The following is a 144179-nucleotide window of genomic DNA, read 5'->3' on the forward strand; positions in this document are numbered from 1 at the left end:
AGATGCTTATGTATTTCTGCTATTTCCATTCCAGCCCTACAACCCTTCGAGATCTCTGTGCTCCTCCAATTCTGGCCACTTGCGCATCCCCGATTTTAATCGTTCCACCATTGGCGGCCGTGCCTTCAGCTGCCTGGGCCCTAAGCTCTGGAATTCCCTCCCTAAACCTCTCCGCCTCTCTCTCCTCCTTTAAGTCGCTCCTTAAAACCTGCCTCTTTGACCAAGCTTTTGGTCACCTGTCCTAATATCTCCATATGTGGTTTGGTGTCAAATTTTGTCTGATAATGTTCCTGTGAAGCGCCTAGGGATGTTTTACTACGTTAAAGGTGCTATATAAATGCAAGTTGTTGTTATCCCAATTTATGTACATATTTTACCTATTTTAAAAAAAATAAAAACTTCATAACTGCAGGTGCTGTCAATTGTGCAATGATATCACCATGCCAACTGATTGTGCCATTGTGCCATCTGCTTGCCATTAAATATCTAGAGCCCTTTGCCCAGACACTTCACCTTGGCATTGCTGCCCAGTTTCAGTTTTTCCCTTTGCTCCTCTCCTCTCCTGAAGATGCAATGGACATGCATTGTCTGTGAGACCCATCTCCTGCTCCCTTGACCCCATTCCCACTAAACTGCTGACCACCCAACTTCCCTTCCTGGCCCCCATGTTAGCTGATATTGTAAATGGATCCCTCTCCTCAGGTACTACCACCTTCCCTTTCAAACCTGCCATCATCACCCCTCCCCACACTCAACCCCTCTGTCCTTCCAAACTACCACCCCAACTCCAACCTCCCTTTCCTCTCCAGAGTCCTTGGATGAGCCACAATTTCCTCCAGTTAAATATTCGGAAGATGGAAACCATTCTCTTTGGCCCCCACCACAAACTATGTACTTTTGCCATTGATTGCATCCCGCTCCCGACCCATTGTCCCAGGCTGAACCAGACTGTTCACAACCTTAACGTCCAGTTCGACCCAGAGCTGTTGCTTCTGATCACATAGCCTCTCCATCACAAAGACCACCTATTTCCACCTCCATAACATGACCCGTCTCCACCCCTGCCTCAGCCCATCTGCCGCTGAAACCTTCATCCATGTCTTTGTCACTTCCGGATTCGATTATTCCAATGTTATTCTGACTGGACTCACATTCTCCACCCTCTCTAAACTTCAGCTCACCCAAAACTCTGCTGCCCGTATCCAATCCTGCACCGAGTGCCGCCCACCCATCACCCTTGTCCTTGTTGACCTACGTTGTCTCCCGGTTCCCCAGTGCCTCAAATTTAGAATTCTCATCTCTTCACGGCCTCACCCCTCCCTATCTCTGTAACCTCATCCAATCCTACACCCCATCTCCCGAAGTCTCTGTTTCTCTGGCCCTGACCTCCTGTGCATCTCCCCCTCCCTTTGCTCCACCATTGCCTTTAACCACCTAGGCCCCACGCTGTAGAATTCCCTCCCTAAACCCATCGGCCTCTCCACCTCTCTCTCCTCCTTTAAGACCCCTCTTAAAACCCACCTCTTTGACCGAGCTTTTGGTCACCCCTCCTAATATCTCCTTCTTTGGCTCAGCATCCATTGTTTTGATTATGCCTCTGTGAAGTGCCTTTCAGTGGTTTTGGATGTTAAAGGTGCTATGTAAATGCAAGTTATTGTTGATATTACAGCATCACAGCTGGGTGTGGTTCTGTCCTGGTGTCCACGCACGTTCCCTTGACAGCGAGTCACTGGATAACAATGGGAATGCTGGCTGAAATTCTCCCCCCTCTCTCTAACTCAAGGGTACTGAGGCCAATGGTCATACTTTGAGCGCTGCTATGGCTGAGATGAGCTACAGAGGCAGGAAATTGAACCAGGACCTTCCACGGGCACCAGGCACCCACCCAGTACCCACTAACGTGTTTAGGCCTGGTCAGGGAGGGGGAGCGGGCTATTAACCCATGGGGGGGCATCAACACCAACTGGCTCCCATGCACACCCGACGCCCACACGTTTGTATGCTCCAGCAGCGGTGATCAGGGTGAGAAACCTGGTTTATTCTGTGTCCCTCCTTAAACCAGGGATTCTTTGGCCAACAGTAGTGCCCTGGCTGATATCACTAGGCGGGGCATTTAGCAACTGAGGCACTGGGGTAACCCCTTTTAACTTTGCCGAAGCTTTGTTAAGGAGTCCATCATTCATTAGAATCAGCCTAGGCTTTGTTGAAACTGCATGATTGCTACCAGATACAGATAACACGCAAAACGCTCCTCAGCATAAAGGGACTAAACTTCCTTTGGTGCTTCCCTTGACGACGCACACATCCAGGCGAGGGATATTAGCTACTGAACCAGCATTAAGTTTTTTTTCCATTCCCCACACCAGCCGGCTTTGTGGCCTCTCTCAGTGAGATTGCCAATTAGTACTTCTCTTGTCCGATTGGTGACTGGTTTCACAACCACGATCCCAGAGGTGAAAGGACAGTGCACAAAATCACTGCACCAGCAGAGTTGATGAAAGAAAACATCTGTAAAAAAAACAGGAGATCAAATGCTTTTAGCTGAAGATTGTTTTTTTTTTCTGTATTTTGTTGTATCATTGAATTCAGCAACAGTTCCACATTTTCTTGGGTCTTGCTACATTACGGATTACACAATACACATAGGTACCTGTATTGAAGTTCTTTCAACAACAACTTGCATTTATATAGCGCCTTTAACGTAGTAAAACGTCCCAAGATGCTTCACAGGAGCGATTATCAGACAAAATTTGACACCGAGCCACAAGAGGAGATATTAGGACAGGTGACCAAAAGCTTGGTCAAAGAGGTAGGTTCTAAGGAGTACTAATTGGTCAGAGAGGAGAGAGAGTTGGAGAGGTTTAGGGAGGGAATTCCAGAGCTTAGGGCCCAGACACGGCCGCCAATGGTGGAGCAATGAAAATCAGGGATGCGCAAGAGGCCAGAATTGGAGGAGCGCAGAGATCTTGGAGGGTTGTCCCTCTTGATATAACTATGTATTCAGGGTCAGGAGTGTTCCTTGATTTGTGGGTGGGGGGAGGGGTTACGTCAAGCAGTAAGGATGGACCAGGGAGCGAGCGGGGCATTGAGTGTGGATGGGGATTGGGCAGTGAATACTCCCTGGGGGTGTTGATCCCAGAGTCTCTCTGGTTTTGTAGGAATGGGTTTGGGAGGGTTGGGGGGGAAGATGGGCCGGATTCTACCTGGGGAAGAGAGGCCACCACTTCCTGATACTTGGGTGGTTCATAGTTTTTAAACTGTCCAAAATGCTTCTTTACTTATAAGAAAACAAAATAGATTTTTGATTACAGAACCGTTGGTCAGGATAATATCATCTTTTATCATCCAAGCAAATGGTTCTGTAATAAAGAGTAATATTCTGATGTAGAATTAGTTAAAATGGAGGCCAGCACCATAGTGAGGCATCTTATGAGAGACTTTACCATATTTGCATAGAGAGAAAGACTCAAAGACAGTATCAATGCTGTCATTGCGTTGATGATAACATTTAGAGCCACTTTTTAAAATTATAGGCTTTTTTTAATTGAATAACCTAAGTGAAAGGTCAAGTCTCACGGGGCAAGGTCCTACCAAGGTTGAAAAGAGCGGAACAGAAGGTTTATCTGAATCAACGTCGTGACTAAACGACATCTGAAATCTTATAGGCTTGGAGGTTGTACGAGGAAGGGAATGCTGAGAAGGGTGAGGAGTTTCACAGTTTTGAGATCCTGGGAAAGAATCATACAGCACAGCATTAGGCCATTCGGCCCATAGTGTCTGTGCCAGCTCTTTGAAAGAGCTATCCAATTATTCCCACTCCCCTGCTCTTTCCCCATAAGCCTATGATTTCGATTAAGAGATGTTACAATGAGACTTGACTTCAACACAGTGACGATGCAAGAATAGGGAGGAGGAGAATATCCGACGTTTTTATTACTGCAAAGTTTTCAGTGAATTGTTTGTGAAACTGTGCGTACTCTTTTTTTGTGATGTTGATTGAGGCTGCCCTTCTTCAAATAGTGTCAGAAAAATCTTTAACAGCCACCAGAACCGACGTATGTACCTCAGTTTAATGTCTCATCCAAAGGGCAGCACCTCTGACAACACAGCACTCCCTCCATACTGCAGGTTATTCATTCAATATCATGGTAAGAGGTTCGAAACCACAACCTTTCACTCTTCGACCTTTTAATTCACAATATTTCTCAGAATAAAGTGCATTTTTAAAAAATATATCTAAATAAATACACGCTCTATTTTCAGAAGTGCTAAAATAGGCTGCCAAAGGAGTTAAAATGGAGTTGAGAGTTGAAAGTTTAGTGAAATAAGGGAGCGTCTCCAATGAAACCTCTCAAAACAGAGACCTTTCAGGATGAAGGTGGGGTTTTGGAAATTAAAGGAAGGGGGTGGGTGAAATTGGACAGATTATTATTGATCCTGCGGCTCCCCCTCCCCCTAAATAAATACACTAAGAAGCGGAGGACGGAAATGGGCAGTTAAAGCAATCTTTGCTCCTTTTTTTGTCACCGATCGTTCTGGATGAATCTATTTGGACCCGGTCCCTAAGGCTGGAGTCAGTGACAGTGTTGGGATTTGCCCCCTTTTTTTAATATTAGATCCATTTATAAATGCGCCACAAACGGGAACGCACGGACCCGCCGGTGCAAACAAGGAAAATCCACCCGATTAATTCTAAATATAATAACAACAATAAAAAAAAACAATGCAAAAAATAAAAAAAAATTAGATTAAAAAATTGCGAACCTGAAGCGCTCGAGTTTTTTTTTGTGTTTTAGTAAATGATTGACAGGTCGCGGGGGGGGTGATTGACAGGCGGGCGAGCCAGTGGGAGGAAAGGATACATTGCGCGGCCAATCAAGGCGGGAGGTGGGGATTGATACAGGAAGCGGGGCGGCCAATCGGGGTGGAGGGCGGCGCCGGTATGGTAATGAGGGAACGTGGGCGGACCAATGGGAGCGGGGCGGAGGCGGCCGTGAAACTGAAGGAACTTTTTGTAACAAACACATCAGCTGGAGGCTCACGTGGGGCCGCGGCATCGATCAATGACACCGACAGACAGACAGAGAGAGAGAGAGAGAGACAGACAGACACCCAGACAGACAGACAGACAGACAAAAAACACACACAGCAGCACCCCCCCCTCCCTATTAGATTTTAAAATACATCAAAAGCAAAAAAAAAAGGACCAGGTAAAGTCCAGACTTGTGTAATGAGGCCGGGCACTTGGCACTGCAGTAATTGACAGGGGCTGTCAGAGCTCCTGGGATCACAGTATTATATTGAGAGAGGATTTTGTCCTCTTGACTCCCTCCTCCTCCTCCCCCTTCCTACTCCTCTCTCTCTCTCTCTATCTATCTATATATACATATATGTGTTACTGACTTGGTCTTTACAGGCTGCTCCGCGATCGCTTTACAACCCCTAAAGGAGGATGAGGCGGTGCATTTGAAAGGCAACAAACATTTTTTTTAAATCCGGGATCCCACAAACGTGTCCAGTTTTTATCATTCCCTGGGCGCTGGATTTTTTTTTTGCGCTGAAGTTTTCATCAGAAAACGCCAGAGGAGTGGATTTTGGGGAGATCGGTTACAAAGTGTCAGGTTAGTGGCGAATTTATAACCCCAGAAATGTGTGTGTGTGTTTGTGTTAAAAATGCGATTTGATTCGATGAAATATGTAAGAAGTCATTAAGATATATTAAAGGAGAAATAGGTGATTTATATAAAGGATAGTCAGCGTTGAAGAGATGAGAGTTCTGTCAGCTTGGCTCACTTTTGCCTCTGGGTGAGAAGGTTGTGGGTTCAAGCCTCACTTCAGGACTTGAGCATATAATGTAGGCTGATATTTAATGGTTGGAGGTGCTGTCTTTCGGCTGAGATGTCAAAGCAAGGCCTTGCCTATATCGACAGTTCAGGTGGACGTTAAAGATCCCATCGCATTATTATAAGAGCAGGGAGTTCTCCTGGTGCCCTGGCCAACATTTCTCTCTCAACCAACATCACTTAAAACAGATTAATGGGTCATTGCTGTTTGTCGATCTTGCTGTGTGCTAGATGGCTGATGTGTTTTCCACGTAATAGCAATCATAGTACTCCAGTAATAGATTGTATGTGAAGTGCTTTGAGATACTTCTCAGAGTGTGATAAGCACCATTAAATGCAAGTTTTAAAAACTGTGTTTAATTTTAAAAGATCTGTAGGTGATATTTTAAAACTAAGATGAGTTAGTAAGAGCTGAACGGGTCCCATATTGAAAGCGTTAATTTGCACTAGAGAAGTTTGCAGCACACAAGGAGGCCATTCGGCCCATAATGTCTGTGCTGGCTCTTTGCTGGAGCAATCCAAATTAATCCCACTGCCTTACTCTCTCCCCATAGCATAACAGGGCTATAGCAATGATGCATTTGCAGGGAGGGGGGGCGGTGGTTATATGTAACTGTGTACCAATGCAAGCAAGCAATTAGTACATTTATATATTTTACCTCAAGATTATTTGCTTATTTGATGGTTATTTTATGCTTTATTAAATAGCATTTGATCTAATTTCTTCTGTTTTTTATCAGTTGTAGTGACACTGCCTGAATATGTTATGTCCTTCTATGTTTTCCGAATATCTGTTTGGCCTGCTTGTATTTTTTGTTAAATATTGTAAGCTGGCCCATCCCGATGGCTCAGTGTGTCAAAGCACCACGTCTTGTGATATTAAACTATATATACAGAGCATCGCAGGTTGTGCTGAGTATATTGATTTCAGTTCAGGGAGCTGGTTACAAGGCTGCCGTGGGTTTCTATTTCCTTGGATAATGGAGGTGGAAATTCAGCAGGCTTCTTGCTCCTGATCGCTGCCAGCGAGTCCTGTCTGAAAGCGAGGGTGTACTGGCCAAGAGCAGCATTGCAACTGGCTGTGAGGCCCGATGTGGCTGAATAACTTGGCGTCATTGACTGCTCGCGCTCACTTAAGAAGAACGGCGACTTGGGCCGAGATATCAGAGGATGTCCAGAGCCCCTAGCACCGTGCCCCAAGCAAGAGCAGGCACATTCACAAGAGGACGGAATTTTTTTTTGAAAAAAAAATTATCGCCGGAAATTTCCTCTGGGGGTTCTATCGATCGGCCGGTGTAACTTTGGCAGAAGATTGGCGGAAATGCTGTTTGCGCCTGTATCCAGAGTTTCCACTGAAGATACAACGGCCGATTATGACAACCCCCAAAGAAGTTTCCCAGCATATATTCTGTTCTCAATGGATATTTCTTTAGGCTAATTATAAATTGCAGCCTCAATAATATTAATAATATATAAGAAAGTTTTTTGGGGGCTGAAAATTATCATCAGAATATCAGAATGCTTGGAAACTGGAAGATCTCCCAAGGTGATAATCTGTCAGACTTCCCAGAGGAGGTGTTTCTGATGCTCAGTGGGTAAAAGTCTCACCTCTGAGTCAGAAGGTTGTGGGTTCAAGTCCCATTCCAGAGACTTGAGCACAAAATCCAGGCCGACACTCCAGTGTCAGTACTGAGGGAGCACTGCACTGTTGGAGGTGCCGTCTTTCAAATGCGATGCTAAACCGAGGCCCCGTCTGCCCTCTCAGGTGGACATATAAGATCCCACGGCCACTATTTCGAAGAAGAGCAGGGGAGTTCTCCCCTGGATAGGGGAGTCCTGGCCAATATTTATCCCTCAATTCATCTCATTGCTGTTTGTGGGATCTTGCTGTGCGCAAATTGGCTGCTGTGTTTCCCTACGTTACAACAGTGACTACACTTCAAAAGTACTTCACTGGCTGTAAAGCGCTTTCGGACGTCCTGAGGACATGAAAAGTGCTATATCAATGCAAGTTCATTCTTTCCTTGTCGATAAGTATGAAGCGATAGGTGAGATCAAAGGGGAAATAAAATCTATGAATGCAGGAAATAGAAAATAATGGAAATACAACATCTGAAAGAGAGAAGACTGGTTAACGTTTCTGTGGAACTGCTTTCTGGTAAAGGGCTGCATCTGAGTGAGAACCAGTTGCTCCTTGACCTGCTGTGTACTTGTGGCCTTTTCTGTTTGTATCATAAATAGACCAGCAGCCCATTATAATCTTGTACTTTCCCGCCAAGGCTTGCTTGTGTGAGCGCAATGTTATTATAAGTGGGTTTCATGTGTAGGTTCTTGAGGGGGTGACGCAGTAATGCCAAGAGCTGTTGATCATTGTGTGCTGTGGCATCGAGTGGTGTGGTGTGGACTCACGACCGCGGTTTGCTCTGCACTGAAATCCAATTGTGGCCGTGTTATTAGGGAGGGGCGGGGGTGGTGGGGGGTGTACAGTGGGTGTTACCTGCTCACCTCCTTCACTAGAGTACAGAGTGGGGTTGGGAGGTGATGCCAATCCGAGGGTATCCTGGGCTTTAGAAATAGAAGCATAGAATATAAAAGCACAGAAGTAATGCTAAACCTTTATAAATCACTGGTTAAGCCTCAACTGGAGCATTGTGTTCAATTCTGGGTGCCACACTTTAGGAAGGATGTCAAGGCCTTAGAGAGGGCGCAGAAGGGAATTAGGGGTTACGGGGAGCGGGCAGGAGATTGGACATGAATTTAGATTTGAGGTTGGGATCAGATCAGCCATGATCTTATTGAATGGCGGAGCAGGCTCGAGGGGCCGATTGGCCTACTCCTTATGTTCTTATGTTCTAAGAGATTTACCAGAATGGTACCAGTTATATGGAGAGACTCGAGAAGCTGGGGTTGTTCTCCTTAGAGCAGAGAAGGTTAAGATGAGATTTAATAGAGGTGTTAAAATTTTATGAGGGGTTTTGATAGAGTAAATAGGGAGAAACTGTTTCCACTGGCAGGAGGGTCGGTAACCAGGGGACACAGATTTAAGGTAATTGACAAAAGAACCAGAGGGAAGATAAAGAGAATTTTTTTTACGCAGCGAGTTGTTATGATCTGGAATGCACTGCCTGAAAGGGCGGTGGAAGCAGATTCATTTGTAACTTTCAAAAGATTAATGGATAAATACTTGAAAAGGAAAAATTTGCAGGGCTATGGGAAAAGAGTATGGGGAGTGGGACAAATTGGATAGCTCTTTTAAAGAGCCGGCATAGGCACGATGGGCCAAATGGCCTCCTTCTGTGCTGTAAGATTCTGAGCTTTGATGATCCTGGGCTCATCAATTGCATCTAGGAACAGGTTACCTGCGGGCATTTTTGAGCAGGGTGGGGTGTGGGATAACACAGAACCCAATACAGAGAGAAACAAAATGCATTGATCTTTAAATTTGATAGCATATATTTAAAGGGGGAGGTAGAGGGGCCAATTAACAGATCCCAAATAGAAGGGAAAACAGTCATAGAATCTAATAGGGTACGGGCCAGGATTGCAAGATTGTGGATAAATTGTCTACAAAACAACTGTGACTACACTCAAAAAGTGATCCAGAGACTTGAGCTCGCAATCCAGGCTGACATTCCGAGTGCAGTACTGAGGAAGTGCTGCACTGTCATAAGAACATAGGAACAGGAGTAGGCCATTCAGCCCCTCGTGCCTGCTCCGCCATTTGATAAGATCATGGCTGATCTGTGATCTAACTCCATATACCCGCCTTTGGCCCATATCCCTTAATACCTTTGGTCAGAGATACCATCTTTCAGATCAGACGTTAAACCACGGCCCAATCTGCCCTCTCGGGCAGACGTAAAAGATCCCACATCACTATGTCGAAGAAGAGCAGGGGAGTTCTCCCCGGTGTCCTGGCCGATATTTATCTCTCTACCAACATCACTTTAAAAAAACCCAGATTACCTGTTCATTATCACATTGCCGTTTTGTGGGATTTTGCTGTGCGCAAATTGGCTGCTGCGTTATGACAGTGCTTCATTGACTGTAAAGCACTTCGGGACGTCCTGAGGTCGTGAAAGGCGCTATATAAATGCAAGTCTTTTTCTTTTTTTATTGGCTGGGAAGCACTTTGGGATGTCCTTAGAAAGTGATAAGGAGATTCCTTTTTTTAAATGTGGGCTCTCTCTCTCTCTCTCCTTTCTTAATCCCGTCAAGCGAGATGTTGATACTTGAAAGAGAATCTCCCAAAATGACAGAGACTCGTAATAAAACCGACACGCGGCTAATGTAAGTTCAGCGTTGATTTGAGGTGAGATGCCTGTAATTGGGGGCGTCTTTAACATCTTTTGATTCAGGTGTTGTCAAGTTTAAACACCACAGTTGGTGAAAGAAACGGAGAGCTGCTAAATTGCGACTGACGCCTGTGAGAATATCTCAAGAATAGAGCAGACTGTTGATAGTGACCCATCAAGATACTAGGTGCCCCATTCATGCCCAAGTAATGTGCAGATAATCTGTGGTCACTTCTGGGCTAGTGATAAATGCACCATCTGGTGTGGTATTAAACCATACACACCATACCTGGGCTGTGCTGAGGTGTTCGGACGAGACGTTAAACTGAGGCCCCCTCTGCCCTCACAGGTGGACGTAAAAGAGGCCATGTCACTATTTTCGAAGAAGAGCTGGTGAGTTCTCCCCAGTGTCCTGGCCAATATTTATCCCTCAACCAATATCACTAAAACTAGATGATCCGGTCATTTATCACATTGCTGTTAGTGGGATCTTGCTGTGCACAAATTGGTTGCCATGTTTCCTCCAATAAAACAGTGACTGCACTTCAAAAAGTACTTCATTGGCTGTAAAGCACTTTTGGACTTCCTGAGGTCGTGAAAGGCGCTATATAAATGCAAGTTCTTTCCTTCTTTGATCTCAGGCGGCAACTGGCACACTGCAATTATCCTCAGTGACAGAGGAACATAGGAACAGGAGGAGGCCATTCAGCCCCTCGAGCCTGCTCCACCATTCAATTAGATCTGTACCTCAACTCCATTCACCTGCCTTCACTCCCCATCCCTTGATACCCTTAACCAACAAAAATCTATCGATCTCAGTCTTGAAAGTTCCAATTGATCCCCAGCATCCACAGCCTATTTTTGCAGGGGAGGGGGGGGGTGGGAACTGCGTGGGGGAAGAGTTCCAGATTTCCCCCTCAGCAGGGGGAGGAGGCAAAGGTCAGCCAGATCCCGCGTTCCTTATTGCTGGCTCCTGCTGGAAAGAGCGGACTTGTGGATGTTGGGTGAGGGCGGGGATGGATGAGGAAGGCTTAGCTGGCAGGCCCCTCCTCTGGGATTCAATGGCCCGCTCACGCTTACTGTCCAAGCACACAAATTAAGAATGGCCACTCGGGAGAGGAGCTGTTACTCCAGAGAGAGTTAATGCCCACAAGTGACGCTCGGAGAAAACTGGGGAGGAGAAAAAGAAAATCTTAAAAGTCTTTCACGAGCCATAGAGGAGAAATTTTTTTACGCAGCGAGTTGTTATGATCTGGAATGCATCGCCTGAAAGGGCGGTGGAAGCAGATTCAATAATAACTTTCAAAAGGGAATTAGCTAAATACTTGAAGGGGAAAAATTTGCAGGCTATGGGGAAAGAGCAGGGGGAGTGGGACTAATTGGTTAGCACTTTCAAAGAGCCGGCACAGGCACGATGGGCCGAATGGCCTCCTTCTGTGCTGTAAGATTGTATGATTATTCTTTCAAAAATAAATCTTTACTACCAACTCCAAGCCTGACAGATTGAGCTTGTGATAGATGTGATTTCTCTTTCCACCAATTCATGAAGAATTCATAATGAGGTAAAGTGGGAGAGGGTCGTGTGGAACATAAACACTGGCATAGACCAGTTGGGCCGAATGGCCTGTTTTTGTGAGGTAAATTCTATGTAATTCTAATTTCTGCCTGTATTCCCAGTGCGGTGTCTTCTCCATTCAGCGATCCTTGTCGACAAGCAAGTCGTAGGCTTTTGTTGAGAATTTTTACTCCGTAAAACAAAAACAGACAGGAAGTTCCGTCAAAGTAGAAGGGAGTTTATAAGTGCAGTTGGTGTTGACCTGATCGAGAGCGACTGATGAATGGTGGGCTCTGAGCTGGAAAGATGTTGAACTATATGGTGCCAAAATTAGGAATTAATAGACTTTTTTCAAGAACTTTAAAAAAATATTGTTCTTATTAAAGTGAGGGACGTTAGTGTTGGGGAATGGAACAATTTCCCAAGTCTTGCATCAAACGCTCCCGGGGCAGGTACAGCACGGGTTAGATACAGAGTAAAGCTCCCTCTACACTGTCCCATCAAACACTCCCAGGGCAGGGACAGCACGGGTTAGATACAGAGTAAAGCTCCCTCTACACTGTCCCATCAAACACTCCCGGGGCAGGTACAGCACAGGTTAGATACAGAGTAAAGCTCCCTCTACACTGTTCCATCAAACACTCCCAGGGCAGGGACAGCACGGGTTAGATACAGAGTAAAGCTCCCTCTACACTGTCCCATCAAACACTCCCGGGGCAGGGACAGCACGGGTTAGATACAGAGTAAAGCTCCCTCTACACTGTCCCATCAAACACTCCCAGGGCAGGGACAGCACGGGTTAGATACAGAGTAAAGCTCCCTCTACACTGTCCCATCAAACACTCCCAGGGCAGGTACAGCACGGGTTAGATACAGAGTAAAGCTCCCTCTACACTGTCCCATCAAACACTCCCAGGGCAGGTACAGCACGGGTTAGATACAGAGTAAAGCTCCCTCTACACTATCCCATCAAACACTCCCAGGGCAGGTACAGCACGGGTTAGATACAGAGTAAAGCTCCCTCTACACTGTCGCATCAAACACTCCCAGGGCAGGTACAGCACGGGTTAGATACAGAGTAAAGCTCCCTCCACACTGTCCCATCAAACACTCCCAGGGCAGGTACAGCATGCCCCTGGCTCGATTCTAACCTCCAACACCCTTCTGCATCAATTCTCACACCTGCATTTTGTAGTTTATCCGAGAGAGATCACCAGTTTGTTCCGGATTATGGACAGCTCAGTGCTGGTGGGTTGTACCCATCGGGAACTGGGTTGTGACTACATAAATCCATTTAACAAAGGTCCCTTGCAGCCAGCAGCAGAAGAGATGTTCATGGAGCTGCCCTGAGCACAAATCAAATCCAGGCCACAGAAATATAGGAACATAGGAACAGGAGTAGGCCATTTAGCCCCTCGTGTCTGCTCCGCCATTTGATAAGATCATGGCTGATCTGTGATCTAGCTCCATATACCTGCCTTTGGCCCATATCCCTTAATACCTTTAGTTGCCAGAAAGCTATCTATCTCAGATTTAAATTTAGCAATTGAGCGAATGATGTACTAACCCACCACATCACCAATCCACCTGCTCTTACCAGCCCCGAGCTTGATAATAGATGGTCAAGACTGGCTGAGGGAAGGGTCTTGGACTTTGAGTTCTCTCCCCTAATGTTTGTAAACCCCTCGCACCCCACCTGACCATTGAATTGAGCCTTTAGTGCCCGTGGAGTCTTGAGTGGGGTTTGATACTATCGAGAATCATCAAGAGAAAGTTTCTTTGTGTTTTGACAAGAATTTGAACGTTCAATGAATCAGCTTGGAAGTGCTATTTTTTTTCAGCTTGTGCTCATTTAAAAGAGATCTGTGGTTTCCTCTTAGCCCTGAACTGCCTAACACTCCGTATTAGAAAATATTTCAATGAATTTAAACGAAACCTCCCAACAGTAGCTGTGAAATATCGTAACATATTTCAATAGCTTGAAGTGGGAGAGAATTCGCCAAGGTTCACCGGCCAAAAAGGAGGCTTCCCTTCAGTCAATATGAAACAGTGGTCGATATGTGGGTCCTGAGATGCTTTGGGCCTGCTATGTGTCAGAGAGTTGCAGGGCCTAGTGCAGCGCCCAAACCAACCCAAGGAATCACGAGACTACTGCTGTAACTGGCCCCTGACCCACTTCACAGGATGTGGGTGTCACTGGCAAGGCCAGCATTTGCAGCCCATCCCGACTCGCCTTGATTGAGGGGCTTGCTAGGCCCCTTCTGAGGGCAGTTACAAGTCAACCACGTTGGTATGGGGTCTGGAGCCACAAATAGGCCCAGCGCGGGTAAGGACGGCAGGTTTCCTTCCCTAAAAGGACATCAGTGAACCAGTTGGGTTTTTATGACAATCCGATAGCCTCACGGTCACTTTTGCTGACACCAGCTTTCTATTGCCAGATTTTTTTTTTAAAAACTGAATTCAAATTCTCAAACTGCCCCGTTGGGATTTGAACTCACGTTCTCGGGATTAAACTAGGGACCAGAGCTAGGGGCCATAAATATAAGATAGTCACTAATAAATCCAATAGGGAATTCAGGAGAAACTTCTTTACCCAGAGAGTGGTGAGAACGTGGAACTCGCTACCACAAGGAGTAGCTGAGGCGAGTAGCATAGATGCATTTAAGGGGAAACGAGATAAGTACATGAGGGAGAAAGGAATAGAAGGATATGCTGATAGGGTTCAATGACGAGGGGTGAGAGGAGGCTCGTGTGGAGCATAAACACTGGCATAGACCAGTTGGGCCGAATGGCCTGTTTCTGTGCTGTACATTCTATGTAGTTCTATGTAATATGTGTATACTTTTATCTGTTGTTGCAACGTGGCCCACTCTTTGTGGCATGAGATGGAGGGGTAGCAGTGTAGGAACGGGGATTCTCGAAATGAACTGAGCTCGAAGAGGGAACCGAAAGCAACTGCGCTTTTCTAAATAAAACTCTGTCTGAATGATACCGGAGGCTGCAAATTACAGGTTGTACTGGTGCACAGTCTGACATCAGAACGTGAAAATTACAAGGTTTGTATTTTTAAATACAATTAAGTGTGCTGTGTGTGTGCGTATAAATATACACGTTGCTGCATTTCACTGCAGAGCCTCTGTAATAGCAGACAGACAGACAGACAGTGATTAGAGTCGGAATAAATTTCGGCAATTCCAAGAATTGTCGTTGCTATTTTTAAACCGAATATTTGTAGCTGAGTTTGAGGATGGGGGAGGAAATCTTATCATACCTTCTGTCTTCTTTTGTTTTCCCTCCCCTACTGATGGCCGTAACTCTCGCTGGGGAAAAATTCCTATGTTACTTCACCCAAGAGGCTGTTCTTCATATGTATCATAGAAGGAGGCCATTCGACCTATCGTGCTTGTGCCGGCTCTTTGAAAGAGCGATCCAATTAGTCCCACTCTTTCCCCATTGCCCTGCAAATTTTTCCTTTTCAAGTATTTATCCAGTGCCCTTTAGAAAGTTATTATTGAATCTGCTCCCAAAACCCATTCCAGACCATAACAACTCGTTACTTAAAAAGATTTCTCCTCATCTTCCCTCCCTGGTCCTTTTGCCAATTATCTTAAACCCCCGGACAGTAAGCATCAGTGGGCTGTTCAACCATGAGGGGCATTGCAACCAGGCCTGATCCTGTCCTCACGACACCCACGCACACGTGTCACCGGATAATGATCAGGAGCAGCAAGCCTGGATGGTTTCTCCCCCTCTCTCACTGAGGCAAATTGCAGCCTCTCAATCACTGTCACAGTTATCTCAGGATGGACCGTCGATCAAACCTGAGGACTTCCCTGCTCTCTCTCTGGCTCAGTGCTACAGCAATTACCCACTGAGCCAGCGGGGAGAACTGTGTGCTTTTTTTTTTAAATAATTGTGCTTATCACGCTGAGGGATGTTTATTGCTGGAGAATGGAGCTTTCCCCATTTCAGGCACCCAGCATCAGCAGCAAGCACTCCCGGGTCAGGTACAGCACATTCAGATGCAGAGTAGAGCTCCCTCTACACTGCCCCAACAAGGGGCTGCATATAGTGACACCACTATTTCCAGCCAGAATGGAGATGATTGGGTAATTCCTCCGTCGATCACGCCTGGAGACCCCACTGCTGTAAGTGACTGGGATTGATTTTACGCACATAATTTGTATTATGCAACTATCCTCCACTCCCTGCATTTTGCTGGAGAAATCACCCTGCTTTTATCGGGAGAAGTTGCTGTAGTTTCGGCCATGAGTTCTGTATGCTGTATTTGGTAGAAACCTTTTTTTAAATAGTGTCTGTATACTGTTGTAGTGCACTGTTTAAATGGCTGTATATATTGACACCGCTATTTCCGGCCAGAATGGAGATGATTGGGTAATTCCTCCGTCTGGAGAGGTGCCTCTTCCAACCTCAGAACAGTGCTCCCCACTGCATCAGTTTGACATTTATTTCCCTTTCCCACATCTTTTGTCATTAGTGCCAGTAGTATAGTGGTTATGCTACTAGACTCGTAATCCGGAGGCCTGGACTAAATCCAGCAGCACGTGAGTTCTAATCCCACCAGGACAGTTTGAGATGATTTGAATTCAGTTTAGAAAAATCTGGGAATTAAAAAAGCTGGTATCAGTAAAAGTGACCATGAAGCTATTGGATTGTCATAAAAACCCAAACAGGTTCACTAAGTTCCTTTAGGGAAGGAAACCTGCTGTCCTTGTCTGGTCTGGGCTGAAATCAGTGTGGTTGACTCTGAAGTGGCCTCGCAAGACACTCAGTTGTGTCAAACTGCTATCAGCAGAAGTCCCACTGGCACCTTCTCTAGGGATAGGTCAGCAATGCCCACATCTTGAGAATGAATTTAAAAAAAAAACACATGCAGTTTTATGCTGTGAGTCGACATGGAGCTGGGTTGAGACTGGCCAAACTCATTTCACATAGGACTCTTCCATCCCATCAGCCAGGGCTGGATTTGAACCCAGGTCCCAGAGGTGAAAGGCCAGGATTCAAACTGTATTCATACTTCATCAAACGAATGATGCTATAATGGGGCCCTTGGAGAAGCAGGCATGTAACACTTTTGAGATAGGGCAATCACAACTGCTGAATAAGGCCCCTTAACTTCCAAAACAAAATCTTGCCAGTTCTACTAAGCGAGACTAAACAGCGCAGCCAATTTCCGGCATGTAGAGGATAATAGATAGTGGGCAGTAATTCAGATGAGTGGTTGGATAATGTCACTAACTGTGAGGTATAATTTCCTTTGTAGTTACAATCCTTTACAATCAGTAAGTGTGTTGGTTTGGCTCAGCTGGTATCAGTTTCACTGCTCGATCATAAGGCTGGAACCCAGGCTGACACTCCTAGTGCAGTACTGAGGCAGTGCTGCACTGTTGGAGGTGCCGTCTTTCGGATGAGACGTTAAACCGAGGCCCCCGTCTGCCCTCTCGGGTGGACATAAGAAGAGCAAGGGAGTTCTCCCTGGTGCCTTGGCCAATATTTATCCCTCAACCAACATCACTTTATATATAAAAAAAAACAGATTATCAAGTCATTTTATCTCTCTGCTGTTTGTGGGACCTTGCTGTGCACAAATTGGCTGCCGCGTTTCCTACATTACAACAGTGACAACACTTCAAAAAGCATTTCATTGGTTGTAAAGCCCTTTGGGACGTCCTGAGGTTGTGAAAGGCGCTACATAAATGCAAGTTCTTTCTTTAAAGGTGGTTCAGGTGGACGTTAAAGAACCCATGATGCTATTCAAAGGAGAGCAGGGACACACGGGCTGTCTGGCTCTCCCGAAAGAGTACGGGATTCTCAAGGCAAAAATGGGGGCCCCCCACCCCCGCCGAAAATTCAGTGCTATGGAACCATTTCTAGGGCCACCCGGGAAATCTCCTGCTTTCCTGTACAGCCAATTTGCCTCTGCCTTGGCCGACATTCCTCTCTGAACCAACCCCACAAAAAACAGATAAACTGGTCGTTCATCCCATTGTTGCTTGTGGGATCTTGCTGTGCGCAACATGGCTGCTGCATTTGCCTCCATAGCAACAATTATTGCACTTCAAGGTCATTCGTTGTCTTTGAGATGTTTCTGAGAGATGTGATAAGACGTTATATGCATGTGAGTCTTTGATTTTCTTTCTCATCATTTTAAGGCATCTATTGTGACTGTGGTAAAGGCTGCGTTATGTTGTAAAAAAAATAAAGATGGTTAGTGCAATACATGAAAATTTGTGGTACTGTGTGACCATATGGCATGTGCAGCTATTAGGTACTTTATGGCACTCTGACACTGCAGGTAGCGTTTATTTTTAAATTCCTTCTTGGGATGTGGGCAATTTATTGCCCACTTCTAGGTGCCCTACATACAATTGGATGTATTGCGAGGCCCCTTCAGAGGGCAGTTATGAGTCAACGGGGTAGATTTGTGCAGTAGTGTAAAACTGCGAGTTGGCAGCCTGTTCGACATCTCTTCCCCGTTTTTATTTCCACTGCCACAGCTGTGACTATTACCAGAATGCCGGAATATCATATTGTAAACAACTTTTATTATCTGAGCGTTGTCATATATTGATTGAAATGGGCTTAGATACTGGGGGAAGGGGGAGTTTTGACCTACTGCGGGTTGGCTCGTGCCCATCAAAATGTAACCCACGTCTTGGACTTGAAGTGAGGGCGTAACACGTAATGAAATTTCCCTCCTCCAAAATGGAGTTGACTCCCCCTGTGCCAGCTCTCCACTTACTGGCTATTCTGACCACCCCTTATGTTCCCTGCTCTTACGATCAAACGGTGAATGGGCACATTCTGCTGACGGCCGGAGGGGAGAGGGGGTGGGTGGGTGGGGGGGGGGCGGTGGGGGAGGGTTGAGTGGGGGGAGGGGGTACCCTTGTGCCCGTCTGCGCTCCTACCATAAATGCTGGCGTGGGTTCCAGTATGTGAGCAGAACCCATCTGTCAGGGGTTTTTTTTTGCGCCAAATGTAACAAGGTTTAGAGGACGAGTAAATGATCGAGACTTGTGGGGGTGGTGATGGGGGGGCGGGGGAGAGAGGAATTGGGACAGAATTTCCCTGTCTTTGTGTCACTAGTTAAGCCAGGTGTTCACTATTTCACCCTTTGACCCTCAGAGGCCAGCTCCTTACCTTTGACCCTCAGAGGCCATTCTAACTTCCTGTTGCAATGCTATAAATAGAGCATGGACCTATCCTGTTTCCTGTTTGTCACAAATTTTGTTTCCACTCTGTCCGCTTAATTGCTGCACATTGTCCAGTGATGTCTTTGCTTGTATGAGGGGAGTGGGCGGGGGATTATATTTTTGTGTTCAACAAGTTGAACAGACCCTGCCTGTAAGATTCTCAGTCAATCTGAAGAAGCCACTCGTGCCAGTGACTAAAAGCAGTGAGCTACATCTGTCCCACGTGCTGGAACAGATGGCCAATTGGCGCCAAAGTCTCCACTTGCTTGCCCTCGTATTCCCATCTCTCATTTCTTGTCTCTGGGGCTGAATCCGCCACCAGGGATCTTCTCCTCCAGCCCAACAACCCTCTGAGATCTCTGCGTTCCTTCAACTCTGGCCTCTTATCCACATCCCCCACTTCCTTCGCCTCACCACTGGCCGCCGTGCCTTCAGCCGTCCAGGCCCTAAGCTCTGGAATTCCCTCCCTAAACCTCTCCGCCCCTCTACCTCTCTCTCCTCCTTTAAGACGCTCCTTAAAACCTACCATTTCGGGAGCAAGTCTAGTTTTTCACTCTGTGTGTCTCTCTGTCACTGTCTGTACGTGTGTCTCTCTGTCACTGTTTATAATGGGGAACAAGGAAATGGCAGAGTAATTAAACAAATACTTTGGTTTTGTCTTCACAGAAGAGGACACAAATAACTTCCCAGAAATGCTAGGGAACCAAGGGTCTAGTGAGAAGGAGGAATTAAAGGAAGTTAATATTAATTAAAAAAATAGTGCTGGAGAAATTAATGGGACTGAAAGCCGATAAATCCCCAGGGCCTGATAATCTGCATCCTAGAGCACTAAAAGAGGTAGCCATTGAAATAGTGGATGCATTAGTTGTCATCTTCCAAAATTCTGTAGATTATGGAACAGTTCCTGCAGATTGGAGGGTGGCAAATGTAACCCCACTGTTTAAAAAAGGAGGGAGAGAGAAAACAGGGAACTACAGACCGGTTAGCCTAACATCAGTAGTAGGGAAAATGCTAGAGTCTATTATAAAGGATGTGACAACAGGACACTTAGAAAATATCAACGGGATTAGACAAAGTCAACATGGATTTATGAAAGAGAAGTCGTGTTTGACAAACCTACTGGAGTTTTTTGAGGATGTAACTGTTAGAATAGATAAGGGAGAACCAGTGGATGTGGTTTATTTGGATTTTCAGAAGGCCTTTGATAAAGTCCCACATCAGAGGTTAGTGTGCAAAATTAAAGCACATGGGATTGGTGGTAATATACTGGCATGGATTGAAAATTGGTTAACAGACAGGAAACAGAGAGTAGGAATAAACGAGTCTTTTTCAGGGTGGCAGGCGGTGACTAGTGGGGTACCGCAAGGATCAGTGCTTGGGCCCCAGCTATTCACAATATATTTCAATGATTTGGATGAGGGAACCAAATGTAATATTTCCAAGTTTGCTGACAACACAAAACTAGGTGGGATCGTGAGTTGAGAGGAGGATGCAAAGAGGCTTCAAGGCGATTTAGACAAGTTGAGTGAGTGGGCAAATACATGGCAGATGCAGTATAATGTGGATAAATGTGAAATTATCCACTTCGGAAGGAAAAACAGAAAGGCAGAGTATTATGTAAATGGTGATAGATTGGGAAATGTTGATGTACAAAGGGACCTGGGTGTCCCTGTACACCAGTCACTGAAAGCAAACATGCAGGTGCAGCAAGCAGTTAGGAAGGCAAATGGTATGTTGGCCTTCGTTGCAAGAGGATTTGAGTACAGGAGCAAGGATGTCTTACTGCAGTTATACAGGGCCTTGGTGAGACCACACCTGGAGTATCGTGTGCAGTTTTGGTTTCCTTACCTAAGAAAGGATATACTTGCCATAGAGGGAGTGCAGCGAAGATTCACCACACTGATCCCTGGGATGGCAGGACTGTCGTATGAGGAGAGATTGGGTCAACTAGGCCTGTATTCACTAGAGTTTCGAAGAATGAGAGGGGATCTCATTGAAACATATAAAATTCTGAGAGGGCTAGACAGACTGGATGCAGGGAAGATGTTTCCCCTGGCTGGGGGGTCCAGAACGAGGGGTCACAGTCTCAGGATATGGGGTAGGACATTTAGGACTGAGATGAGGAGAAATTTCTTCATTCAGAGGGTGGTGAATTCACTACCACAGAAGGCTGTGGAGGGCAAGTCACTGAATATATTTAAGATGGAGCTGATAGATTTCTAGAGACAGAAGACATCAAGGGGTATGGGGAGAGAGCAGGAATATGGTATTGAGATGGAGGATCAGCCATAATCATATCGAATGGTGGACTAGGCTCGAAGGGCCGAATGGCCTGATCCTGGTCCTATTTTCTATGTTTCTATGTCTGTACTTGTGTCCATCTATCACTGTCTGTACATGTATCCCTCTGTCACTGTCTGTACGAGTGTCCCTCTGTCACTGTCTGTACATCTCTCTCTCTCTCTCTCTCTCTCTCACTGTCTGTACATGTGTCTCTCTGTAGCTGTCTGTATGTCTCTTTCCGTCAATGTGTGTATGTCTCTCTCTGTCTGTCTCCCTGTCTGTCCGTCTGGCTTCAGTGTGGGTGGAATCTAGTACTATTTGTTGAGAGTTAACCCATTCTCCAGCCTGGGCTTGCTGGAGGAGCAGGTACTGCACATTATGCTAAATTGCAAGAATGCCATTTAAACTATATTTAGAGCCAAGCTGTCCAGAGCGCATTTAGTTCCAAGCTAAATATAGGTCTGTGCCAGTAAGCAGGGGAGGGGAGTGGGGGGGGGGGGGGGGGGGTCAGAAAAGGAGGTCGTGAGTACCTCGTCTCCAAATGCCTGAAATTTGAGCTGTTTTATGACGTGGCTCATTCCTTGGAGCCTTGCCAGTTGAAAAGGAAAGAGGTGCCCAACTCTCGGTGCTGTCAGTCCGTGTTGCCAGCTCTTAACCCCTTTATAAATAGCCCGGTTCTCTTTAGCATAGGGGTACCTGGCTTGGGGGGGGGGTGCCCAGACCAAAATCAGACAGGGGGAGAGAGGGAGAGGAGAGCAGGATCGAGGCTTGAGTTCTGTCTTGCAGCTGGTGAAAAGTCGTTGGAAAGCTCAATAATTAACACCCCGCAACACAGGACACAGCAGCAGAGCAGTGCAGTGGTTATGTAACTGCACTTGTAATCCAGAGAGCGTGAGTTCAAATCCCACAATAAAATCTGCTATCAGTAAAAGTGACCATGAAGCTGTCGGATTGTCATTAAAAACTAGCCAACTGGTTCACTTAACGTCCTTCAGGGAAGGAATTCTGTTGTCCTTACCCGGTCTGGGCCTATATGTAACTCCAGCCCCCACACCAACATAATTGACTCTTAACTGCCCTCTGAAGGGGCCCAGCAGGCCACTCAGTTATGCAGAGGCAACTCGGGGATGGGCAATAAATGCCGGCCATGCCAGTGACACCCAAATCCCGAGAATGAATAATAATTTTTTTAAAAGACACAAGGTGACTTTTGTTTTTCAAAAAACAAAATGACTTTTAAGGAGTAGTTTTTGAAGTTCCCGGCCAAGAGCCTCACTTCCCTGGAGCCCGTATTGGAAATTTGGGTGCATGCTGTCCCATCATCTTCCCGTCAATTATCGCTCCGTAAATGATGCGCCTGAATTGCCAACGTGGGCTTTAGGTAGCCAAGGCAACTCCGCTAGGTCTGCGAATCCAGTAAAAGACCCTTTGGATGGCTGGTTTACCATTTTAGAGGTTTTTCTGGACTGTCTATTCGAAAACTGGACCGTCCGGCTCACCCCCCCAAGGCTTTGACCTGTGCATCGGCTCTGGATCACGGACCGTATGACAGTGCTACGGCACTTTTACATTCCAGTGATTTCTTTTTTTTTTGTAGCACAAAGTGGCCTCGTGTCCCAGTCTCCATTTTTAAAATCCTCATCCTCATGTTCAACCCTTTCCTGTGGCCTCGTCCCCTCCCTGTCTCTGTAACCTTCTCCAGAAATTGCATTTATATAGCGCCTTTCACAACTTCAGGACATGCCAAAGTGCTCCACAGCCAATGACGTATTTTTGAAGTGTAGTCACTGTTGTAATGTAGGGAATGCCGTACCCAATTTGCGCACAGCAAGATCCCACAAACAGCAGTGAGATAATGACCAGATAATGTGTTTTAGTGATGTTAGTTGGGGGATAAATATTGGCCAGAACACTGGGAGAGAACTCCCCTGCTTTTCTTCGAATAGTGCCAAGGGATCTTTTACGTCCACCCGAGAGGGCAGATGGGGGCTCGGTTTGACGTCTCATCAGAAAGATGGCCCCTCCGACAGAGCGGCGCTCCCTCAGCACTAGGTTATGCGCTCAAATCTCCGGAGTGGGACTGAGTCTGACTCAGAGAGTGAGCCAAGGCTGACTCTAACCCGTTATGTAACCGCACATGAAGTGATCTTTAAGCTTGAACAATAGGTGCTGTGAGCTGCACAGGCCTAAATTTAGGGCCCAGGCTGACATTCACATCACATGGCAGGCAGACTAGCTGGTATATCAAAAGCAGGAAAAGAGTCTCATAGGGTCACTCGAAGGGGTTAACCCTTATCAAAGTACCAGAAGCACAGCCCGGCCTTTGACTGCTTTCCATCTCTGAGAAGTGAAGGGTTTGTTTTTTTTTGTTTTTCTGCATTTGTGAAATGGAAACTTGTATCTGTGCCAAGTATGGATTCTGCCTTTGTCTGAGATAGCACAATGTGTGATGTTACTACAGCCCTGCCAGCGTCTGTGGAACAGAAATGGGAAAACATTGGGGAAGGGGGCGTCTCACACCCTCAGGATATCTTCTGGGCACCTGATCAAGGGGTTCAGTAATATTCCCCTCCTCTCCCCAGCAGAGGCTACCAAGGGTGTATTAATTCTTAAAATGTGTAAAGAATAATTTATTGCTTGTGAAAATATTGTGTGAACTGGCGGTTTTTCCAATATTGAATCAATATAGAATCATAGAGTGAAACAGGGCAGAAGGAGGCCACTCGACCCATCGTGCCTGTGCCGGCTCTTTGAAAGAGCTATCCAATTAGTCCCACTCCCCTGCCCTCTCCCCGTAGCCCTGCAAATTTTTTTTCCCCTTCAGGAATTTATCCAGTTGTTCAAACTCTTTGCTGTCTGGCGCGATAGGTTTTTGAAAGTGGGACCAAACCATTGGGTGAGTTTCCCTCTTGGAGGAGGAGCTGTTGGTCCTGACACATCACATCTGCCCCGATGGAACTGGGACATCCCAATGTCTGAGGCCAGGCTGTGGTGTTGGCAAGATATTCGACCGTGGGGGGTGGGCGGAGGTGGGGTGGCAGGAAAGGGGCATCAAAGCTGATCCCAAACTTGTCCTCACCCAACGTCCCTGAAAGTCACTGAACAGTGATCAGAAGCCTTGTAGATGAGTTTTTCTTTCTCCCCCCCCCCCCCCTTTTTAAAAAAAGAATTCCCTAGCCCAGGAGCGCTGAAGCAGCTTTACCTTCAGTGCCACGCTGCCTGATGTGCGCCAAGTCAGCATAGATGTGGGGAATTGAATCTGGTTTGTGTGGGTCAGTTTTATACTGAGTAATATCCATAGCAACTGAAGCATTGGGTTGCTCCACTGGTTAGGCTTTCTTGAGGGTGCAGATGAAACGTTAAACCGAGGCCCCGTCTGCCCCTCTCAGGTGGGCGTAAAAGATCCCATGGCCACTATTTCGAAGAAAAGTAGGGGAGTTCTCCCCAGTGTCCTGGGCCAATGTTTATCCCTCAGCCAACGTCACTGAAGAAAACAGATTATCTGGTCGTCATCTCGTTGCCGTTTGTGGGATCTTGCTGTGCGCAAATTGGCTGCCGCGTTTCCTTACGTCACAACAGTGACTACACTTCAAAAAAAAAAGTACTTCTTTGGCTGTAAAGCACTTTGGGACATACTAAGGTTGTGAAAGGCACTATATAAATGCTTTCTTTCTCATTCCTCACTCTGTGCATCTGTTGCAGTTTCTGTGTGTGTCTCTTTGTATGTGTCTCTGTTTTTCTGTGGGTCTCTCTTTGTTTCTGTCTCTCTGTTTCTGTGAGTGTCACTCCATCTGTTTCGATATACCTATCTCTGTTTCTCTGGACACCTCTCTTTGTCTCTCTCTCTCTCTCTCTCTGTGTATCTCTCTCTGTTTCTGTGTATGTGTGTGTGTCTCTCCCTCTCTGTTTCTGTGTATGTGTGTGTGTCTCTCCCTCTCTGTTTCTGTGTATGTGTGTGTGTCTCTCCCTCTCTGTTTCTGTGCCTGTCCCTTTCTGTTTTGGTGCCTGTCTCTCTGTTTTGATCGATAGATTTTTGTTTGGTAAGGGTTGCTTTGGAACGTCCTGAGGTCATGAAAAGCACTATATAAATGCAAGTCTTTCTTTCTTCCTTCCCCTTAAACCTCCATGCCCACAAAATTCAAGTGGGGCAAACTAAGAGTAGGGAATGTAGGGGGTGGTTTTCTTGCTGTAGAAGAGCCGCGAAAACCCCAAAAAACAGCGTAAACGGGAATCCGCCCCCATAGGGGCAAATAGAACTGAGTGGCCTGAGCTTTGAGGGAAGGAAGTGGCCCCATGGGCGACTGTTTGGGAAACTCCCGATGTACAGGAGGGCGGGAAGGATGGTTATTTTTTGTCTTGTATCCCACAGAGGTGAGGTAATTTGGGACATGACATGTGGTGAGTGTAGGAGGCTCGGGAGGAACAGGTGACTTTGGACCTATGGTTCCCAAAGCTCTCCACCACTGGGGGTTTTCCTCGGCTCATGTCTGGGTCTGTTGTAGACTCATTGATGGAGATTGATTGCCATGATTAGTCAACAACTCCATTATCATTGTATCATGTGACTACCAGGATGGTAGAAGGCGAACTAGATGGACCTTGGTCTTTTCTCGTCCAGCAATTCCCATGTCGCTGTCTGGCTGGCACTGTTACTGTCATGCTCTGTCCAAAGAGGGCGTCATTGAGGGAGGTCAGGCCGTGATTGGATGTTTCTCTCTCATTGGGAAACGGAACAGAATAAAATTAGAATGGAAGTTAGTGAGAGTTGACCAGGGCTGTTCTGGTCGACTAAATAAAGATGAAATTGGCTAAAATTATTGTACTTTCGGCAAACAAATCTCTTATGAAGAGTTAAGCTAAAGATAAAATTATTTCCAAGACTAAATACTGATGCACTCCCGGGGAACCCCTGAAAATATCAACGAGTGCTACGGATCCTCTTAAAATGCTGACACATTCCCAGTGACCCTTGCAAATATCAACACATTCCTAGGACCCCCTGCAAATCCAGGAGCCCCTTAGAAATATCGATGAACGTCCAGGACCACTTGAAATATCAATGTGCAACCCAGAACCATCTGTAGATGTCGACACACTCCCAGGGACCCCCCCGTAAATATCGACACTCTCCCAGGGACTCCCGGTAAATATCGACACTCTCCCCGGACCCCCTGTAAATATCGACACACTCCCGGGGACCCCCTGTAAATATCGACACTCTCCTGGGGACCCCCTGTAAATATCGACACGCTCCCGGGGACCCCCTGTAAATATCGACACGCTCCCGGGGACCCCCTGTAAATATCGACACTCTCCCGGGGACCCCCTGTAAATATCGACACGCTCCTGGGGACCCCCTGTAAATATCGACACGCTCCCGGGGACCCCCTGTAAATATCGACACTCTCCCGGGGACCCCCTGTAAATATCGACACTCTCCCGGGGACCCCCTGTAAATATCGACACGCTCCCGGGGACCCCCTGTAAATATCGACACGCTCCCGGGGACCCCCTGTAAATATCGACACGCTCCCGGGGACCCCCTGTAAATATCGACACGCTCCCGGGGACCCCCTGTAAATATCGACACGCTCCCGGGGACCCCCTGTAAATATCGACACACTCTCTGAGACCCCCTGCATGTATTGGCACACTCCCAAAGACCCTGTGCCTACTTAGGAAACCAATGTCAGCTACCCAAAGGAAAACATTGCCGGTGCCATTGCAGAAACTTGTTTTATTAATAGATACAGCAACAGAAATCACGTTCTAATACTTTAACAAACACAGAATTCTCGAAATACTGCGTCCAATATGATCGGACCAAAACAGACAATATTGGTAGAATTATATAACACAGAAGGAGGCCATTCGGCCCATCGTGCCTGTGCCGGCTCTTTGAAAGAGCTATCCCATTAGTTCCACTCCCCTTGCTCTTTCCCCATAGCCCTGCTAATTTTTCCTTTTCAAGTATTTATCCAATGCCCTTTTGAAAGTTACTATTGAATCTGCTTCCACCGCCCTTTCAGGCAGCGCATTCCAGATCATAACAACTCGCTGCGTAAAAAGGAATTCTCCTCATCTGCCCCCTGTCTTTTTTTACCAATTATCTTAAATCTGTCCTCTAGTTACCGACCCTCCTGCCAGTGGAAACTGTTTCTCCCTATCTACCCTATCAAAACCCTTCATGATTTTGAACACCTCTATTAAATCTCCCCGTAACCTTCTCTGCTCTAAGGAGAACAACCCCAGCTTCTCCAGTCTCTCCACGTAACTGAACTCCCTCATCCCTGCTATAATTCTGGTAAATCTCCCCGTACCTTCTCCAAGGCCCTGATATCCTTCCTAAATGTGGCGCCCCGAATTGGGACACAATACTCCAGCTGAGGCCTAACCAGCAATTTGTAATGGTGAGGCCACCATATTCTGGACCCAGTTATGCCTCGGCCCAGTTTGAAACCTGATGGACCGCTCTGGGACTGATGCTAAACTGACCATTGCAGTGCTGTAGACAGCACATTTGTCAACATGGGTGTGTGATGTACTGTTGCCACAGGACACGAGGTGAAGCCGTCTACAGATTTGAGGCTTTACTTAGCTGACCTGCAGTCGTATATTTGTTGCTGCTGAGTTGGAGCTGCTGACAGATTTGCTGCTGACGAACTGTGAAATTTTTTCATAACCAGTGTACAGGACCGTGCGATGGGACTGCAGATCTTTGCCCATCTTTCCCGCAGCTCCGTGTTTTGGGAAGCAGGGGTGGCGTTTGGCTTGTGGGGCCCTGTGCAAAGGATCTGTTTGGGTCCCCTTACATTTTACTCTACTTGAAAGAAAGAACTTTTATGTATAATGCCTTTCACAACCTCAGGACGTCCCAAAGCGCTTTACAGCCAATGGAGTACTTTTTAAAGTGTAATCACTATTGTAATGTGGGAAACGCAGCAGCCAATTTGTGCACAGCAAGATCCCACAAACAGCAATGTGATAATGACCAGATTATCTTTTTTTTTGTGTTATGTTGGTTGAGGGATAAATATTGGCCCAGGACACCAGGGAGAACTCCCTTGTTCTTCTTCGAAATAGTGGCCATGGAACCTTTTATGTCCACCTGAGAGGAGGGCAGACCGGGCCTCGGTTTAACGTCTCATCTGAAAGACGGCACCTCCGACAGTGCAGCACTCCCTCAGCACTGCACTGGGAGTGTCAGCCTGGATTTTTGTGCTCAAGTCTCTGGATTGGGACTTGAACCTTCTGACTCAGGCCCATTGAGCCAAGGCTGATTAAAGCACGAAAAGTATAAAAAAAGGCAGTCATTTCATACGGGTACCAGAATTTTGCAATCTCCCACTAAAGGGCAAGTGTGTAAGTCATTTTGTGTTGGTTTCTTGTGACCTGGAGCCAGAAATTTACCAGTGGCTTTCCAGTGCGCAGACTTCCCTCACCAAAGCAACAATTAGAATCTGTTTGACCTCAGACTTGTGTTTATTTATAGCCATGATGTGGAGATGCCGGTGATGGACTGGGGTTGACAATTGTAAACAATTTTACAACACCAAGTTATAGTCCAGCAATTTTATTTTAAATTCACAAGCTTTCGGAGATTTTCTCCTTCCTCAGGCAAATGTTTTTGCCTGAGGAAGGAGAAAATCTCCGAAAGCTTGTGAATTTAAAATAAAATTGCTGGACTATAACTTGGTGTTGTAAAATTGTTTACAATTTATTTATAGCAACTGGGCTCAGTGACGCTAAAGGTTCAAGAGGGAATGTGGGCATCTGTTCCAAAACAAAATAGAAGTTTGGTGTTAGCTTTAAGTTTTGGAACTTTCTGGACCTTCCAGTCCAATTTTGGACTGGTTGGCCCAACCGTGCACAGGTGTAAATCTGGGGGCCGGAGTTTCCGCCTGTTTCCGCCAGTAACATCAGTGCAATCCAGGCAGAGCTGGCCGAACCATCGCTGAAGATCAGGGGAATTTAAAACGTAGCCGAGCGACGCCCAAAGAAAACCACTCACGCTCATGTTTTCCGCCATCTTTTGACGCCGATTCAAGATTCAAAATTCACCCGAATCAGGCCCCGCCCACAAAACTGGCCCCGCCCCCCCTCCCCCAGGCCGACATTGCGAGACTCCACGGATTGCACTGGTTCGGGAAGGCTCTTCAAATTTGCGCTCGTTTCCTGAGGCGCACAGGCACCAGTAGGCACGTTTCTTCATATCAAAAAAAAATTTTTTTTTTACTGAGAAGCTGACTAGTTGTACACCAATGGAACTATTAAATGGTTCAGTATAGTTTTTTTTAAAGCCATTTTCAGTGATTTTAAATCAGGTTACTCACAGGCAGAGGACTGCAGACCCTGATTTAAAAATGCTTATTTTTGGTGATAACCCTATTTTTCTGCTGTATTAATAAAACCGCAGCAGGTTACCACTCTCGCATACATAGAATCGTTACAGCGCAGAAGGAGGCCATTCGGCCCATCGAGCCTGCGCCGGCAATCAAGGAAAACTTTGTAATGGAAAGTTTGATGGAGCGTATAATCGGGTGGGGTGTAAATCGGGCGATTGGCCCGAATCGGCCCCGTTCTCGCTGGGCGGGTTATCGGAGCACGTGGCGCTCGTTACCGAGCTACACAGAGGTTTCACCGAACGTCAGGGACCCCCCCATGTGACAAATGCAACCCATGAAAAAACTACAGCCCCTGATGGACTTGCATCACCACCGGCACATTGGCCCTTTCATCTTTGCCTTCGACGTGTCAGTTCCTCTTCTTCTGAATTCTAATCTGCTCTGATGCGCGCACACAAACCTTTTGATAAAGAGAGAAGTGAGACAGACAGAGGGGGAGGAGTGCTTGTGGAAATACCTCAGAAAGGAAAGAAGAATGTAATAGGATTGGTAAGAGTAACTTGTGAGTGGGTGCATTTTGCAGGGTAATGCTTCACGCAGGATGATGCAAGATTACTATGTGCTTTCCCCTCAGTTATTTTGGTCAAAAGACCACAGTCCAGAGTGTGGGGTGCACCGGGTGTAGGAAAGAAATCAGATAATTCAAGAATAGACTTGGTTGACACCAATCTCGTGATTTTCAAAGCCTGCAGATTGCAAGGGATAAGGAGTCCCGCACTTTTGAACTTCTCAGAGTGAGTTAGAGTAGGAGAGGGTGAGATGGGTTCCAATTTAAGCAGAGTGAGGATGCAGAGAGCAGAAAGAGTGTGGAGGATGGAAGACTTAGGAGGAACAAAGTGGCCTTATTTTACATGAGTATTAATGTTACATCGAATCTACAGCACAGAAACAGGCCAAGTGTCCCAACTGGTCTATGCCGGTGTTTATGCTCCACACGAGGCTCCTCCCACCCCTCTTCATCTCACCCTATCACCATATCCTTCTATTCCTTTCTCCCACATGTGTTTATCTAGCTTCCCCTTAAATGCATCTATGCTATTTGCCTCAACTACTCCTTGTGGTAGCGAGTTCCACATTATTACCATTTTTTGGGTAAAGAAGTTTCTCCTGAATTCCCTGTTGGATGTATTAGTGACTATCTTATGTTTATGACCTCCAGTTTTGGTCTCCTCCACAAGTGGAAACATCTTCTCTACGTCTAACTTTCATTATCTTAAAGACCTCTATCAGGTCACCCCTCAGCCTTCTCTTTTCTAGAGAAAAGAGCCCCAGCCTGCTCAGTCTTTCCTGGTAAGTATATCCTCTCAGATCTGGTATCATCCTTGTGAGTCTTATTTGCACCTTCTCCAATGCCTCTACATCCTTTTTATAATATGGAGACCAGAACCGTGCACACTACTCCAAGTTTGGTCAAGGTTTCCTTTAAGTAGCGGTCAGTGAGGGTACGACCTGCCAGGTAAGATTTGCCAGTTGACAAGACTGGGCAACCGCCAAAGGAAGGGGAATTGGAGGAGAGATCACTGCCATGAAGTCCGGGTAGGGTCAGTTTGACTTTCGAACAGGTCCCGCAAGTCCCACTGAGCCGCAGCAAATCCTTTCACACTTACATTTCCCCCCCCCCCCCCCCCCCACAGGATAGTGAACTCGTAGGACAAAATTCCAGAGAAGGGAATTGATTCGGGGCCAGCTAGCACTTTTAATGGCTCAATATCTGTTGAGAAGGGGAATTGAGGGTTAGAGAGATATTAGCAGGGAGGTAGGCAAAGGAAACTTTGTGCCATCCAAACATTCCCTGTGACTTTTGGCTGAGATATTTTGCCTGTTAGGTTAATATTTTGATAAAGAATACTTTAAATGCGCCCAACAACATTGGAAACATAGAAAACCAAGGCTGAGTAGCTATTGCAAATATGTTGGGTATGGGATTTAGAGACTTGCTCTCATTACCTTGTTCAGTTTAATCCATTGGGGACTTTACAATGAGGTTGGGTTTGTTGATGTTGTATTTTCCATGGTTTCTTGTACTGTATATTCCTTAATTACTTTGCAATTCTTGGCATGGGTGCCAAGTACAGAAGTCGCCTCATCATGTCTCAACAACTAGATTTCTTTTAAGGAAAGTATATGTGAGGAGGGTGTGCACGATTCCTGTTTAACCTCTGGAGGAGCAAGTTTCGAGGAATTTGGCTTTGAAGTAGCGGAGAATGCAGCTGCCTCTGTTCACAGATCACTTTACTGCACGGTACAGTCAGCCGGTGATCAAGGAATCAAGGAATCCCTGGTTGTCCAACAGTTAACTTTGCAGATGTGGGGGTGGGTGTTCAGTTCTGGTAGGCAGGGGCAACCATCACAGCAATGCTCTGCAGTTACACGAGGTTACACGGGGGAGGGGGGGTGGGGGGGTAGGGGGGGGTGGTAGAACGAAGAAGTTGTGTATTTCGAAATGAAAATGAAGTTAAAGAGGTCCTAAACAGTTTGCACTGAGGTAAACCGAGGGATTTCCAAATTTTTGTCTTCACGGGCCTCGTACGGATGGTCCAATGAGCCTGAGAGACACATTAAAAAAGTTCCAGTTAATTTTTGGATATAACCAACATCACTAAAACAGATTATCTGGTCATTTATTTCATTGCTGTTTGTGGGATCTTGCTGTGCACAAATTGGCTGTCGCGTTTCCTATATTACAACAGCAATGGCATTTCATTGGGACGTCCCAAGGTCGTGAAAGGTGCTATAGAAGTGCAAATTCTTTCTTTCTTTCCATTTGGTTCTGATTTAGGATTTATTCACCAATGAGGCAAGATTGCCAAAAACAGCCCTTTGCGAACCATTTTCCCACAAAATTCGAACATGCTAAACCAGCGAGTAAGAAATATAAACACAAATAGGACCTAGGTGGTTGGACTTTGTGGGTCAGATTATTGGGACTACATGCTTCCCGAGGGCTGGCAGTAGGATATTCCTGCTCTACCATCACAATCTAATCTCAGCTCCCACTCAGGATGCCATCTCTTGCTAAGTCCAAAACAGAGTGGGAGACAGGTTAGGGGACGGGATGTGATGCAGGCACGAGTGCTGACGTTTGCTTTGCTGCCGATGAACGTTCATCAAAAAACCTTTCATCGCTAACCACTCCACTTCATGGAACACAAGGAGTAAATGGAAAAAATGGACCTTCGGGGATCTTGTTTACATTGAAGAAATTTCCCGGGGCTTCACTCAATAAACCAGACTGTCTCTGGTTGAAAGAGTCAGAGGACATCAATTGAAGTTTGATTCATAAGTTGGCTCTTGTTTTGTGAAACGATGAGCTTGTGTTTCTAGGTCTGAATCATGTACCATTTTGAGGCACGAGTTAGAAGATTGACTGTCCTTGTTATGGCATTGTGCATTGGTTTGGTGGTTCAGCAATGCTTTGTGGAGAGTTGAGGTGAGGTCGTACCCCACAGGGGGCCCAGGGAAACCTGAAGAGCAAAGGAGTGAAAATAAATGTGTCCGCCATGGCTCAGTGGGTAGCATTCTCGCCTCTGAATCTGAAGGTTGTGGCTTCATATCCCGTTCCAGGGACTTGAGCATATAATCTAGGCTGAAGCTTCAGTGGGAGTGCTGCACTGTCAAAGGTGCCGTCTTTCGGACGAGACGTTAAAGCGAGGCCCCCATCTGCCCTCTCAGGTGGACGTAAAAGATCCCATGGCACTATTTTGAAGACGACTAGTTGAGTTCTCCCTGTTGCCCTGGCCAATATTTATCTCTCAACCAACATCACTAAAATAAAACAGATTATCTGGTCATTATCTCAGTCCAGTTTGTGGGATCTTGCTGTGCGCAAGTTATCCGCCGCGTTTCCTACATTACGACAGTGACTACAATTCAAAAGTGCTTCATTGGCTGTAAAGTGATTTGGGACATTCTGAGGTCATGAAAGGCGCTATATAAATGCAAATTTGTTCGTTCGTTCTTAAATTTGGAATTCCCCAGTGGATCATTGGGATTGGCGGGTATAGTAGTGAGCTATTCGACCAGGAAGGTCCCAGGTTTGAGCCCTGGCCTTTGCTGGGTTCACTAATTTCACCCAGGATGGCAGTGGGGCTGCTGGAAGTTTTTTTGATGTCCCTAGGGTTGGGGTCGGGGAATCCTACTACTGATCACTAGCCAATGACCCCTAGGGGTTGCCAACTCTGGTTCGATATATTCCTGGAGGTGTCATCACATGACCTCCAGCCTCCTACCGCCCCGCCCCCACGCTCTCATCATTGGTCGCCCGACACGTCTATCCTCACAGTGACCCGCCTTCCCACGGCCAATTTTGTTTTATTCGTTCATGGGATGTGGGCGTCGCTGGTGAGGCCGGCATTTATTGCCCATCCCGAATTGCCCTTGAGAAGGTGGTGGTGAGCCGCCTTCTTGAACCGCTGCAGCCCGTGTGGTGACGGTTCTCCCACAGTGCTGTTAGGAAGGGAGTTCCAGGATTTTGACCCAGCGACAATGAAGGAACGGCGATATATTTCCAAGTTGGGATTTTGTTCCCATGTGCCTGCTGCCCTTGTCCTTCTAGGTGGTAGAGGTCGTGGGTTTGGGAGGTGCTGTCGAAGAAGCCGTGGCGAGTTGCTGCAGTGCATCCTGTGGATGGTACACACTGCAGCCACTGTGCACCGGTGGTGAAAAGGAGTGAATGCTTAGGATGGTGGATGGGGTGCCAATAAAGCGGGCTGCTTTGTCCTGAATGGTGTCGAGCTTCTTGAGTGTTGCTGGAGCTGCACTCATCCAGGCAAGTGGAGAGTATTCCATCACACTCCTGACTTGTGCCTTGTAGATGGTGGAAAGGCTTTGGGGAGTCAGGAGGTGAGTCACTCGCTGCAGAATACCCAGCCTCTGACCTGCTCTTGTAGCCACAGTATTTATGTGGCTGGTCCAGTTAAGTTTCTGGTCAATAGACTTTTGATTCCCCGATTGGATGATTCTTGACTGTCAGGCAAACAGCCTTTTTTTCCCATGTCCAATATTTTTTTGTAACTAACATACAAAAGTCTTGGAAGAAATTGTTTTAGAAACACAATTTTGTTTAATGCCCCCTATGATTTTTTATCTCCTGGGTGTTTTGCTCCCTGCAGTGTCCTGGAGATTAGTCTTTAATTCCTGAAGACTCCAGGGCAATCCTGGAGGGTTGGCAACCCTAGTGACCTTTGATGGAAGGAGCATGTGTCCAGATAAAGACAGGAACAGCTGTGATACCCTCCGTGGGAGAACAACCTGCAAACAGCCAATGTTGGGGCGTAGACTGTGGGGTGAGATACCGGAGGGACAGCCTGCACTCGAAGTGGTACCCCACCCCCCCACCAAAAACAAGATTTCGACGTACAGGAGAAAATGGGCAGCAGGGAGGAAATACAAACAATTTGAAAAATTCAAGTAGACAAAAAGGAAATCTTTTTATTTAATTCAACTGTAGGCCGTAAGGTAGGGATAGAACTGAAAAGTAGAGAAGTTATGTTAAACTTGTTTAGACCACACTTGAAGTACTGTGAACAGTTCTGGTCTCCATATGATAGAAAGGATATAGGGGCACGTGGAGAAGGTGCAAAAAAGATTTACTAGGTGGTATAACCTCTCAGTTCTGGTATCATATCAGGAAAGACTGAACAGGCTGGGACTCTTTGCTCTAGAAAAGAGAAGACTAAGTGGTGACCTGATAGAGGTCTTTAAGATTATGAAAGGGTTTGATAGGGTAGACGTAGAGAAGATGCTTCCACTTGTGGGGCAGACCAGAACTAGGGATCATAAATATAAAATAGTCACTAATAAATCCAATAGGGAATTCAGGAGAAACTTCTTTACCCAGAGAGTGGTGAGAATGTGGAACTCGTTACCACAAGGAGTGGTTGAGGCGAATAGCATAGATGCATTTAAGGGGAAGTTAGATAAACACATGAGGGAGAAAGGAATAGAAGGATATGCTGATAGGATGAGATGAAGAGGGGTGGGAGGAGGCTCGTGTGGAGCATAAACACCGGCATAGACCTGTTGGGCCGAATGGCCTGTTTCTGTACTGAACATTCTATGTAATTCTATGTAAAGGAAAAGTGTTTGCCTTTGCGCTGTGGCACTCTTATCTTCTGCAACAACTCTTGAAAACTCTCAGGTGTCTCTTTCGTTTCCAAGTAAGCTAATGAACTTTGTGTTGAGGGTGCCCGGGAGGCCTGACACGCTCTGATTTAAGGTAATGAGTAAGGTGCTCGTTAGAAAGACAGGGAGCTGTCATTGGAGAATTCAGTAATTAAGAGTTCAAGGGTCCCTTGAGGTTGGGGTGTAGGGTGTGAGGTTGGGGAGGGGGGAAAGATTCTCTTTGAAGCCTTTATATGCTCAGGTGGATAAGTGCATTTGTTTATCAATGACTCCCTCCTCAACTGCCCCGCTTTGGTTCCAATCTCTTGAACGTACTAGGCCTCAACCCCTCCTTGGAATTGCCCACCGACAGGAGCAGCTAGGACTCAAGTGGGGGGGGGGGTGGGGAAAAGCATTTTTTTTTTCCAGAATTGCCCTCCTAAGACAACAGAAGCAGTTGCGCGTAGCAGCCTGGGACTCCAAACTCTGGATAATGAGATCTCACCTTGCAAGAGGCCCGTTGAGAGTAGGAGTTAAATGGGAATCTGGTTGACCCTCGGAGTGTTTTGTTGTGAGCAAGCTGAAGCTGTCAGTAAGCTGCTGTTGTTATGAATTTACCCACTGGCAGTTTTGCCCCCCCCCCTGCTGATTCCTCCCTTCCTTGTCCGATGGCGCTGACTCTTACTTGAGCACAGCTACCACATGGACCAGTTGGGCCAAGTGGCCTGTTTCTGTGCTGTGCATTCTATGTAATATGTAATAGTTCCGCAGGTGCTCGCTGCCCTGTGGCACATCGCCCACGTGCCTATTCTCCACGTGGGAGTCCTGACGGCAAGTGTCGACAAGCTATTCTGACATGAAAGCATCGCAGCAGGGCCTGATCCTGTCTTCACCCGAAACAGGCGCAGTTTTTCTGGGGTAGCGGGAGCGAGTTACTGGATAGTGGACAGGAGCAGGAATTCTGGATAGAACCATGCAAGTTTACAGTACAGAAGGCGGCCATTCAGCCCATCGTGTCTGTGCTGGCTCTTTGCTAGTGCAGTCCAAAACTCATCCTACTGTCCTGCTCCCTCCCTATAACTCTGTATCTTCATCTGATTTAAATATTAATCCAATTTGCTCCACACCCTCTTAGTCACAATTTTAAATTGATGACCTCCCCAACCAGAGGAAATAGTCTTACCCTATTTGGTCTATCAAAAAAAGGGGGGTGTGTAATATTCCCTCTCCCTAACCCAGGGGATACCAGGGCTAGTTGTAACACACCCATCACTAACTCATTGGAAGGCTGAGACGTTGGATATTTTTATTAAAATCCCTATTAATTAATGAATGATTATTTTAAAATGTTCACTCTGATTCCTGTTTGTTTTTTGTGTCTTTTGCCACCATGTACGAAATGTTTTCATTGAACAAGATTTGAAAGATTGTGGTATAAATAACATCACCTGGGCTGTGGTTTATTCAAACTCAAAACTAGCTCTGTGGAGAGAAGGTGTTTTAAAAAATTCACTCAATGCTGTACTGTCCCATAATTCTATACTTTGTCAAATTCATTCTCGAGTTGTGGGCGTCACTGGCAAGGCCGGCATTTATTGCCCATCCCTAGTTGCCCCGAACTGAGGGGCTTGCTCGGCCACTTCAGGGGCAGTTAAGAGTCAACTAAGTTGGTGTGGGACTGGAGTCACATGTAGGCCCAGATTGGGTAAGGACGGCAGGTTTCCTTCCCTAAAGGACATTAGTGACCCAGTTGGTTTTTGAACGCAAAACCGTTAATAATACTACGGAGAACAAATCCCAGCTTCTCTAGCCTCCCCACGTAGCCAAAGTCCCTCATCCCTGGTGCTCGAGCCAGTGTTGCTCGCTGACGTCTTGTGGAGTCCCAGGTTCCAAAGCCACCTCTTGCTTCATGGGTCACTCGCAGGAACGCTGCACCATGGGGTGATGGGTCTGCACCCTGCGATTCACCCAGGCGGTCGGCTCCTGATATCAGGCACGCCAATGCGGGAGGCCCGGGCACGTCCCCACTGGGAGAGGGGGGAAAGACCACAGGCCCAATTGTCCTGCTTTAACGGGGCCCTTTCACTTGCTCCGTGGCAGATGGTACAACTGGCGTTGGCTGGTGATCTTTTTTTTTTGGCAGGTGAGTCACGCGCTACAGAGGCCTGTAACCAAGCTTGTCACCATGGCAGCGGGCACAATGCCTTTGAACATACTCACCGCGAGCCATCAGTCACCCCGAGGAGCAGCTCATAAAAGGGTTTTTCTTTTTTAAAACAAATCCGAAGAGAATGCAAGTTTTTGCAAATGATTTTTTTTTTGGGCTGCAAGTTGCAGTTTTGCGCATGGAATACTCGAGAACAGAAATTGTGTTTTTTTTCCCCTCTCCTCAAGTGTGTGCTATTCTGCAGGTCAGGCAGTGCCTCACCTGATGAGCTGCCTCGGAGGATAACCCTGCCTCCTAGCAGCACCCACTTTGCCTCGTCTCCTAGAGAGAGAGAGAGAGAGAGAGAGAGAAACAAAAAGAGAGCGAGCAACACAGAGGCTCGGCTCGGTCAAGATCGCACAGCCAGATAACGAAAAGAAAGAAAGCACCTTCCACGACCTCGGGATGTCCCAAAGTGCTTTACGGCCATTGAAGTACTTTGGAAGTGTAGTCTGTTGTAGTGTAGGAAACGCAGCAGCTAATTTGCACACAGCAAGATCCCACAAATAGCAATGAAACAAATGAGCAGATAACCCGTGTTCTACTGATGTTGGTTGAGGGATAAATGTTGGCCAGGATGCAGGGAGAGCTCTTCTTCGAAATAGTGCCATGGGATCTTTTAGGTCCGCCTGAGAGGGCAGACGGGGCCTCGGTTTAATGTCTCATCCGAAAGACGGCACCTCTGACAGTGCAGCACTCCCTCAGTACTAGCACTGGATTGTCAGCCTGGATTATGGGCTCAAGTGCCCAAGGAGAGGGGCTTTCAACCCACAATCTTCCGACTGAGAGGCGAGAGTGCTACCCACTGAGCCATGGCTGTTAGTGAAGGCCCAGGGACGTAGAGCAGCAAGTCTGTTGAGGTGGCTTTAATAGAAAAGGGCGGGCGGACCACAAATGGGGCCCCACCACTGTGTATTGTGAGTATGACTGCTGTCCCCTCTCGCACCCAGTACGAGGGCCCTTCAGAGTCTACCCTTCAGCTGGCCATTTAATTAGTTCTGTCTACCCTGTTTCGATGCAGGTTCTGCTGGGATTTTAGCCCCTAGTATGACGAAAGGGAGAAGGTGGTAGTTGAATGTTGAAGCTAGTTCTGCCCTAATTACATAAGGAGTCATTCATAGGTTTTCAATTCCACAAATGTCTAGCTTGTAAGCCGAGTCTTGTCCCCTTCATCTCCTGAAGGGACTGACTCCCACTTGGGGGCCGGAGGTGGGGGGGTGGTGATACAGGTTCCATCAGCCACGGCCATTCTCTGGTACCTCACACAAGCAGCCATTCCTCCTGTGCGAGCCTGGGCAGTCAGTTTTGGCGAGCTATTCGACCTTGGCGTGCATCGCGGCCGAAACCTGGATCTTGTCCCCCACCAGCATCCGGCAGACGGTCGCTTCCCAGTAGGGAAGTCACCGAATGGTGGGTCAGGAGTGGAAGACCCTGGGGTGCTGTCTTTTCTTCAGACTTTCTTCCCCGCCCTCGCCCTCGCCCAGTGGGTCGCTGACCCCCCCACAACTGTCGGGGCCACTTGCTGCCGCATCAGCTGCGATCGGTAAGCTCCGCACCCGCTAGGAATAGAACGCGTGGGTTAGTCGTTCCTTTTCCCCCAAGGCCTGTGGGAAGCTCGGTCCATTAACCCCCCTCTCTTGGTGTCTGATCTGGTTTACAGCCATGCAGTGATGTTTCAGGAATGTCTGACCCATGGAGATGTCGGGCGGGGCGGGGGGGGGTGGGGACTGGTGGGGAGAGGGGAAGGAACCTCGGCCCTCAGTTCCCTTGCGAGTCTGACCAGCTGCGCCGTGGCACATGGATTATACCCTTATGAGGAATGGGTCCATCTGCACAGGAGGTGGAGAGAATGCCATTGTCGTGACTGTGGCCTGGCCAGTGTGTTGACAGGATTGGGTGAGAGAGGGGTCGTGGGAATGGAATCGTTTGTTTCCGTTAGTAAGCCTAGATCGCAGAGACCGGCTAAATATAGCCACTGTCAACCAGGAGCAGCTACTTAAGTCTCTAGTAAAAATTCGTTTGGAGGATAGAATTGTAACATCTTTGAGTGTGTGCGTCGCAAATGCAGCATTGTAAAGCTTTGTATACTTGTCTTCTATCGTCCTGGCTGTATGTGTCCCAGTATTCTGGTCCTTTTTAATTTAAGGTGTCAATATGGAGTGTCTGTCTAGATTATGTACCCAAGTCCTGGAGTGGGGCTCGAACCTCACTGTCTTTTGACTCGGACAAGAATGCAACCAACTGATCCAAGCTATCACAATTGAGTTCTTTTAGTAGCTGATCCTTCAGTCTTGCAGCTCTAGTCTGCTGAGTGTTTCCCCCGTCCCTACGATCCTCCCTCAGCCTCACCATCTGTGATCAAACCTTCTGCCCTCACAATCTGGGACTCCCTCCCTAAACCCCCTCCACCTTACTGTATCCCTCCCCAGAAGCCTCCTTAAAAACTATCTCTTCTAATATGCTTTTGACCGCCTCTCCTTGTATTCCTTGGAAATATATCGCCGTTCCTTCATCGTCGCAGGGTCAAAATCCTGGAACTCCCTTCCTAGCAGCACTGTGGGAGAACCTTCACCACACGGACTGCAGCGGTTCAAGAAGGCGGCTCACCACCACCTTCTCAAGGGCAATTAGGGGTGGGCAATAAATGCTGGTCTCGCCAGCGACGCCCACATCCCATGAACGAATAATTTTTTAAAAATTCCCTCAAGTTCAGAAGGTTGAGGGGTGAGCAACAGCAACTTTCATTTATTTTGCGCCTTTAACGTAGTAAAATGTCCCAAGGTGCTTCACAGGAGCGATTATCAAACAAAATTTGACACCGAGCCACATGAGGAGATATTAGGGACAGGTGTCCAAAAGCTTCGTCAAAGTGGTAGGTTTTAAGGAGCGCTTTAAAGGAGGAGAGAGAGGCAGAGAGGTTTAGGGTGGGAATTCCAGAGCTTAGGGCCCAGGCAGCTGAAGGCACGGCCGCCAATGGTGGAGCGATGAAAATCGGGGATGCACAAGAGGTTAGAATTGGAGGGGGCGCAGAGATCTCAGAGAGCTGTAGGGCTGGAGGAAGTTACAGAGGTAGGGAGGAGCGAGGCCATAGAGGGATTTGAAAACAACAATGAGCGTTTTAAAATCGAGGCATTGCCGGACCGGGAGCCAGTGTAATTCAGCGAGCACAGAGGTGAAGGGTGAACGCGACATGGTGCGAGGTCTTCAAAAAGATAAATGGATCCGATCAGGCAAATAGAGAGAAACTATCTCCTCTGGTGGTGGAATCCAGAACAAGGGGGACATAACCTTAAATTTAGAGCTAGGCTGCTCAGGAATGACATCAGGTAGCATTTTTTCACACAAAAGGTAGTGGAAATCTGGAACTCTCTACCCCAAAAGGCTGTGGACGCTGGAGGCCAATTGAAATTTTCGAGACTGAGATAAATAGATTAGGTAAGGCTGTCAAGGGATGTGGAGAAAAGGCAGGTCAATGGAATTGAGGTACAGATCAGCCATGATCTAACAGAATGGCGGAATAGGCTCGAGGGGGTGAATGGCCTCCTTCTGTTCCTGTCTTCCTAACACCCCTCCCCGACTCTTGTTCGGGTCTGACATCGAACCGTGATGCACCTTGCAGTGTTGAAGGGGGTTCTGTAATTGCGAATTGTTGTCTATACCTCATTGGATTGAAGTTTGTCTGTTCAAAATCAGATATCTTTCTCCTGTTCCTTTCTGATGTGAGTTAACTGTAGCAAGATTCCCCAAAGGTTCCAATAACCTCTAACCCCCACCCTCACCAAAAGATCCACCAGGAATTTGTAGCTTTCTGTACACAGAGTCCCAGGCTACCATACATATACCCCCCACCCACCTTCTCTTCCGCCCCCCAACTCACTCAGGAGGTGGGCTGTCACCAGATGCCCCACCCTTGGCCAATGAGATTCAAGCAACAGTATAAGGCTCCCTAGTCTGGGGACACACCGGCATCCAATGGCTACCCAGCTGAGTTCTGCAAGGCCCAGCTCTCCTCCCCTCTCCCTGCCCCCCTCCCCATCCCCTCCTCCCACTCCCTTCCCCCCCGCCCCCCCTCCCCACTGAGACCCTTCCATCATGTGTATAGGATACTTTCAAAATGGCCGCAGTCACACTAAAAGAAAGACTTGAAAGTACTTGCATTTATATAGCGTCTTTCACGACCTCAGGACATCGCAAAGTGCTTTACTGCCAATCAAGTACTTTCGAAGCGTAGTCACTATTGTAATGTAGGAAATGCGGCAGCAATTTGCGCACAGCAAGATCCCACAAACGGCAATGTGATAATCACCAGGTAATCATTTTTTAGGTGCTGGTTGAGGGATAAATATTGGCCAGGACACTGGGGAGAACTCCCCTGCTCTTCTTCGAAATAGTGCTGTGGGATCTGTTATGTTCACTTGAGAGGGCAGACAGGGCCTTCGTTTGACATCTTATCCGAAAGACGGCACCTACGACAGTGCAGCACCCCCTCAGTACTGCACTGGAGTGTCAGCCTGGATTTTAGTGCTCAGTTCTCTGTAGTCTTGAACCCATAACCTCCTGACTCAGAGGCGAGAGTGCTAAGCACTCTGCTCACCCTTTAGACCCGTATTGCCCCTGACCATCGGATTAGACACAGGCACCCCTTGTTGGGTCCACTTAGCTGGAATGGGGCGTCATTCAGGAAGCAAGGGCCAGTTGCAATTGCAGCAACCTCCCTCCCACAGTGCTCTGCCTATCTGCGGAGAAAGACAGAGGCGGAATGGGAGTTCCTTCTGGCTGGATTCGGGGGGGGGTGGGGGGTGGTGGATGTCTTAGAGTTGTTCCCCAAAGCCATCGTGCCATTTTGCGGCTGTGACCCTCAACCACAAGGGGAGCAAAGTTCATGACTAACGTAGGTCTGGGTGCCCATCTTTTGCCTTGTGCGAAAACCAGAGGAATTTAAGAAGCAAAAGCTGTACCCAAGTGTGCAGAGTAAGGTTGCCAACTCTGGCTGGACATATTCCTGGAGGTTTCATCTCATGACCTCCCCCACTCCAACCTGGCCCGCCCAATCAAAGAGTCACTTCTCCCCGCCCCCATCTCCAATATTTTAATAAACAAAAGCGTTCAAAGAAAATGAAGAAAAGCCTCTATGATTTTTCTCCTAGAGTTGCCCGCAGCAGGAGATTAATCTTGAATTCCAGGAGACTCCAGGATAATCCTGGAGGGTTGGCAACCCTAATGCAGAGGACCCTTTCCTGTCCCCAGGCGAGAACGCTTGCTGCTTGGAGCACGCTCGTGAACTTTAAGTGGACCTGATCGTATATATGCGCGTCGCCTTTTAACTTTTAACATGCCCGTTTAACGTCTGGTTTCCATTCCCCCAAATTACTGGAAGGATAGGCCCCGAACCAGACTTTGAAGTCCCAAAACTGCACGGGTAATCATCCCTAACGCAGGGCAATACAGATGAGCATGATTAAAGAACTGGAATCACAGATACTGCAAAACATAACCCGGTAGTTTCAGTAATAGCAGGTTTTTTTTTAACGATAACAGAGTAAAGAAAAATATAATTAGCAGCGTGGAAGATAAATGGTTGACCTTTATATCAATGGATGGAAGCTTCGAGTTTGTACAAAATTCCTCTGTCCCCTATTTTAACCCAGATGCCCATCCATACATTGTGTTCTGCCCCTACGACAAGTCCTATCTCAGGTGTCATGCACCTGAGATTCTTGAGCCACTTACTAGGGAAGAGTAGCTGAGGTAGATTCTTGTAGCCTTCCTCAAGGGTTTTTGCCTTTGGACTATCTTCTCCTAGCTGGTCTGCAACCAAGGCTAAAGACCACCACCTAGCCTTACGATGGGGAGGGGGGTGCACCCGTTCCCTTCGGAAGCAAGTACCCCCACTGGACATCAATGGAATATTCAGAGCCGGGACTGTCTGGAGTGAGGCCTGAACCCAATCCTTCTGACTCAGAGGAGGGAGCGCTACCACTGAGCCAGTGGTCACTCCGTCTGGTCGCGAGTCCCCCTCTAGATGCCAACTCAGTATTGAGAGACCTTGTTCTGGTCTCCACTCAACGGGGCTGTCTGGAGTCGGACTCGAACCCTTCACCTACTGACTCAAAGGCGGGAATGCTACCGCTGAGCCAAAAGCTGGCTCCAACACGAGTGTAAACCCATTTATTTGAAATGGTTTAGCACCTGCACTAAAATAGTGGCGAGAGGAATGTCATATGGCTACTTTAAGAATTTATCTTCCAATATCAGGGCCGGTTATTCTGAAGCTCCTACAGGCTGCTCAGGGCTGTGGATGCTCAGTCGTTGAGTATATTCAAGACTGAGATTGATAGATTTTTGGACACTAACTGAATCAAGGGATATGGGGATAGGGCGGGAAAGTGGAATTGAGGTAGAAGGTCAGCCGTGATCTTATTGAATGGCGGAGCAGGCTCGAGGGGCCGTATGGCCTACTCCTGCTCCTATTTCTTATGTTCTTATGTTCAAACTATTGCCAAAGGAGTTAATGACCTCATTTTAAACCCCGCTTGCCCTTGATTATCTGCCAGTTTAGCTCACCTGGGGATAGTCATTATCCTGCTGGTAGTCCGCCTTTCAGTTGCGAGCAGCAGCTTAGGGATGTGGACCCCTGGGAGCCCAGTGTCAAGCTCCCTGCTCCCTGACACATTGTTTTATCAAGGCCCCGTGGTATTTTTAGTTCTGTTTATGATATCTCCACTGTTTTATTTATTTACAGTCAGTTATTTATAAAATCTGGCCGCAGTGTGCTTCCGTGAGACTCGCTGTGCCGGTGCGCTGGGCTGCCCCTTCTTCAATCCATTCAGAAATGCAGGAGCTGTGAGTGAACAGAGACATTCTGACCTGTAATTCCCCAGAAACATGCCCTGATCTCTTGGGTCTCTCCTCATTGCACTGCAGGGTCACGTCAACCCCAGTAACGTTTTACGCCAGCCCACCTCCTGCGGCGGTGCACACGGGAAGTCAGGACCGAGTTTAAACCGAGGCTCCGTCTGCCCTCTCGGGAAGACGTAAAAGATCCCCCAGCACTGTTTCGAAGAAGAGCAAGGGGAGTTCTCCCCGGTGTCCTAGCCAATATTTATCCCTCAACCAACACCTAAAAACATGTTCAATCATGGCCTTCAAAGGGGAACTGGATAAATACTTGAAAGGAAAAAATTTGCAGGGCTACGGGGATAGGGTGGGGGAGTGGAACTTGCTGGATTGCTCGTGTACAGAGCCGGCATGGACTCGATGGGCAAAATGTCCTCCTTCCGTGCTGTAACCTTTCTATGATTCTATGATCTCATTGCTGTTTGTGGGACCTTGCTGTGCGCAAATTGGTTGCTGCATTTCCTGCATTACGACAGTGATCACACTTCGAAAAAGTACTTCATTGGCTGTAAAGCGCTTTGAGACGTCCTGAGGTTATGAAAGGCATTATAGAGATGCAAGTCTTTCTTTTTTATGTACATTATATTATATGTTATATTTTATATGTTATACTATACATTATATTCTATTCTAGTTTATATATTGTATTTAGTTAAATAACAAAACAGGACAAATGGGAAGTAACTTCGTTTGGAGGAGAGGGATTTTTCAGCAGTACAAACTGAGAAGCTGGAAGATGCAAAGCTGGGGTGCTACAGTGTCACCACTGGTGGGAGGGTGTAATTACAGCGTGACAAGTTTACATAGGCCGATTGCATCATAAATGTGGACATAGAAATTTGTAACAGAAGAGGCTGAAGAGTGTGACAGCAGGAAGTAAAGTTTTGTTGACAGTGCATGCAGGCATAAGATGTATATTTTTTAATAGTTTTATGAACTTTTGTTGTGGTTATCAGGGTGAAGGTTGGTGGTGTTGGGGAAGGTAACACTTTCCATTTTGGGCATCGAGTGTCAGCACTCCCAGGGCAGGTACAGCATGAGTTAGATACAGACTAAAGCTCCCTCTGCACTGTCCCATCAAACACTCCCAGGGCAGGTACAGCACGGGTTAGATACAGAGTAAAGCTCCCTCTACACTGTCCCATCAAACACTCCCAGGGCAGGTACAGCATGAGTTAGATACTGAGTAAAGCTCCCTCTGCACTGCCCTATTAAGCACTCCCAACATAAGGTAGATGCAGAGTAAAGTTCCTTAATAGAGTGTCCCAAACTGCCTCGGTATGATATTTAGCCATTCTCACACTAGGTGTCCATATATCTTCTCTGGTTGTCAAATTAGGGTAGTTTTTGTGCTGTAGGTCATCAGGATTGGGTTGAGACTGATCTTTCAGTTAGCAGAGATTGACTTCCATCCCATCGGTATAGTCTGGATTTGAACACTGTTCCCAAGCCTGAAAAGGCACTGTATCTTACAGCCAATCCTCCCCCTCACCTTAGGCTATGTATCTGTCCAGGATGGTACTTGCCCATAGAATTGCTTCCTATAACTACCCAGAATCATACAGCACAGAAGGAGGACGTTCAGCCCATCGTGCCTGTGTCGGCTCTTTGAATGAGCTATCCAATTATTCCCACTCCCCCCGCTCTTTCCCCATAGCCTTGTAATTTTTGTCCCCTTCAAGTATTTATCCAATTCCCTTTTAAAAGTTACGATTGAATCTGCTTCGACCACCCTTTCTGGCATTGCATTCCAGATCATAACATAACCCACTTAATTGCACAAGGGTCTAAGTCCTCAGTTCCCTTCTTATTTCCTATGGAGACGTAATGCACTTCAGTGGTTTTGTGCCTGGACTTCATCAGCTATTTACATTAAATGCCCCCTATGCGTAGATTCCCACATACTGATTTGCATATTTCATCATGGTTCATTATTCTGTTCTAACCTGTGGTGACCGGAATCCCCCTGATCTGAGAGACAAGGGCAGGTAACTAGATACAGAGTAAAGCTCCCTCCACACAAACAGAGAGAAAAAGGCAATCACAAAATCAAAGCGCTTCACTGTGTTTGGGGCCTCGGGCTGTTCCATGATATTCTCCCCCCCTCCCCCCCTCCCCCCCCAAAACAATGTTCTCCCCTCATTTCCTTAAAGAGCGGACCCTTGGCTGGACAGTGAGTAGAGGCCAGACAGTCAGCCCTAGAGGATATCACAACCAGGCCGAATCCTGTCATCCCTGAGAAGAAGGGAGCGAATTGGTGGTGGGGTTGGTGCTGCTCTGTGCACAGCTCGCTGCGTACAGCTCGCTGCGAATTACACTCTTATATAGTCCTTTCCATTCCCCATTCCTCTCCCCTTTTCCCATCCAACCTTCTTAATTCCACTCCATTCTACTCTCATCATCTCCCTCTGCTCGTTACATCCTATTTCTCCTCATTCTTCTCCCCTTTCCCTATGATTGATATCCACCATAACTCTTTTCCTATATTGTAAAGCACCTTCACATGTCTCCCTGCACTATATAATAGCAAGTTCTTGCTGGTCCACGCAGTAGGGGAAGATTTCCTCTGTGTGCTATTTGTAATGAAATTGTAAACATGCTTTGTAAAGAGTAAATTTCTGATTTTGCTTTGATTAGCGAGCAGCGATACTCTTTCTATTGCACAGAGGTTGGGCACTCCTGTAAATATTACACAATATTTCACTGATCTATAACCCTGCTATGAACGTTATCAATTGATAACTTCCTTTCGTTTCGTGCAGTGTGCTTCTTGAACCACACTCGTTACCACATTAGCAAAGCACCTGCATCACCTCCCTTCCACCCCCTCCCCCCGCCATCACTAACCCCCCTCCCACCCCTCACTGCCACAGTAACACTCAGAATTTCCACCGTACTGCGGCTGATCTAAAGATGACAGCGTCCAGACCCTTGAGTTTGGGGTCATGGTGGTTTTCCTCCACCCGGCCATGAGGGGAGGGCAGGGGAGAAGATTGAAGGGTGTGGAAGGTTTTAATCACTCCACTATTGGCGGCCGTGTCTTCAGCTGTCTGGGCCCTAAGCTCTGGAATTCCCTCCCTAAACCTCTCTACCTCTCTCTCCTCCTTTAAGACGCTCCTTAAAACCTACCTCTTTGACCACCTGTCCTAATATCTCCTTATGTGGCTCGGTGTCAAATTTTGTTTGATAATCGCTCCTGTGAAGCGTCTTGAGATGTTTTACTACGTTAAAGGCGCTATATAAATGCAAGTTGTTATTTTGGTAGAGAAAATCAGGAAAAAAGAGATGACTTTGTCACCCTTAGAATTATAGAATTTTACATCACAGAAGGAGGCCATTCAACCCATCGTGCCTGTGCCGGCTCTTTGAAGAAGCAATCCAATTAATCCCACTCCTCTGCTCTTTCCCTATAGCCCTGCAAATTTTTCCTTTAAGTATTTATCCAATTTCCTTTTGAAAGTTATTATTGAATCTACTTCCACCGCCCTTTCGGGCAGTGCATTCCAGATCATCATAACTCGCTGCGTAGAAAAAATTCTCCTCATCTCCCCTCTGGTTCTTTTGCCTATTATCTTAAATCTGTGTCCTTTGGTTATCGACCCTCCTGCCAATGGAAACAATTTCTCCCTATCCACTCCATCAAAACCCCATATAATTTTGAACATCTCTATTGAATCTCCCCTTAACCTTCTCTGCTCTAAAGAGAACAATCCCAGCTTTTCCAGTCTCTCCACATAATTGAAGTCCCTCATCCCTGGTACCATTCTGGTAAATCTCCTCTGCATCCTCTCCAAGGCCTTGACATCCTTCCTAAAGTACGGTGCCCAGAATTGGACACAATACTCCAGCATGGCCTAACTTAACCAAGGATCGAAACTTGGACTTTCCAAGCTCAGGACCACACTGTTTTGTTTTAATTTGTTCTTGGGATGTGGGCGATGCTGACGAGGCCACGTTTGTTGCCCATCCCTAGTTGCCCTGAGAAGATGGTGGTGAGGCCACTTCTGAAGGCATCACAACAACAACAACTTGCAATCATATAGCGCTATTAACGCATCCCAGGGTGCTTCACAGGAGGGTTGAGGTCGCCCTATGCCCCTGGAACCTGACCCCAGCAACCCCAGCGACCTCAGGAGAGGAAGTGAGAAAATTAGAGAGTAAATACTGTTTAAAATTTCACATTTGACACTATTTTCTTTTCATTCACTCTCGGGATATGGGTGTCGCTGGCAAGGCCGGCATTTGTTGTCCATCCCTAGTTGCCCCTTGAGAAGGTGCTGGTGGGCCTTATGCTTGAACCACTACAGTCTGTGTGATGGAGGTGCTCCCACAGTGCTGTTAGGTCTGGAGTTTGAGTTGCAGTACAATGAATATTGCATGTGTGGATTGCTTTTGACTTTGTGTTCTGGTGTTAAATTGAAGCTTGCAAGGAAGTTATTCTACAGTAGCTGGGACGAATTGCTGTACACCTCTCAGTCTGGCTCCGGCCAGTTCTAAGCGACCTACACTAATCCCGTTCCTGACCCAATTCCCATCAAGGGAGTATGGGGACGGTTTCTCTGCATCTGCCTTCTCCCCCTCTCCCTCTCCCTCTCTCCCTCTCTGACGCAATTGAGCCTGGAGAGTTTCTGCAGGAGCTGCGGTTCACACATAAATATTTCAGTGTTGGCCAAACAAACAACTTCATTCTCTGCAGTTTCCCACACAAGAAAGAAATGAAAGCAGTGACAAAACCTGGGTATGTACAAAGCTGCATGAATGAAGCTTTCTTCCTGTCGCTTGATCTGTTCACCAACAACTGCAACTTGCATTTATATAGAGCCTTTAACATAGTAAAACGTCCCAAGGTGCTTCACAGCAGCAATTATCAAACAAAAATTGACACCAAGCCACGTAAGGTGATAATAGGTCAGGTGACCAAAAGCTTGGCCAAAGAGGTAGGTTTTAAGGAGCGTCTTAAAGTAGGAGAGAGGTAGAGGGATGGAGAGGTTTAGGGAGGGAATTCCAGAGCTTAGGGCCTAGGCAGCTGAAGGCACGGCCGCCAATGGTGGAGCGATGAAAATCGGGGATGCACAAGAGGCCGGAATTGGAGGAGCGCAGAGACCTCGGAGGGTTGTAGGGCTTGAGTAGGTTACAGAGATAGGGAGGGGCGAGGAGGCCATGGAGGGATTTTGAACACGAGGGTGGGAATTTAAAAATCGATGCGTTGCCGGACCGGGAGCCAATGTAGGTCAGCGAGCACAGGGGGTGATGGGTGAACGGGACTTGGTGCGAGTTAGGATATGGACAGCAGAGTTTTGGATGAGCTCAAGTTACATAAGAACATAAGAAATAGGAGCAGGAGTAGGTCTTACAGCCCCTCGAGCCTGCTCCGCCATTCAATCAGATCATGGCTGATCTTCGACCTCAACTCCACTTTCCCACCCGATCCCCATATCCCTTGATTCCCCTAGAGTCCAAAAATGCATCCATCGCAGCCTTGAATATATTCAATGACTCAGCATCCACAGCCAGAGGGTCAAGTTTACAGCGGGTGCAAGGTGGGAGGCCAGCCAGGAGACCATTGGAATAGCGGAGTCTGGAGGTAACAAAGGCACAGATGAAGGCAGAGGTGAAGGGGAGTATCTTAGTTTATGGGTCAGCAAGTGATGTCCTGAGTAGGGGGAGGGGAGGCTGGGGAAAGGACGAGCCAGGGAGAGAGATCCCACACAGTACTGCAAGGTCTGTTTTGAAGTCTTAGGAAAAGATCTTCGCTAACTAACTCCCCTCCCCCTTCCCAGTTGTCTTCCCTCTTTTCTCCTGAAGGCACTGACCTCTTGCTGGGATATCGTTCCTCAGCTGTTCTCCAAGTACGTCGACCAAGCGGGGAACCTAGATAACAGAGGCAGACTGCCTCCCCCGAAAGGATGCAGGATTCTCACAGGAAGAAAGGGGGGCCCCCCGATAACACAGTGCCATGGAAATCGGGCGCACTCAGCAAATCACCCGCTTTTCCAAATGCCAGTCCATCCCTGTTAGACATAGGGTGTTGCCAACTCTGGTTGGACATAGCCCTGGAGGTGTCATCACAGGACTTCCTGCCTCCAACTGCCCCGCCCAAACACTCCCGGCATTGGTTGCCCAACATGTCCATCCTTGCGGTGTCCCTCCTTCCCACGGCCAATTGGAAAGTGTATAGACTCTTCATTGTTACCAGATTGGATGATTCTTGACTCAGTCAAACAGACTTCCCTCTCCCCTCCCCCCCACCACAATCTCCAATATTTTTACAACTAGTAAACAAAAGTGTTCAAAGAAAATTTAATGTGCCCCTCTGATTTTTCTCCTGGTCGGCTCGCAGCAGTGTTTGGATTAGTCTTTAATTCCTGGAGACTCCAGGGTATTCCTGGAGGGTTGGCAGCCCTAATCATACAATAAATGTCGGCAGCAAATTCAATGAATTAATTGTCACTGTATTTACTTACACACATGGGCACGCGCATACACGTGCATCACGCGCATACACATACACACACACACACTCGCACACACGCACACCATGCACATATACGTGCCTTTCAGCAGGTGCCACCAAGGAGCGATCGGGATCAGGGAACCTGGTTGATTTTCCTCGCCCTGACCTAGTGTTGCTGAGACCAATTGCAGATTCCCAAGTGCCACTCAGATGAGATCAGCACAGGCCAGGACCAGGAGCCTCCTGGTCTGTGTCGTGTTACTCCATCAGTGCCGTCATCACCAGGAGTGATCTCGGACCCACTACCTCTTGTGTAGAGGCCCACTGTCCCAAACAATTACCCATTTAAAATTGTCACTCAGAGAGTGAGGAGGGAGATTAGGAGAAATCTCTTGATGCTGAGGGTTGTTGGACCATGGGATGCTTTGCCACATGGAATAGTTGAGGCAGAGGCCGTTGGATCTTGTACGGGAAGAGTAAATAAAAATTTGAAGCAGAGGAAGATACAGGGCTGTGGGGAGAGAGCAATGAAGTGGGATCAGCTTTAGATCGCTCTAGTAAAAAGCCGTCACAGATGGGCCGAATGGCCACTTTTCGCTCGGGAAGCTTCTACGATTCTATGGGCATCAGCTGTCATTGAGTACCTCACTCAATTGGCCTGGTTTTTGCTCAGTTGTTTGCTGTCAGCTGGGCTGAAGGGGCACCATGAAAATCTACAGCACAGAAAGAGGCCTGTATGCTGGTGTTTATACTCCACACATAAGAACACAAGGAACAGGAGGAGGAGTAGGCCATAATGTCCCTCGAGCCCGCTCCACCATTCAATAAGACCATGGCTGATCTTCCACCTCAACTCCACTTTCCCACCCGATTCCCCATATCCCTTGATACCTCCTCCCACTCTTAATTACTTCTTCCCGCCTCCCCCCCCACCGTATCACTCTGATTCCCTTCTCCCTCGAGACTCCCCCCTAAACACTCGGCTGGGCCGGGGAGAGGAAATCGGGAAGAGCTCCTGCTCCCGATCGCTGTCCAGTGACTCCTGTCAAGTCTGGTCAAATACCCTGTCGGCACTCGCTGCCAGGGCTCAGCCAATGGTCAGTTGGACGGAGGGCCCAGACCCCAGTGAGAGTCAGCACCTTCAGAGTGGACGGGAGTAAACTGGAAGGGCGGGGAAGAAAAAAGGGAGGGTTGTATTACTTTCCGAAAACCTTGTATGACTGCAGCTGAGGGCTACGTGGCACAACAACCACAAGCTATTTTATAAACTCTTGAATGACTGTGCTGGTTTTGAAGAACACTGATTACTGGTTTGAAAATATACTCTAAGTATTGCCAAACGGCCAATCAGGTCAGCAAAAAAAAAAAATGATTGACAGCCAATTCAACCAGTCAGCGATATTACTGACTGTTTGAATCCCTCCACCTGTTCTCCCAATCAGTTGTGCTTATTCTCTCTCAGAGATTATGACGTGGTTCCTGTTAATAACAGTCACGTTCAAATAAATTAAAATGAGTAACATTTATTTAATATTGGAACATAGGAACAGGAGGAGGCCATTCAGCCCCTCAAGCCTGTTCCGCCATTCAGTTAAATAATGGCTGATCTGAATCTTAATTCTATTTCTCCGCCTTGGTTCTGTAACCCTTAATACCCTTCCCTAACAAAAATCTATCAATCTTTGAAATCTTTAATTGTCCCCCAGCCTCAACAGCTTTTTGGGGGAGAGAGTTCCAGATTTCCACTCCCCTTTGTGTGAAGAAGTGCTTCCTGACATCACCCCTGAACGGCCTGGCTCTAATTTTAAGGTTATGCCCCCTTGTTCTGGACTCTCCCACCAGAGGAAATAGTTTCTCTCCATCTACCCTATCAAATCCTTTAATCATCTTAAACATTTCAATTAGATCATCCCTTAATCTTCTGTATTCAAGGGAATACGAGCCTAGTCTATGTAATCTGTCCTCATAATTTAACCCTTTTAGCCCCGCTATCATTCTGGTGAATCTGCTCTACACCCCCTCCAAGGTCAATATATCCTTCCTGAGGTGCGGTGCCCAGAACTGAACCCAGTCTCCAGACGGGGTGTAACCAGAGCTCTGTACAGCTGTAACATAACTTCTACCCCATTATATTCCAGCCCTCTTGCGATAAAGGCCAACATTTAATTAGCCTTTTAAATTGTTTTTTGTACCTGTCCACTAGCTTTTAATGATTCCTGTTCTTGGACCCCTAAATCTCTCTGCTCATCCACAGTTCCGAGCTTCTCGCCATTTAGAAAATACTCTGATCTATCTATCTTAGGTCCAAAGTGAACCTCACGTTTCCCCACATTGAACTCTATCTGCCACAGTTTTGCCCACTCACTTAATCTCTCAATGTCCCTTTGCAACCTTTTACTCCCATCTACATTATTTACTGGGCCACTTAACTTGGTGTCATCAGCAAACTTCGTATATACAGCTCTCTATTCCTTCATCCAAGTCATTTATAACTATAGTGAAAAGCTGTGGCCCCAGTACAGATCCCTGGGGGGACTCCACTAGTCACATCCTGCCAGTTTGAGTACATACCCATTATCCCTACTCTCTGTCTCCTACCTCCTAACCAATTCCCTATCCAAGCTAATAAGTTGTCTCCTAATTCCATGCACTCTCATTTTTGCGGTGATGTGCACAGGGTGTCAAGACTGTGTAGTCTTCAGGTGAAACAGGGTTAGAGGGCGGAGAATATTTGGACCAAGGCGCACAAATGTAGTTTATTCCCCATTTGAAAGTCATATATTCTGTCCTTCTTTCTGTATAATGCTTTGAATTTGATATTCTTATTTATACTTAAATAGCAAAATTCACAGTGATTTGGGAAGCAGAGAATTAGATTGGACCAGACTGTCTATTAACACCACTGTGTCAGCCAATGAGTTGAAGGTGGGGTGGGGCAAGACTTACATAGGAATATAGGAACAGGAGTAGGCCATTCAGCCCCTCGTACCTGCTCCGCCATTTGATAAGATCATGGCTGATCTGTGATCTAACTCCATATACCCGACTTTGGCCCATATCCCTTAATACCTTTGATTGCCAAAAAGCTATCTATCTAAATATAGCAATTGAGCTAGTATCAATTGCCGTTTGTGGAAGAGAGTTCCAAACTTTTACCACCCTTTGTGTGTAGAAATGTTTTCTAATCTCTCTCCTGAAAGGTCTGGCTCTAATTTTTAGACTGTGCCCCCTACTCCTAGAATCCCCAACCAGCGGAAATAGTTTCTCTCTATCCACCCTATCTGTTCCCCTTAATATCTTATAAACTTTGATCAGATCACTCCTTAACCTTCGAAACGCCAGAGAATACATGCCCCAATTTGTGTAATCTCTCCTCGTAACTTAACCCTTGAAGTCCGGGTATCATTCCAGTAAACCTACGCTGCACTCCCTCCAAAGCCAGTATGTCCTTCCGAAGGTGCGGTGCCCAGAACTGCTCACAGTACTCCAGGTGCGGTCTAACCAGGGTTTTGGACTTACAGCAGTACCCACAGCAACCAGTCTTTTTTTTAGCAAACAAAGTCTATTTACTTGACAAACAAAGTCTATTTAAACAATGCACTGCAGCAAACAGTCTACAGAGTCTATTTAAAAAGAGTTTCTATGAACTACAGCAAACAGAGATCATGACTGAAGCGGGTTGATTTCTCCAGCAAAATGCAGTGAGTGGAGGATAGTTACATAATACAAATTATATCCGTAAAATCAATCCCAGTTACTTACTGCAATGTGGATTCCAGGAGTGATTGACGGGAGAGTTACCCAATCATATCCATTCTGGCAGGGAATAGTGGTGTTACTATATGCAGCCGAGGGAGTTATATACAGGGCAAGAAGGTGGAAGATCAAAATTGAGGTGACTTGGCACCACCACTGGTGAGAGAGTGTAATTACAATGTGACGTGTTTACATAGGCAGTTTTCATTAAGAATAGGAATTTTAAAATGTGGTAAGGTTCCGTCGACAGAACTAGGTGCAGATATAAGATTTTTTAATATATTGTACAGATGTAATTATTTATTATGTGCATTTATTCCTCCCCCTCCCCACGCAGGTGATGACAAAAAAACAGTTCTGTACTTGGATTTGAAACGTCAAAGAGACGAGATTGTTAGACAAGTGGAGAGTGAAAAATGGGAAGAAAGAAGATACAGATCTCCCGGATCGTTGATCAGCGGAACCGACAGGTATGGGATTCCCCGGGGGGGCGTGGTGCAACCTTGAGCCCCCTGCCAACTGACCTCCTCCCCCCGTCCACAGCTGACTCCTCCCCCCGTCCACAGCTGACTCCTCCCCCGTCCACAGCTGACACCTCCCCCCGTCCACAGCTGACACCTCCCCCCGTCCACAGCTGACACCTCCCCCCGTCCACAGCTGACTCCTCCCCCCGTCCACAGCTGACTCCTCCCCCCGTCCACAGCTGACTCCTCCCCCCGTTCACAGCTGACTCCGCGTCTGACCCCCCTCCCCCGTCCGCGTCTGACCCCCCTCCCCCGTCCGCGGCTGACCCCCCTCCCCCGTCCGCGGCTGACCCCCCTCCCCCGTCCGCGGCTGACCCCCCTCCCCCGTCCGCGGCTGACCCCCCTCCCCCGTCCGCGGCTGACCCCCCTCCCCCGTCCGCGGCTGACCCCCGTCCCCCGTCCGCGGCTGACCCCCCTCCCCCGTCCGCGGCTGACCCCCCTCCCCCGTCCGCGGCTGACCCCCCTCCCCCGTCCGCGGCTGACCCCCCTCCCCCGTCCGCGGCTGACCCCCCTCCCCCGTCCGCGGCTGACCCCCCTCCCCCGTCCGCGGCTGACCCCCCTCCCCCGGCCGCGGCTGACCCCCCTCCCCCGGCCGCGGCTGACCCCCCTCCCCCGGCCGCGGCTGACCCCCCTCCCCCGGCCGCGGCTGACCCCCCTCCCCCGGCCGCGGCTGACCCCCCTCCCCCGGCCGCGGCTGACCCCCCTCCCCCGGCCGCGGCTGACCCCCCTCCCCCGGCCGCGGCTGACCCCCCTCCCCCGGCCGCGGCTGACCCCCCTCCCCCGGCCGCGGCTGACCCCCCTCCCCCGGCCGCGGCTGACCCCCCTCCCCCGGCCGCGGCTGACCCCCCTCCCCCGGCCGCGGCTGACCCCCCTCCCCCGGCCGCGGCTGACCCCCCCTCCCCCGGCCGCGGCTGACCCCCCTCCCCCGGCCGCGGCTGACCCCCCCTCCCCCGGCCGCGGCTGACCCCCCTCCCCCGGCCGCGGCTGACCCCCCCTCCCCCGGCCGCGGCTGACCCCCCTCCCCCGGCCGCGGCTGACCCCCCTCCCCCGGCCGCGGCTGACCCCCCTCCCCCGGCCGCGGCTGACCCCCCTCCCCCGGCCGCGGCTGACCCCCCTCCCCCGGCCGCGGCTGACCCCCCTCCCCCGGCCGCGGCTGACCCCCCTCCCCCGGCCGCGGCTGACCCCCCTCCCCCGGCCGCGGCTGACCCCCCTCCCCCGGCCGCGGCTGACCCCCCCTCCCCCGGCCGCGGCTGACCCCCCTCCCCCGGCCGCGGCTGACCCCCCCTCCCCCGGCCGCGGCTGACCCCCCTCCCCCGGCCGCGGCTGACCCCCCTCCCCCGGCCGCGGCTGACCCCCCTCCCCCGGCCGCGGCTGACCCCCCTCCCCCGGCCGCGGCTGACCCCCCTCCCCCGGCCGCGGCTGACCCCCCTCCCCCGGCCGCGGCTGACCCCCCTCCCCCGTCCGCGGCTGACCCCCCTCCCCCGTCCGCGGCTGACCCCCCTCCCCCGTCCGCGGCTGACCCCCCTCCCCCGTCCGCGGCTGACCCCCCTCCCCCGTCCGCGGCTGACCCCCCTCCCCCGTCCGCGGCTGACCCCCCTCCCCCGTCCGCGGCTGACCCCCCTCCCCCCTCCGCGGCTGACCCCCCTCCCCCGTCCGCGGCTGACCCCCCTCCCCCGTCCGCGGCTGACCCCCCTCCCCCGTCCGCGGCTGACCCCCCTCCCCCCTCCGCGGCTGACCCCCCTCCCCCGTCCGCGTCTGACCCCCCCCTCCCCCGTCCGCGACTGACCCCCCCTCCCCCGTCCGCGACTGACCCCCCCTCCCCCGTCCGCGACTGACCCCCCCTCCCCCGTCCGCGACTGACCCCCCCTCCCCCGTCCGCGACTGACCCCCCCTCCCCCGTCCGCGACTGACCCCCCCTCCCCCGTCCGCGACTGACCCCCCCTCCCCCGTCCGCGACTGACCCCCCCTCCCCCGTCCGCGACTGACCCCCCCCTCCCCCGTCCGCGACTGACCCCCCCCTCCCCCGTCCGCGACTGACATCCCTACCCAATTTTCTTACCCTTTCTCTCGCTAAGGTATTGGCTCCAATATTTCATGCGTAATCCTAGAGAGTGAGTGCCGACAAGTTATTTGGCAGTGGAGAGAATCACAACGAAGTCCACACCCTTACATTCTCCAGCTGGACAGCGATGAGGAGTTGGGTCCTTGGCTGGTTCCCATCCCCTTCCCATTCCAGGGTATCTGAGGCCAGTGGTGGCACCTCTGATGATACCTGAGCTGACGCCAGCTAACTTTGTACAGTGGGCATCGAAACTACAAGGCTCTGTACCACACTGGGCACTGAACTTACTGACTAAACCCACCCAGCAGGTTGCCAACGGACAGTTTTTAAAACAAAATTGTGCCCCCTCCCCATCCTCAATTTTTTTAACTCAGCATCCCCCTCCCATTACGTCCTTCACCATTGTTGGACTTGTGCCAATATTATTATGCCAGTGGCCACCAGGACGGCCAAGAGAGCAGACTGGGCTCACCCTGTTTTGGTTTTCTCGTCCTGCTATCCCATGACAACCCAACCAAGATCGGGAAGTTCAGTTGGCCGTCCCTTGCACCCTGTTGCTCCGTAGGGCAGGTTTCCCCATCCCCCCCATCCCCCCCATCCCCCCCATCACCCATCCCCCCCATCACCCATCCCCCCCATCACCCATCCCCCATCCCCCCCACCCCCACTTAAGAGGACTGTGCACAGTTCTGGTCTCTATGTTACAAAAACGATATAGAGGCACTGGAGAAGGTCCAAAAAAAGATTTACAAGGATGATACCAGAACTGAGAGCTTATAACTATCAGGAAAGACTGAACAGGCTGGGGCTCTTTTCTTTAGGAAAGAGAAGACTGAGCGGTGACCTGATCGACGTCTTTAAAATGATGAAGGGGATTGATACGAGTAGACGTGGAGAAAATGTTTCCACTTAAAGGGGGAGAACAAACCTCGAGTCCATAAATATAAGATGGTCACTAATAAATCCAATAGGGAATTCAGGAGAAACTTCTTTACTCGGAGAGTGGTGAGAATGTGGAACTCGTTACCACAAGGAGTAGTTGAGGCGAATAGTACAGATGCATTTAAGGGGAAGCTAGATAAACACATGAGGGGGAAAGGAATAGAAGGATATGCTGATCGGGCGAGATGAAGTAGGGAGGGAGGAGGCGCGTGTGGAGCATAAACCACACCGAATGGCCTGTTTCTGAGCTGTAAATTCTATGTAATGTAATTCTATGTAATAGCAGGCGACAGGGATGAGCCCCAAACAGAAAATTGGAGGCAGTAGATTGATTTAAGGAAGGTGGTGGTGTTCGACACGTGGCCCCAAGAAATGTGGGAAGTTGCACTGTTGGGGGCGTTTTCCTGGATTGACGCCAAGATCCCCAAGGAAAGTCGGCCATCTGCTCGTGTGAGGATCGGAGGCGGAATTCCCCGGTTGCCGGCATGAATCTAAAACTAAGACGGGAATCTTCACTTCGGCTGAGAGACTTCAGCCTGCAGGAAAGGGAGCGAGCATTCTATTTTTGCGAAGAGGGGTCATGCCCTGGATTGGCGATAAAGGGGGCACCGTCACCATATTAGGGAGTTTTTTTGGGTCAGGCTAAATCCCAGGAGCCTCCTGGAATAGATCACTCCATGATCCCAGTTGAAATTCCACCTTTTTTTTTGGGTCACCAGGGGAACGCTAAAGCGACAGGAGAAACTCTCACGATAATTTCTTTCGGGTTCATTGAAATTTTTTTTAAAAGTTACCAATTCACCAGCTCCTTGCCTGGCTCCGCTGACTGAGTTACCACGGCCCAGGGAGGTGCCCAGGATTTCTCCCTTTACCTCAGCTGGATCAGCAGTAGTATAACTGCAGTAATTGGGCCACCAGGACGCTAGGGAGTGGGAAAGAAACAGCCAGAGACCCTGCTCTCTGGGCTCTATCCAGTTGACCTTGCAGTCATGGGATGCCACTCACAGTCGAATAGTCTCGACCCCACACTCAGCTGCCTCGGCTTGCACTTCAAGAATGGTCATTTGGGTGAGAAAGGAAGAAACAAACTAAAGCATGCATTTAAATAGCATCTTTCACGACCTCAGGGTGTCCCAAAGCGCTTTACAGCCAATGATATACTTTTTGAAGTGTAGTCACTGTTGCAATGTAGGAAACGGGGCAGCCAATTTGCGCACAGCAAGATCCCACAAACAGCAGTGTGATAAATGATCAGATAATCTGTTTTAGTGATGTTTGGTTGAGAGGTAAGTACCAGAGTTCCCAAAAGATCCCAGCGAGAATCAGAGTCTTCCGGATGGGAGAAAAGGAAAACTGGACTTTACAACCTGTCAGAAATGATGGACGACATCGATAACATGACAGGCTTGTTAAATCGCCAACCAGGTCACCCTGCAGTTTGTTCCGAAAGTTGGCACCGTGTTTCACCAGCTGTCAGGTGACATTGTCCTTTCAATTGGCCACACCTTTGTGTAATCATTTTTAATTGAAAACGTCTGTGGGCTTTGGTCCTTGTGGGTCAAAGTTGCTTTCCTTGAACTCCTTCTCTTCCCTTCCCAAAATTCCCAGCCTCCCTCCCCCCTTATTCTTCCTCTACTGAAGCGACTGACTCTTTGCTGGGAGCCTTCCAGGACCTCCCCCAAGAGGCCGTTCTCCGTCTGTGAACCTGGACGGTGAATGCCAGCAGGATAATCAACCATGGAGGGCATCTCCAATCCTAACTGCACTAACACATCCCAGTAGGAGTCACTGGGTAGTAACCAGGAGTGGGAACCCTGGCCGATATCCCCCTACTTTCCCTCCCCCCCCCCCCCCCACCCCCTCTCCACCGCAACCCTCAACACAGACCAGGGGTTGAATGTCAGTGGCCCAGGTTCAAACCTCGTTGGCGTTGCGTTGGCCTGGCGCAGAGGGAGGTACTAGGTGCCCGCAGGACTGTACCCCAGCTAGATAGTTTCTTCAGGAGAGAGGAAGGGAAAACTGGGGAAGAAAATATAATTTTGGTACATGGTGTTAGCCTCGGCTCAGTGGGTAGTTCTCTGAGTCAAAAGGTCATGGGTTCAAGTCCCACTCCAAAGACTTGAGCACATAATCCAGGCTGACACTCCCAGTGCCATTACCGAGGGAGTGCTACACTGTCGGAGGTGCCGTCTTTCGGATGAGATGTTAAACCGAGGTGGACGTAATAGATTCCATGGCATTATTTCGAAGAAGGGGAGGAGGGAGTTCTCCCTTGTGTCCTGGGTCAATATTTATCCCTCAACCAACACCACAAAAAACAGATTATCTGGTCATTATCACATTGCTGTTTGTGGGTCCTTTGCTGTGCGCAAATTGGCTGCCGCATTTCCTACATTACAACAGTGACTACACTTCGAAAAGTACTTCATTGGCTGTAAAGCGTTCTGGGATGCCCTGAGGTTGTGAAAGGCGCTATATAAATGCATTCCTTCTTTCTGAATGCCCTTATGGCCAGGTTAAGTTCCCGAGGGGCCACCCACTGTTTTCAAATCCAAATAATAAGCAGCGATGAACCGATTTGCATCTGATTTGCCTAATCTCTGGTTGTGAGTCAGCAGGTCACAAGACTGACGAGTCAGTGACCGTTCTGTCAAGTTGCAATGCAGTCGGAGCCTCTGGCAGGTGGATTCCCGGGAACAAGTAATCGTTCGCCATTTGTGAAGTCGTTGGTTTCTCGTGGCTATCTTTGGCTTGTGGTATTCTCATCAAAGTATTGGTTTCGGCCGCTTTTTATTTAATATTGAACCAATTTTCTTGTTTATGAATTCACACTGTCCCTCGGACAGTTCTCCCTCCCTCGATAGAGATATTTTCAAGCAATTTTATTTATTTTTATTCATTCTCGGGCTGTGGGCATCGCTGGCAAAGACCTGCATTTATTGCCCATCCCTAGTTGCCCTGAGAAGGTGATGGTGGGCCGCCTTCTTGAACCATTGGTATTGGTTTGATACAACCGAGCGGCTTGCTAAGCCACTTCAAAGGGAAGTTAAGAGTCCCGGTGTGGGACTGGAGTCACATACAGGCCCGCACAGACTGGGTAAGGACAGCAGGTTTCCATCCCTAAAGGACGTTGGTTTTTTACGACAATCCGACAGCTTCATGGTCACTTTTACTGAAACTAGTTTTTGATTTCCAGATTTTCTTTTTTACACTGAATCTACATCATGGAAACAGGCTATTCGGCCCAACTGGTCTATGCCGGCATTAATGCTCCACACAAGCCTCCACCCACCCCTCTTTATCAAACCCTATTAGGGGGTCAAAATCCTGGAACTCCCTTCCGAACAGCACAGTGGGAGAACCGTCACCACACGGACTGCAGCGGTTCAAGACGGCGGCTCACCACCACCTTCTCGAGGGCAATTAGGGATGGGCAATAAATGCCGGCCTCGCCAGCGACGCCCACATCCCATGAACGAATAATTTAAAAAAACCTCCTATTCCTTCCTCCCTCGTGCTTATCTAGTTGAATTTAAACTGAATTCAAACTCTCAAACTCCATGGCAGGGTTTGAACTCACGTCCTCTGGCTTATTATTGCAGGACTCTGCATTACTTATCCAATGACAACCACTACTCTACCGTGCTCGATTTAGATTGCCAACTCTGCTTGGGCATATTCCTGGAGATTTCATCGCATGACCTCCCACCTCTAACCGCCCCGACTGGTCAAACAGCCTTTTAAAGTTAAGGAACAAAAGTGTCGAAAGAAAATGTTACAAACACACAATTTTTTTAATGTCCCTATGATTTTTTTTTTGTCCCTAGTTGCTTGCAGCAGTGTCCAGGATATTAACCTTTAATTCCTGGAGACTCCAGGACAACCCTGGAAGGTTGGCAACCCCAAACAACAACAATGCCCACTTTTCCAGCACCTTTAATGTAGTAAGAACGCTCCAAGACGCTTCACAGGAGCGATTATCAAACAAAAATTTGACACTGAGCCACGTAATGAGATATTAGGACAGGTGGTCAAAGAGGTAGGTTTTAAGGAGCGTCTTAAAGGAGGAGAGAGAGGTATAGGGAGCTCAGGGCCCAGGCAGCTGAAGGCACGGCCGCCAATGGTGGGGGCGATTAAAATCGGGGATGCGCAAGAGGCCGGAATTGGAGGAGCGCAGAGATCTCGGAGGGTTGTCGGGCTGGGGGAGGTTGTAAAGATTGCTCGACAAGTCCATTTACGCAGCAGGCATTGATTTAAATACAAGGGTTTTTGTTGCACTCCTCTCCTCTCTGAGGTGCTGACTCATACTGGGACGGTTGCCTGGGTGCTGGCTAAGACACATCAATTGATGTAGACTCTGCATCACAGAGTGTACAGTTGAACCCGTGCAGTCTGTGTCGTCAGGCTCCTGCTGTACGTGTGAAGCCACAGTCACACTGCCTGGGCCTTGTGGTGTGATACCAACCCATTGTGTTAATGTCTTTTTGTCACCTCGTCTTAGTGTGAAATTGCGAGAGGGGGGTTGGAAAGGAGACTCAACCTCCTCACTGTGGCACGGTCTGCACCCGTTCCATCTATAATGGAATCATACAGCACAGAAGGAGGCCATTCGACCCATCGTGCCTGTGCTGGCTCTTTTGAAAGAGCTATCCGATTAGTCCCACTCCCCCTACTCTTTTCCCCCATAGCCCTGCAATTTTTTTTCCCCTTCAAGTATTTAAAGCCCCGGGTGATGTAATATCTTTACCCCTCCCTCCCTATCCCCCCTTCCCCCATAGGGACAGTGCAATAGAAGCAAAAAGGGTTCAGAAGTTGAGAGAGGTCCTGTTGTGTTCCGTGTTTCTTCCCTCCCCTCCTGAAGGAGATGACTCACGTTGGGGCACAGTTCCATGGCCATTGGCAGGCTTTCAACCCTTGTCCAAGTGGCCATTCTTCATTCAGCAGACTAGACAGTGAGTGTTAGATGGCTGTTCAAGCTGAATAGCGAGCTGTGCTTTCACTGATAAGTGTTTGCTTGCCTCAGCTGGCTGTGGCTCAGTGGGTAGCCCTCTCACCTCTGAGTCAGGAGGTTGTGGGTTCGAGTCCTGCTCCAGAGACTCGGGCACAAAATCCAGGCTGACAGTCCCAGCGCAGTACTGATGGAGCGCTGCACTGTCGGAGGTGCCGTCTTTCGGATGAGATGTTAAACCGAGGCCCCGTCTGCCCTCTTGTTTACATGTAAAAGACCCCAAGGCATTATTTCGACAAAAAGCAGTGGTGGAGTTCTTCCCAGTGTTATGGCCAATGTTTATTCTTCAAGCAACAGATTATCTGGTCATTTATCACATTGATGCTTGTTACAGAGATGGGGAGGGGGCAGAGTTGGAACTTGGGACCTTCCTGATTCGCACCAAGTCCTGTTCACCCATCACCCACTGTGCTCGCTGACCTACATTGGCTCCCGGTCCAGCAATGCCTCTGATTTTAAAATTCTCATCCTCGTTTTCAAACCCCTCCATGGCCTCGCCCCCTCCCTATCTCTGTAACCTCCTCCAGCCCTACAACTCTCCGATTTCCATCGCTCCAGCATTGGCGGCCGTGCCTTCAGTCGCCTAGGCCCTAAGCTCTGGAATTCCCTCCCTAAACTTCTCCCCCTCTCTCTCCTCCTTTAAGACGCTCCTTAAAACCGACCTCTTTAACTAAGCTTTTGGACATCCGTCCTAATATCTCCTTATGTGCATCGGTGTCAATTTTTGCTTGATGATGCTCCTGTGAAGAGCCTTGGGACATTTTGCTATGTTAAAGACGCTATAAAAATTTAAGTTGTTGTTTTTGCTCCCAGTCTGCATGGTTCAGCACCACATACCCACACCAGGTCCAGTGGGTTGGGGTTGTGAATCTATGTGTAACTTACAAAATTACTCATCAGATCTTTGTGAATAACACCGGTGTGGGTGAGTTACGTTGCCTTGACGATAACATCGCCAACCTCGATTCAGATCGGGCTTCTCTTTTCTTTTCTCTCCCCTCCTCCCACCACCCCAATAGCACTGACTTTTGACCTTTCTTCCCACCCCGGCAGGTGACCTTCACCAAGCGCAAGTTCGGGCTGATGAAGAAGGCTTACGAGCTGAGCGTCTTGTGCGACTGCGAGATCGCCCTCATCATCTTCAACAGCACCAACCGGCTCTTCCAGTATGCCAGCACCGACATGGACCGGGTGCTGCTCAAGTACACTGAGTACAGCGAGCCCCACGAGAGCCGTACCAACTCCGACATCCTAGAGGTAAATCCCTCCCCCCCCCCCCCCCCCCCCCAGCCCCTCCGTCCAACCCCAGTCAGCAACGTAGGGTCTTCTTCCAATCTGGCCGTGACCATTGGTGGCCACGTGACGATCCTTGAGTGTTGGGTTGGGATTGGGGGGTTTTGGGCGCTGAATATCGAAGGCTGCTCTGGGTCTAATTTGGACAAGACTTGGAGTCTTCCTTTCCCCTTCCCCTCCTCCCCCTCCATTCCTCCAAATGGTTTAGCTTGAAGCAAGTGTTTTGGATTCATACGAAGAAAGGGTCTCTTTAAATGTTCCATTATTCGCTACCACATGGAGTAGTTGAGGCAAAAAACATAGATGCATTTAAGGGGAAGCTGGATAAACACATGAGGGAGACAGGAATAGAAGGATATGCTGAGAGGGTTAGATGAAGATGGGAGGGAGGAGGCTCGTGTGGAGCATAAACACCAGCACAGACCAGTTGGGCCGAATGGCCTGTTTCTGTGCTGTAAAGTTCTATGTAATTCCTATGATTTAGCTAGGGGATCTCTTCTGTGTATTTTTAATATTCTTTTTCGGGATGTGGGCGTCGCTGACAAGGCCGGCATTTATTACCCATCCCTAGTTGACCTGAGAAGCTGGTGCTGGGCCTTTGTCTTGAACTACTATTAGTGGTTTGATATAACTGTGTGGCTCGCTAGGCCCATTTCAGAATGCAGTTAAGAGTCAACCACGTCGGTGTGGGGTCTGGAGTCACATATAGGCCCAGACCGGGCAAGGACGGCAGGTTTACCTTCCCTAAAGGACGTTAATGAACCAGTTGGATTTTAAAGACCCTGTTTACAGACTCACTACAAATAATGAACGGAAGGCATTTTGTGTCCTCACATTTAGATTTTCAATGGCCTATTCCACTAATGATGTCATGGGCTCAATCTCAAACTGTACAGACCATGACATCACCAAACAGCCCAGTGTTTATCTAAAACGCTGACGTGTAATATTTTTTGCAGTAAACGGCAATGTTTTCTGAGCTTATAAAGTGTAAGCTACGTGTAAGTCAGCTGATATTATATGAAGTGCAAATATTGTGGAAACCGGGCTTCAAGCTGGCAACAGACACAGAGAAGATAGGAACAGGAGGAGGCCATTCAGCCCCTCGAGCCTGTTCCGTCATTCAATGCGATCGTGGCTGATCTGTATCCTAACTCCATCCACCCGCCTTGGCTTCATATCCCATAATACCCTTGGCTAGCAAAAATCTATCGATCTCAGATTTAAAATTATTAATTGAGCTAGCATCTACTGCTTTTTATGGGTGAGTATTCCACACTTCTACAACCTGTTACATGAAGAAGTGTTTCCTAACTTCTCTCCTGAATGGCCTGGCTCTGATTTTAAGGTTATGTCCCCTTGTCCTGGACTTCCCCCCACCAGCGGAAAAAGTTTCTCTCTATCTGCCCTATCAATTCCTTTCAAAATCCTGAAAACCTCAATCAAATCATCCCTTAACCTGAGAGGCGGGGGTTGTGTTGGGACTCTGGCAGCGTTGAGGGACTTAATAGTTTTATATACTGGATTTATCCCCTCCTCGTCAGGACTCAGTGGGGTAGGAATTCACGTTAGACAATAGTGGATCGACCGGCCGTTTTACACTCCGACCATTAAAGCAAATGGAAACGGAAATCGGGCGGGGGGGGGTGGGCGTGGGCAAAACGGGGCTGGCCATTGGCTATCGCCCGCTTTACGCAACCATGTAGGGTCGCCATCTCTGGTTGGACGTATTCCTGGAGGTTTCAGCCCATGACCTCCGCCCTCCAACTGCCCCGCCCCCAAGCTCCCGCCATTGGTCACCCGACACGTCCATCCTCGCTGTGCCCCACCTTCCCCACGGCCAATTGGAAAGTGAACAGACTCTTTGTTACCCGATTGGATGATTCCTGACTGTCAGTCAAATGGCCTTCTCCCCCTTGCACCCTCCCCCCCCCCAATCTCCAATATTATTTATAACTAATAAATGAAAGTGTTGAAAGGAAATGAGAAAAACATATACTTTTTCTTTAATGCCCCTATGGTTTTTCTCCCCGGGTTTTTGCTCGCGGCAGTTATCCGGGAGATTAATCTTCAACTCATGGAGACTCCAGGTATATCCTGGAGGGTTGGCGACCCCTAATCCGGTGACTCGTGCAGGGGATCTGCCTAATTCCAACATAAACTCTGAGCCCTTCTTGTCAGTGTGATAACCAGGTCAGTGGTTGAGTGGCGCCTGGTGATATTGGCTCATTGGCAAAATACCGACGGGCAGCGGGCAAAGTAATGGAGGGCACCTGCTGGAGCAGCAAGTTACTGCCCTCAGGAGAGCAGGGGAGAATAATCTGATCTCTTTCTCCTCTGGACTATGGGAGAGGCATCATTTTGTTTTGTTGTGGACAATGGTGTCTGTGTCTAATTAGAATCGCTGGGGAGAAGGCCTGGGTTAAGGGGTCGCCAAACCTCTAGGATTGTCCTGGAGTCTCCAGGAATTGAGAATTAATCTCCAGGACACTGCTGCGAGCAACACCCAGGAGAAAAATTGTAGGGACCTTAAAAAAAAAAAAAAAATTGGGTGTAATGTTTTTATTTTCTTTGTACATTTATAAAAATATTGGGAGATGGGATAAAAAGGCTGTTTGATTGACTTCATCCAATCTGGTAACGAAGAGTCTGTTCGCTTTCCAATTGGCCGTGGGTAGGCGGGGCACCGCCAGGGCGGATATGTCAGGTGACCAATGGCGGGAGCATGGGGGGGTGCGGGGCGGTAGGAGGCAGGATGTCGTGTGATGAAACCTCCAGGAATACGTCCAACTAGAGTCGGCGACCTTAGCGTGGGTGGGGAGAGAGTTTAAAAGAGTCCGTTAGTTGCCATTACCAGAAACATCCTTGTGCGTGAGCCAAACTAAGGTCCAAACGCAACGGCTGGGTGGTTTCAGACCTGTTTACATTGACCACGTGGATTTGTGGGAACCTGTCCTGTGTATCCACCTGTACTAATAAAGTTCATTCAAAATTCAGCTGGTTGTTAATAAAGTCTGTTCAGATCACCAGACTCTGATGAGGCCTGATGAGTTTTGTACAAAATAAAACAACATCCATTTCATATCACGATGTATAGATTATGAATGCGCATCGTTTTGTGCAGCAAGTTAATCTCTCAGTGTTTCTCTATCATTTCTGCAATCAGTGGCAAAACAATTGCAAATAAGTTATGGATTGTTGCTCTGGACGCCATTTTGGTGAGGGGCATTTAGGAAAAACAACAGGAGGCAGTCTCCTCCCCTCGCTGCCGCTTAGAAACTCAAACATGTGGAGATCGTCTCAACAGGTCAATTGGATTTTGAGGGAGCATATTTTTGACTTGCTGGTCATGAAATTTCTGAAGGACGAGTGTCCATTCTTGGATTCAGAAAGCCCGTTTCCATGCCAACTGAGCATTCTGTATTGAATTGGCAGGCCACGTGTCTGAGACTTGCCTTTTCTTACCTGAGATCTCATTCGTTTGCCTGATTCCGCCTCTGGCAAGATTTGCTCTGGGAAAATATTCAGGATGTGGTGCTGGATTTTTTTTTAAAACTGTGATTTCTATCTAGACGCTGAGAAAAAAGGGTTTAAATGGATGTGAGAGTCCAGATCTGGAGATCGACGATTCGATTGAGCCAAACATGGAGGCAAACGACAAATACAGAAAGTATGAAACGGTGAACCACATGAACAACAGACAGAGGGTTTGTGTAAGTAGCTTGGAATAGTTTTTTTTTCTGTGGATCTGTAATTTATTATCTCTCTCGCCTGAAATCTCCCCACATCACATCCAGATGGAGCCTACTTTTAGGCCTCGGGCCTCACTCTCTGGTTAGGGTCGCCAACCCTCCAGGATTGGCCTGGAGTCCCCAGGAATTGAAGATTAATCTCCAGGGCAGTGCTGCAAGCAAACCTTGGAGAAAAATTATATGGGCAATAAGAGATTGTGTGATTTTCTTCATTTTCTTTGAACGCTTTTGTTTATTAGTTATAAAAATATTGGAGATGGAGAAAAAAGGCTGTTTGACTGGCAGCCAAGAATCATCCAATTGGATAATGAAAGCGGGGGACACCGTGAGGATGGGCGTGTTGGTCGACCATTGGCGGGAGTGCGGGGGCGGGGCAATTGGATGCAGGAGGTCATGTGATGAAACCTCCAGGAATATATTTAACCAGAGTTGGCAACCCTAATCTCTGACCTCTTGCCAATTTTATTTGACAGGAACCCTATTTCAATTGACTTTCTCTCTGGTTTCTCGTTGCTCCCTATAGCATCTCCCCCACGGGAATAAATATTCTCTGGAATCACGGGTGCAAGGCATATTCTAATGTTCCTACCCGGTCACTTCCTTAAGCTTCTTTGTTCTGTAAATATATCTTTGAACTAGAGTTCTAAGTTCTACATATTCTGCATGTGAATTTCAAATATTTCTGTGTGGGGGATCTGCTGCAAATATTGTTACACTCCCAGAGACCCCTGTAAATATTGATACACCCCCGGAGACCCCCTGTAAATATTGATACACTCCCGGAGACCCCCTGTAAATATTGATACACTCCCAGAGACCCCCTGTAAATATTGATACACTCCCAGAGACCCCCTGCAAATATTGATACACTCCCAGAGACCCCCTGTAAATGTTGAAACACTCCCAGGGACCCCCTGTAAATGTTGAAACACTCCTGGAGACCCTCTGTAAATATTGATACACTCCCAGAGACCCCCTGCAAATATTGATACACTCCCAGAGACCCCCTGTAGATATTGATACACTCCCGGAGACCCCCTGTAACTATTGATACACTCCCAGAGACCCCCTGTAGATATTGATACACTCCCAGAGACCCCCTGTAGATATTGATACACTCCTGGAGACCCCCTGTAACTATTGATACACTCCCAGAGACCCCCTGTAGATATTGATACACTCCTGGAGACCCTCTGCAAATATTGATACACTCCCAGAGACCCTCTGCAAATATTGATACACTCCCAGAGACCCCCTGTAGATATTGATACACTCCCAGAGACCCCCTGTAACTATTGATACACTCCCAGAGACCCCCTGTAGATATTGATACACTCCCAGAGACCCCCTGTAAATATTGATACACTCCCGGAGACCCCCTGTAACTATTGATACACTCCCAGAGACCCCCTGTAGATATTGATACACTCCCAGAGATCCCCTGTAACTATTGATACACTCCCAGAGACCCCCTGTAGATATTGATACACTCCCAGAGACCCCCTGTAGATATTGATACACTCCCAGAGACCCCCTGTAGATATTGATACACTCCTGGAGACCCTCTGCAAATATTGATACACTCCCAAGGACCCCTGTCCTAACTTCCACACGACAGTGTAAGATACCCAGAGGAAAACGGTGATGTCATTACAGAAATTATTTATTAGTATAGCGTAACAGAAATAATGTACAAGCAAGTCAACAAAGAGAGAAACAATACAGAATTCTTAAGCTGTTGTGCTCGTGATCGGGACAAAAATCTGATCCCTTCACGGACCCCAGTGTTATACATGGGGTGCTATTTGGGAGGGGAACCCCAAAGATGCAGACCAGCATTACTGGACCAATGGAGACCACTTCTGCAGGGCTAGCTTCTTGCACGAGGAGCCACTAGTGTAACCCTACACTGCTGCTCACTAGCAGCATCAAGTGGCTGAAACTGGGAACTGCATCAAAAAAGTAACCACAGTGTCTGAACATCTTGAATTCAGGACGGAAAAACTGAAGTATCTTTTGTAATGTTTCAGGAAGATTATATTTTAAAAACTCCCCATGTGGCTCAGTGGTAGTAATCTCACCTCTGATGTCATAAGGTTGTGGGTTCAAACCCCAAGTCCAGAGACTTGAACACATAATCCAGGCCGACAGATTATCTGGTCATTATCACATTACTGCTTGTGTGTATAACTCCCTACTGGTAACTCCGCACCTAGTATTTAACCAATGGTCAAGCTTTGGCCAATGTTGACTGACCCCTAACCAGCATAAAAGGGCCTGGTTTCTGCCCGTGCTATCTGAAACACCACTGGTTGAGATCAGGAATTTGCTGAGTCGAGGCTTCTGGGAATGGACTCTACCAATTCTTGGCATCCCAAAAGAAAACTGTATTTTCTATGGACTATTTTCTATTGACTATTCCAATGCTCCCCTGGCCGGCCTCCCACCTTGCACCCTCCATAAACTTAAGCTCATCCAAAACTTTGCTGCCCGTATCCTAACTCGCACCAAGTCCCGTTCACCCATCACCCCTGTGCTCGCTGGCCTACATTGACTCCCGGTCTGGAAACGCCTCAATTTAAAAATTCTCATCCTTGTTTTCAAATCCCTCCGTGTCCTCGTCCCTATCTCTGTAACCTCCTCTAGCTCTACATTCCTCCGAGATCTCTGCGCTCCTCCAATTCTGGCCTCTGGCGCATCCCCGATTTTAATCACCCCACCATTGGCGGCCGTGCCTTCAGCTGCCTAGGCCCTAAGCTCTGGAATTCTCAGAAAATCAAGGGATATGAGGAACGGGCGGGAAAGTGGAGTTGAGGTGGAAGATCAGCCATGATCGGATTGAATGGCGCAGCAGGCTCGAGGGGCCGTATGGCCTACTCCTGCTCCTATTTCTTATGTTCTTATTCCTTCCCTAAACCTCTCCGCCTCTCTCACCTCCTTTAAGTCGCTCCTTCAAACCTACCTCTTTGACCAAGCTATTGGCCACCTGTCCTGATGTCTCCTTATGTAGCTCGGCGTCAAATTTTGTTTGATAATCGCTTGTATGAAGCGCCTTGGGATGTTTTACTACGTTAAAGGTGCTATATAAATGCAAGTTGTTGTTGTTTATGATGAAGTTCCACAATGAAGAGTTAACATCGTGATTACTTGCTCATTTTGTGTTTGACCCTTTTGCCTCGTCCCTCTCTTTCTCAGGCAGGCACACTGTCTAACCACGAAGTGTCCATTCTGGCTGCAGCACAGAGTGCCACCAGTTTGGCCTACAGCAACCCAACCGGGTCCATCCTAAATCGGGGACCACTGCCACAGCCAATCATACCTCGAAGCGTTCATTCATCAGGGTTGACATCACAGGTGTCCACGATTTCTCATTCAGGTACGTTGCTGGAATAGGAACGATCCAGTCGCAGCATTTGCAGATAGTCCCTTACTTCAGTTACTATCAGTGCCTCATATCAATTTGAGTTTGTAATTTGGAGACATTCCCTTCATAGAATCTTACAGCAGAGAAGGAGGCCATTCGCCCATCGTGCCTGTGCTGGCTCTTTGAAAGAGCTACCCAAATAGTCCCACTCCCTGCTCTTTCCCCATAGCCCTGCAAATGTCTCCTTTTCGAGTATTTATCCAATTCTCTTTTGAAAGTTGTTATCGAATCTGCTTCCACCGCCCTTTCAGGCGGCGCATCCCAGATCATAACAACTCGCTGCGTAAAAACTTTTCTCCTCATCTCCCCCGGTTCTATTTTAACAATTATCTTAAATCTGTGTCCTCTGGTCTCATTGTGTCCCATTCCAAAGACGTGAGCAAAAAATCTAGGCTGACACTCCCAGTGCAGTACTGAGGGAGTGCTTCACTGTCGGAAGTGCCATCTTTCGGATGAGACGTTAAACGGTCTGCCCTCTCAGGTGGACGTAAAATGACACTATTTTGGAGAAGAGCAGGGGAGATCTCCCCGGTGCCTTGGTCAATATTTATCCCTCAACCAACATCACCAAAACAGATTATCTGGTCATTATCATATCGCTGTTTGTGGGATCTTGCTGTGCACAAATTGGCTGACACATTTCCTAATTACAACAGTGACTACACTTCAGAAGTACTTCATTGGCTGTAAAGCACTTTGGGATGTCCTGAGGTTGTGAAAGGCGCTATACAAATGAAAGTCTGTCTTTCTTTTTAACAGCCAATCCAGTGGGGGAGAGTTTAATTATTTCCGTCAATTTTTTAATGTTCTCATGACACCCAGTAAATACAGTTCAGTTGGTCCCAAGCTGCCATCCCTGGCGATGGGAGATTAGAACCAAGTCAGTCCCCTGCGGTGGACTCGGTAAATTCATGCCTGAGTCCGGCAGTGTTGCAATGCTTCAGACCAGTCAGCCTTGCTCAGACCTGGAAGGGTAGTGGGTGTCACTGCTGCCTGGGATTCTTCCCACTAAGCTCCAGAGGACCCTGCAGGCCAACATCCTAGCAGGTAGATTGGGTCTAGCTGGGCAGGCAGCAAGGAACTTGGAGTCATAGAATGTCTCAAGATAAGGGGGTCGGCCATTTAGGACCGAGATGAGGAAAAACTTCTTCACTCAGAGGGTTGTGCATCTTTGGAATTCTCTACCCCAGAGGGCTGTGGATGCTCAGCCGTTGAGTATATTCAAGACTGAGATCGATAGATTTTTGGACACTAAGGGAATCAAGGGATATGGGTTAGGGCAGGAAGGTGGAGTTGAGGTCAAAGATCAGCCACGATCGTATTGAATGGCAGAGCAGGTTCGAGGGGCCGTATGGCCTACTCCTGCTCCTATTTCTTATGTCCTTATCACAGCATAGAAAGAGGCCATTTGGCCCTTCAAGTCATCACCGGTGTTTCTCTTTTTATTTTTTTTTATTCGTTCATGGGATGTGGGCGTCGCTGGCGAGGCCGGCATTTATTGCCTACCCCCTAATTGCCCTCGAGAAGGTGGTGGTGAGCCGCCTTCTTGAACCGCTGCAGTCCCTGTGGTGAAGGTTCTCCCACAGTGCTGTTAGGAAGGGAGTTCCAGGATTTTGACCCAGCGATGATGAAGGAACGGCGATATATTTCCAAGTCGGGATGGTGTGTGACTTGGAGGGGAACGTGCAGGTGGTGTTGTTCCCATGTACCTGCTGCTCTTGTCCTTCTAGGTAGTAGAGGTCATGGGTTTGGGAGGTGCTGTCGAAGAAGCCTTGGCGAGTTGCTGCAGTGCATCCTGTGGATGGTACACACTGCAGCCACTGTGCACTGGTGGTGAAGGGAGTGAATGTTTAGGGTGGTGGATGGGCTGCCAATCAAGCGGGCTGCTTTATCCTGGATGGTGTCGAGCTTCTTGAGTGTTGTTGGAGCTGCACTCGTCCAGGCAAGTGGAGAGTATTCCATCACACTCCTGACTTGTGCCTTGTAGATGGTGGAAAGGCTTTGGGGAGTCAGGAGGTGAGTCACTCGCTGCAGAATACCCAGCCTCTGACCTGCTCTTGTAGCCACGGTATTTATATGGCTTGTCCAGTTAAGTTTCTGGTCAGTGGTGACCGCCAGGATGCTGATGGTGGGGGATTCGGCGATGGTAATGCCATTGAATATCAAGGGGAGGTGGTTAGACTCTCTTGTTGGAGATGGTCATTGCTTGGCACTTGCCTGGCGCTAATGTTACTTGCCATTTATCAGCCCAAATCTGGATGTTGTCCAGGTCTTGCTGCATGCAGGCACAGACTGCTTCATTATCTGAGGGGTTCCGAATGGAACTGAACACTGTGCAATCGTCAGCGAAAATCCCCATTTCTGACCTTACGATGGAGGGAAGGTCATTAATGAGGCAGCTGAAGATGGTTGGGCCTAGGACACTGCCTTGAGGAACTCCTGCAGCAATGTCCTGAGGCTGAGATGATTGTCCTCCAACAACCACTACCATCTTCCTTTGTGCTAGGTATGACTTTAGCCACTGGAGAGTTTTCCCCCTGATTCCCATTGATTTCAATTTTACTAGGGCTCCTTGGTGCCACACTCGGTCAAATGCTGCCTTGATGTCAAGGGCAGTCACTCTCACCTCACCTCTGGAATTCAGCTCTTTTGTCCATGTTTGGACCATCAGCCCCCTAGTCTAATCCCACTCTCCTGCTCACTACCCTGTACTTTCGAATACTCTTGCCGTTTTCAAGCAACTATCCAGTTCCCTTTTATAAGAATCAGGTAGTTGAGCTGTTAAACTGTGGGGTTTTGGTCAGTTTAGTCAGTTTTTCACCCTCCACAAACTGGGGTTGGGGGAAAAGTCCCTAATTCTTGGTTGTTCTGTAGATTCTGCGTAAACTCTCAAGACTTGTGTGTAAGTAAATAATGTCCCTACAGCGAGAGAGAGTGCACTGACTATCAGGCCAGTGTAAAGTTTTCTCATTTGGGTTTCTCAATAGTTTGGTTTGGAGCTTCCTGAGAACAATGATGGGTTTCTGTGCACATCTAAATGTTATTTTTCTAATCTGTACAGGAGGATCAATAATATCTGCTAGTTTACCGAGAAATCATCAGTATCTAATTACTGGTAAAACTCACTGCCCATTGTACTTGGCAATGATGTGTTCCCAGCATCAGAAGGTCTTGTTTCTGTTCCTGAATCTCATTGCTATTTTTATCTCCTCTGAGCCCTAGCTACAGCTCTGTATCATGGACATCCTTATTAGACTCACATCTGCGTGGGTTTCTTTGAGTGAAATTTACATGAAGCCCACGCAGTTTGGAGAGCCCGTTCAACGGCAAAGGACCTTGTCACCTTTCAAAGTGTCCATACCTCTTCTTTGGTCTTGCCTTCTCCGCTGTGAGCCTTTCTTTCTAGGTGTGGTTCATTTGCCAAGTACAGTAATGAGAATGAAATGTCTCTAGTTCAGAGTGTCTGTGAATAAGGCAGAACTATGGAGTTAAAGAAACGTTCTTTTTTAAAGAAAAAATATTGACTTCTGTGGCCCCTCTGATTTTCCTGCCTCTCCTCTCCTGGAGGTGTTGACTGGTTTCCACAGAAGTCAATCACACTCCAGTACCTTACCCAAGTGGCCATTTAAAAAAAAATGATAGTCAGTGTCGGCAGGTATTGTATTGCATTGTTACTGAGTTGGATCCTATCCTTCGGTGCAGTACTGAGGGAGTGCTGCACTGCCAGAGGTGCTGTCTTTTGGATGAGACGTTAAACCGAGGCCTTGTCTGCCCTCGCGGATGGCACTATTTCAAAGAAGAGCAGGGGAGTCCTGGCCAATATTTATCCCTTAACCAACATCACTGAAAAAACAGATTATCTGATCATTTGTTTCATTGCTGTTTGTGGGATCTTGCTGTGCGCAAATTGGTTGCCGCGTTTCCTACATTACAACAGCGACTACACTTCAAAAAGTACTTCATTGGCTGTAAAGCGCTTTGGGACGTCCTGAGGTCGTGAAAGGCGCTATATAAATGCAAGTCTGTCTTTACACAACCTGCACGCGCACACGCACACGCACACACACAGGCACACTTTCCAGTAGGGCTCACTGGACAGTCGTCAGGCGTGGACTTCTGTCTGATTTCCACCCCGTTCCCTTCCTAGTCCAGGAGAGTTGAGGCCAATTATAGCGCCTCACCTAGTGCTCCTTCCGAGTTCCGCTAGCTCAGCACAGCCTGGTAATTGAAGCTGGGAATGCCTGGGTTCTGTGGTCCAGTCTCACACTGCCTTTACTGACAAATCCATAAGGAGGGCCCCACAAAATGAATCTGTAGGACAAACCAACATTCTCCTGTTCATCCTTCACCGGGGAAGAAGCAAATCAAATGTTCAGGGTTTGGGGGAATCTGCATAAATTTGAAAACTGAGATATTTACAATGCAGGGTTGCATATTCAGGGGCTATGTAGTGTACCAGGGATTTAAATAATCAGTGAGATATAGGCTGTTTAAAGAGAGAATTAAAATAGCTAAAATACAGGGAGAATAGTCAACAATCAGTGAGACTAGTCAACAGCCAATGACATTAACCAACAATCAGAAGACTTCTCAATACAGTGAGACTAACCAACAATCAGGGGACCAGGCAAATACTGGGACACTAGCCAAAAATCAGGAGACTCACCAAATACAGTAAAACTAGCCAAGTGTCAGTGAGACTAGCTAACAAACAGGATCTCCCCAATACGGAGAGACTAGCAATCAATCAGTAATGCTAGCCAACAATTGGGAGACTTCCAACTCACCCAGAGTTGGTGAGTCTGGCTGTACCTTACAAACGAGCGGTATAATCCTGCTGTGCCCCTGAACTGGGCCAAAATCAGTTGCTTGTGCAACACAGGAAAGAGAGAAAGGTCGGGTTAACGTTTCAGATCTTATGACCTTCATCGAGGCAGGGTCTCCACAGCTGCTGCCTGACCTGCTGAGTGTTTCTAGCATCTTCTGTTTTTATTTCAGAATTCCAGCCTCTGCGGTATTTTGCTTTACAGTAAAGGGATATCTCAGATGGTATTGGCCATTCCAATTAGAGAAAGAAAGACTTGCATTTATATAGCATCTTTCAGGATGGCCCAAAGTGTTTTACAGCCAATTAAGTACTTTTTGAAGTGTAGTCACTTCAAAGGCAGCAGCCAATTTGTGCATAGCAAGGTCCCATAAATAGCAATGATCTAAATGGCCAGATAATCTGATGATGGTTGAGGGATAATATTGGCCAGGATTCCAGGGAGAACTCCCCTGCTGTGCTTCGAAATAGTGCCTTGGGATCTTTTACGTCCACATGAGAGGGCAGGTGGGGTTTAACATCTCATCCAAAAGACAGCGCCTCTGACAATGCCACTCTCTCTCACGGTGTCAGCCTAGATTATGTGCTCAAGTCTCTGGTGTGGGGCTTGAACCCATGACCTTCCTGACTCTGAGGCAAGAGTGCTGCCCACTAAGCCACAGAGCCCTTTTGCTTAAGCAGAACAGGACTGTGGGACGGGATGTAGCAGGAGCTGGGGTGGAAAACGCAAACTAACTGTAAAGGAAGAGATGGGGGGGTGGGGGGGGGAGTGATAGAGAGGTGTGAATGGGTTAAAATCTGATCGCTGACTCACCCGACCACAGTGTACAGTACGTAGTGCCATTTCCTGCCTTGGTCGCTTCAGGAACAAATGAGCTCATTAACTCCGTGAGTGCTGCACAATTTCCACTCCTTGGGTTCCATGCAACAACACTATAAGCCCCTTGATTCTGACACGAATGAGGGGGCAGGAAGAACTACTGAACTGAGAATGGTCCTTTTCCTTTACACTGATGCCCGTGTGTGATGTGATATCACATGGTAAGACGGGGGTGCGTTGTGTGAGTTTCACAGTTCCGCGGTGATGGGGAGGAGCTGGGTGTGGGCCAGGCACTTGCCCAGCAGACAGAGAAGGTTGCTCATAGATGGCTCTCACACGCTTCCTGATGGCTATTTACAGAATGACGTTAGCACAGGCCCCGGGGTGGGGGCAGGTGTTAGGTGGCGGGCTCGTTCTCCTGTCTGGGTATCACTGCACGGTGTGAGAACACTACAGAGGGCAAATGAGAAAGAAAAAATCACCACTACTGAACCGAATATGTCCTTGATGAGTGTGAACAGTTCTTCTAAACTCTATTTATCTTGAATTCTACTAGCGACTTAGGAACAGGAGTAGGCCGTTCAGCCACTCGAGCTCTATTCCGCCATTCTATTAGATCATGGCTGATCTGTACCTCAACCCCATGGACTCACCTTCTCTCCATATCCCTTCATACCCTTACCTAACAAAAGTCTATCGATCTCGGCCTTGAACATTTTAATTGACCCAGCGTGCAAGCCTTTTTGGGGGAGAGAGTTCCAGATTTCCACTACCCTTTGTGTGAAAAAGTGTTTCCAGAATGACTTAGCTCTAATTTTAAGATTATGCCCCCTTGTTATGGACTCCCCCACCAGAGGAAATAGTTTCTCTGTCTTTACCCTATCGAATCCCTTTATCACTTTTAAACTCCTCAATTAGGTCACCCCTCAACCTTCTAAACTCGAGGGAATACGAACCAAATACTTGCATTTACATAGTGCTTTCTCACGTCATTAAGATGTTGCTTCACATAGTAAATTACTTTTGAGGTGCAATGACTGTTGAAAATCTAGAAAATGCCTCTCCGACTCCTTTAGGTGACTGAAACTTGTCCAGGAGGTCACATACACCCTGATTTATATTACAAGATACCTCCCTCTTGTAAGAGGTGATCTCCGCCCCAGCCAAAAACAGGCCCAGCTCTCGCTTGAAGGAATTCAGTGAATCAACGTTTACTGCCCAATCGGCAACCTCTTCCACAAGTCCACTATTCTCTGGGAAAAGAGGAAGCGCCTAACATCCAGCATAGTTCCGCCCTTACCTAACTCGTTTAGGGAGGGAATTCCAGTGACTAGGACCCAGGCAGCTGAAGGCTTTACCTCCAATGGGTTGGGTGAAGGGAGGGGGGTGGCCAGCTTTGATTACGTGCTCAAGTCCTGGACTGGGGTGGAACCCATAAACTTTCTGAACCTGAGTGCTACTGACTGAGCCAAGCTACCACGTGGCCAATTTTAATGGAGTGGAGAAGATTGGACAACGTGGGCTGAATGGCCTCTGTGTGCTGTAATTTCCATTTGAAAAATGTCCAATTCCAACCCCTCAACTGGGACCTCTGTCTGCCTCGTCTCTCAGCCGTTGGCAAGGGAATGGCATCAGGTTACCCACCAAACCTTTTGGTTGAAGGACTGGTGCCTGGCATTAGAAGCCCTGGGAAGGAGGGATAAAAGGGAAGGGGATAGAAAAGTAGAAAATTAATTTACCAGGAAAAATAAATCTGTTTCATGGTCAAAGGGCTGAAAATAGGAACTTGTACTGAGAGATAATTTCTTGCACAAGGCAGAAATTAGCCGGCATCAGAGTTTCTTGGGATCACCTGAACATTACAGAGTGATTTGCGTCAGTCTGTATCTGTCTGGTCGTTCAGAAGTTCCTCTCCGACCCTCTTAGGCAATCAAAACTAGTCCAGGAGATCACATAGACCCTGATTTATATTCTGCCCTCCGCAAGGGGCTATCTCTCAATATATGTTCCGAGTTTCAGCCCAGTCCAGGACTTGAGCACATAATTTAGACTGACCTCCTCCTCCTCCCTGTGGAACACTCTCCCATAAAAAGCAGTAGACGCTAGCTCAATTAATAATTTCAAATCGGTGATCGATAGATTTTTGCTAGCCAAGGGTATTAAGGGACATGGAGCAGAGGCGGGTGGATGGAGTTAGGATACAGATCAGCCATGATCTCGTTGAAGGCGGAACAGGCTCGAGGGGCTGAACGGCCTACTCCCGTTCCTATGTTCTTTCGCCCAGCCATTGGAGGTAGAGCCGTCGGACGCCTGGGTCCGATTCTCTGGAATTCCCTCCCTAAAGGAGTTACATGAGGGCAGATCTAAGTTGGATGTTGGGTGGCTCTTCCTTTCCCAGAGAACAGTGGGCCTGTGGAACAGGCTGCCGGCTCGTGCAACGAACGTGATTAGCTGCATTCGGTGCAGTGGTTCGCTGTGTTTGCGTTGTGGGCAATGACCTAAAGCTTCCATCAAACACAAGCTGCAGGGGAAAGAAGAGAGGAGGGGAACTATTAGGCCCAGTGTCCGCATTCCACCTCCATTAATGTTTCCATTCAAATTAGATGCTGCTTCCATTTTTTCTGTTCCTTCCCGCTTTCTCCCCTGCTCTGTTGCCTTCTGTTGCGGCTGTACATCCGCAGGCTCTGGCAGCCCTCTGCTACCTCGCTTGAGCAGCCATTCAGAATAGGCACCGAGCGCTGGGATATTCTACTGTGGAGGGCATCACAGCTGAGCCTGATCCCGGTCCCCGTGCACAATTCCCGGCTGGGGTTCACTGTACGGTGATCCAGAGCAGTAATTTAAAATCAACCTGGCTAAATTCCACCCACCCATTAACAAACCCCCCCTGCCCAGCCTCACTAAATTGCCATTTTTCTTGCAGATTTTTTTAAAAATCGAGAAACCTGGTTGAAGGGCCAAGATTGAGGGCGAAAAGAGTAGGAAAGAAGATGAGGTTGATCAGGAAGTAGTGGTTAGGTGACACCAACTTGGGTTTTAAGAACCCGAAGTTTGCGGGTGGAGGGGAAGACTGAAGGTTTTTTAAAAATATATTGTGCATTATCACTGCATCATGTTTTGGGAGAGATACGTGCCCTACTCTCCTGAGTTTACCCCTTGGACTGGGAGGCCGCATTCTGTAAGCGAGCCGGGCTCAGCTTTTACAGGGATACCCAGGAAGAACAGTTGGGAGCGAACGTCTCCTGTGTTTGCAGAGCCCAAACCGGCTTGCTTTAATTTAAGGAGTCTTACCACAGCAGGTTATAGTCCAACAGCTTTATTTAAAATCACAAGCTTTCGGAGGCTTCCTCCTTCGTCAGGTGAGTGTGGGATTCCCTGAAAGGGAATCATGCTTTAATTTCAGCAGCAGAATCGAATATCCACATTCTCATCGGTCTGTCTGTTCCTGGAACCAGGTTTTGTGGAGCCGATGGACGGAGTCTTACGTAAGAGCACCTTAAGGGAGGGGAGCGAGCCTTTGGCTCACTGGTAGCATTCCTGGCTCGGAGTCGGAAGGTGCCGAGTTCGAGCCCCCGCTCCAGACTGTCCTGGCAAGTGGAGACCGGAGCTCCAGCTCTGAATTCCGGTTTGATATCCAGTGGGGATACTCGTGTCCGGTGGGTGTGGGCGGCCCCTCCCTCATCGGATGGGTTGTGGGAGCCCATAAAACCCTCCCGTCATACAGGACTAACCCCCCACCCCCCATTCACTGGTATAAAGATGGCTACGGTCTTGGAAGGAGTGTCCACGTCGCGGCCTGTCAGACTGTTAATCAGCCTGCGAATCCTTCCCACTGCTTCACGCTCTTCTCCAAGGGAAGAGATGTGAAGATACAAAAACAACAACACAACCTTAAGGGACAATTGGAGCCCCACAGATTCGAGTCCCTTAGAGTAAGGGGTGGCAACACAAGACTTTGATTTCAACTGAGTGAGGATCCAGGGCGGAGGAAGAAAGGGCATGTAGGGTGGGAGGACTTCAAGCTACAGGAGGATGAAGAGAGTAAAGTTCAGCGGGACAAGATGGGCTGTGGTGGAGCGGGTAAGCAGGCTTGTGGGAAAGAATAGCAATCTAATATTAGAACAGACACAGGAAATGAAACGGACAGCTGGCCCCAGCCAGCAGAGGAAATCGGGAGGGAACAGGAAAGTGTTTGTTTGAAATATTCTCCCAATCAAAGATTCTCAGAAGTCATGATGTGGAGAATGTTGCTGTCGGCTCCCAGCTCGATATTCTATCTGAAGCTTCCGGGGGGGGGGGGTCGGGGGGGGGGGTCGTAGGATGCAAAGGGTTTCGCATTTCTCACCCAAGCTGACATCTCCACCCACCTCTCACTTTCTACGATTCCTTCGAAGTTAGAAGATTTTTTTTTAAAACACAACAACAACTTGCATTTATATAGCGCCTTTTAGCGTAGTAAAATGTCCCGAGGCGCTTCGCAGGAGCGATTATCAAACAAAATTTGACACCGAGCCACATAAGGAGATATTGGGACAGGTGATCAAAAAGCTCGGTCAAAGAGGTAGGTTTTAAGGAGCGTCTTAAAGGAGGAGAGAGAGGCGGAGAGGTTTCGGGGGGGAATTCCAGAGCTTAGGGCCCAGGCAGCTGAAGGCACGGCCGCCAATGGTGGAGCGATGGAAATCGGGGGCGCGCGAGAGGCCTGAATCGGAGGAGAGCAGAGATCTCAGAGGGTTGTAGGGGCTGGAGGAGGTTACAGAGATAAGGAGGGGTGAGGCCATGGAGAGATTTGAAAGCAAGGATGAGAATTTTTTTAAATCGCAGAGCGTCTGTTGGGAAATGGAATGAGCTGCCCGAAACAGTGGTGGAACCGGTCATAGTTTTTTACAGGGAAATATTTGAAAAAGAAAAATTTAAAAGGGAAAGGGCAGGGGGAATGAGACTGAGTGGATAGCTCTCTCAGAGAGCTAACGCAGGAGGAGAGCGGCCAAATGGCCTCCTTCTGTGCTGTAAGATTTAATGATCCCTCTCCTGAAGGTGCTGTTTTGGGATATGGTTCCATTGCATTCTCCACCACCTCTCACCACTGGCCATTCCCCGAGTGTTGGCCTAGACAATAAGTGTTGGCAAAGCAGTTCAACCTTAGTGTGCATCACAGTTGAACCAGATCCTATTTTCACTTTACGCATACGCACTCTCTCTATCTCTCTATCTATCTCTATCTCTCTCTCTCTCTCTCTCTCTCTCACCTTCCAGGGTGGCAATTAGGGAATGGGAACCCCATTTGGATTTATGCAATTTGGTTCCCAAATGAGACCAGGGTAACTGCCAGCAGAGATGAGATCGCACTTGGCTCCTTCTTGGTCTGTATGGCTCAGTACCTCACTGGTTGGTTTGTTTACCCATTCATCCATTCATCCACCAAGGAGGTGGGGGGGGAGCTGTGAGGTGCTAGCTCAGGGAGGGGTCGTACGAGAGTGGCGGCCATTGTTTAATACCTCCTAGCTCATGAGAGTCACCATTAAGAATTCCAGCCTACATCTTAGTTCTAGGACCTGTTGTTTTAAAAAATATATATTCTGGGGATGTGGGTGACGCTGGCAAGGCTGGCATTTATTGCCCATCCCTGGTTGCCCCAAAGTGGTGGTGGCCTTCTTGAACCACCGATAGAGATGTGATGCAACTGAGGGACTTGCTAGGCCATTTCAGGAGGCAGTTAAGAGTCAACCACATTGGTGTGGGGACTGGAGTCACATATAGGCCAGACCGGGTAAGGACGGCAGGTTTCCTTCCCTGAAGGACATTAGTGAAGCAGTTCGTTTTTTAACGACAATCCAACACTTTTATTATATTTTTGTTAAACTGAATTCAAATTCTTAAACTGCCATGGTGGGATTTGAACTCGCGTTCTCTGGATTACTAGTCCAGTAACAAAACCACTAGACTGATAGTGTTTGCCTCTAGACCTATTACACTTGGAGTACACTTATACTGCGGTTAATGACCTGCTGCTGATATCTGATGTGCAGTCGGCAGACCTGACCTGCAGCGAGAATGGGGCTTTGATGTGTATTCAGGGCTCTGCTCCTCCCCCTCCCCCTTGCCACCCTCCCCACACTCACCCCTGCCAGCAAAGAGAGTGGGCGGGAGTGCTTGCTTCCTCTTAACGCTTTTGAAAACATTCCGCTCAAAATTTTCGAAGTTTCCAGCTGGCACCTTTTGAAATGTGGTTTCCCAACGGATCAGAGTTATACCTGCAGCCGGTGGGAACCGACAGTGGTGTGAGACAGCCTCTTGAAGAGAGCGTCGCATCGCTTGGCTTTCGGCCGGCCGGCGTCATCTGAGTTATACTGCAACTGGACGTGTTTACCCGCACCCAGAACCACTTCACGTCAACAACAATAACTTGTAGGCCCAGGCCGGGTAAGGACGGCAGGTTTCATTCCCTAAAGGTCAATAATGAACCATTTGGATCTTTTATGACAATCCGACAGCTTCATGGCCACTTTTACTGATGCCCAGTTTTTTATTTCCAGATATTTTAGGGATTTGAACTCAACGTTTGCTGGATTATTGGACCAAGCCAATTTTTGATGTGTGGCCACTGTTGTTAATAGGCAAACATGGCAGCCAATTTGCGCACAGCAAGGTCCCATAGACAGAAATGAGCCAAACTGCTTTTGGTGGTGTTGGTTGACGGACAGCTCCTTAATCTTCTTTGAATAGTACCATGGGATCTTCTACATCCATCCGAATGGGCAGACAGGGCCTTTGTTTACCCTTTCATCTGAAAGATGGCGCCTCCAATAATGCAACACTCCCTCGATACTTGGAGTGTCGGCCTAGATAAGGTGTCAGCTGTGGTTCAGTGGGTGGCATTCTAACCGCTGAATCAGAAAGTTGTGGGTTCAAGTCCCACTCCAGAAACTTGAGCACAAAATCTATGCTGACGCTCCAGTTCAGCACTGAGGGAGCGCTGCACTATTGGAATGGTGCTGTCATTTGGATGAGATGTTAAACCGAGGCCCCATCTGCCCTCTCAGGTGGACGTAAAAGATCCCACGACGCTATTTCGAAGAAGAGCAGGGGAGTTCTCCACCGGTGTCCTGGCCAATATTTATCCCTCAACCAACATCGCTAACAGAAAGATTATCCGGTCATTATCCCATTGCTGTTTGTGGGATCTTGCTGTGTGCAAATTTGCTGCCTCGTTTCCTACAGTGACTACATTTCAAAAGTAATTCATTAGCTGTAAAGCGTTTTGGGACGTCCTGAGGTTGTGAAAGGCGCTATAGAAATGTAAATCTTTCTTTTCTTTTTTTAGATTATGTGCTCAAATCTTGGTTGAGGTTTGAATCCACAACCTGCCACCGCCTACTAACTCAGCCAAGCTGAACCTGCCTTTAGGAAGTTACAACAGAAAGTTTAGGCACATATTAGTATTTACAGGGGATCCCCACAAATGTCTCAATGTTCACCGGGGGCCTGTGGGCGTGTACTGAATGTCTGCAAAGATTCCGTGGAATGTGCCAATATTTGTAAGGGGGGAGGGGGTCCTCATAAATATCTCAATATTTGAAAGGTGGGGGATCCCTGGGAGTTTGTCAGTATTGGCCTGATTTGAACCCAGGTCCCAGAGGTGAAAGTTCAAAGTAGTTAACCCACTGCACCATCCAGTTCCCTTTCAGAGTGAGTTGACCAAAGCTTACCGATTGGAAGGGCAACACGATTTGGTCGATTAGCAGGGCTAAAGGTACTTTTAATAAAAAAAAGGAGTTTCACCTTCCAACTAAATTAATAAGACGTGTGTGACCTGAACTTTTAGTTGGAGGTGATTTGAATCTATTCAGTGACTTTGTTGTGGCTGGAACTCTCTGGTTCATATTAGAGCCTATGTAGCTGAGACTACCCTGAGGTGTCTGTCTGACTGACTCAGATGGAAAGTGTAAAAGACGGCAGGCAAGTCGCTACCGGGCAGTTATCGTGTGGAGGATGACCAGTGCCACATTTCGGAGGGTTGCCAACCCTCCAGGATTGTCCTGGAGTCTCCAGGAATTGTAAATTAATCTCCCAGGACACTGTTGGGATCAACACCTGGGGGAGGAAAATCATAATGGTGGGGGGGGGGGGGGGACATAAAAGAAATTCTTTCTACACTTTTGTTTATTAGTTATAAAAATGTTGGAGTTGGGGGAGAAAAAGATGTTTGACTGACAGTCAAGAATCATCCAATCGGGTAACTAAGAGCCTGTCCACTTTCCAATTGGCTGTGGGATGGTGGTGCGCCGTGAGGATGGACATGTTGGGCGGCCAATGGGGGGGGAGCGTGGGGGCGGGGTGGTTGGAGGGAGGAGGTAATGTAATGAAACCTCCAGGAATACATCCAGCCAGAGTTGGCAACCCCTAACACTTTGCCAAGTATCGGGGCCGTAGCTGGTTAGTCACATCCACTCCAAAGGGGATGGGGGTTGTGGGGGGGGGCTGCGTTTTACATTGACTCTGTACCGAATTGCACCTTGTGTAAAAGATAATGTCTGGGACTGTGTGGGGAGTTGGAAAGAGAGGCCGTACAGACCCACTTAAAGAGGCAAACAGAAGCTTTCTTCATTGTTCCTCCAACTCTGCCATCATCAAACCTGACAGTTGTTTCTCAATAAACTTTGCACTGACGCTGTGCTGTGTGAGGATTGTCGCACCTCACACTGGTGGTCCCCATCAGCACTGGCGGCCCTAAGCTCTGGAATTTCCTCCCTAAACCTCTCTACCTCTCTCTCCTTCTTTAAGACTCTCTTTAAAACCCACCTCTTTGACGTAGCTTTTGGTCACTGTCCTAATATCTCCTTATGTGAAATTTTTCTCTGATAACGCTCCTGTGCAGCTCCTTGGGACGTTTTAACTACGTTAAAGGTGCTATACTACTACTACTACTACTACTACAACTTGCATTTACATGGTCACCCTTCTGGTACTTCACCCAAATGGGCGCTTAGGCAGTGAGTGTCCGCAGGCTCAACCAACACCCAAAGCAGATGATCTGGTTATTGTCTCATTGCTGTTTGTGGGATCTTGCTGTGCGCAAATTGCCTGCCGCGTTTCCTACATTACAACAGTGGTTACGCCTCAAAGAAGTACTTCATTGGCTGTAAAGCGCTTTGGGACATCCTGAGGTCATGAAAGGCGCTGTAGAAATGCAAGTCCTTGCTTGTTTTTTAAAATTAGAAATGCAATTATAGCCACATCTGGATTCCCAATTAGCCACATGTGGCGAGTGACTGACGTGTTGGGCAACACTTGTTTGTACAAACGTGCAAAAAAAGTAAAGAAAGCCAGGGAGGGACCAGGGCTGTATAATAAGTGAGGTACCAGAGATGCTGCAGGATGTTTGAGCTGCTGCATCGATGAGGGGCTTTCACGGAGTGAGTTGTAACATTAGTGGATAACGCGTCAAAATGAAACTTGACATCATTTTCACAGTTGTATCTCGGTGAGCAGGCCGGATTTCCTGTTCAGCGTTACTCAGCGCTGTGCAGTCCTACGGTTGCAAATCGAGCCGGTGCCTCTGGTGGAGGGAGTTGTGGGGGGGGGTGGTGAGGGGGTTGCTGGCTGCAGCGTTTCCTGAATGATTTCACTAGTGCAGCGCACAGATTCTCAATGGATCACAGTGTGGGCTGTCCCCGGCTGGCAGAGTCTTCACCGTGTCAATCAGCAACAGCAACTTGCATTTATATAGCGCCTATAACATCACGAGGCACTTTGCAGGAGGGTAATCAGACAAATTTTGATACTGAGCCACATAAGGAGATATCAGGACAGGTGACTAAAAGCTTGGTCAAAGAGGTAGTTTTTAAGGAGCATCATAGAGTCATAGAGTTATACAGCACGGATAGAGGCCCTTCGGCCCATCGTGTCCGCGCCGGCCATCAAGCCCAGTCTAATCTAATCCCATATTCTTAAAGGAGGAGAGAGAGGCGGAGAGGTTTAGGGAGGGAATTCCAGAGCTTAGGGCCTAGGCAGCTGAAGGCACGGCCGCCAACGGTGAAGCAAAGGAAATTGGCGATGTGCAAGAGGCCAGAATTGGAGGAGCGCAGAGATCTCGGAGGGTTGTAGGGCTGGAGGAAGTTACAGAGATAGGGAGGGGCGAGGCCATGGAGGGAATTCCAGAGCTTAGGGTCTAGGTGGCTAAAGGCACGGCCGTCAGTGCCTATCCCCGTCACAACTTATGGCCTGTCTCCCCGGTGCCTCCGCCCCTCAGCAGCGCTGCTGCTCCATGGGCTTCCGAGCCGCCTCTCACGCCAGACACCTGCAGCCGAAGAAGAAGGGCCAGCCCGACAACCCTCTATGGTTGAAACGAGGGGCTCACTGCGAGAGTCCTGGACACAGACCTGCAAATAACCTCTTTGCAGTGTAGGATGTTGGAGTTCCTGAGAGTGCTGCTACATATGACGCTGAACTAAAAGTTGGGGCGTAATAACAATGTCAATATTCACATCCGAACTCCGCTACCAGTTGTTGACTGTTACTGGTAACTTATTCTTAATGACAGTGGGAATTCTCCCATTCCCAATATCAAAACATGTTTAGTACCTGATGCTCCCAACTCCAGTGTCCACAGACCAAATACACACACCACACACACACACACACACGGACCCCACACACACACACACACATGCACACAAACACAGACATGCACAAAAAGACACATGCACACCACACACATGACATACACAGATACATACAGAGAAAAACACACACACACACACACACTGTTCTCTACCTCAACCACTCTCTATAGCAAAGCATTCCGGGCTCCGACCAAATCTTTTGAGTAAACAAATTTCTCCTAACGACGCTCCTCCCTCTCTTTATGTCAACTTTAAATTGATGACCCCCTTATCATGGACTCCCTAACCAGAGGAAATAGTCTTTCCTTGCTCAGCCTTCCAGACTACAGGTCCCAATCCTATCTCCCCTACAGGTCCAGTCATGTTATTCCCAGTTCTAATAAGCCTACAGTCTCGTACTGTTACTCTGAATTTCAGCACCATTGTTCCCAGTAACATCATTGTACTATTCTGGTACTGGGACACTCCAGTGCAGGTCTGAGAGCATGCTGCACTGTCAGAGGTGCCGTCTTTCAGATTAGACGTTAAAGCGAGACCCCGTGGTGAAAGATCCCAAGGCACTATTCGAAGAAGAGCAGGGGATTTCTCCCCGGTGGGTCCCCGGTGTCCTGGCCAATATTTATATCTCAATCAATGTCGCTAAAACAGATTAACTGGTTATTGTCACATTGCTGTTTGTGGGACCTTGCTGTGCACAAATTGGCTGCTGCGTTACCTACATTCCAACAGTACTATGCTTCAAAAAGTACTTCATTGGCTGTAAAGCGCTTTGGGGCATCCTGAACTCATGAAAGGCGCTATATAAATGCAAGTCTTTTCGGAAAAAAAGAAAAAAAAAACTGTGAAACATTTCCCTTTCTTTTCCTGTTCCTCAGTTCTATAAATGACAACGAACTGCTTTGTGTTTTGTGGAAATGAGGAAAAGCCCTCGAGTTTCTGCGACTAAATCGCTGGGACATTTTTATCTTGCATCGGCATGAGTTTTTGAACACCATGAACAAAAGAAAAAAAAAAGCGGTATAGTAACTATGGAAACGGAAATCTGGACAAAATCCACTGCCCACGAAATCAGCAAATGATATAAAAATAGAACCTGTGACAGTTTTCACAAAGTACTGGGGCTGAAAAGTTGAAGGCTCTCAAAAGGGTTAACCGACCTTAGCACATATTTTCCATTCCTCGATGGAAGTGCACTGTAATACTGCAACTGGTGGGGTGTTGTGTAGGCCGAAGCCTGTGATGGTAGCCACAGGGCCGTGGTGTGTATAGGAAGTGGGTTTGTTCATAATGTACAAAGGGTTTGTGTGAGCTAACTCGCTCTGCACTCCGCTTCTCATCTCCAATGTGGACCTGAGCTCTAAGACAGTGTTACTCTCTAGTGTTTCGTCAAGGGCCATCATCCCTACATTCTTGCTTGTGTCAGCCGTGGCTCAGTGGGTAACACTCTCGTCTCTGAGTCAGTAGGTTGTGGGTTCAAGTCCCACTTCAGAGAATTGAGCCCCATAATCCAGGCTGACACTCCCAGGGCCGTGCTGAGGGAGTGCAGCACTGTCGGAGGTGCTGTCTTTCAGATGAGATGTTAAATTGAGGCCCCGTCTGCCCTCTCAGGTGGACATAAAAGATCCCATGGCACTATTTCAAAGCAGGGCAGGGGAGTTTTCCCTCGTGTCCTGGACCAATATATATCAAAAAGCAGATTATCTGGTCATTGTCACATTGCTATTTGTGGGACAAATTGGCTGCCCCGTTTCCTACATTTTGAACTGTAGTCACCATTGGAAAGTACTTCATTGGCTGTAAAGAGCTTTGGGACATTCTGATGTCATGAAAGACACAATATAAATGAAAGGCTTATTTTCTGTGGGTTGCTCTCAGGAATGCCTTAACATGCTGTGTATTGATGTGATGGGATCTGGGCCTGTGAAGTCCCACACAGTGAGAATCGCAGGTACTAAACAGTATCCCAGTTGCCAAGTGGAAGCCAAGGATTATCTGACAGGAAATGGGGAGGTAAAGCTATGGGACCAATATTCTATTTTAAAGAATGCTTTCACTTGCTGTGTGGAGGCAGGGGTATTCCCACCTGTCCTAATCCACTTTTTGGGATTTAACGGTAGTCTATCTCTCATTTTCTTACAAGAAAAAGAGAGAGAACAGCATTGAATCCCCGATCGGCCCACCATCGCAGAGCTGGTGAGCCAGAGCAGCTGGACTCGTGAAGACCATGGGTTGCCAACTCTGATTGGACGTTCCTGGAGGTTTCCTGCCTCCAACCGTCCCCCTGTCCCCCCGACACTCCTGCCGTTGATCGCCCGACATGTCCATCCTCGCAGAGCCCCGCCTTCCCACGGCCAATCAGAAAGCGAGTAGACTCTTCATTACCCGATTGGATGATTCTTGACTGTCAGTCAAACAGCCTTTCTCTCCCCCCGCCCCCACCGATGTCCAATAATGTTATCACTAATAAACAAAAGTATTCAAAGAAAGTTTTAAAAATAACAATTTTTTTAATGCTGCCTATGATTTTTCTCCCCGGTTTGCTGGCAGCAGTGTCCTGGAGATCAGTCTTTAATCCCTGGAGACTCCAGGGCAATCCTGGAGGGTTGGCAACCCTAAAGCTATGATAAATATAGGTGGGTCACAATGGACCCCTGGCTAGTGGGGGTAGGCTGGGGGCAGGGCAGGAAGGGGGTCCTGCTAGGAACTACTTGTTCCCCTGGGGAAACCTGAAACTACAGTGGACATTTTATTGAATTAACATGGTTTAAACAAATGATAAAACCAATGACACAGTCACCACTAAAATAGTTAAAAAGCGTTAAAGGGGACACCTTAATAAAGCTGACCACAGTCACACACACAAACTCCCTTCATCATGATATCTACTTTCAATTAATTCCTATTAAAATGAACTATACAGAGGAAAATTTATACCCGGGAGTGAGTTAGAGGCTAGAATCTAATCGAGGAGTTCGGATGGTTTATATATAGAATAACAGATACCCGGGAGTGAGTTACAGACTGGAATCTAATCGAGGGGCTCGGATGGTTTATATATAGAATAACAGATACCCGGGAGTGAGTTACAGACTGGAATCTAATCAAGGGGTTCGTGGGATTTATGTATAGAATAACAGATACCAAATTCTAAACAGAATTAACTTCAAAATGTTTATGACAGTCATTGTGCAAGTATTCTAAGTACAGGATATGTCTGAGCCAGGGTTGAGACATGAAGATGGCCATAACCCACACATGACATTAGCTGTGGGGAGTTACCGTGTCAGCTCCTTGTACTTTGATATCGTGTCTCACCGCTGACCAGACAGAGCTCGTCCCCTACCTTTGTCATCCGTTGTAAAAAAAAAACTGTAGCTTCACAAATGGAGAGATTTCAGATAACGCCCCAAGTCACCAGCCCACAGATCGAGGAGTCTTTAAACCAGTATCGCTACCCTCAGATTTATTTTTAGTGAGGGCATTTTCTTTTCATGTATTTCCGATGGTTCCTCCCTCTCGTTTGCCGGGGGGCACGGTTTGATTGGTGATAACAAGGGAAAAAATTGCCGTACTATGGGGAAAGGGCAGGGGGAGCGGGACTAATTGGATAGCTCTTTCAAAGAGCCAGCACAGGCATGATGGGCCGAATGGCCTCCTTCTGTGCTGTACGACTCCATGACAGCTATCTGTACCCTTAGCTCAAGTGGTCTGTCTTGAGATATTGAGTGAAGGCCAAGCTGTGGTCAGAAATTGAACTTAAGACTACCGTCCCTACGATATTATACCGATTACTGTTTTGTGCTCACTGAGGACGGGGATTGTAGTGTTGCAGAATGAAATACCTTCCATTTTTGGTGCAGAATCTTGGTCTCAGCCTCAAACACTCACAGGTCAGCTCCAAATCCAAATTAGGGTACGATAGTGTAGTGGTTATGTTACTAGTAATCCAGTGAACTTGAAGCAGTTTGAGAATTTAATTTCAGTTTTAAAAATCCAGAAATAAAAAGCTGGCATCAATAAAAGTGACCATGAAGCTGTCGGATTGTTGTAAAAACCCAACTGGTTCACTAATGTCCTTTAGGGAAGGAAACCTGCCTTTCTTACCCGGCCTGGGCCTACGTGTGACTCCAGTCCCACACCACCGTGGTTGGGTCTTAACTGTCCCCTGAAGTGCCCACTCATTCAGGGTAACTAGGGATGGGCAATAAATGCCGGCCTTGCCAGTGATGCCCACAAACCCAATAATCAAATTTTTAAAACCCTCCTATCCTACCAGGCTCTTCATGCCTGTATACCCACTGCGTTGTAACCAAATTTGTGTACCAGCACCTACTCTAAGTCATTCTTTCCCAGGAGTTCATAAATGTGAACTCCTTACAATAACAACAGCATCTTGTATTTATATAGCGCCTTTGATACAGTAAAACGTCCCAAGGCGCTTCACAGGAGTGTTATCAGACAAAAATGGACACCGAGCCAAAGAAGGAGATGTTAGGACAGGTTGTTCAAAGAGGTAGGTTTTAAGGAAGGTCTTCAAGGAGGTAGAGAGAGGCGGCGAGGTTTAGGGAGCGAATTCCAGAGCTTAGGGTCGAGGCAGCTGAAGGCACGGCCGCCAATGGTGGGTTGAAGGAAATGGTGGTTGGACAAGAGACCAGAGTTGGAGGAGCGCAGAGTTCTCGGAGGGTTGTAGAGCTGAAGAAGGTTTTGCTTTCTCTCCCTCCTACAATCTACAGGGTTGTAAAATCCAAGCTTGGTGTTGCACCTAACCATCGCGTCTTGATTTACCTTGCCTCCTGTCCTGCTGTTTTCACCCTTGATGTGGTTCTGCACTGTGGGCCTTGACCATTCACCTAGATTTTTCAACAAAAAACTGCAATGCACATACAGTCAAGTCTTGGTTCCTCTTTATTCATCATCATATCCTTTTTTTATGTGTGACAGGTGCTGGTTACTTGAATACCCACGTCTCACCGGGGATGCTGGTCTCCCCTGGTAACCTCAATAGAACCATGACGACAAGGTCACCGACCCCTGTGAACCTTGGCCCTGACAACCGCAGAGGTGACATGCACATTGTCTCAACTGGCTCCAGGAACATGGCTGCTTCACTGGTGAGAGCTTAATTCCGATTGGCTTATTCTGATTGGCCGTTTGTTCCTATACTTTGTAAGTTAAGAGAATTCCACTGATTTCTCTTTATGGTTATTTATGATAATTCTGGGGACACGTATACGGCAGTGGATTAACGTACTGACCTTTTGGGACCCGGGTATAAAGCCTAGACTGGTGGGATGAAAGTTTCCCCTAGCTGATGGCTGTATGGTTGCCATTGGACGAATCCAAACCCAGTTGGTAGAAGGTGTGGACCAACAGGGTTTTAACAAGTTGGCAATCTAAAGAAAGAAAGACTTGCATTTATATAGCGCCTTTCACAACATCCCAAAGCGCCTTGCAGCCAATTAAATACTTTAGAAGTGTAGTCACTGTTGTAATGAAGGAAACGCGGCAGCCAAATTGCGCACAGCAAGATCCCACAAACAGCAATGACCAGATAATCGTTTTTTCAGTGATGTTGGTTAAGGGATAAATATTGGTCAGGACACCAGGGAGAACTCTTTGAAATAGTGTCATGGGAACTTTTCCATCCACCTGAGAGGGCAGACAGGGCTTCAGTTTAATCTCTTATCTGAAAGACAGCACCTACGACTGTGCAGCACTCCCTCAGTACTGGCACTGGGAGTGTCAGCCTGGATTATGTGTTCAAAATCCCTGGAGTGGGATTTGAACCTACAACCTTCTGACTCAGAGACAAGAGTGCTACCCACTGAGCCACAGCTGACAATCAGAGAGGCCGTAGCTATAATGGACATGTCACCCTGGCAGTGTAGGGGGTGCTCTTCAGAGGTTGGGCCTGAGCCATATTATTGGGGCAGAGTAGAAGGAGCTTTATCCTACAGCTACCTGTGCTGTAACTGATCGGGAATGCTTGATTCAGCATTGTAGAGATAGCATTGGATGGTTTCGTTCAATGTTCAATACAGTTTGTCAAGTCCAGACTACATTACAAGCTACCCATAATTTGGCACTAAATTGCTCAATTGCCTTGCTCAAAGAGGCTATACAAGTGGCTGGTGTGTGATTAGGCCTGAGGTCCCATTGAATGAGTTTTACTCTGGATCTACATATGACCCCGAGGTGCTTGATTCTGACCTGGAAGCGCTTGATTCCCAATTTGGATAGAAAATTTCACACATAATTATGCAAGAAACCAATTACAAATGCTATAAATTTGAAGGATTTCATGTGCTCCTTTTCTCCCCCTTTTTTTTTCTCACCAGAGAACTAATTCTTCGGCTCTACAACCCACTTCGCCGATGGTTACCATGACAACCCCCAGTCTGACTGGCCATGGATTAGGGGGTTACTCCTCCGGCCTAACTGGTAAGACTATTCACTGATTAGTGTACTTTGAGGCTGCCCATCTATCCCATTGTGCTTGTTTCCACCCCCAATCTCACATTACCAGGCTCTGAAGATGATTCATGAGGCAACCCCAATGGCTTAGTGGGTGAATGCAGCCTTCGGCAAGCCTTAGAGAGCAGGAAGGTCGCAGGCTTGATTGTCCCTGACCTGCATTGAGTTGGCTGATCTCAGGCAGGGCAACAATACAGTGTTATGATTAGTCTCACCTGCAACACCCCCGCTCAGTCAAACAGGCTGCCAACACCCACTGTAGAGGCTCTTATGTGATAAAGGTTATAGGAACATAGGAACAGGAGTAGGCCATTCAGCCCCTCGTGCCTGCTCCGCCATTTGATAAGATCATGGCTGATCTGTGATCTAACTCCATATACCTGCCTTTGGCCCATATCCCTTAATACCTTTGGTTGCCAAAAAGCTATCTATCTCAGATTTAACTTTAGCAATTGAGCTAGTATCAATTGCCGTTTGCGGAAGAGAGTTCCAAACTTCTACCACCCTTTGTGTGTAGAAATGTTTTCTAATCTCGCTCCTGAAAGGTCTTGCCCATAATTTTACGACTGTGCCCCCTAGTCCTAGAATCCCCAACCTTGGAGCATTGCCAGGGTTAGTGGAGTTATACCCCTGTGCCCTCAGTGTCTCAGTGGGTAGTGCCTTTAAGTCGGATGGTTCTGCAAACCCGACTCCATTATTTGAGCACATAGTCCAGGTTGAAATTGCAAAATGGGCAATATCGAATTGGCTGCTCATTCTACGCTCCACTGATTTTCTCTTCCATGGGTTAGATACAGAGTAAAACACCCTCTACACTGTCCCATCAAACACTCCCAGGGCAGGTACAGGGTTAGATACAGAGTAAAGCTCCCTCTACACCGTCCCATCAAACACTCCCAGGGCAGGTACATGGTTAGACGCAGAGTAAAACTCCCTCTACACTGTCCCATCAAACACTCCCAGGGCAGGTACAACACGGGTTAGATACAGAGTAAAGCTCCCTCTACACTGTCCCATCAAACACTCCCAGGGCAGGTACAGCACGGGTTAGATACAGAGTAAAGCTCCCTCTGCACTGTCCCCATACCTAAGCTCTAACCTCAGATTAGTGCCCCAGTCCAGGTGTGTGACAGTTCTTACTTCCTCCACCACCGGCCATTCTGGGCCTCGCTGAGTGAGCTTGCCAATTAGTGCCAAATTGGGAGTTGTTTAATGGCATCGACCACACGATCTAAGGCCTGGAGTGAGCGGCCTCAAAACCATCTCACGTAGGATCCGTACAGCCAGAAAGTTAGAGGAGACTTGCTGCTCATCACTCTGGGCTGGAATAGAACCTTTTTATGTTAGTGGAAAGCGCTTGCTGTCGCTCGGATGCACGTAACGGTTATAATTAGCTTCCCACAGAGCAGAGAGCTCACGCACAGAGCTCCTTTGTGGTCGTGCTCATTGTGTCATGCGTTTGTAACCCAGGCCTGAGAGGCGAGAGCTGTACAGTCAGTGGCCATGCTCAATGTGAATTGGAAATGGTGTTGCTTTACTGGTGATTCTGGACTTGTTTAGTACTGCCACCTCATGGTTGATTGAGGCTGATACAAGTGAATCCTGTTAACAGCACTGGGGTTTGGATCAAGGCTACTGCAAAGTCCGATTTTACTATTTAGGACTGAGCAGCAGGGACCCCATTAAAGGCAAACCTAACTCATGTTTTACGACTTAGCCATGCTCGCTGATCAAGCGTCAGCCGTAGCTCAGTGGGTAGCACTCTCTCCTCTGAGTTAGTCCCACTCCAGAGACTGGAGCGCACAATCCAGGCCGACACGCCCAGTGCCAGTAATGAGGGAGTGCTGCCCTTTCGGAGATGCCGTCTCTCAGGTGCGACGTTAAACCGAGGCCCCATCTGCCACCTCAGGTGGACATGAAAGGTCCCACGGCCACTACTTCAAAGAAGAGCAGTGGAGTTCTCCCTGGTGTCCTGGGCCAATATTTATCCCTCGACCAGCATCACTAAAAACAGATTATCTGGTCGTTATCACATTGTTATTTGTGGGACTTTGCTGTGAGCAAATTGGCTGCCGCGTTTCCTACATTCCAACAGTGACTACACTTCAAAAGTATTTCATTGGCTGTAAAGCGCTTTGGGACGTCCTGAGGTCATGAAAGGCGCTATATAAATGCAAGTCTTTCTTTTTTTCTTTCCCTGTCACTCCTGGGCTGTAAAAAATAGCTCAGCACATCATGTAACCTCATCTAAATTAGATGGTGTGGCTGCGGCCTAATTCCAATCGGTACTGTCTCCTTGACGACCTGTGGCTAACTTGTACGGTTGCTCCTTGAAGGCCCCAATTGGCTGCCTTACTAAGCCCTGGATCCGCCTGCGCTGACTAATTGGCTTTGTTTTGCGTGCACCTCCATACCGTCATATAGGAGGGTCAGGGGTTCTTGCTTTGCCAGAGGTAGACACACAGAGCTTTTATATTGCACTAGTGCCACCGGAGCAGCCGAGCAAGGTAGATGTATAGGCGGCTACAAGCCAAGTGTAAAACTGTCAGGACTCATTGCTGACCTGGAATGCCTGTTCCCCATTTCCTTCGCCCCCACCATTGGCGGCCGTGCCTTCAGCCGCCCAGGCCCTAAACTCTAGAACTCCCTCCCTAAACCTCTCTAACTCTCTCTCGTCCTTTTAAGACGCTCCTTAAAACCTACTTCTTTGACCAAGTTTTTGGTCACCTGTCCTAAAGTCTCCTTTTTTTTGGCTCGGTGTCAATTTTTAAAGAAAAGAAAGAACTTTGAAGTGTAGTTGTAATGTAGGCGGACGTGGCAGCCATTTTGTGCACAGCAATGTCCCACAAACATGAATGAGATAAAAGACAAAAAGAAAGAAAAAGAACGTCTTGCATTCATATAGCGCCTTTCACATGGCAGATGATATTTAATGCTTGGAAGTGCAAAGTGATCCATTTTGGCAGGAAGAACAAGGAGAGGCAATATAACCTAAATGGTACAATTCCAAGGGGGTTGCAGGAACAGAGAGACCTAGGGGTGTATGTGCACAAATCTTTGAAGGTGGCAGGACAGGTTGAGAAAGTGGTTAAAAAGCATACGGGATCCTGGGTTTTATAAATAGAGGCATAGAGTGCAAAAGCAAGGAAGTTATGTTGAACCTTTATAAAACACTGGTTCGGCCAAAACTGGAGTATTGTGTCCAATTCTGGGCACCACCCTTTAGAAAGGATGTGAAGGCCACAGAGAGGGTGCAGAAAAGATTTACTAGAATGGTTCCAGGGATGAGGGACTTCAGTTATGTGGAGAGACTGGAGAAGCTGGGGTTGTTCTCCTTAGAACAGGGAAGGTTGAGAGGAGATTTGGTAGAAATGTTCAAAATCATGAAGGGTTAAGATTACATAAATAAAGAGAAACTGTTCCCATTGGCGGAAGGGTCGAGAACCAGAGGACACAGATTTAAGATGATTGGCAAAAGAACCAAAGGCGACGTGAGGAAAAACTTTTTTACGCGGCGAGTATTTATGATCTGGAATGCGTTGCCTGAAAAGGGTGATGGAAGCAGATTCAATCGTGGCTTTCAAAAAGGAAATGGATAAATACTTGTAGGGAAAAAATTTGCAGGGCTACAGGGAAAGAGCAGGCTATTGGGACCAACTGGATTGCTCTTACAAAGAGCTGGCACGGGCTCGATGGGCCGAATGACCTCCTTCTGTGCTGTAATGATTCTATGATTCTTTCATGACCTCAGGTTGTCCCAAAACGCTTCACAGCCAATGAAGTACTTTTGAAGTGTAGTCTCTGTTGTAATGTAGGAAACGCGGCAGCCGATTTGTGCCAAAGCAAGGTCCCACAAACAGCAATGTGATAATGACCAGATAATCTGTTTTTTTTAGCTGTTGGTTAAGGGATAAATATTGGCCCAGGACACATGGGAGAACTCCCCTGCTCTTCACCCGAGAGTGAAGATGGGGCCTCAGTTTAACGTCTCAGCCAAAAGGCGGCACCTCTGACAGTGCAGCACTCCCTCAGAACTGCACTGGAGTGTCAGCCTAGATTTTGTGCTCAAGTTTCTGGAGTGGGACTTAAACCCACAATCTTTTGACTCAGAGGCAACAGTGCTACCAACTGAGCCACAGCTGACACTGATTAAATAAATAGAATCATAGAATCATACAGCCCAGAAGGAGGTCATTCGGCCCATCGTGCACATGCCAGCTCTTTGAAAGAGCTATCCAATTAGTCCCACTCCCCCACTCTTTCCCCATTGCCCTGCAAATTTTCCATCTCTAGTATATTTTGCCTTCAGCTGTCTAGGCCCTAAGCTCTGGAATTCCCTCTCCGCCTCTCTCTCCTCCTTTAAGACGCTCCTTAAAACCTACCTCTTTGACCAAGCTTTTGGTCACCTAATATCTCCTTATGTAGCTCAGTTTCAAATTTTATTTGATAACGCTCCTGTGAAGCGCCTCGGGACATTTTACTAAATTAAAGTTGCTATATAAATGCAAGTTGTTTTGTTGTAGAGCAATATTAAACAAACCATTCACCTATCCTTCTCTTTCAGATGTAGCTATGTGTTTTCTATTTTTATTTCATAGAATAGTAGAATCAAAGAATGATACAGCGCAGAAGGAGGCCATTCAGCCCTTCTTGCCTGTGCCGGCTCTTTAAAAGAGCTATCCAATTAGTCCCACACCCCCTCCTTCCCCATAGTCCTGTAAATTTTTCCAATTCCAAGTATTTATCCAATTCCCTTTTGAAAGTTGCTATTGAATCTGCTTCCACCGCCCTTTCAGGCAGTGCATTCCAGATCATAACAACTCGCTTGTTCTAAAGTTGCTCCAACCTCGGATGCACCGATCGGGTTTTGCCACTGGGTGTAATGAAACGCCACCCCTTCCTGTTCCCTGTCGACCTGCAGGTTACTCGCTGAATGACAACCCTTCGGTCTCTGCATACAACTCGTCGGGTGGAGTTCACCAGGACCAAGCTGCCGTCTGGCATCTTCGGCAACACCAACACCACCATCAGCACCAGACCGACCTTCAACCCACAGCACACTCCCACCTGGGGTAAGTCAAATACTCAGCCGGTAATAGGAACATAGGAACCGGAGGAGGCCATTCAATGAGATCATGGCTGATCTGTATCCTAACTCCATTTACCCACCTTGGCTCCATATTGCTTTATACCCTTGGCTAGCAAAAATCTATCGGTCTCAGATTTAAAATTATTAATTGAGCTAGCATCTACTGCTTTTTGTGGGAGAGAGTTCCACACTTCTGCCACTCTTTGCATGAAGAAGTGTTTCCTAACTTCTCTCCTGAATGGCCTGGCTCTGATTTTAAGGTTCTGTCCCTTTGTCCTAGACTCACCCACCAGCGGAAAAAGTTTTTCTCGATCTACCCTATCAATTCCTTTCAAAATCCTGAAAACCTCAATCAAATCATCCCTTAACCGTCTATATTCCAAGGAATACAAGCCTAGTTTATGTCATCGCTCCACATAATCTAAACCCTTGCAGCCCTGATAACATTCTGGTAAATCTCCGCTGCACTCCTTCCAAGGCCAGTATATCCTTTCTGGGGTGCGGTGCCCAGAACTGTACACAGTATTCTAGATGTGGTCTAATCACCCAGAGTGTCTATTGACACCACTGTGTCAGCCAGTGAGTTGGAGGTGGGGCGGGACTTATGGCAGGACTCACAGTAAACAGTCTATTTTACAGCAAACAAACTCTATTTACAGAGTTTATTTAAAAAGAGTCTCTACGAACTGCAGCAAACAGAACTCACGACCAAAACTGCAGCAACTTCTCCCAATAAAGACAGGATTATTTCTCCAGCAATATACAGCGAGTGGAGGATAGTTACATATTACAAATTATGTGAATAAAATCAACCCCAGTCACTTACAGCAGTGCAGTCTTCAGGCATGATTGACAGGGGAATTAATTAATCACCTCCATTCTGGCTGGGAATACTGCTGTCACTATATGCAGCCGTAACCATCTCCCATCTGTCCCCAGGCCCCAACTCCGCCACTCGACTCCTCCCACAGTCAGTGCTGGGACAATCAGTCCTGTTATGTCCCAAAGGCGCTTCACAGAGGCGTGAGGAATAAATGGATTCTGAGCCAGAACAAAGGGGGAATAACCTTAAAATTAGAGCTAGGCCATTCAGGGGTGATGTCAGGAAGCACTTCTTCACACAAAGAGTTGTAGAAACCTGGAACTCTCTCTCTAAGGTGTATAAGGCTATGTCAGGTATATGGAATTAAGTCACAGATCAGCCATGATCTCATTGAATGACTGAACAGGCTCGAGGGGCTGAATGGCCTCCTCCTATTCCTATGTTCCTCCAAAAAGCTGTTGAGGCTGGGGGTCAATTGAAAATTTCAAAACTGAGATTGATAGATTTTTGTTAGGCAAAGGGTTTTAAGGGTTACGGAACCAAGGCAGGTAAATGGGAGTTAAGATACAGATCAGCCATGATCTAATTGAATGGCGGAACGGGCTCGAGGGGCTGAATGGCCTTCTCTTGTTGCTATGTTTCCTCCACCTCCACCTTCTTTTCCCCTGACTTTGCACTTGCTTAAAAGCTGTTAAATCTCTTAACTACTTCAAGTTCTGGATTTTAGTGCATCGTTCTGAAATGTTAGCTCTGTATGTGCGTGTGTGTCTCTCTCTCTCTCTCTCTCTCCACAGACGCTGCCTGACCTGCTGAGAGCTTTTTCCCAGCACGTATAAAGAACGCAGCGATGCCAAATCTCGTCGCTCACTGATTTGCGTGTTTTTTTTTAATCGTTTGCCTCTCTTCCCTACAGGGTGACCAGCCTCTCGCACCTGAGCCAGGGCTCCAGCCTGGCCCTGCCCTCCTTTCAGACGGTGAGCATCAAGTCCGAGCGAGCCTCCCCCCACAGCGACGGGGGCGGGGGCGGTGTCGGGGTGTTCCAGCACCGCGGCACCGAGGGACGATTGCCGCTCAGCGGGCTGGACGCCGCCCGCAGCCCCTGCGAGGCCTCGCCCAAGGATTACGCCAAGGGCTACCAGTGCCCCGTCGTGCTGACCCGGCCGGCCCAGAGTGAGGAGGACAGCCTCGCGGTCAAGCGAATGCGCATGGCGGACGGCTGGCAGAGATGACGCTTCGCGGGCGCCCAGGGCTGCCAGAGTTTACCGTAAAAGAAAAAAACAAAAAAAAACTGACGGAGATGGCTCCCCCCAGCGGTCTTGCTTTTATTATTTTTGCGTTCTCGATCGTAGGCCAGGAGTTAATTTACTTCAAATCTGTTAACCCTTTGAGAACCAGGTTGGCATTTACCATCCCCCCACCCACCGTCCCTCTTTACCTTCTTTCCAGGGCATTGGATGATGTGACTGGTTAGAGGCCTTCATCCAGGCTCCTGTCGCTCAGTTTCTGCCCCATGGGGGGGAATAAAATTTAAATTCCCTCTCTCGCCTCCCCCCCCACTAACCTCCGCGGCTCAGTAAATGCGGCGCGGCTGTTTCTGTATTTGCGTTTTACCGGGCTAAGAAGGTCCTGAGCTCCATTGCTGGTCTGCAGCCCGAGGGAGGACCGGACAAGACAAGACCGGCACGGGCCTTGCTGGGTGGACGGTTCCACGGGCGCTGGGCGCCCCCCCTCCTCTCCCGCATTCACCCCGCCCAAGTGGCCATCACTCACAGGTGTGCACTGGCAGGCTATTCGACTACAAGTGGCGTCGCGGCCATGCCCGATCCTCTTCTCACCTGATCTCCCCCGCGCGCACACACACACACACACACACACTCTAGCAGGGTAGCACTTGGTGACCATCAGGAGTGGGAACCTTGGCTCAAATTTCCCCCGTTTGCCCCCCCACCCACCGAGGTTGCGAAGGCCAAATGTAGCCCCCCCCCCCCCCACAGAAATTATGCCAACGCGGCACAGACAGGAATTGAACTTGGGACCTTCCTGGTTTTGCATGGGTCGGAAGTGATACATTTGCCCACTAAGCCACAGTGGGGTGGGCGCCAGCCAGCAGAGAAACACTGGTCTCTGCTCTGTGGTGGCCCCCCTCCCCCCCCGCACCCTTTCACCGACAGCCCAGCCGAGATCAGGAACCCACCCCCTGCCTGCCTCTGTTGGCACAGTGGCACCAAACCTCGTCATCGCTGTAGAGGCTCTGCTAATCCTCGATGGACAGGTGGCAATCTGACATCTGGCTGTTTTGGGGAAGGTTGGGGGGGGGGGGTTGAGTGGAATTGAAGGTGGAGACCATTGGAGAGACGACTGGCCGCTCCCCACAAATCATGCAGCCACCAGATGCGACACACCGGGGTGGAGGGGGTAATTTTAACCTGACTGGTCGGGTGGAAATCCCACGGGGATGGACGCTAGTTTTACACCCGCCCGACATTTACTCCCCACTGACTTCAATGCTGCAAAAACCAGTGTCACACCCGATCCTGTCATTTTCCCAACGGGCGGGTTAGGTTAAAATCCCCCCCCCCTCCCCATTAGATTAGAGCGACAACACATTACATCAGTTATTCCGTGAATACCGCAGGCTACCGACTGCTCTCCGTGCACTCTGTGCATTTTAACTCGCTGTAAAATTATACGGGAAAAATATATTTATGCCAAAAACAACCGTTCCTGGAGGAGGCAGGAATCTATCACAGGTTCTCAATTCTCCCGAATATTAGGGTCTTGAAGGGTTAAAATCCACCTGGTTTCAAACGGGAGACCGTTCCTTTGTTAAATATTGTTCTGTTTTATTTTTTTTTAAAGTGAAGGTTTTCGCAGTGCGAATAGATTTCTGTGTCACAATTTTTCCTCTTGTGTTGTGCGGGACCCCGTTTAAAGGTGGGGTAAAGGGAAAGTGTCTGGCAAACTGCGGGGTTTTTGTGTGCGTTCGGGGGATCGGGTGCCCGTGGTCACTTTTTTGTCACGAGGGTGTAATTGTACGAGCGACACGATGCTTTTCATTGGCATTAGCCTGGCCGCGTCATTTGTGAGAAAAAGGCAAAGCAACTTGCCAGGCACTGACAAGATCTATGTTTGAATCTCCGCCTTCCCCTCGCCTCGCCCCCGCTTCCCTCGCCCCCGCTTCCCTCGCCCCCGCTTCCCTCGCCCCCGCTTCCCTCGCCCCCGCTTCCCTCGCCCCCGCTTCCCTCGCCCCCGCTTCCCTCGCCCCCGCTTCCCTCGCCCCCGCTTCCCTCGCCCCCGCTTCCCTCGCCCCCGCTTCCCTCGCCCCCGCTTCCCTCGCCCCCGCTTCCCTCGCCCCCGCTTCCCTCGCCTCCCCATCTCTCCCCTCCCCTTCCAGTAGCGTGCACCTCCCTTCAAAGGGAGGTACCAGGAAAATAGCTGGTATCTCAGTTCCCCATGGTGGGTGCAGATCCCGCCTGTTATGGCACTGAGCCGTATCGATCCGTAGATCCCAGGTCTCGGCTGCGTCAGCTGACGTCAGGCAAGGTAATTGGCCTCAGCGTCCTGGTTCGGGAGTGGGGGGGGGGAAGAAACAGCCAGGATTCCCACTCCTGATTGGGAAGTGATGGTGAATGAGGGGAGGATCGAGGTTGGCTGTGAGGCCTTTGGTCACCTCTCCTAACCCCCTCCTCCTCCCAACCCCCCAATTATGGTCACTGTCCATTCCTCCTCCCCTGTGAAGCACTCCGGGACTTTGTTCCGTGTTGAACGCGTTATATTAATGCCCAAGGGCGGTTGCTGTTCCGTACGGAGGGGAATCCAGACTCTAACCGTGCAGACCGCACGTGGGAGAACAGCCAGAGAGCAGCCGGTGTCCATGGAACTGTACCCCCGGTAAGAGGCAGTGCCTTCGGGAGAGGAAGGGAGAAAATAAGGAAAGAAAAGAAGGATTCAACGAAACATTCCCTGTAGGCCGCTCAGAAATCCCTAATGGCACCAAACATTTGGGTTTTTTTCAAAAGGAAAAGTCTGTTTTTTTTCCAATGATATGGAGGCCTTTGTTATTAAGGGTTTGGATGAATTTTTGCAGGGCTTAAGCTGGCTTCAGAACTCAGGTCTTGTACCCTTTCCCCAAACCCCCCCATTTAAAAAATATTCCCCCCCCCCCCAATCCAGTATTGAACTTGGCAAAAGGTGAAGCCTCTTATCTCATCAAAGATAAGGAGATCTTCAATACAGAGAGCATCATGGAGACTTCATTGTAACCTCCAGCTCCATTGGCCTCTCCCTCTCCATGGTTGGGGGGGGGCATAAGGGGCCCACGGGAAGGCAGATATTTCAACATTCTGAACAAAAGAAGGACTTGCATTGCTGATATTTACTGCACACTGAGAAGTTTCAATATCTTATGATTCATTTGTAATGAGAGTTACTTAAGGTGTGCTGCAAACTCTGTGAACATCCTGAGTTTCAATTTTGTTTTTGTATTTAAAGCATGTAAAAAAAAAAGAAAGCCAAGTTCTTGTATTTAGCCACAATGTCCATTCTGCTCTGTCTGGTGTCATCTCAAATCTTTGAGGCTGGCAGTGCTCTCTCTCTATAAAACATAAATCCATCCATTGAGGGAGTCCATCCATTGGGGAAGCTCTTCTAGCACCTTCCTCATATCTTTGGTCAGAATACAAGAAAAAATTTGTTGTCCTAGTAGATCCCTCTCTCAGTTTAGTTTTCAATTTCTCTTTCTCTCTCTCTCTCCATTGTAACCTCTCTTATCTCTCTCTCTCTCGCTTATCAAGTTGACTCTGGCCAGTGCTTCCTAAACTTGTCTCTCTTGTTCCTCTTAAGCTCCAAATACCCTGCACAACTCACTCTTCCCCCTGCCCGCATCCTCACCGTGATGAAATTAAGACTCATCGCATGGTCTCCTCATCTAACTCGTTCTTCAAAGCTGTAGAGCTCCTCCCCTCCCTCAGTCTTTCCCTTCCTCCTACAATCTACAGGCTTTCAATGCCCAATTTGGTGTCGGCCAGCCACTTGCTTCATCTTCTCTCCTACTCTTTCCAATCTTGGCGGTGCCTTGCACTGAGGGCCGTGACCCTTCACTCAGGTTTCCCAATTTTGAAGAATAAAGCACAGAGTAAAAGCCGTAAATCGATTGTGAAGGAAATCTCCCAGTTTTGTACATTCTTCTCCTGTGTAGCGACCCTCCTGAAGATAGCAACATTAGGTTTCCTTGCTCAATGATTGTAGCAAGGGGCTACCCTCCAGGGGGTAGGGCACTATAGGGCATGGGGTGCTATTAAAGTTGTTATACATGGTTTCTCTGTCAGTGAGAGTGAGTGGCTAACAGGGCCTCCCATGGCCTCGAAGGTAGATTGCCTCCTGTGTCAGTGATTGGAAGAAAGTGCTTCTGTGCTCCTTAGAGTGTGAGGGACATCAGAGAGAATGGGGACTGCAGCTGGCCAGAGGGTCCCAGTGGCACAGTGTTAGTAGGGTTGCCAACTCTGATTGGACGTATTCCTGGAGGTCTTGTCTCATGACCTCTGCGCCTTTTACAACAGTTAAACAGCCTTTCTTTTATCCTTCATCACTTTTATAACTAATAAAAAAAAGTGTTTAAGGAAAATTTGAAAAACACACCTTTTATTTTATGCCCCTATAATTTTTCTCCCGGGTTTTGCTCACAGCAGTGTCCAGGAGATTAATGTTTAATTGCTGGGGTCTCCAGGACAATCCTGGAGGGTTGGCGACCCGATGTAAGACAGTATCTGATACATGCCACCGTCTGATATAACAGGTCCCTCTGGTACATGGTGCCCTGTAACACACGGTGCCCTCTAATGGACCGGAGGATGTTACAATCAGAACACAAGCTGCACAATACAGAGCTATCGCAGGGAGTGTCTCATCAGTCACAGTGAGACAGATTGCAGAGCCGGGATAAATACACAGAGCTGTGTTTATTTTTTAAGAGTGACACCCAGCTAATTAGGTCTTGTTTGTGAGTGAGTGGCTGTCACTCCTAATGAGCAACACTTGCCACTTCTGATGCAAAGTGTGTTAGAATTGTGTGGTACCACCTCAAGGTACTTTCAGATGATGAAGGCACATCCTTCCAAACCCAACATGCCTCCTTTACAGCGACCAACTGTTCTTCAAATGAGTCGAGTGTCCTGGCCTTAAGCACCCTGCCTGCTAACCCATTACAACAGGAGGACAGTGTGTTACGGGCAGGGGGACAGAGTGTTACGGGCAGGGGGACAGAGTGTTACGGGCAGGGGGACAGAGTGTTACGGGCAGGGGGACAGAGTGTTACGGGCAGGGGGACAGAGTGTTACGGGCAGGGGGACAGAATGTTACGGGCAGGGGGAGAGTGTGTTGCAGGCAGGGGGAAGAGTGTTATGGGCAGACCGAGAGTGTGTAACGGGCAGGGGGACAGAGTGTGTTACGGGCAGGGGGACGGTGTGTAACGGGCAGGGAGAGAGTGTGTTGCAGGCAGGGGGACAGAGTGTTACGGGCAGGGAGACAGAGTGTTACGGGCAGGGGGAGAGTGTGTTACGGGCAGGGGGAGAGTGTGTTACGGGCAGAGGGAGAGTGTGTTACGGGCAGGGGGGAGTGTGTTACGGGCAGAGGGAGAGTGTGTTACGGGCAGGGGGGAGTGTGTTACGGGCAGGGGGACAGAGTGTGTTACGGGCAGGGGGACAGAGTGTGTTACGGGCAGGGGGACATAGTGTGTTACGGGCAGGGGGACATAGTGTGTTACGGGCAGGGGGACAGAGTGTGTTACGGGCAGGGGGAGAGAGTGTGTTACGGGCAGGGGGAGAGAGTGTGTTACGGGCAGGGGGAGAGAGTGTGTTACGGGCAGGGGGAGAGAGTGTACGGGCAGGGGGACAGAGTGTTACGGGCAGGGGGAGAGTGTGTAACGGGCAGGGGGAGTGTGTTACGGGCAGGGGGAGAGCGTGTTGCATCAGGGAATGGCAAGAACACAGCACTTCCGAATGTACAGGGCATCGGAGAGTGCTGCGTATCCCAGGCTGTACCACTGAGACTCTGCTACATTCAGTGATGGGAAATATACAGATCAAGATAGACAAGAGGATGTGAGGATTGTGCACATATTTGGGAGACGGTGTCCAGCACTCAGAGGGTTAAGGGGCCAGCGTGCCTTTAATTCAGTGTCCGCACTATGCATCAATTCAGAGGATCCCACAGGAGAGAGTGCTTCTCAGCCCCACTCCCACCCCCCTCCCACTCCCCCTCCCCATTAGTTTGAATGAATCGACAATCCATCTGAAGTCTCCCTCTGAAACTCGTAGATGCTGTTCGTTTTTGCCTTGTCCAAAGCTGCATTCTTTGTTGACGTACAGTTTCAGAATGTTCTCGACCTTTCCAGAAGGTTCTGCGTAATTGGCTTTCGAGATTCAATTTGAATAATGCAGTGTTGTCTTTCTTTCCCCTCTCCCCACCCCCGACGGGCCTGTACATAAAGATGGAGGCGGAAATTCTCCAAGTGAAAAGCGCTATTGTCTTTTATTAAGTTAACTTAAAAGAAAATAAAAGTTCTTATCAATACTTCGCCTCCCGTTGCTTCCCTTCCTTTAAAAATGGAGCCGGGGGAGATTGGGGGAACGGAGCAGAAGGCCCAGGGAGGTGAAACAGAAACAGAAAACTGCTGGAAATACCCAACAGGTCGGTCAGCAACTGAAAGAGAAGATGGCGCTGAGTGTGGAGACTGTCACGAGCGGGTCCTTTCAACCCTAACCCGCCCCGTGGGAAGAGGGCAAGTTCGAGTCGGAAGTCCGTCTTTACCCCCCGTCCGATTTTACGCTCGTGGTTGACTTCAACAACAACTTGCATTTATATAGCGCCTTTAACGTAGTAAAACGTCCCAAGGCGCTTCACGGGGGCGATTATCAAACAAAATTTGACACCGAGCCACTTAGGGAGATATTAGGACGGGTGACCAAAAGACTTGGTCAAAGAGGTCGGTTTTAAGGAGCGTCTTAAAGGCGGAGAGGATTAGGGAGGGAATTCCAGAGCTTAGGGCCCAGGCGGCTGAAGGCACGGCCGCCACAGCCTGATGAAAATCAGGAATGCACAAGAGATGTAGGTGAAACTGGCAAGGCCAAATTTATTTCTGATCCCTAGATGCCCTTTTTGTGAATGAGTGGCTTCTGAGAGTATTAAATGCCAATCACACAGTAAGGGATCAACATCACATGTAAGGCAAACAGGTTTCCTTCCCTGTAGGGCACTGGTGAACTAGTCAGGTTTTGGGGGGCGTCCCACTTTTTTCACAAATGACCAGATTTATTAAATTCAAATATTACACAGTGGGATTATGAACTCTCAACCTCTGGCGTTTAGCTGGTCCAGAATCATAACCACTACACCGCCATATCTCACTGAGCCTGGTTAATCTCAGTTGAAACATGATTAGTCCATCCTCCAAGATCAGAGTGGGGTGGAGTCATGATGTGTGACACTAAAGCTGACACTCCCAGTGCAGTACTGAGGGAGTGCTGCATGGTCGGGGGTGCCGTCTTTCGATTGAGACATTAAACCGAGGCCCCGTCTGCCCTCTCGGGTGGACGTAAAAGACCCCAAGGCACTATTTTCTGAAGAAGAGCAAGGGAGTTCTCCCTGGTCTCCTGGCCAATATTTATCCCTCAACCAACATCACTTAAAAAAAACAGATTGTCTGGTCGTTTATCACATTGCCGTTTGTGGGATCTTGCTGTGCGCAAGTTGGCTGCTGCGTTTCCTACATTAGTGACTACACGTCAAAAAGCACGGCATTGGCTGTAAAGCGCTTTGGGATGTCCTGAGGTCGTGAAAGACGCTATATAAATGCAAGTTCTTTCTTTATTAATGCAGGAGACAATATTTCACTAAATACGGAAATAAAACACTTTTGGCCAGAATGGCTCAGGTGAGTCGGTGTTAAACCCAGTGGGGTCCTGAGCCAATTATAGAGCAATGAAGTCCCAGCTTCAATTCCTGGCCTGTGCTGAGTTAGTTGACTTCAGTTAAGGCAGAATAAGTGGTGTTACAATTAACCTCAGTGCTCCTCGGCTAAGGAGCAGCAAATCAGCCAGGGTTCCTGCTCCTGTAGTTATCCAGAGATCCAGCCAGGAAGTGCGTGCATCCGTGTGTGTGGAGAGGATCAAGTTTGACTGTGAGGCCCCCCATGATTAAATAGCCTGTGATGCTCACTGCCTGGGCTTACAGATAAGGTGTCTGGGTGAGGTGCTGGATGTGGCTGGTCTTTGTGGATCCTGCGGGTGTCAATGGCAGGTGAGGACAGGATCGGGCTTGGCCGTGATGCCCTCCGTAGTCAAGTAGCCTGTCTAGGCGTGAAGAACGGCCGGTTGGATGAGGTAGGACCGAACCTCAGCAAGTGTCGCCGCTAATGAGGGAGGAGCAAGGGAAGGGAGAAAATCAACAAGAAAAACGGCCAACACGAGGGATGATTTCCCGCCCCATATCCGCTCCATCACCAAGGCTGCCGGCTTCCACCTCCGTAACATCGCCCGTCTGCACCTCTGCCTCAGCTCATCTGCTGCTGAAACCATCATCCGTGCCTTTGTTACCTCCAGACTTGACTATTCCAATGCTCTCCTGACCGGCCTCCCATCTTCCACCCTCCATAAACTTGAGCTCATCCAAAACTCTGCTGCCCCTATCCTAACTCGCACCGAGTCCCGTTCACCCATCACCCCTGTGCTCACTGACCTGCATTAACTCCCGGTCCAGACAACGTCTCGATTTTTAAATTCTCATCCTTGTTTTCAAATCCCTCCATGGCCTCGCCCCTCCCTATCTATGGAACCTCCTCCAATTCTGGCCTCTTGCACGTCCCCGATTTCCTTCACCCCACCATTGGTGGCCGTTCCTAGGCCATAAACTCTGGAATTCCCTCCCGACTCTCTACCTCTCCTCTTTTAAGATGCTCCTTAAAATCTACCTGTCCTAATGTCTCCTTATGTGGCTCGGTGTCAAACTTTGTTTGATAATCGCTCCTGTGAAGCGCCTTGGGATATTTTACTAATTTAAAGGTGCTATATAAATACAAGTTGTTGTTATTTAATAATCCGACTGTATATATGACTGAATAAAATGGCGCATTTTAATCGAGACTTCCGTTGTCATAGAAAAATGGGCTAAACTATAGAATGTGACCCCCAAAACACTGATAAAACAAAGTCCATGTAATAAAAACAGAGTTTGACTTATTCGATCACTGTAAGACTTTCATGAGTAACTCCCAATAATAATAACAAGAGGTTCTGATCAAAGGTCATCGACATGAAACATTTACTCTGTTTCTCTCTCCACAGATGCTGCCTGATCTGCTCAGTGTTTTACAGCATTTTCTGTTTTTTTATCTCAGATTTCCTGCATCCGCTATATTTTGCTTCTGAGGCAGTGTTGCAGTGTGTCTGATGAGCCACCAGATGTCCTTGTGCACCACTGTTCATTCATTCTGGGGCAGCCCCTTTTGCAGTTAAACGGAATGCTTATCTCTGCACTCCTCCTAGGAAATTGTAAACAATTTTACAACACCAAGTTATAGTCCAACAAATTTATTTTAAATTCCACAAGCTTTCGGAGGCTTCCTCCTCCTGAGGAAGGAGGAAGCCTCCGAAAGCTTGTGGAATTTAAAATAAATTTGTTGGACTATAACTTGGTGTTGTAAAATTGTTTACAATTGTCAACCCCAGTCCATCACCGGCATCTCCACATCACTCCACCTAGGAGATAGAGCCTCTGAAACTAACACTTCCTGAAATAACACTTCCTGAAACTAACACTTCCTGAAATTCTTCCATTTGCTCATTCAACAGAGGCATAAACTCTTTAAAGTAATATTTTTTTTTTATTCTCAAAACGTGGGTGAGGCTGGCATGGCCGGCATTTATTGCCCGTCCCTCAGTTGCCCTGAGAACGTGGCGGTTGGGCCTCCTCCTTCAACCGCTGCAATCCTTGTGCTGATGGTGCTCCCACGACGGTGTTAGGTGGACTCATTGGCCCAGTGATGACAAAGAGACCCCGATGTATATCCGAGTCGGGATGGTGTGTGACTCTGGAGGGAAACTTAGAGACGACGGTGTTTCTAAGGCGCCGCTGTTTTTGTCCTGAGGTGGTGGGGCTGGGAGTTGGGAGTTAACATCTCCCTTAAATAAGAGGCAGAAGAAATCAAATATTCCTGTGATACTAACCAACTGTGTAATTTCAGGGTCAAGTACGTGTTTTTTGCTTTTTAAAGAGCTCCTTCCTCACTCCCTCAACAACAACAGCTTGCATTTATATAGTGCCTTTAACGTAGTAAAACGTCCCGAGGAGCTTCACAGGAGCGATTATCAAACAAAATTTGACACCGAGCCACATAAGGAGATCTTAGGACAGGTGACCAAAAGCTTGGTCAAAGAGGTAGGTTTTAAGGAGCGTCTTAAAGGAGGAGAGAGAGATAGAGAGGCGGAGAGGTTTAGGGAGGGAATTCCAGAGATTGGGACCGAGGCAGCTGCAGGCTGCCAATGGTGGAGTGAAGAAATCAGGGTTCCGCTGAGTCCAGAATTGGAGGAGCGCAGAGATCTCGGAGGGTTGTAGGGCTGGAGGAGGTTACAGAGATAGGGAGGAAGGCGATCAGCAGGAGTTCTTGCCCCTCTGTTTGCTACTTATAGTGAAAACAAAAAGATTGGTATAAAAAAACACTGCAACAATTTCACTACAGATAAAGAACAGAGGAATCTTCCTGCTTCTGGTCACTGCCCAACAGTTCAGGCTGCTAAGTGTGTGTGTGCGTGTGCGTGTGTGTGTGTGCGTGCGTGTGTGCGTGTGTGTGCGTGTGTGTGTGTGTGTATGTGCGTGTGTTTATGTACAATCTGCTCTTAATCCAGACTTCCCTTTTCAAATTATCTGATTATTTCATTTTTTTAACACTAAATTCTTACTGTCCTGTCTAAAGCAAAATACTGTTGGATGTTGGAAATCTGAAATCTTACTGTCCTGTATTATTTGGGTTACTTAAATTGAATTACTGGATAATTCAAATTATTTTAGTACAAAAAACAATTTTGTATGATCAGAAGTATACTGTATCTCTCTGCCTCTGGCTATATCTATCTCTCCATCTCTCTCTTTATCTCTCCCGTGCTTTGTTTTCCTTCTTTCCCTCTCCATTTCTCTCTTTTTCTTTCTGTGTCTGTGTCTCTGTGTTATTTCTGTCTCTCTTGGCATCTCTCTCTTTCTGTGTCTCTCTCCCTCTTTCTTTGTCTCTCCTTTCTTTTTCTCTTTTTCTCTCTCTATTTCCCTCCTTCCTTCTGTGTCTATGTTTCTGTGTCCTCTGCCTCTCTCGGCATCTCTCTTTCTGTGTCTCTCCCTCTTTCTTTGTCTCTCCTTTCTCTTTCTCTATCTTTCTCTCCCAACTTCTCTGTCTCTCTCTTTCTGTATCCCTATCTCTGACTCCTCTCTCTCTCTCTCTCTCTGCTTCTCCCTTCTTCCATCTTTTTGTCCTTCAGTTTTTTTAAAGTCAATTTTGCTCTTGTAAGCTCACAAAAACACCAGGAGATACCATGATGCTTTCACCTCCTTTCAGACCCTCTCCTTGCTCCTGCGCCTTTCCCATTAAAAATCTGGAAGCACCACTCTGGAAGGCAGACGGTAACAAGGAAGAAGCCTGTTAAAAACTGGGTTAAATATCTAAACTGGGCTGCGCCCCATCTCTCTTGTAATGTGCGAAACAAACAATCGGTCACTTCAGAACTTGGCCTGTCCAATATCTTACCCTCCGCCTGAGCAGAATTCCGCATAACCGGACCACGATGGGGGTTGGTAACCTGTATTATTCAGCGAGCATTAGATAATTATGTCACTGAGTGAAAGAGATAACGCGATTTCTCATCTTAGAACGCACAAGCCATTAAAATCCATCTCCTCTTCCGTGAGCATTGAAAAATTGATAATGATGTATTATTTATACACAGATTGTCTAGACCTCTTGTGATTCCTAATTAATATATAGCTGTGATCCCACAGGAGTAACCACACACCTGCTCTCTTCTGGTATATTCAAGATGGGGAGATGTTTCTTCCTCTTTACTCCTTAGGCTGTGTTCAGCCTTTAAGGCAGTTTGGTGTTGAACGTATATTTGCATTTATTCATACAGATCCTGGGCAGGAGGCTGTTTTTTTACGGTGGTTCAATGAGTCATGTTTTGTTTCTTTTTTGTGTGATTTTTGTGTCCTTCAATTCCTTTCTCATCCGCTGTGAAAACAGAAAATTAGTGGCCTTGCTGAAAATATGCAAATGAGATTGTCAGCCATGGGCTCAGTGGGAAGTACTCTTGAATCGGAAGGTCATGGGTTCAAGTCCCACTCCAGGTACTTGAGCGCAAAATCTCGGCTGACGCTCCCAGTGCAGTACTGAGGGGAGTGCTGCACTGTCGGTAGGTGCCCGTCCTCCGGATGATATGTTAAACCGCAGGCCTCTCGGGTGGACGTAAAAGATCCCATAGTCACTATTTCGAAGAAGAGCAGGGGAGTTCTCCCTGGTGTGCTGGCCAACATTTATCCCTCAATCAATATCACTAAAACAGATTATCTGGTCATTCGTCTCATTTGCTTTTTGTGGCACCTTGCTGTGCGCAAATTAGTTGTCACGTTTGCTCATGTGACAACAGTGACTGCACCTCAAATGTAATCTATTGTCTATGGGATGTCTTGAGGATATGAGTAAGGAATCTTACAACACCAGGTTATAGTCCAACTGTTTTATTTGAAAATCACAAGCTTTCGGAGGCTTTCTCCTTCGTCAGGTGAGCGACACACTCGCTCACCTGACGAAGGAGAAAGCCTCCGAAAGCTTGTGATTTTCAAATAAAACAGTTGGACTATAACCTGGTGTTGTAAGATTCCTTACATTTGTCAACCCCAGTCCATCACCGGCATCTCCACATCATTGAGGATATGACACAGCGCTTTATAAATGCAAGTTCCTTCTTTCTTTATTCCTTGGGATTCCAGGAATCTCACCTGCATTTTGGGGATCGCATTCCTCAATTCCATCCATTTTCCCACAAAAAACACAAACCAATGGCCTTGAGAATGACTTCTTTTCCTTTCCTTGCATTCGGATAAAACTTAACCCGATCACTGTGAAGTTACAAGTCCGCTGATTGGCATTCTGTTTAAATTGAGCTGTGTGTGAACTACAAACACAACCCATCGGTTCAAAAGCAAAATACTGCGGATGCTGGAAATCTGAAATAAAAACAGAAAATGCTGGAGAAGCTCAGCAAGTGAGGCAGCATCTGTAGAGAAAGAAACAGAGTTAATGTTTCAGGTCAAAAACGAAAGTTCTGACGAGAGGTCTTCGACCTGAAACATTAACTCTGATTAATAGTCCAGTAACATAACCACTACAATATCACACCCAGGTCTAGCAGTATGAATATTACAGGGTTATGTTTCCATTGATTGTATATTATTATGTTGTAAGTATATTATATACAGCTTTAATTTCACCTTGCTTATTTCCCAGACTAGGTAGATTGAAATGAATTTTCCTCCAATTTATTACATTGTTTCAGCATTGTAAATATTGAGAAAGTCGAGATTACCCCCTTGCTCTCGTCTCTCCTTCGCTCTTGTAGAACCCTCTACTTGTCCCAGTCTGACCCAGGCTGCTCTGGGTTAAATGCACTGGGGTTCATTTCTAGAGAGATTGAATTGAAAAGCAAGGAAGTTATGTTAAACTTGTATAGAGCCTTGGTTAGACCACACTTGGAGTAATGTGCACAGTTCTGATCTCCATATTATAAAAAATATCAAGGCACTTGAGAAGGTTCAAAAAAGATTTACTAGGATGATACCAGAACTGAGTGGTTATACCTAACAGGAAAGATTGAACAGGCTGGGGCTCTTTTCTCTAGAAAAGAGAAGACTGAGGGGTGACCTGATAGAGATCTTTAAGATTATAAAAGGGTTTGGTAGGGTAGATGTAGAGAAGATGTTTCCACTTGCGGGGGAGACCAGAACAAGGGGCCATAAATATTAGATAGTCATTAATAAATCCAATAGGGAATTCAGAAGAAATTTCTTAACCCAGAGAGTGGTTAGAATGTGGAACTTGCTACCACAAGGAGTAGTTGAGGCAAATAACATAGGTGCATTTAAAGGGAAGCTAGATAAAGACATGAGGGCAAAAGGAATGGAAGGACATGCTGATAGGGTTAGATGAAGTAGGGAGGGAGGAGGCTCGTGTGGAGCATAAACACCGACATGGACCTGTTGGGCCGAATGGCCTGTTTCCCTGCCATTTCCCTCCCTTTCCCTAGCCCACCAAGCCAAATTTCCTCTACTGTTCTCCCCTGCCCTATCCCTGAACTCACATCTTTCTCTAGTTTCTCTCCTATCCCTCCTCATGCCCTCTCTGAGCTCATCTTGACCATGAGACCCACCTCCTGCTCCCTCGACCCTGTGCCCACTAAACTGCTGACCACCCAACTTCCCTTCCTGGCCCCCATCTTAGCTGATATTGTTTATGGTTCCCTCTCCTCAGCTACTGTCCCCTTCCCTTCAAATCTGCCATCATCACCCTCCTCCTCAAAAAACCCACCCTTCAATCCTCTGTCCTTGCAAACTACTGCCCCATCTCCAACCTCACTTTCCTCTCCAAAGTCCTTGAACATGTTGTCACCTCCCAAATCCGTGCCCATCTTTCCCGCAACTCCATGTTTGAATCCCTCCAATCAGGTTTCCGCCCCTGCCACAGTACTGAAACGGCCCTTATCAAAGTCACAAATGACATCCTCTGTGAGTGTGACCATGGTAAACTATCGCTCCTCGTCCTTCTCGACCTGTCTGCAGCCTTTGACACGGTTGTCCACACCATCCTCCTCCAACGCCTCTCCTCCTGGGTGGGACTGCGCTTGCCTGGTTCCATTCTTATCTATCCAATCATAGCCAGAGAATCACCTTCTCTTCCCGCTCCCGCACTGGTACCTCTGGAGTCCCCCAAGGATCTATCCTTGGCTCCCTCCTATTTCTCATCTACATGCTGCCCCTCAGCAACATCATCGAAAAACACAATGTCAGATTCCACATGTTAGCTGACAACACCCAGCTCTACCTCACCACCACCTCCCTCGACCCCTCCACTGTCTCTCATTTGTCACACTGCTTGTCCGACATCCAGTACTGGATGAGCAAAAATTTCCTCCGACTAAATATTGGGAAGACCAAAGCCATTGTCTTTGGTCCCTGCTGCAAACTCCATTCCCTAGCTATCGACTCCATCCCTCTCCCTGGCCACTGTCTAAGGCTGAACTAGACCATTCACAACCTTAGCGTCCTATTTGACCCTGAGATGAGCTTCCAACCACAAATCCGCTCCACCACTAAGGCCTCCTACTTCCACCTCCGTAACATCACCCATCTCCGCCCCTGCCTCAGCTCATCTGCTGCTGAAACCCTCATCCATGCCTTTGTTACGTCCAGACTGGACTATTCCAATGCTCTCATGGCTGGACTCCCATCTTCCACCCTCCAAAAACTTGAGCGCATCCAAAACTCTGCTGCCCGTATCCTAACTCGCACCAAGTCCCGTTCACCCAGCACCCCCTGTGCTCGCTGACCTACACTGTCTCCCGGTCCAGGAATGCTGCAATTTTAAAATTCTCATCCTTGTTTTCAAATCCCTCCATGGCGTCGCCCCTTCCTAAGCCTGTAACCTCCTCCAGCCCCTACAACCCTCCGAGATCTCTGCGCTCCTCCAGTTCTTGCCTCGTGTGCATCCCCGATTTTAATCGCTCCACCATTGGCGGCCGTGCCTTCAGCTGCCTAGGCCCTAGGCTCTGGAATTCCCTCCCTAAACCTCTCTGTTTCTCTACCTCTCTCTCCTCCATTAAGACACTCCTTAAAACCGACCAGTTTGACCGAGCTTTTGATCATCTGTCCAAATACCTCCTTATATGGCTCGGGGTCAAATTTTGTTTGATAATCGCTCCCGTGAAGCGCCTTGGGACGTTTTACTACATTAAAGGCACTTTATAAATGCAAGTTTTTGTTGTTGTTTCTGTGCTGTACATTCTGTGTAATTCTATGTAAATGCGCCTCGTTCTCCTCATGTGGTTTGACGGCTGAGACTGACGCAGGAACCATTTCCCACTTCCTCCACACCACCAAACATCACAAGGTGTTGATTATCTGACACTTTGAGGTGTAAAAATGTATTTAAAAATTCAAATTGTAATTTTTAACATGTTTTTATATCCCCACACACCTATTGTATCACCTGAACGCCCTGCAGCTGCAGATAACCCCCGGAAGCCAGTTTGTTTGTCCATGTTACACCTGACCTGTATCGCTGATACCCTAGGTCACGCACTCTGCATCTCCTACACTGTTATAAATTTATATTAATGAGCAACTAGACAAGATCTAAATGTATGTATGAAAAATCTTTTGTTACGATTATACCATGTACATTTTTTTTAAACCACTGATCTTAGTGATTCCCAATAGAGTTCCTGCTCAGGACCTTCCTGGAAAGTTAATAGAAGTTCAAATCTAACATGTCGGGTAAAAGGAAAACAAATAAAGAATTTGCATTTATATAGCGCCTTTCACGACCTCAGGTTGTCCCAAAATGCTTTACAGCCAATGAAGTACTTTCTGAAGTATAGTCACTGTTGTAATATAGGAAATGCGGCAGCCAATTTATGCACAGCAAGATCCCACAAACATCAATGAAATAAATGACCAGATAATCTGTTTTTGGTTGAGGGATAAATCTTGGCCATGATGCAGGGGAGAACTCTCCTGCTTTATTTCAAAATAGTGCTGTGGGGTCTTTCACGTCCACCTGAGAGGTCAGACAGGGCCACGGTTTACTGTCTCATCCGAAAAACGGCACCTCCAACAGTGCAACACTCCCTCAGTACTGCACTGGAGTGTCAGCCTGGATTCTCTGTGCAAGTCTCTGGAGTGGGACTTGAACCCACAGCCTTTCAACTCATTATCAGAGAAGTTGTGAATGGAGCTGGACATAGTGGAAACATCAGCAGACAATGTACAGGTCAATGGTGAGGCCAATTGTGGAGTATGGGATACAGATTTGGTCACCTTACCTCAATGAAGAATATAGATGCATTAGAAAGGGTTCAGAGAGGAGTGATCTGGATAATTTCCAGCCTCGATGGGGGGGGGGGGGGGGGGTCTAAGTTATGAAGAAAGACTCAAGGCAGTCTTGATTTCAGAATCTCTGAAAATTCAGCACTCCCTCAGCACTGAACTGAATTGCCCGGTTAAATCAATGTCCTGGGATGCAAAGATTGGAGGAGCATTCCAGGCCCCAACACCGGGGAGTGTCCCTCACCTCAGTGTGCACAAGACTCACCGAAAATAAAGGTAAATGACACAAGATAGTTGTTGAGATTCCCCATTAGTTCCAATTCCCTAGAACAGGTTGTAAGTGTCACTCGCTACTGAAGTAAATCTGCCAAACATTTATGGCAATAGCGCGCACTTACGACCAACAGCATTAAGTTGAAATGGCGGATGCCGCTTTCAGTTCCAGCCAGCTGCGAAGGGTAATGTTCAACATATTTCATTTTATTTTCTGTTTAAGTGGAGCTAAAAAAAATTCATAGCAGCTCTGTGACTCATTATGAGATAGTCCATGGTATCACAGTCTTATAATTATGGCCTCAGAAATATGGGACTCTATGAAATCCATTCCCAGTCCAACAACAACAACAACAACAACAACTTGCATTTATATAGCGCCTTTAATGTAGCAAAACGTCCCGAGGTGCTTCACAGGAGCGATTATCAAATAAAATTTGACACCGAGCCACATAAGGGGATATTAGGACAGGTGACCAAAAGCTTGGTCAAAGAGATAGGTTTTAAGGAGGGTCTTAAAGGAGAGAGAGGTAGAGAGGCGGAGAGATTTAGGGAGGGAATTCCAGAGCTTAGGGCCCAGGCAGCTGAAAGCACGGCCGCCAACGGTGAAGCGATGAAAATCGGGGATGTGTGAGAGGCCAGAATTGGAGGAGCTTTGCCACAAGTAGAATGGATTCACCCATCTTCAAAATGGAATGAAAAACCACAATTCCACTTGCAGCCCTGCGAGTTTCTTTTTGCGGTATATAAATTACATTGGAACTGTAGGGATCAATGGCGATCTAATTCTGAGGAATGGTGCACAGCTTTGGTCGATCTACCTCGAAAAGGATGTCTCCTAATTGGAAAAGGAAAAGTGAAAACGGTGATTCCAGGTCTTTGAGGACTAAATCAAGAAGAAAGATCTAAGTTACTGGAGGTATTGTTATTGGAGTAAGGAGATGAGACAGACCTTTAGAATAGACAAAGGCATCAATAAGGTAGAGGTCATCGGGCTGTTTAGCTTATACAGTGAGCTCAGAACTGGGGGACACAATTAGAAAATGAACAAGCCTTAAGCACGATTTAAAACCATAAGATTTGACATTAAAATGTCCCCCCCATGGTATAGTAGACACTTGCAACAGACTTCCTGAAAAAGGTAATTATTTCTGGGTCAATAGATACCTTTAAGAAGGAACTGGACCTATATCTGTCGAGAAAGGAGATCGAGGGTTGTGGAGATATTAATAGCTCTGTTTGATCGAGATAGTGGTTATGAAGAGAGGATGGAGATCTGTGATGGTGGAGGAGGGAGGGGGAGTCCATGATGGAGGTAGTCATGCATGGACTGTGGAAGGAGTGGTTTGACGGACTGAATGGCCTTTTCTCATTCCAAGCTTCCTTCTGCTCTTTTATGTATGTGTACGTATATCTCGATGGAAATATTTGGTGATTGACAACGTGTTGTTGCCTGAAGATTGTACATGATGAACTAAGTTTCTGCTCTACGCTCGTCTTCAGTGGTGAATGGAAGTTCATCCAAAATATGTTGATTCGCTGCTTCTCGTGCCTCTCAACAACAACAACTTGCATTTATATAGCGCTGTTAATACAGTAAAACGTCCCAATGCACTTCACAGGAGCGATTATCAAACAAAATTTGACACTGAGCCACATAAGGAGATATTAATTCAGGTGACCAAAAGCTTGGTCAAAGCAGTAGGTTTTAAGGAGCGTCTTAAAGGAGGAGAGAGGTAGAGAGATGGAGAGGTTTAGGGAGGGAATTCCAGAGATTAGGGCCTAGACAGTTGAAGGCACGGCCGGCAATGGTGGAGTGAAGAAAACCGGGGATGCGCAAAAGGCCAGAATTGGAGGAGCGCAGAGATCTCGGAGGGTTGTGGGGCTGGAGGAGGTCACAGAGAGAGGGAGGGGCGAGGCCATGGTGGAATTTGAAAACAAGGATGAGAATTTTAAAATCGAGGTGTTGCCGGACCGGGAGCCAATGTAGGTCAGCGAGCACAGACTTCTCATTGGGTTTCATGAGAAAGCTTGGAATGAGAAGAGGCCATTCAGCCCATCAAGCCCACTCCTTCCACAGTCCAAGCATGACTACTTCAATCATGGACTCTCCCTCCCTCCATCCAAGATCTCCATACTCTCTTCATAACCGCCATCTGCATCAAACAGATCTATCAGCTTAAGAGACAGGTCACTGTATCCTACCTTGCATTACTGTCTCTGGGTGATAGGGCATTTATATTCTACACTAGGATCATCTTTTTTCACACTGTAGGATGACAATATCCTCAGAAATCAGTTTTCTTACACACCCGCACACACATCCCTAACTGTATTATAGAACAAAGGGCAGGAGAAACTTCTACACACAGAGAGTTGTGATGACGTTGAATTCACTTCCAGGGTCAATGGTTGAGGCAGAAACTACCTCAACATTCAAGATTAGATTGGATCGATGGATGAAGAAAAATGGGTTGAAGGGATTTGGGAACAGGGTGGATAAATGTGATTAGGACTATTTGCTCACGCGGAGGGTAAATGCCGACATGGACTGGTTGGTCTGAATGGCCTGTTTCCCTGTTGTAAGGTCTATGTATTTCTAAGCAGATGGCACAGACGTAACAGAAACATGTCATTGTGAATGTTATAGAAACATAAAAACATAGAAAATAGGAGCAGGAGTCGGCCATTCAGCCCTTCAAGCCTGCTCCACCATTCAATATGATCATGGCTGATCCTCTATCTCAATACCATATTCCTGCTCTCTCCCCATACCCCTTGATACCTTTTGTGTCTAGAAATCTATCTAGCTCCTTCTTAAATATATTCAGTGACTTGGCCTCCACTGCCTTCTGTGATAGAGAATTCCACAGGTTCATCACCCTCTGAGTGAAGAAATTTCTCCTCATCTCAGTCCTAAATGTCCTACCCCATATCCTGAGACTGTGACCCCTCGTTCTGGACCCCCCCCCAAGCCAGGGGAAACATCCTCGCTGCATCCAGTCTGTCGAGCCCTGTCAGAATTTTATATGTTTCAATGAGATCCCCTCTCATTCTTCTAAACTCGAGTGAATGTCGTCACAAAACGATACACAGCTGTTGACAGCTCTTCTCTCTCCCTGTGACAGTGACAGTGCCTGTCTACATAGAAGTGATGAATTCAATGGGTACTTTCACCCTGCACGTTTAGTGTCACTGAAAGCAATTTCAGCTTCACACAAACCCCAAACAGCAACGTGTAAATTCGGAGTGATGACCCGACCCCATCCGAATGCAAATCCAATGCGGTGCCAAAGCTAGTTAGTGAAGTGTTCAGAGAGTCCATTAGACCCCTCCTGGACACTTTGTAAACCCGCCTGATCTTACTTTAAGTGTTTAAAGATCAGAGATTCTCCCTTCTCCACTCACCAAACATTTACATTTCTAACTTTTGGGAGATGGCTCTGCCAATACACCTATCCTGACATGTGTGAAGGTCTGTCCTGAGCAGGTCAGTTAAAGTTCCCTTGAGTTTAGAAGGTTGAGGGGCGATCTAATCGAGGTGTTTAAAATGATAAAAGGATTTGATATGGCAGATACAGAAAAACTATTTCCTCTGGTGGGAGAGTCCAGAACAAGACGGCATAACTTCAAATTAGAGCTAGGCTGTTCAGGAGTGAAATCAGGAAGCACTTCTTCACACAAAGGTTTGAAATCTGGAACTCTCTCTTCCCAAAAGGTTATGGATGCTGGGGGTCAACTGAAATTTTCAAGACTGAGGTTGATAGATTTTTTGTTGGGTAAGAGTATCAAGGGATACGGAGCAAAGGCGACTAAATGGAGTTGAGATATAAATCAGCCATGATCTAATTGAATGGCGAAACAAGCTCAGGGGGCTGAATGGCCTCCTTCTATTCCCAATGTTCCAATGTTCCCATGTTCTGAAGGTACCTCCTGACTGGGGACTTCACCTTAGGTCCTATTTGACCCCAAGTTTAGCTTCCGACCCACATATTCGCTCCATCACTACTTCCACCTCCGTAACATCGCCCGTCTCCGCCCCTGCCTCTGCCCATCTGCTACTGAAACCCTCATCCATTCTTTTGTTACCTCTAGACTCGACTATTCCAATGCTCTCCTGGCCGGCCTCCCATCTTCCACCTTCCATAAACTTGAGCTCATCCAAAACTCTGCCACCTGTACCTTAACCCGCTCCCGTTCACCCATCACCCCTGTGCTCGCTGACCTACATTGGCTCCCGGTCCAGCATTGCATCGATTTTAAAATTCTCATCCTCCTGTTCAAATCCCTTCATGGCCTCGCCCCTCCCTATCTCTGTAACCTCCTCCAGACATACAACCCTCCAAGAACTCTGAGTTCTTCCAACTCCGGTTTCTTAAGCATCCCCCCAGTCCCTTCGCCCCACCATTGGCAGCCGTGCCTTCAGCTACTAAGCCCTAAGCTCTGGAATTCCCTCCATAAACCTCTCCAGCTCTCTCTTCTTAAAACCAAGCTTTTAGTCGCCCCTCCTAATAGCTCCTGCTTTAGCCAGGTGTCAATTTTTGATTGATTGCTCTCCTCTCAAGCGCCTTGGGGCGTTTTCCTACCCTGAAGGCACTATATAAATGCAAGTTATTGTTATTAGCCCAAGGACAGGGGAAAAATTCATGTTTAACTTGGATCCTGATGGGACAGGTTTCATGGATAATTTTGTTCCCGATATAATACACCTTGGAAAACTGTTTATGGACGGATCATTGGAAATTTTCCAAACCGAGTTGAGAAGCTGGTCGCTGGACTGCAACCGACAGGTGTCGCTGTTCCTCAACTTCACTTCCCCCAAATGATTGGCCTATATTTCATTTAAAATGTACAGTCGGAGCCTTACTAACTGAAATAAAACATATACAGATTAGTTTTAGGATTGTTTTTGTTTAGTGGATAATATTACACGAGTAAATTCTAGAACTGAATAGATCATTTTTATTTAAAATTATGTATCTTTTCTGAATTAAAACAGAAATCATAAATTCAGAGGGGGTTCCGAGTCTATAAACTTCTAAATTTATTGATCCATTTAGAAAAAAAAGTGATCATTTTAACTTTTCACTTTTGAAACAGGTTAAAAGTAGAGAAGAGCAGAAATATTCGTTCTGAATATTATTTACTGGGTGTTTTTATTTTGCGAAATTTATCCCCCAATATTTAAAAAAACTCGCAATGAAGAAATATTTGTGCAGACTCAATTAGTAAAAGTATTTATGAAGGAACTCCTGAAATATATAAAATACCTGTGAATATTTATTTGAAATAACATAATTTTGGTTAATCAGATCCAATTGTTTTTACGGGGAGCAGCGGAACTACATTTAAATCGTTTGTATTTTGGTGCCTTTTGAGTCTTTCTATTTTTGGAAAAGTTTACTGGGGGTATTTTAGAGGTAGTTTCCAAAAAAGACAAAGGTGTAATTTCTCAGTGTAAGGGAGCTGGATTCAAATACATCAGAAACAAAAATTAACTCGAGAAATAAAGAATTACTCTGTAGTATTCCTATTTTAAACCCACCGCTTGTTCAATTCAGATTCTCTGGTATGTTTTAGTCGCATCACTTCGTGCATCTTTTAAAAGCAATACCCATATTTTCTCCACCTAAATGCTTCCCTTTTAATAAAAGGAAGTGTTTCTATCTGTTCCGTTTATGCATCGAATGGTTTGTCAGATTTTTCTTTTAAAAAATTGAAACGTTGTTCTAAAATTAATTTTGAGAATTATGAAAACATTCTAGGAGGTGTTTTTAAATCCACGAAACGTTTTATTAAAACACAGGTTCTATAAGTTTTTAAAAATGCTTCAAATCATCTTTATCCGTGAAAATAAATTATAAGTTTTAGGATAAATTAAAAATTCGAAGATACCTAAAAATTAAATTTAGTATATGTAAGACAAAAGCAGTATAAATATACAGTATAGGAGAATATTAAACCCATATTTGCAAATCTATAGCTTAATCTGCAATACTTAAGATAACGCTCAAGTTGTATCTCTATGTAATATAAAATATATTTTCTATTTACTACATCTTACTCTCGTATACAAAGGGATGTTCTGCATTTCGTGTGACTATTAAGAATGTTCCGTATCACGCATTTTGATTTCAAACCAGTTCAAATAACCTAATCTGGGAACTGAAATCCAACGGTGCTGGAATACAGAATGTTTTCTGATATGGAAGAAAATTATCACTCAATACCTTCGCCAACAACCCCCCACCCCGCCTCAAATATGTTAGAGTTAAATTGTGTTCGAAAAATGCAACCAAAAAAAAATGTCTGGGCACAGCCGCTGTCTGGAGCGCGGGTCCTGGAGACTATAGGTCCAATATTACACTCCACTGGAAAAGTTGGGAGTCAAACTTCTGTACATCCCGATCAGTCCCAACAATATACAACTGTCGAATGGGACACTGAAGTTTGCCTTCTATTGAAGTAATACTTAACAAGCCAAGACCAGCTCCCATCAATTGTACCTCCAGCAAACACAACTTGTATATGATGTGGAGATGCCGGTGATGGACTGGGGTTGACAATTGTAAACAATTTTACAACACCAAGTTATAGTCCAGCAATTTTATTTTAAATTCACAAGCTTTCGGAGATTTTCTCCTTCCTCAGGCAAATGTTTCAAGATCTCGAAACATTTGCCTGAGGAAGGAGAAAATCTCCGAAAGCTTGTGAATTTAAAATAAAATTGCTGGACTATAACTTGGTGTTGTAAAATTGTTTACAACTTGTATATGGCATCGATAAGATTTTAAATTGGGTGTAATTTCGATAATAGGATTTGCACTTCTTAACAAGCTTGGGCGCGGCGTTACATTTTCTATTTTGTTCGCTTTGTGTTTGCATTTTTATCGATGTTTATAATCCGATTAAATAATTATTTTAAACACGTATCCTTCCTGAAGAAATTTCTGTTGTGATAGCGCAAAACTACTGTCAATATTTAAACACTAAAAGCTTTCTTGTTTAACTGGCGAAAAGAGCAAATGAATGCGGAATTACATATTCTGATCACCTGTAATGTCTCTTGTTAAAACTGATAATGAATGTTGCAGAGAGATACCGCGACGGGATTGGAAACAAGTATAGCGAATTTTAAAAATGTATTTAATATGGATCGCAGAACTCTGATACGTTTCTCCAAAAAAGTTACAAAATCGTTATTGAAAATCTTTTTTAAATATTCCAAAATTAAATATTAAAAAGCGAAAGTAAAATTAAACAAAACTTTAAATAAACACACGATCTTTATCAGTTTCTAGCGGGCGAATTTATTAAATGAAAAATACTGTTTTTACAGATAGAAATAATATTGGATTTTATTCGATGTACTGGAAGCAAAATTAGATTACAAAACAGCAAAAAAAATCATTAGCTTAGAACAGCGGTGTGGCGAATTTATAAAGAGTTTCTGTATACTGTAATCTGCACAAATTAACTTTATTTTTCTGCTGATATTGTGTCCATCCTGTTCTAAATATATAACTGTGTTGGGTATGTTTTTGTACAGTCTGCATTCTTGATGTCGGTATTTAGGAGGCAAGTTTTTAAAAAAAATTAAGTCAGTGACATAATACAGTTCCAAAGTGTGAGACAGAAAAAACCCACCCAAACAGATGATCACAAACATTTGTTACGATCCACTTCTAAAGGATGTATTTCAATCCGAGAATTCGACCACTTCCCTTAGCCCAGCTCCCTTCATCTTACTCTCAAAACAGAGGATCGAGGGATAAAATAACACTGGGGCAGATTATAGGGACAGAGAGCAAAGCGTAACTTAGAGTAAGGCGAGTTTAAATTATCGGGTGGAAATATTTATATTTCTTTGCTGCCATTATATACTCCTTTAAATAGATTTTTACAAGCCTCTACGCCTAGTGATTGGTATGAATTAAATCATATAACATGTGATTACAAGAGCATTTAATTTTTAGAACTAGCAGTGAGAATGTGATAGTTATCAAATGTAGGTAATTATATACATTTATAAACACACTACACTGTCTCTATCATACACTATTATTATAGATGCACATTATCTTGACAGTATCTGTCGTGCAATATATATATGGTATACGTATATAATGTGTACAATATGTCTGCAATATAGGACAGGGCCGGCGCTTTAAAGTGATTTATTGCATGTAAAGGCACTGTATAAATACGATTTGTTTCTAAAGGTAGGTGAGATAGCGAAGGTGTGTTTAACTAGTTGGGAGTGACGCTGCAATATACCACTCCTTTAAATTGCTTCGAACCATTTGCCTCGTTAGAGGAAAGTTACAACAATATCTAAAAGTTAAATGGTGCCTAATGACCAGAGACTCCCACCCCCAGGGACTGACCAAGAGCTTGTACATTGCATGTAGGCATTTCCCATTCACCCCCTCGAGGACTCTCGGACCAATTGATTTGACCTCCTGCTTTACAACCATTTAACACCCAGGGCTGTAAACATGAAACGGGGAAAAGTTAGAAGAGCCGTATAACCGCTGTACGGTTCGAGTGTCACTGGACACAGAATCAGAGTATTGAAATGAACCAGACGGAGCATGTCGACAGTAGCTCGGCGTAGATTTCTTCGTTCAGCAATTTTAGACATTTTTTAAAAACGAGTCAACAGAAAAAAAATGCACAAGTTTAAAATACAAACTTCAAATAATGTAAAGCAGAATTCTCATATACAGATTATGAATATCGATATAACAGGACTGCCTGCATTTTACATTGTAGGCACTACATGCAACCATTGTTTTCCATTTTTAAAATCAGACTATTTACAGAAAAATAAATTACCAAAAATAATCATCTCTGCACGTTTTATGTCAATTGCAAATCTAGAAATATGGGACAGTGGGTGTTACTTGTCATAGATACAAGGTTAAATAAAGATCGAGCTAGCTGGTTCAACTACTGAACGGTTCTGTGTGGATTGATATTTGCATTTTACTTCATAAGAAGACAGCGAAGAATGAAAAAGTTTTCCGCAAAACTTATACAATCGGATTTTGTTTAAATTTCAAAATCTACATATCTGTTTAGGAATGTTTCCTCGCACACGCACAGCGTTCCCTCAAGAAATCACAGGAGGAGCTTGAAATGTATTTGAATGTTTTAAACAATCGATCTGTGCTACGGTCCTTGTGAGTTTTGTGGGGAGGGGTAACTATAGCTGGGAGTTTTCGACAAGTCTACACTCTGTGGAAAAGATATCATCTGTTTTACAGACTGGATAAACATGTATAATATACACGTGTCCTGTTAATATTACTGCATTGGAGCGTTGCATAAAATCAAACCCTTAGATCATCGTTATACCTGCGCCCGTAAAGAGAAAAAAACTAAGAATTGAAAAAACAAAAAAGGAAGGGGATAATTTTCAACATCATCGCCTTTCTTGCACATTAAAACCCACCTCGTTCCTTATAAAACATAATCTAGTGTGTCCTTTGTGTCCTGTGTGTTTATGTATAATTAACATATGAAAAGAATCTGTTCTGAAAATATATATATATATAAAATTCGCCGATATTTTTCTTGCTGTCTAAAGGTTAGGTAAATTCTGACGTTTGGGGGAGAAAATATATGAAAAATCCCAGGCATTTGTTTTACGTTTTAAATTAATTTCTACCCATTTTCTTGCACTGTCTTGTTTGTACGTGTTTATAAACAATTTATAAATTGGTCTTCAAGGTTGTTATTTTTTACGTGAAATTTCAGTTGGAGAAAAGTTGAATTATAGAGATATACAGATATTTCAGGTGGTTCATAAACCATAAATATTTTCTTTCATTATATATTATCCACATTATTTTGTATCCTGCCGAAAGCTGTGTAGCTATTTTAAATATTTAAATATTTTTAATGTCAGATCACAAATGCCCGTTAAAAATCAACTCTCGGTTATTGTACAGAAAACCCATTACATTTTTTAAAGGATTTATTTTTAAATTATGGCTTTAATTTAAGCTTGCAGTACGAAACGAGGGCAAGGGAGTTTGTCAGGTATCTTAATCTTATTTTGAACATGTTTTTCCAGAGAGTAAAGATTCTACACTCTTCTCCACTCCGAAAGAGACCGTCATCAAACATGGGCCTTTTCAAGGTCACTTTACTTTTCGATATTTGAATGCCTTGCTGCATATCTGTTTGTAGATCGTTCTACCCCGTTTAAAAATGGACAGCGTCCCAACATTGGGACCAGTTGCCTATCCTAGGAATCAAATGTTAAAAGGACAAGATGCTTTTTTAAAAATTAAAAAAAACAAATACATTCACTGGAAATCCACTCCCCTTTCAAAAATTCCATATTTAGATCACAATATTTCCCTCTCGCGAAACATGTTAGGGAACAAATCAATATGGTAAACATATAATTTCAGCGTAAAACAATAACCCTGTTTATAGTCCCTGGATTGGGGTAGGTTGTTGCATTACCCTGTCCCAGATTAAGTACCATTTGCAATTTAATTGATATTCTATTTAATTTTTATGTCCCCAATCTCTAAAAGTGCACATTTAATATTCAAGTTAAAGAAGTGTTTGCTGTACATCGAGCTGTATAGAGGTCCGCATTGTCCTATTAGTACTGTTTAAGTACTTTGTTCTGTGTTTTACACTGACCATGAGTTGATTTTTCACACTTCATCATTGCATTGATAATAACTTTCCAAAATGAAGCATTCTCGAGGAGCTAGACTGTATTGAAATTGATTAAATGGGGTAAAGGGAGTGGAGGAGAGGGTCCACCGAAAACGACGTGACATTTTCACAACAAATATATTCTATTGATAAACCATGTGTGATATTTTAATTTAGCTGTGAATACGTTTGGCACGTGTACTGAGGATTTCAGACTTGACTCACTTGTTAATATCTCTCTTTACTAACTGAAGTATTCACTCATCCCTGTGGTGTGGATCATATATATTTCTTAATTAAACAGTCCTTCAATGTACCGGGCATGCATAATATCCAAATATATTAACGTTCACCGAATAATAAAGCATTAAAATGTGAATCCGTTTGATCGACCACGCACACTGACGCAACCGCGTAATCATAAACGTAGCGAATTTTTGGAAAGATTTTCCCCCCACTCTTGCAATGGGTTGTATCATACTTTAGATTCAAAACGTCTTGCAAGAAAAATCAACTGCATCCCCTGCAGTGAGAGCGGCGCGATGCATGTGGAAATGCAGGCTTTTGGGGGAAATGATGGAAGTCAAGTCAAAGGTCCATAGAAAATAAGGGAGACGTATCTACTTAACCTCACGTAGGATAACGTGACCCAGAGCTCGGCTTCCAATACTCCCTCTCCATCCTGTTCGGAGCAGGAACATCTCAGTCTGATCTCAGCGCCGTTTAGCACGCAGTTTGGAGCTTGCCCGCTGGAATGTCTAAGCCCAGACGCAATCCTGTGCCTAAGTCCCAGATGATTCTCTTTAAAACAGGAGAAGGAAAAAAAAAGAGAAAGAAAGACAAATAAAAAAATATATATATGTATCTTGAAGCTCGCTAGGAAAACAAAACGGCAGCATCCTTTGACGGTGAAGTGAGTTGGTACCCGAGTCCATCTGGGACCTGGAGGGATTTTTCTTGCTCTGTGGGTGTGGGTGTTGTGTGTGTGTGTGTGTGTTTTAGAACCAACTTGGCACAATTGTATTTCCTAGGTTATTGGAGGCGAGGTATCAGGTGAATCAAGAATAGCAAAGGTGCCTTGGACGGTGGCCGAGAGAGAGAGAGAGAGAGTGAATGAGAGAGGAATAGGGAGAGAGAGAGAGAAAGGGAGAGAGAGAGAGAGAGAGAAAGGGGGGGTCTTCAAATGTCCAAGATGTGCCATCCAGTCATTGCTCCAGTAATGCACTGCCAAAAGTTGGTATTAATATACAAAAGCAGATGAGTGAAGCTCTCAACATTAACCCGTATCCTATTCTCCCAGCTCAAGTCTCGAAGGGGTACATCACGTCTTTCCTTTCAGATCCCCCTCCTTTCCTGTCTTGGGAGGACATGTTGGCCCATATTTTATTTCTGGCGAAATGAGTGGGAAGTACAAGGCGTGAAGGAAGAAAAAAAAATCAGATCACGCAGAGATTGAACAATGGCCATCAATTCAGCTGGACAATGAATTGCGAGCTGGCTGCTTGGGTTTCTGAACACGTCCACACCAGGCTAGAGCAGTTTGGATTCCAGCGCGGACTCCCAGACACCCGGCACAAGTTGTGTGAGAAAATTAGGAGGAATCAGAAGAGGGAGGGGAGTGGGGGGGGGGGGGTGGAGGGAAGTTGAGGGAAAGAGTTACGTCCCTTGTCAATTTTTGTTGCCCCCAATTTCAGTGTCAGTCGAGCAAACGTAATGTCTTGGGAAGCGAAAAAGAACTTAACAAGATAACTGATCCATAAGCGAAGCACAGCATCTCAATCAAGGATTTCCAACTTTTATTTAATGCAAACCTGACGCAATGTTTGACTGTGCAAGGAAACGAGAACTAACGGCTGTAACTCCATTCGTCAAAAACATGTAAGTAATACGAGTGTTTCCTTCTTAAGTGTAATTTTTGTTAATGAAAAGTACCAGGGATACTGAAAACGGCATGTTTTACAACTACTGCTAATTACTTTATCTCTGGAAGTTCATTTCAAAGCTATTTATTGAGTGTTAAGTGATGAGGATGAGAGAGAGAGAGAAATGCATTTTTTAAATGAAAAAAAAAGTTTATTAAATTGCTAGTTGAATTCCTACCTCTCTGCCTTTGAACCTGACAGTTTCAATAGATAAAATCGACCCCTTCCTAGATCGATAGATAGATAGATGGATAGGTGTATTAAACATTAAATATTTTAGCACGGAATTCCTACTCAAGCGTTACAGAAACTCGCAATGGCCCAAACGCTTGTGTCGTTGACAAACCCAGTTGTCTTAATAATTACCAGTTCATGGGAAAATCTCACTGAGGGCCTTGCTCTGGGCTAGCGTGACACCAGAGCCCGTTGTCTGGCCAGATTCTATTCTGACAGACACATTATTATGATAATGTCTTTCGCTGTGCTGTTGAACTTGATTTTGACTTCCTCTATTGGGTTCGATTTTTTGCGGTCACTTGCTTGTTAAGAAAAAAAAAAGACAAAAAAAAAAGTTCCCTCACTCTCCCGGGAGTAGCGTGTGAAATTAAAATATTCTGAATCAGTCCCGTCTTTTTATAATCAAGTATGTGTGCGTGTGTGGGGAGGAGGAGGGGGGGTGGCGGATAGGAGAAGGAGAGAAATGGGTTGGACAGTATTTGAAAAGGCACATCAAGTCTGGCAGTGCCGTTTTAAAGACGTACATTCAGATAATCGAGTAAGGAGAACGTCACATTTCCAACTTGTCAATGAAGTCTGTGTGCTATCCAGCGAAATTTGGGGTGTGTGTGTGTGTGTGTGAGGGACCCCGTGCAAGGTCTGTTAAAGTTAGACTGCATTTGGCTAATGCTTCATTGGTTGAAGCCAGTCACCACCGTCACATTCTGACTGCAAGATCTCTCTCCCAACCGAAAAAAAAAATTGTTCTAACCATTTGGGATGGGATTCTGCACCAAAAGGTAAGAAGAAAAAAATGTTATGAGTTTGCGAGACGGGAATTTTTGTTGCACAGAATTGACTTATTTATTCGTAGAATCACACATAGGTGTAACATAGCAAATGGAATAAGAAGGAATGCGTGTGTTTAAAGCTGTATTTAACCGTTGCACGTTAGTGTTGTGTTACTCCTACATGTTGCAGGCGGTCAGTTCTGTGACAGTTGTGGCCAATCTAAAGATTCTTAACCCCGGCTTGTTGTTAACTCCTTCTCCCGGAGCAACGCTGTTCACTGTGGGGCAACATCATTGTGTTTACGTAACACATATCTTTATATATATATATATATATATGTGTGTGTGTGTGTGTATATATATACAAATATGTGTATATGCATAGACAAAATGTATGTCCATACAGTATGTGTGTGCATATATACAATATATAGATATACAGTATGTGTGTATGTATACACAATGTGTATATGTATATATAAACACACGTGGGCCTGTATAAAGCTCGTTGATAATATTGCAGAACCATCAAGCTGTTCTGGGAACCCCAGGATTCCCCGGTGCAGCGATCACTGTTCAGTGGAGACCTTGTCCCAATCTTTGGGCCTAACGGTTTGCTGGTAAACCGCTCACAAAATAATTCAACAAATTATCAAACGGTGCAAAACTTTGCGTTGTTGGTAATTGCGGGCTGACCGACTCTCCCGGGATGACCTCAATATTATTATTAATAATTATTATATTGGCTCTCAGAGCTGGATCCATTTTTTCAAACAGTAAAACAGAAACTGTACAACACCTTTTCTTTTGCCGACGATTGGAAACATTCAGCGGATTTGATTCTAGATTTCATCGCAGATTATAATAATAAGTGGTATTAAAGGAGTAAAGTCTGGGTCGGCACAAATGGGCAACCGTCTTTTTAATAACGTATATTTCATATATTTTAATATGTTTGGATAGTGTGACAGAGTACCGTCTCATTCTATGAAGCTTTATTTGTGTGTATAGACTTCAATAAAACAAAGAAGTGTTGCTCTTACTACATTATTAGACTGGTACCATCTGGCAGAGAATGAATCGCCTCTTCCCATTTAATGCCACTACTGTAACCCCTTATAAACCTGAACATACGAGACACATGCACCACTCGAGTGATTGTCAATGCGGCTGGGCATAAAACTAAACAATTATAAATATCTTGCATGCCATCCCTTTAATGACCACTTTTCATTTTGCATGACTGTGAATTGATCCTACGGTACGTATACAAGAATCTCCCGTTTGCTCCCTGCCTCGCAATATGTGCACACGCCATAGGATTGACTCGTGGTGTGCACGAGATGAAGATGTAAAATCCAATTTTGTCCCAAAGTGGGGAAAATTAATATTTAAAAATAATATTTAATGTACTTGGGACATCTGGTTATAGACAGGGCATCTGGGCACGATGTGGTAGTTGCCTCCCCTCGCTCACTGCCACTTTCCTGGCCTGATGTAGGGATCCAACACTAACCGAATGGTGACCGCTGATTAAAATAACGAGGTCGGTAATACGCGGAAATCGGTGCTCTTAAAAAGCCGTGCAGAACGTGGGAGTTCAGAGTTAAATTAGCCACAGGAACTTACGAGAGGCACCTGTCAGTTTCCTGGTGCTGTCTATTTCAGCACAGGCCCTTAAAGGCCTGGGGAAATTATAAAAATAATATACACAGATGCTGGATTAAAAATGGAAATGACCATATATCAAACCCTAGCTTTGGTTTATTAGACTCTTGGTTTTTTTTCGATATTTGGTTGTCACTGTAAGGAATGCGATTATTACTGGCAATGGATTGTCCCACACTTTCCTGCACGATTGCCCAATTCGTGACTTAAAGTTACTTTAATATTCGGATGACCCTTTATGTATCGCCGTGTCAACAATTTAACATTATTAGTCTGTCTATGGATGTACCTTTAATTGCGGGGTATCGTTATAAAACGCAGATCGCTCCCTCCCTTCCCATTGGTGAGTCGCTTCTATTTACAAAATAAACTTGACTGTAAATTTATTTTTTTCCCCCACAGATTTTACCCAAATGGGACACCAGGTGCGAAGATAAAAGGTAAAAAAAAAATAACTTTTAAAAATCTTTATGCAATGTGTGTGCAGTTAAAGTTTCACATCTAAATATAGTTCAACGATGTGAATATTAGACATCTATCTTGAATCACCATTCTCAATCTCTCCTCCCCCTAGTTTAAATAGATTTTAATGAAGACCAAAGTGATGGCGATTGCTTGAATGGAAATGGGTCTCTGTTATTCTAAAATACATTCAAAATACTCTTTGCATGTTTAATTTTGCTTGAAAACACACAGCGGTAAACGAATCTCCCATGTTCCATCGATACAGCATAGAAATCGCTATCATTCTTAAAAGAGGGAGCTACTTTTTGTACAATATAATTTTTGTATCCTTCCATTAGTGACATTTATGAGTTTTACACTCATCTGCACCAATACTCTCGACTAGATTGCAGGGAGTGGAATTTATAATTATGTCTTTTTGATTACTTTGCTCACTTTCACCCCCAAAAAATCATGCATTTTTTTCACCTGGATAACTCTAAGACTAAGAATTCCTAGCAAATTACTTGTGCTGTTATAAAATATACAAGGGGAATTATTCATAGCTGTATGCAGTGATAGTTAACCAATGTGGTACAGTGATATATTTACACCGTCTAGATATATTATAAACTATGAGTGTGCAGTAACGAAATGTGCTTTACGTTGACATTATTTATACATTAAATATGTATTTTATAATGTACACTTTCTATATATGTGTGTTTATATTATAAATATAGTAAGAATGGTAAAGGACATTTGTTCTTTTAGACATTATATGCAGATTTTAGATGGTGGATATGGAGAAAATATAATAACTCGTGGTGTGTATTTAGGCATTATATTTGAGAGAGGGGGTATTTTAAAATTTAATCTTATACATTACAGATGTAGATTATAAAATATTCCTTATATAGGCGTGTTTTTATATAAACACAGTATGTCTTATATGCTTATAATCCATATATGCACAGATAGAAATTTAGCTGTCGACACGTGTATTAATCCGGATGTAATCGGGTGGATTATCAGTGTGAGTTCTTTATAACCAATGTGCGATATCATTTACCATCCCGCGCTGAGTGCTGAGGATTTGGACATAAGGGGATTTCGAGCTTCTAACGTTTTGATTTCCTTAAAGATGTCACTTGGTCCGTTTCCCGGCTTGTATTTAAAAATTCATTTGAACAAAAAAAAAATCGTGAATCCCTTTCGATTCTAACGTCGGCGAAGGTTGAATTAAGCCATTTAATGTCAAGAAATGTATGACCTTTTTCACCGGGTTCAGTTTGCAGTGTGTGCACCAACAGTGCAAATAACATGATCTATCATACTTGGCTTGCAAGCCACAATATCCATATTTTTTTCTGGAAAAAGTTTATTGCTCCATACAATATATACTCATTATATCCCTCGTATTATACGGAGCAGATATTTTAAAACGACCAATTAAAAGAGAACGTTTTCAAAATGCAATGGCCATTCGTGGAAATGCATCCAAATTATTTCAAATAGTTTGTGATTAGAGGAATCTATTTTAATTCCGGTGCTGAGTAAGAATTGGATCTTTAGGTGGACAGGCGGGCAAGAGGCACTGTCCCTTTAATTAGTGATGCTGCTCCGACCCGCCGCGCCGTTTTGATCAGATCCAGGTTCACAAGTTACGCGGTTTCACCGTCCTTGGAGAAATCCCAAAGCTGATATACTCGGGGCGCTGCAGGAAGCGGGGTCCGCCCCTTCGGACCCACAGGGATTCACGCAGCATCAGGGTGTCATCCGATAAATGGAGGTTGCCATTGGATTAATTTCCACAATTTTGCTGCCATGCACTTTAGTTAACATCGCAAACTGCTGAACAAGGCAGGGAATTCAGTAACAAGGAAAATAACCCAGAGGGGGCGGGGTTGATTGAGGCTTTCGTAAAGTTCTACGTAAAAATAATCGTCTCTAAGAAAATCTAGTGTCAATGATGATCTAAATTAGTCTTGATACAGGTTTAAAAAAAAACTTGCATGTACAGTGCCTTATCCCATCTCCAGACTTTAGAATCAATGGCTAGTTTTCAGGTACAGGCACGGTTGTTACGTAGGCAAACGCAGCAGTCAATTTGTGTACAGTAAGACCTCAAACAGCAAATGAATGAATACCCAGATAATCCGGGTTTTGTTTGGTGCCATTTTAACGTCTTGAAACTATGATGGTGCAAATATAGTGGGTTAAACGATTGAAACAAGTGCACGCAGACGGTTGGACAGTACGTCAATGGCCCTGTGACCATCACCTGCTCCAGTACTCCATGCTGCTCCATAGACACTGCTTATTTTTAAACTGAGAAAACCGAGGAGAGCCCTGGCCCTGATTGTGAGGCATTAAAACCAAGGCTGAAAAGAGTAGGAGAGAAGATGAGATGAATCATGTACTAGTCATCAAAACATTTAAGATAGTCATTAATAAATCCAATAGAAAATCCAGGAGAAACTTCTTTACCCAGAGAGTGGTGAGAATGTGGAACTCGCTCCCACAAGTAGTTGAGGCGAATAGTGTAGATGCATTTAAGGGGAAGCTAGATAAACACATGAGGGAGAAAGGAATAGAAGGATATGTTGATAGGGTGAGATGAAGTAGGGAGGGAGGAGGCTCGTGTGGAGCATAAACACCGGCATCGACCAGTTGGGCCGAATGGCCTCATTCTGTGCTGTCCATTCTATGTAATTCTAGTTAGCTGACACCAAGCTTTGGGGGTTTTGTTTTAGATTGTAGGAGGAAGAGGAGACTGAGGGAGGAGAGGGGGTCTACGCCTTTGAGGTTCTGGGAAAGAATGAGTTGAAGTCGGAAAACTGTCGCGTTTTGATTTTAATTCAGTGGGGATGCAATAAGGAGGAAGAGCCTGGGAGAGGAGATATGTAGATAATGGTGGGGAGGCTTGAGAGGGGTGCAAGAAAGAGAGACAAGACTAGATTAAGATGATAGAGGTGCAGTCATCGAGACACATATGTATAGAAGGTACATATAGAAGCATGCACTACATTTATTTATACATAATGCAGCCTTTATAACGTCGATATGAGTTCATTGCAGTCTCGTTTGATACACATAAATATCTAAAATAGGTGACAGCAATCAACGAAGCCTGTACAGTTCTACTGCACAACTCCTACAGTCCACGACTGTGGTTACACTACATTACCGGTCCGAAACTGGTAACTGTACAGTGTGAAGCCCACCCATGGGAGAGAGCTCTGCGCATGTGTGCTTACACGCATGCGCAAAGCTCCACTCACCTGGAAGCTACGTTTTTTTTAAGCATCCAATTTCGCATGTGATATATAAAGAAAGTTTATAAAGTGCTGTGGAGATTCAACTGCCTGAGAACTTTTTAAACATACTGGCCTGGAGTCATACTGCACTTGTTCATGTGGTGTGAGAGTGCTTCCTGACACTCCAGTTATACTGACACTTTCATATTGATTCCACAACTTGATATCAGTGCGAAAGTGGCGCAATCTGGAAAGGCAACTACGTTAATTTAGTAGGTTTAGTAAATTTCCAGCTGATATTGGCAGCTCGTCTGCTACTAAAACAAAAGCAGTACATTTCAAATTCTGGTTTTCTGCAAATCTGATATGAAAAAGTTGACTGGGCAAAAATAAACTTTCAACCAACCTTGACCTTAAAACAGTGGAAACCGTGTGTGAAATTTGGTGGTGATTCTTCGAAAAATAAATTCTTTAGTTAATCATAATTAAAAATTCAGTATACACTCTAATACTCTGAAGTGTACAGTGGTGGCAAAAAAAGAAAGACTTGGATTTATATTGGGCTTTTGAAGTGTACACACTGCTGTAATGTCGGAAATGTGGCAGCCAATTTGCTCTCAAAGCTCTCACAAACAGCAAGTGATAATGACCAGATAGTCTGTTTTAGTGATGTAGGGTGAGGGATAAATCTTGGCCAGAATACCTGGAGATCTCCCCTGCTCCTCCTCCAATAGTCCCCTGGAATCTTTTATGTGCACTTGATGGCGCCTCCGTTTAACATCTCATCCAAAAGATGGCACCTCCGGCAGTGGCGCACTCCATCAGTACTGCACTGGAGTATCAGCCTGGGTTTATGTACTCAAGTCTCTGGTGTGGAACTTGAACCCATGACCTTCTGACTCCGAGGCTAGAGAAATTAAGAATTTCTCCGAATGTTTAAGAATATTGAGAAATCTAGCTGAAGGCTAAAGGGGGCCATCGTACAGGACAGCGCCCAATAGGAGAGAATAGAACGTAAATGAGGAAGTTTGGGATTAGGATATATGTTGGTACCAGACGCTTGAGCAAATAAATGAAATAAAATTAATAGAGGATACTGCCAAGGGCCCCAGTGTACCGTGTATATATCACATGCCTCTGATCTGTTAACCAGTGAAGTTTGGTCCATTCCAGCGATGGGACGATAATTCCTTTCCTATATCTTCTCATCATATACTCTGTTTATACCACATGTTAGTTAAAGTCAAAGTAGGAGTTGATACTAATCTGGACTAAGAACTGGATATTTGCGCTGGAGATACTGCCCAAGGTATCTGTGGACTTTTTCTCCCGGAGCTCTCGCCTCATGAAATCATTATGTTTTAGAGCCTGGTCTCAGTTGGTAGCACTCTCACCTCTGAGTCAGAAGGTCGTGGGTTCAAGTCCCACTTCAGAGACTTGAGCACATAATCCAGGCTGAAACTCCAGTGCAGTACCGAGGGAGTGCTGCACTGTCGGAGATGCCGTCTTTTGAGTGAGATGTTAAACCGAGGCCCGGTCTGCCCTCTCAGGTGGACGTAAAAGTTCCCACGGCCACTATTTCAAAGAAGAGCAGGGGAGTTCTTCCTGGTGTCCTGGCCAATATTTATCCCTCAACCAAAATCACTAAATTATCTGGTCATTATCACATTGCTGTTTGTGGGATCTTGCTGTGCACAAATTGGCTGCTGCATTTCCCATATTACAACAGTAATTACACTTCAAAAGTACATCATTGGGTGTAAAACGCTTTAGGACATCCTGAGGTCGTGAAAGGCGCTATGTCAACGCAAGTCTTTCTTTGTTCTTTTCTCATCTAGCAGGCGTAGGTTTTAGATTCCAATGCCAACTGCCCGCTAGTTTGGAGTTCGTTTTTATAAATTATGGAACCATCCAATCAAACCAATTCCCTGATTCTCATCCATGAAGCAGATTGTGGCAAAAAAAAACCACAATCATCTTAAAGGGAACATTTTGTGTCGGCATCACTCTGAGCAAGCCACGATTGTGTGGTAAGGGGGCACAGGTTCAAACTGGTGAAAGGAAGATTTAGGACTGATGTCAGGAATGGCTCCTTCACGAGACACCTGGATCAACACTTGGAATAGATTTCCAGGCAGAATGATAGAAGTGAAACCCTCAGTCTTTCAGTTGGATGATGTGATGGGGCGTGGTTCTTTCTGGGTGGGCGATTTATCTTGTGATCTTTCCATGCCCTCATCGAGGTCTGAAACTTCTGCTCATTGGTCCACAGTCAATCCAGTCACAAGCTACCGAGATCCACGTGAGTCCCTTTCTTGTCGTGGGTAACAAACTCCACACCAACCAAAAAGCAACTGTCCCTTCATCTCATTTGCCATCTGTGGAATCTTGCTGTGCGAAAGTAGGCTGCCGCGTTTGCCTACATGACACAGAAAAGGAAGTCAAGACAGTGACTACACCTCAAACAGTACTTTGTTGTCTGCGCGTCCTGATGATGTGATTGGGCGTTCTGTAAATGCAATGGTTCGTCCTTTAAGGAATAGGCTCTCGGTAAGTTTCGGTTACAGAAATCGAACGGTGAGAACAAACTGTGCATGTCTTACTCTGTTTCAGATTCTCAAGACCAGGCCCCGGGGAAGGTTACAGCGCCTGTAAGCGAATATTGAAAGGTAGCTTTTAAAGTGTATATCGTTAATATTTATGTTTGACCAATGGGTGAATGACTTTTTCTACTTCTGCGCAGTAGCAGGACATTTCAAAATGGGGAATTACTCCTCCATACGCTGTGTGTGATTAAAATTCACTTTAAACCTTCATTATTACCATAGTCTGTAAATACTAGGTGAGACCTCTTGGCCTGGGAGCTCCCTCAAACTGTTCAATTCCCTCCTACTATGATCAGGGATAGCGGAGGACTAACTAGCCGGCTGAATGGATCCATGCCGGCTCTCATGGTCGATAAGCTTCTTTATACTGTCTGAAAGATGGAAGCAGATTCAATTGTAACTTTCAAAAGGGAATTGGATAAATACTTGAAGGGGAAAAAGTTGCAGGGCTATGGGGAAAGGGCAGGGGAGTGGAACTAATTGGATAGCTCTTTCAAAGAGCCGGCACAGGTACGATGGGCCGAATGACCTCCTTCTGTGCTGTATTATTCTATGATTCGATATACTTGGGGGGGGGGGGGCAAGTGGGCGTGTTTAAATGGACTTATTGGATTGGTTGACCCTACTGACAGATTGGAGAAAGGGAATCTTTAGAGAGATGAGCTGATACCGATTAGTGAAATTAAAATCTATAATAATTTGCTTCGTTGAGAATGTTTCTAGATAACAAGGTATTGTCTGCAACCACGTTTTCGCATCTTGTGACACACCTGTGTTCACACCTGACGCTCTTTTCGTCCTCAACGGGGTCCTAAAGCCCACTCCTTCCCCCCCCCCTCTCTCAATTTGCCTCCGGCCTTCAAGTTTATGTATTGACACCAAAAATAATCAAGCGGAAGATAAGGGCTCAGATCCGGCTGGAGGTTCTGCCTTGCCGCCAGACGTAACAGATGTCAAACTAGCGGCGAGACTCCGCCAGCTGGACTTTAGTGAAATGCAGAAAATGACATCTGCACAATGGAGAGACCCGCCCCTCTCCACCCCGCTCCTCCAATTCCAATAGGTGCGTGGGTATAAAACCAATGTATATCTGCCGATTAAACACCGGGGCGCATCATTTGCATTGAAAGGAGCTGAGATTTTTAAAGCGAGGTTGGAGGAAAAGGCAACCGGCGATTGGAGGCCAGCAGGTCCGACGGGATCCTATGGGGTTTCATTTCAAACTGTCGGATTGCAAGCGCTAGACCGAATCATGGGAGAGGGATAGTAACATGAAAACCAGGTTGATTTGCTAATTTAAGACCGCGGTAGCTACTGCTGGTATTGGATTGGGGACTGGCCTCCCGGGGAGGAACTAGGACTGGGCAGTGCCCTAGTTAGTGGGTGTCTGCTGGTGTAGACTTCAGTTTAAGGTGTATTCCTACGATTCTATGTACTGTATGAGTAGGTGACCCGCGCCCGTGTAAAGCGGAGCGAAATAACTTGCAAGGGGCCTGAGGAAAGGGTGTCCATTCGCCGAGTTTGAGTTGGGCGAGCGGACTACACCTTTTTCCAGGTAGTGAATCGAACTGCATTTATGCTCCAAAACAATAGGTAGATTCTAATAGAAATAGATAGCCAGCGAAGATACAATGCCCATACGATATACATATGATTTACTCACATGTTGGGTGTCCATGCACATGTGTGATGCACATATTTTGTGTACACGTTACATAGTAACTTATATGTACTGTACATATAACACACACATCTCTGATACACGAATACGCGCTATATTAGGTGCGCGCATATACGGCCATACTGTAAGTACAGTATGAATCAGTGTATAAATTATATCGGAACATTCATCCATATACATTGTATATACACTTACTAGGTTCATGCACACTGCTTGTGTGAATGCAGGTTCGGATATGCAGAATTTATGTACTAATTCACGTGTATATGTATTGTACCTACAGTATGGCTGTGTGTACATGCACCTGTGTGTGCATCATGTATTAATGCATCAGAGATGTATTTGTAAAACATATGCATACGTATATGGATGCACCATTACACATTGAAAATTGCAAGTATGCTCACACACAAGTACGTGGATAGGTAACCTTTGAGTGAAACAGAATCCTTTTTGCATTGCTATAATGATACACCTTGGAAATAAGGCCCACCGCGCAGCATTACACCAAGTTTAGAAAAAAACAGAAGGAAAAGTTGAATAAATCAAGAAGTACTTGGTTAGGTGACGCCAAGCTTGGTTTTTTTTTAGCAACGTGTAGCTTGTAGGGGGAAGTGAAGGCTGATGGGAGTGAGGAGTTGTACAGTCCTGGGAGAGAATAACTTGGAGAAGGGAAGGGTGGACCGAGTCTTGGTTTCAACAACAGTGAGGATCCAGAGGGGTAGAGAGAGATTCGAAGTGAGCGGGTCATCTCTGTAGGTTTCCTGCTCACTGTTTAATGCTGTTTGATTTATTCTGTTCGCCCAATTCGGCTGATTTTTTTTTACTTTATCGCTGTCTAGCCTGCATCTCATCCCTTCTTTCCCCACCCTCGCCCGTCACAGTGTGGCGTTGGAAGTACGATTTTTCGACCAGAGTGCTACATTTTTAAAAAAACAAACCGAGCCACAATATTTATTTCCGAGTGCGGGAACATTACACCGCCGAGTTCAAACTGAATTCGAAATAAAGCAAAGTGAGCCTGGGGTCAGAAGACCGGATGGTTTTAATCAAAAACATTGAAACTACCTGATTCGCTGTCTTCTCCGGAATAAAATCCTAAAGAGGTTAGGAAATGTGAGCAGAGTTCCCTTAGCTCTGGGAATATTAAACGGTGGCTGTTTGGTTCGATATTAAAGAAAGAACTTGCGTTTTATTAAAAGACCAATCTTGACACCTAAACAAAGAAATAATTTATTCTGGGGAAATAATAAGGGGCGGGACGAAAGTGTAAAAGATGTTTGGCCCTTTTTGATGATGAAGTCTCTCATGTTAAAAGCCTTTAAAATATCAAGATTTCAATCTCCCTTCAAATCGTCCATAAACATCAGTCCTGATGTGGATGAAATTCTTATAGGAAATGTACCTGAAATTGTATTAGAAGGTTGATAGTCCATTGGGTTGTTCACAGAATGCTATCTCTCTGTTCATATCTCCACACTCTCTTTTTCAATCTATCTGTACCTCTCTGTATCTCGATCTCTTCACTCTTTGGCTAACGATCTCTTCTCTCTTGCTCTCCCATTTCTCTGGCCACCTATCTCTTTATCTATCTATCTTTATATCTATTTTCTCTCTGTATATCTATCCTTTCTAGCTGTACCTCTCTCTCTGTCTCTATTTGTCTATCCATCAATCTCCCCTTTCTCTGTATGTACATCTGTTCTCTGTAGCTGTACCCCTGACTGTCTGAATCTATCTATCTATCTATCTATCTATCCATCTCCCCATTCTCTCTATATTTCTACCTGCCTTCTCTAGTATATGTCTCTCCACTTTCTCGGTATATCTAGCTA

At 46.6% G+C, this 144179-nt stretch overlaps 1 protein-coding gene across 1 annotated transcript; it reads left to right on the forward strand.

Annotated features, from left to right (window-relative positions):
* The first annotated feature begins 5030 nt into the window (after window positions 1-5030).
* Window positions 5031-105816, forward strand: mef2b (myocyte enhancer factor 2b). Its single transcript, XM_067968494.1, has 9 exons — window positions 5031-5621; window positions 55348-55480; window positions 64600-64803; window positions 68412-68552; window positions 71787-71967; window positions 93224-93393; window positions 94621-94723; window positions 99678-99828; window positions 101582-105816. The coding sequence occupies exons 2-9, from the start codon at window positions 55427-55429 to the stop codon at window positions 101895-101897; spliced, it is 1320 nt and encodes a 439-aa protein (XP_067824595.1). The 5' UTR covers window positions 5031-5621; window positions 55348-55426; the 3' UTR covers window positions 101898-105816.
* Window positions 105817-144179: the final 38363 nt, after the last annotated feature.

The sequence above is a fragment of the Heptranchias perlo genome, chromosome 29 (genome assembly GCF_035084215.1).
Source record: "Heptranchias perlo isolate sHepPer1 chromosome 29, sHepPer1.hap1, whole genome shotgun sequence".
Classification (NCBI taxonomy): Eukaryota; Metazoa; Chordata; class Chondrichthyes; order Hexanchiformes; family Hexanchidae; genus Heptranchias; species Heptranchias perlo.

Coding starts and splice junctions, on each gene's coding strand:
- mef2b (XM_067968494.1), top strand. CDS start 55,427: ATGGGAAGAAAGAAGATACAGATCTCCCGGATCGTTGATCAGCGGAAC. Junction 68,553..71,786: donor ACAACAGACAGAGGGTTTGT/GTAAGTAGCTTG, acceptor TCTCTTTCTCAG/GCAGGCACACTGTCTAACCA. Junction 93,394..94,620: donor GGAACATGGCTGCTTCACTG/GTGAGAGCTTAA, acceptor TTTTCTCACCAG/AGAACTAATTCTTCGGCTCT.